This window comes from Tenebrio molitor, chromosome 3, assembly GCF_963966145.1.
Source record: "Tenebrio molitor chromosome 3, icTenMoli1.1, whole genome shotgun sequence".
NCBI lineage: Eukaryota > Metazoa > Arthropoda > Insecta > Coleoptera > Tenebrionidae > Tenebrio > Tenebrio molitor.
The window spans coordinates 19,163,992-19,270,697 of record NC_091048.1 but is presented as its reverse complement, the minus strand read 5'-3'; the positions used below and the strand labels follow the sequence as shown (position 1 = coordinate 19,270,697).

Sequence of the window (106,706 nt, the reverse complement as noted above, 5' to 3'; positions counted from 1 at the left end):
TGTAGGTAGTAAGTTGCTAAGGGTGCCCTCAGCAACTTCACGTAACTCAGGGGGGGTACAGTTTTGGTCGTTTTCCATACTTTTTTCATAACTTATACAATTAACAACTTAAATATTGCGAACTGTCAATTTTACAATTTCGAATTTCATTTGTTTCAAATTCAAAATGATAAAGATCAAAGTTACCAGTAGGTACCACCCGTCATGTATTAATACAAAAGTCCCTAAATTCCAAAATTTTGATTTTTAAGCCATAATAGGGCAAAGTAGAAAAAATAGTATAAAGAACTCGTTTCGTAAGGCGTTTGTCGCACTTGTCCATTACAAAACTCGCCGCTACGCTGGCTCGTTTTCTAAACTTGGACGCGTGCGACAAAATTGTGCCTTACGAAACTCGTTCTTTAATATACTATTAATCCATCAGTGTCATACGGGTGCGGAGGCAGGGTTCAAAAGCAAAAGATCAACATGGTCGCGGTTTAGACAACCTTCAGAAGCAAGTAAGACGATTCTGTATTTATCAAAAACTGAAGATGCTATATTTTTGACAAGAATAATTTGAAATTGTCATGTATATTGATATTAATACTTTATTTACATTTGCAGTTTCAAAAAGTGACGACCAAAGTATTTTGGCCGCGATAGTACCTAATATTGAGAACCATCCTAAGAACGCAAAAGACTGGTAACGTTATGTCACATCGAAAAGAAGTTGGTGGTGCTCCCAGAATCGCGCATACAGTTGAGAATGAAGAATGATGAAGAAGCTGTCTTAGATGTTGTAATAACTAATAACCCAATTTGACTAGTCTTCCGCGCAAATTTAAATATTTGAAGAATCAAACAAAACCACGAAATTGAACAAATTGACCAGAAGTCGTAATCCTCATAGAAACAGAAAAACTCTAAAAGACCCCTAAAGTCCATTCAAAAATTAAAAAACCACCACCTGCCCTTTTAGGTTGGTAAAATTTAAAAAACTCTAGGTAGATATTTTTTCATATTATGTTGGTAACTATAAATTATAACATTTATTTGATTCAAAACAAAATTCAGTTTAATTTAATTTAATAAACACTTAACCTCAAAATTACAATTCAATTTTACACTAGACAGCGTTGCCGATAGTAATTATCGAAGAAAATGCGACGTTGGTGGTTTTTGGATTTTTGAATGAACAAGAAGTCCCCCTTAGTTGAGGTGGAACAGAACTGAAGTAAAAGAACAAAGCGACACCACAAGAAACTAATGACATGATAATAATAATGTAATAATGTAAATGGGATGAGTAAAACCTCCAAAAATCATCCACAAACGATGGCACACTATAATCTTTTCTAATTATACAACACGTGACCTACAAGTGAATCAACAAGATTTTTAAATTTACAATAACTAATGCTCTATTCTCTACACTACCTCGCGGTCGTCCAAGTCCCTGCGACACCTAACACGTTATGGGTGCAGTGCCCCGGCTTGTGTCCTCCGAAACGCCACTGCGGCGACCACACCTGGTGAAGCAGAGGCCTTCCACCAAGGGCGGGTGAGAAGCTTCACGGCCAGGGTCACACGTCATGGAGAAGCCCCGCGGTCACCACGACGGCAACTCCAGACGGCCTCTTTGATGTGCTATAATTTTTCATTGCAACGTGGTAAATCTCTGCCCTCGGTCGACAACCTAACTCCGGCAAAACATGTGCTCACGATTTTCCCTGTGGCAAATGCATGGCCGTTCCCGAAATGAACTACCCCCCACACGGTCCGACCACGTGTTACAGGACGCCCTGAGTCTTACCCGCTCATATGAAATCCACGCTACTCGTCGACCCCCAGAGAATTACCCAAACCCCCCTGATTATCAATTCGGCCGCACATCATCGGAATAAAAAAGAAACAAAACACACCTGGGAAACGCGTGTCGTAATTTAATTGGTATTACCCGGATTAAACCGCGCAACTTCCTGCGTCACATGTGGAGATCGAGTCGCGCCTTTGATTTGATTTCGACAGTAAACAAAATGGACGATTCAAGCACCTGAGCTGACCTGACAAACACTCAATTTTTAAATAAAGCAACAGAAAACACAACCGTTCAGTTCAAGAACTAAAAGTCGGGAGAGCGTATTTCTTTTCTTTTCAAAATGTCAACCAAAAAGTGCTCCCCTCCTACACAGTGGTCTTAACTTTGCAAAGGCCCGCGCTCGTCGCTGCTTCTGCTCCTAGTTTCTTTTGACTCGTTTCGGTGGCGGCAATTTGAATTTGAATTCAAACTGGGATATTACAATGTTTTTGAGGATGATGGCACCAAAAGCATTAGTGAAGTTGCGCGCTTCTTATTAGACATTTCCGATGCTTCATTCCATCCAATTTTGAAAACTAATCGACGACACCCTGATCATTACACTCGTGGGTGTACAGCACTTATAGCCAGACGGGAGTTTTCTGCACGTGATTGTTAAATGAATAGATAACCAAATTTTATTTCGCGGATCTTATTCTCGGACGAATCGATTTTCAACAGACAAGGATGTTACAACGTTCATAAATTGGCATATTTGGACAGAGGAAAATCCATCGGCTAGTTTTCCAAGGGTATTTCAACATCGATATTCAGAGAATTTGTGGACTGGTCTTGAGATACCCGCTTTTGAATTCAAACCAACCGCCAACAAAAGCCATGATAGTAGGTACCGATGTCGGTACCATCAGCGACCACTAGGGCCGGGGGTGAAAGTCGACAGGGAATGAACGGCCATGTTTTTTGGGGACACTTTTGTCTTGACTGCAGAGAAGTACTGCGTATTTTTCTGTGTTCTACTATGCGATTTTAGGTGTTTTTTTTTTTTTATTGAACTGTGCTAAATGTTGCTGTCCAGCTTCTGTTTTTTAAAATCCACAATTATCTCGACCATCCCCATGTATTACGCTTTTAACATTTATAAGCTTGCGAAGGAGCGTAAAGCAGCCTGGTCCTAGTTTTGCAAATTTTATAAAATCGTACGGACCATGTTTCTTTTGCCAAATCAGGTTTAACTAACTTTGCTAAAAGAAAAGGACACCAAGTTTTAGAGTTGGTCTGTGGCTTTCACAATTTATAAGCGCACTCCTTCATTTATGATCCCCTTTAAATTATTCCGAGTGACGCTTTTGTGTAATACTTAAGTATTTATTGCTCAACGCTTTAATCAAAATGTTAAAGTTTCCACTTTCCATCCCGGTAGCAAACAATTGTGTTTCGATTTCAGGTATCTGCGTGGGTTTTTTTTTCTTATCCAGGGATCTACTACATTTAGTTATTTCCACCGTTTAGGTCCGGGCGCCCTACATATTATTCAGGGCGCCACCTTACGTCGATGAACCGGCTCAACAAAGAGCTGGGGTCGATCGGACTGTGGTTTAAAATTTTTATGTATGTGTTATTGGTTGTTACCACTTGTCCCATCCCAAATTGAAAGTGTTCTTAGGCAACTCCGTCAACAAATCTTTGTCGCCGTTTCGTTTGCATTTTCCAGTTACTGTAAATGTCAATTCTTCCTTATCGCGAGGGTCTCTCTCTCTTTGTGGGTTTTTGCTTCCTCGAACATCCAAGCGTTGAACACGACCCCGCGACCCCTCGTTTAACATTTTGCGCCCCAAGAGAGACCCGAAAACCTTAACGCTTGGCGGGACTTGCTGAATGCTGATCCGCAACGTCGCTCATGGTGTAAGTTGAACCCGAGTTCCTTGGCACAAACTTCCGGAATTGTGATTTTTTCCCTGCGTTTGTGGTACTTGACAAGCGTCGTTTGTTTTGCTTTGAAATAGTCATATTCAACTCAACCGCTGAACTTAGAGTAGTAAATTTGTTGACTTAACGTAAAGCAGTTAGAACTTTTCCTTTAGCACTAAATCACGGGTAGGTGGGAAATGTTAAAGTCCTAAGGATAGGGTGCCACAGATCACCGGACTATGAAAAGCCACTCACTCCTTCTGTAGCGTGTTTGTCGAACCTTGTAAATTAACTTGGAAAAAAGGATGCTAAAGTTCTCGTTTAGTGCTCGCTCTCGCCCGAATGGTCCGAAGTAACTGCCTTGCTGTGCTGTAATGTTCATGACCCTTCTGTTTTTTTTTCTGAATTTTGAATTGTGTTGCTTATGAAATCAAGTTTGCTCAACTTTCAACAACTTTCCACGTCCCCGTTGTCACTTCGGACTTGCTCGTATTTTCCGGAGTGGTTTTAGCGGAGCCTCGTTCGGGGGTCTAGGGGAATAGCCAGAGCTCACTATTTTCCAAGAGTTCCGAATGAGTAGTCTTCTCACATTTGGGGAAACTTGTGTGCCCTCTCCCGAGACGTTTATTATTCATTAAGCCCAGCGTTGCAAAAATTATAACATTGAATAAATAGGTAGCTGGTTATGATTATTGTGTAGTTTCATTTGCACTCTTCTGTGTGGTTCACAAACCCTGTTGGAACGAATCTGGTACTGTTTAATTTGTTAAAAAAAACACACACACACAACGTAGGGAAATTAACGAGATATGATCACGTGCTCTTGGCCATTTTTGAATTTCGCGGGTTTTGTTTTCATTGCGTATGTTGGTAGAGAAAAAAAAAAGATGATCACTTGGTGGGATTTTTTAATTGCCCACTCGGTTCATCACAGTCTATTGGGAGATCGTGTCGTATAACAAAGGTATCAATTAATTTCTAGATAATTTTATCCTTCGTCTCTAGGTTGGATCTTTTGAATTTCCTGGACATTTAACAGGACACATCTATGCAGAATTTATAGACATGGAACTTCCCGATTTATTGGTGGAGATACCACTCGATTTTCGTATCAACGACTGGTTCCAGCCCGATGGGGTACCACCTCATTTCAGTAAAGAAGTACGCGAAATTTTAAATCAACAGTATCCTGACCGTTGGATAGGTCCACAACATTGGCCCGCTTGATTTCTTTCTTTGGAGACATGTGAAAAACGTTGTCTACAGACAGCCCATTAATACAGAGGAGGAGCTCAGAGTTCGAACTGAAGAAGCCTTTACAACAATTACTCCACAAGTGATTATGGACTCTAAGTTAAGCCTGTTACGATTATGTTTGCAGATTAGTTAAAATTAGTTCCATGGGTGTTATGTGTTCATAAATTGCATCAGATTAAAATCGGTTCTTTTTAGAACCACCATTTGTTGTTTTATTTTCAAAAAATTTAAATGACAATAATTTTTCGTTTGCAACACATTTTTAATTTTTTGCTACAACACGTGATATGACCAGAATGGCATTTAGTTGCGACTATCAAGCATCAACCACTACCCCACGAAACCGAGGCCGGCGGCCGACACACGAACTGTAATAACTAATAACCAAATGTCACTAGTCTTCCGCTCAAATTCAAGCATTTGAAAAATAGAACAAAACCCGCGAAACAGACAAGTTGGCCAAGTCGTGATCGTCATCGAAACGGTAAAAAAAAACCCTACACACGATTCTATACAAAATGGCGGAAGACTAACTCGAGATGCAAATGGTGGACCTGCAGGGTGGATAAACTTCGAAATAAAAATACATAAGTCGGTGGGAGGACGCCTGTATTTAATTTGTACATAGTCGAATAAACCCATTCTCAAGCAGCGCTTGATCAGAAATTCATAACAACACCATTTGTGAACCCCCGCATGAGATCGAACAAAAAAACAAATCACATACAACAAATAAAAGGACAACGTGTCACCGAGAAACTAATGACATGATAATACGGTGCGATCAATTAAAAAATAAATCGAGTCGGCGTGTTACCTATGGCAACCCATGCTATAGCATAGGCTCCAAAGCAAACTCGATTTATTTTTTAAATGATCGCTCGGTATTAACAGCCACTGTATATGGGATAAGTAAAACCCCCAAAAATCATCCACAAACAATGGCACACCATAATCTTTTCTAATCGCTAAATTGGTACAACATGCGACATAAGAGTGAACAAACAAGACTTCAAATTTACAATGATTAACTCCTAACTCAATACTCGCTCCCTAAACTCGCAGCTCTCCCGATAACACGTGGTTTCCGATCGCGGAATTAACCTAGTTTTCGCCCCCCTATCTGTTATTTTCTACACTACGCGCGCTCGCCAAAGTCCCAGACATCTAACCTAACTCCCTACATTGGTTGAAGGCACCACGAACCGGAGTTTCCCGTCATGGAAAGGCCCCGTGAGGGCGACGACGGCAACTCCGGCAACTCCATGTCGGTTCCCGCAGCGTATCCCTTCTTTCCCTTCCCCATTCTCAATCTACTCTCGCGACGACAACCTTAACCTCACACGTTGGTTCGGGACACCACGAACCGGGGTTTTCCGTCACGGAGAAGCCCCGTGAGGGCGACGACGGCAGCTCCACATCGGCTTTCCTAGTGTGGGTCCCATTTTTCCTTTCTCAGTTGTTAGCTGTTCGCGAGTCGACAATTTCTCACGTGGTTGAGGAAAACACTCCCCGGGTATTCCGTCATGGAGGAGCCTCGTGAGGGCGACGACGGCAACCCCAGACGGCTCCCTTCGGTGGGGCTCCCTTATTTCACTTCCCTAATTGGTCTCTGTCCTCGCAACGACAATCTAACTTCGCATGTTTTACCCACGTGGTTCACGACGTCCCCGAGTTTCGCCCGTTTTCCCCACTTACATTACCGTGCGTTATCGGAATAAAATAAACAGAAACATACCTGGGAAACATGTGCTATAATTACAATGATACTACCTGGATTAGACTGCGCAACCCGTTAGCGTCCCACGTGATGTTGCACTTAGTACACGCGAAAACCACGTATGCTGTGCGCGATTTGGTTTTTACAATAGACAAAATGGATGGCTTAAGAAATCGTACAAACCAATACTCAATTCTCAATTAAAGAAACTAACTGGTCAAAAGGGTACAACCGGTCGGTCCGAGAGTCGAAAGAGAGAGCAGACAGCAGAGCATTTCTTTTTCAAATGGAAACCAAAAAGCGATCCCCACTCCCCCGCGGTCGAATCTTCTCGGTGATCTTCGGGCGTCTTTCTTCTTCCCCTAGTTACTTTTGGTTTGTTTCGGCGGTGGCAATTTAAATTCAAAATGGGGTATTGCAATATGATAATAATATTTCCGTGATTGTCTTTGCTTTTTAAAAATATTACGGTTGGTAAATAGCGTAGTAAATAGTAGTTTTTCTTCAAAAGTCCGTAAAATATGACATTGCACTGCTGCATTGATAATGCTAAAGTGTCATTTCATTGTCATGGTATCTAACGAGCTGACCAGCGTCCGTGAAGTTATTATCTCCACTGAGGAGCGTCCGTGAAGTTATTATCTCCGCTGAGGGCGTCCGTGAAGTTATTACCTCCGCTGATGAGCGGCTGTAAAGTAAACTATATACAGGGTGTCCCAGAACTGGCTCCCCAGAGAAAACAGGCATGTGCCGACAACAAAAGAGACTCCAAATTGACTAAAATAAATTTTCTGCTAGCTCAAATTACCGAGTTATAAAGTTTGTAATTTCACCAATCCCGGAAGCTCGTCCTCAGGTGTTACTAAAAAATCCGATCGGTTGCTAAACAACAACAAAAAATCTCTGATATCGCACAAATCAATAAAATGTTTGGGGCTCTGTAACTAAACAGCGCCGGACAAAATAGCGCTGGACAAAATAACAGCGACAAAATAGCGCTACGACAAAACAGCGTCAGTCAAAATAGCGCAAGTTGAAAACAGCGTTGGTCAATTCAGCGCAGGACAAAACAGCGTTAGTCAAAATGGCGCAAGTTGAAAACAGCTTTATGTGGTACCGTTGTGATGATAAAAATCGACTACAGTTAACTTGGGACGCCTCTGAGATTTTTTGAAAATTTAGGCTGAGTGAACGTACCTACCGAGATTTGTCAAAGTTTGTCAACCTCAATATTTAAAATTTTCAAATCAACTTTATTTCTAAAACAAGAATAATATAAACACAACGTAGATGAAACATGCATCCTGTAATTTGTGCATTTGGAAAAACCTCATTTATGGCGTTGATTGCGGATATTTCAAAATCGCTTACTATGCTTTCAGGTCTTAGCGTTGGCTCAATTTCCATCAACTTCTCAAATACTCTCTTATACGTTGCCTGTTGTTTATTGTTTAATAATACATATATCATAGGTAGAGCTCTGTTGTTGATCAATGCGTGAACAGTATATACTTGAGTGAAGAATTGTGGAGCTACCTTAAATGTCCCATCAACGCACCAGTGTGGAAATTCATTTAGCAGTGCAATATTTCTTGCCGTGCCAAACATGATGATTCGATTGTTGTCATTATTACCAGAATCGTACAGCAAAAAATTTTCCCCTCTGTCGGTTTTTTTGTACTCTTCATTAATGTCAATTTCTGAAATATTCTTATTCCTGGTTGTATTTCTTGTAAGAATTTTATTTCTCTGACGCTGTATAGTACGTCTTGCAGCATCGTAACTTTGAATTTGGACACAAGCTTCTTCGGAAATATTACTGCTGCATGCTTGAATAATAGCCCTTGGCCTTTCTTCGGATAATACAGCTGACTTTCTAATTTTTTCTCTAACAATTTGTGCTTCATTGCTTGCGGGATCCGGACCGTGATTGTGCTCATTTGTTGCCTTCTTGTAATTTTCTCCCGTCACCAACAGCCTCCCCTTGCAACCAGTTTTGGTGCATCGCCACGAAGTGGAATTGAGGCGCGCCTTATCTTTTCTATATCTGTACCCATCACACAGCAAGAGTTTCCCGTTTTTCTGCGACTTTATGTATTCCATTGACGTTGACTAATTTATTTTGTCGCTGTTATTTTGTTCAGCGCTGTTTAGTTATGGAGCCGACTAATTTTATTTTAAGTTTATTTATTTTTGCGCTATTATGTCGCACGCTGTTTAGTAGCACGCTTTTTAGTCGCGTCGCTTTTTTGTCGCGCGATATTTTAGTTGTTCGCTATTTTGTCGCACGTCATTTTGTCCAACGCTATTTTGTCCGGCGCTGTTTAGTTACAGAGCCAATGTTTGGGCAACTGGAATTTTGACGTTTTCCGATATAAAAATTCGTTGACGTTTATCTGTCATCAACATCAAGACTTGACAATTGCAAAATTCGAAATAAAACAATAAAAATGGCGATTCTAAAAAGAACCATTTATTTAAATAGGTAACAATGTTAAAGCAGATGTTCGAAATGACCACCATTCATTTATATGCACAATTGTGCTCTACGTAACAAACTTTTTGTAGTAGCGTTAGTTATCATTTCTTCAGTAACTGAAACAAAGCCTCCTGAATTCGAACTCTCAGATCAGCCTCTGAATTTATGGGCCGCCGATAAATGATTCAGATCTGGAGACCTGGCAGGCCAATGATGCGGTCCTCCTCGACCGATCCAGCTCTGTGGATATTGGTTATCCAAAATTTCCCGAACGTTTCTGCTAAAATGTTGGAACCAGTCATTTATGCGATAAGCAAGAGGTACCAATTTCAAGTAAATCAGGTAGCTCCATGCCAATGAACTGAGCATATCTTGCCCCCGTTAATCTTACGGGGAATTCAAACGGTCCAATCTAGAGCCCGAGATTCGGAATTTTAACAAATGGAAGGATCCACCACGCTTATACTTGCCAAACGATCGCCCAATAGCCCAGTCCACAAATTAACAGAAAACCTATGTTGAAAACGTCTGGGAAATAATTCTCTTGGATTTTCCTCTGCCCAGATATGAAAGTTGTGATAATTGGAACAACCTTACCGGCAAAATAGCGACTCATCAGAAAACAGTATCCGTGACAAGAAGTGTGGAGCATCGTTTTGGTTTATTAACCATAGATAAAACTCTCGCCTAATTGGATAATCCTCTGGCAGAAGATGTTGTACTCGTGTATAGTGGTACGGATGCCTCCTATTATCAGCTGGAACTCTCTGCACCGAACTCTTGGATAAACCCATTTCACGAGAAACTGTTCGAATACTCCGGGTGCCGTCTTCCTCAAAGACATTCAATACCGCTTCCTCGTGTTCGACAGTCCTTACATTTCATGGAGCACCCCCAACTTCTTCTTCGAACTGGCTGCATCTGACCCGTTTCTCGACCCCAAGCGATTAATTTCAGGATTGTTTCATGATCCGAATGACTTTGTCTTTGTGGAAATTGTTCACGGTACAACCTTACCGCTTCACGTGCATTGTTCCCACAGCGCGCAAAAGTAAGAATCATATCTATACGTACTCAGAGGAAGAATACATGTTAAATGATACACTTGAATTAAATATCGCAGTGAAATTGTATAACAAATGTCAAACTGACGTAAACAATAATTCTAATAAATGTAGTGGACCAAATCTAATGGACAGAATTATAGAGGTTTACGGATAAAAAGAAAACCTAGGCAACGCAAAATTGCGATTATTCCACCTTAATGATGCTCAACTCTAATTGGTCAACTCCAGAATGTCTTTTCTCGGTTATCATTTGAGATAGGACTTTTTTTCTTCAAAATACGCCCTAAGGCTCCTTTTTTTCTCTGGGGAGCCAGTTCTGGGACACCCTGTATAAGTTCATTTTTTAATGCAGTAGAAAAAGTCAGGCAACCCAATATACAGTCATCAAGGCTGCCTAGATACCTTAAATTCATTTTTAATTGATATGGATCCACGATGCCGCTAAAAATTCTGTTTCTCAAAATCTCCGTCAATCTGACAAGGTTTTGACATTCGGTAAAAACTTTAATTGAAATGAGAAAACGTGTTTAATAATGTGTTTATTCTAGAATTCATGAATAAAAAAGCATTAAGTTAGTAAATAGAAACCATAATTAACGATAACTCAGACATATTTTGGATTTAAAAAATCAACTCTCATCTTGGAATTCTTCCGGTTAATCCGAATCTGCATCAGACTCTCCAAGCTCCAAGGTGTATAATCAGTTGTTCCACGGTCACTTCAATACGCACATCCAATTCCCACATCTGCTCTTCTTTAGTTTAACCGTATCCCCAACCTTAAGTTCCGCATGTTCATCATAGCCATGTTTGTAAATGTCCAAAATCATGTTTTTTCGAATACAGATAAGGCCGACTTACTTTTTCGTTGAACATAATTTGTTCTGTGCAGCCCATCGATAATCAAGTATAAAAACCCTTGACCAAACTAGCCTTTAAATTAATACCTATGACACATTGACACAAATTGACATTAATGCATTTATTGTGGCATATGGCATCATGGATTGAAGTAATTTACAAAATTGAAATAGGAATCTAGTGAACTATTGAAAGTGTATATTTGGCTGCCTGACTTTTTCTACAGCATTAAAAAATGCACTGTAGCTAAATCATTTGAAATTCCTACCTGGTTTCTTAACATGTCTTAAATAATTTGTTATGAAGGTTTGAAGAAAAAATAGTATATGTTATTCGCAGCAAAAATGGTTTTATGTGCTTTGGCTGGTTTGTCTGCCTCACTGCGTTCGGCAGCCAATCTACCAGCCGCAGCACATAAAACTTCATTTTTGCTCCTCATAACATAATATACGGGGTGATCAAGAAGGACTGTTTAAGTTGGTAACACTGGATCGTATTTTAAATCGTATAACAGGAGTAAATTCCGGTTGTTAGTGGCTTGTCGTCGTTAATGCTATACCTATATCAGATATTTGTCAAATAAACCAACAAAACATAGGTATCCAGTTGCAGCAAGGAAGTTGCAGTGTTATAAACAACCGAATTAAAAATTTTTCTCAATTGTACTGCCAACTTAAACAGTCCTTGATCACCCGGTACTCTCGTGTCAAAAATGGATTACTCCCTAGGATTTAGGGATATTCGTTACTAGGTTGCCATAAATTTGGTTAGGTTGGAGGCTATGTAGTTTCTGGTGACAAACAAAAGATATCCCAAAAATGTAAGACAGCAAATTAATTTTAACAGTTGCAAATGACTAATTTCTCGTTAAGTGATAGATGATTTTTCATTTCACAATCAAATTTGGTTACTGGCGGCATATTTATTTGGATTTAATCTCTCAATTCAAAGTAACCAACCTTAGGCATTCAAAATAACTTTTGAAAATTCTAGTTACACACAACATGAAAAACGTTATTTCCCTAAAAGTTCGAATTCTAGGGAGTAATCATATATGTAGTGGAGTAATCCATTTTTGACACGAGAGTACTATTATTTAACGAGTTTGTGTAAATTGGGCCTTTTTTAGCATGAGTGGGCCAATTTAAAACGCGTTTTAAAGGTCCACGAGTGCCAAAAAAGGCCCAATTTACACACGAACGAGTTGAATACAACGTTTTTTTGTTGGACGAGCCCCTTAAAGGCTCCAAATCGCTTAAAATCTTTAAAACTAACTTGACGTTTCGTTTTGACAAGTTGTGACATTTATCAAAATCCGTTCACGCAGGAGAAAATTCTCAAATTCTGAGTGTCGAACAAAAAAACATACATGACACATAATAGAAGATAAAAATATGATAAATGAGAAATTTGCATTTTAATTTATAAATTGATTTTCCATATTTTTATTTTTTGGGTTGGTCATCTTCGGGGGGCACCGTTTTCTCCTAGCTGCAGCCTTATGGGTAATCCGTTGCTGGTTCCGGCTTCCGGCTGAAAACGATTGGAGTCTCGACATACTTGCAGTAAGATTTTTATCTCAAATTACTGCAAAGGATCCAGTATTTTTGGGACACTACGTTTAATAATGTGCCACCCACTTTTTTAATCACAAAACGGTACAATTAAAATAACAAAATGCGATTATGATTTGTTTTATTTTATTTTTTCTTTGTATTATGTACAATTTTCATTAAATTAGAACTCCATCAGTCGATCAGAATCTGTGAGAACTTCTTGATTATGTTCAGAATTTTCGGGCACTGAATGATTGCTACCAATCAAACATCCCTTAATCTGACATCCAGACTCAATGATAACCCCATCAGAAACAATACAGTTTTCAAGAGCGACCCTAAAAATTAACTGTCTTCATCTACACAAAACAACTTGAAACCAAGCAAACTTTTCTTTTATGGTCACGTTATTCATGATAATACTGTTGAAAACGCGAGAGAAGCTGCAGATTTCAGTATTGGCCCCAATTGTCGAATTTTTAAACGACGTCTTCTCATGCAATTTGGCTCCTTCCCAAATAACACATTTATCATCAACTTGCGAAGATTTATTCTCTGTCTTGGGATGTTTCAACACTAGAGTTAACCCGCTAGTTATGCTATCCCACTTTTCGTTGACCTACAACGTAAAACATGCAGTAAATAAACAAAAACAGGAAAAAATAAAATTCGTACTGTATTATTTATCGCCCAGTATGTGGGCAAAGTATTTAATCTAACTCCGATGTAATCTTTAGAGGCGAGTACGGCGTAACAACGAATGCTATCGCCGTGGTAAATTGGCTTAAGATCGCCACTGTGGTCACTGTAAGACGACGCTTCTCTAATTTCGACACTGTAGTCGTCCTCTTTCGCGTAATTAAAAATGTCCTCGCTATCGCATTTGCTCGCAACTGACTTCCCTTCAGGTTTTTTGGGAGGTTTGGACAATTGTTTTTTGACAATATGCGGTAAAAGCTCGCCTTTTATAGTAGAAAAATTTGGTTGGCTGTTTAAATATTTAATAACCCAGTTTCTTAAAACATAAATGTGTGAGTCAATGAGATTGCTGTACAGTTTAATATGTGTATGTTTCTTCAGTAGTGACCGAGGTAGAGCGAGTTCGCCCTCAAAGTCGCTAGCTGAAGCTAAAAATACTAATCTGTTTGTTTGTGTATCGATTCCGACTAAATCGCGCTCAGGTTTATGTTTTGATTTAGGTCCAGGAACTGTTAAATTATCTCCAGGTTGTTGATGGAAAAATAACGAAGTGACTGACGCATCATGCATTCGAAACGTATCTAAAACGCTTTTTAGATTAAAGTCAGTTATAAAATCACACGAGACGACGAGAACGTCCGATTTTAAGCGATCATGAAGCATCCGTAAAGAATCTGCAGTACCAAAATCTTCTTTTCCGTTGATTGTAAAATAATCAATCTTTATTTCTAGATCGGTTTTATCGAGAGCATTTTGAACGTCACTTTTATGATTTTCTAACACTACTAGAATTACATCTGAAATATTTATAAGTAGGACAAAATTTCAAATAGATCATGACTTAATTATGAACCTGTAAATCCAGACTGCTGCAGTTTGTATAATGGATACCACACTAGAGGTTTTGTACCCACGGGAAGCAAACATTTGGGCTTTCCTGAAGTGATTTCTGGCATACGAGAACCTTTTCCAGCTGCTAGGACAACAGCTTGGAATTCTACTTGCAACGTCATTTTACCTTGTTTTGACTTTCCACAGGCCTAAGTGGATACCGAATTTGAATCTCAGTCGTAAACTGAAGTGTAATACCTATTTATAATTGTGAATTATTGCACAAATTAGAACAAACGCACGCAATTTGTTAGGTTATGTGTATATGTAACAAAATTTGTGAAGTTGCATGGTCACCAACCGCGTAATACTTGAAACGCAATGACTGAAATTTAATATGGCTGTAGAATATCTAATTTATTTAATAAACATTTCTACACTTCTATTAATAAATATTATTGAAAGCTCTTAACAGATATGAGAACGTAAAATTTTTAACAATTTTTATTTTTCTTTATTTGGCATTACTAACATAAAACAAATTAAAGTGCCATGCATAGATACGAAGGTGTACGCGACGGATGTAGGTCATACTTAAACTAAACTAATTAACTATAGTTAAGTTAACTAACTGCTAAAGTAAATTTCAGTCTAATCACTACCCTTCTACTGCTCACTTACTTTGTCTACTTGGAACAAATTATGTAAATCTGTGTTTATAAATTCTATTTGAAATCTCATTCATGTGTTTTATGTATGAGTTCCTTTCAAGATTTATTCAGACGACGTCGGACCTAGTAATGTTTTCGTGTGTTAAAAAATGATCTGTCCGTTGAATTAGTGTCATTTTTTAACTCTATAAGGAAATAACGTTTTTCATGTTGTGTGTAACTAGAATTTTCAAAAGTTATTTTGAATGCCTAAGGTTGGTTACTTTGAATTGAGAGATTAAATCCAAATAAATATGCCGCCAGTAACCAAAATTGATTGTGAAACGAAAAAACATCTATCACGTAGCGAGAAATTAGTCATTTGCAACTGTTACAATTAATCTGCTGTCTTACATTTTTGGGATATCTTTTGTTTGTCACCAGAAACCCATAGTCTCCAACATAACCAAATTTATGGCAACCTAGTAACGAATATCCCTAAATCCTAGGGAGTAATCCATTTTTGACACGAGAGTAGCAGTGTTTAGTGAAACCACCTTCACAGATCACCAAGTAGGTAATGTGTGACCACCTTACTGTTGTACCTTGATTTTGATTGTTTAGCTGTCAAAAATATCAGCCGAAAATTGTTTTGGTGTTGTGGATGTTTTCCTAGATGTTTTGTGATGAACAAAACGTACAAGTGCATAAAAATTGAGTCGTTCCTTTCGTCTGTTTCATTAGTTAATTTAATTTAAACACAAAAGTGAATCATGGGAAGAAGAAAGTCCAAAAGAAAACCAGCACCGAAAAGAAAAGCAACCGAACCCTTAGATCAGCAATTTAATTGCCCCTTTTGTAATCACGAAAAGTCGTGTGATGTTAAAATGTAAGTAAATGATTAAAGTTTAAGATATTATGTAATCCGTAAATTGTTGTTTTGTAAAAATTGAGGTTATGTCGTCTTTATTAATAAGTCATTTGTAGGGATAAGGGTAGAAATACGGCACGAATAACGTGTCGGGTGTGTCTAGAAGACTTTCAGACGACCATCAACTTCTTATCGGAACCTGTGGATGTGTATAATGATTGGATCGATGCTTGTGAATCTGCAAATTAATTCTTTTTACAATTTAAGATAAAGTAGCTTTATATAATTTTTATATTTTAATTTTTAATGCAAAGTATTGATGTAAAATGTGTAAGAATTTTATTTATAAGGTAATCAATTCATTCACGTAGGTATGTTCTAGTTAAATCACTAGGTATGTGTCCACACATCATTCAGTTGTAAAAAAAAAATGTGAATTTTAGGGTAAAAACAACAAAATCATGATCTTATTGTTCTTTTATTCATCAGAGCAATTATTAACAAATCTTACATACCTAAAGCTTTAAAATTGTTATTTTAAGAGAATAAATAAATAATTTTAACAATGTAAACATATTATTATTGCAGCTGAAAAGAAAAATGTGTACATTTTCCATTATTTAGAGGCTTGCTAAAGAACTTATTAAATTTGATTTCTGCTTGCTCTGGGTAAATAAAACTTTAATAAATTCTTTAGTGTTAAATAATATACCAGAAATAAGACCTTAAGGTACACCACAAGTCCATATGACAGCACTAACAAATTGTACAAAAGAATATACGACTAGCCCAAAGCAATAATTATTATATAATTAAAGCAATCTAAATGCCATTTTTTAAATAATAAACTTTAACTATATCTTAGCACTATCTAATCGTTACACTTATCCTATAGAAAAAATATCAATCTCTTAATATAGCCAATCTGTTGCAAGATTAGAAAATTTTTGTCGTTAATTTTGGGATTTTTTTCAATTTATTATTTATTACCAATAATAAACTACTAAAATGAAATCAATCAGTAGAAAAATATTGATTTAATCTACAATTCAAATAAAATTCTGTTTGAAAATCTAAGAGAAACATGGAGCTACCTATTTTTAGCACTTAAGTCAACAATTTGAAAAAAAAAACCGACTTATGCTATGGCGAAGAATGATCCAGTCAGTAAAACATAACCCTACATAGTAACACAAAAAGACAACAATAGAAGGAACCGTTACATTAAAAAAAAAAAGTATTTTTTACAAATTGCCGAGTGAATAGCAGCCCTTAGCGTGATGACTTTTAATAGCACTCACAAAGCAGCGATATCTATGACTTTGAAGATAGAGAAGCACATGAATATGGAGAGTTTAAAATAAGCGAGCTCTACGTTTTAGTTCATTCCTACGCCATTGTGGCAATCTGTAAAAATCCGTTCTTGATATTTGGAAAAGCGCATCGAATTCTACATCCGACAGATGTCTCTGCAAAACAAAAACATTTCAGATCATGTAGGTAGGACAATAATGTCCACATAGCGAGTGAAAGTAATTTTTTAATAAAACTTCTGGTACAGAAAACTGCTTCTCATTATCTACGCGATTATTATTACTTTCACTGTTTCTAAATTGTGGCTACTTTAAATCATTGCATTACCTCAAGATTACATCTATCAACATCTGCAGGCAGTCTGTAATTAGTGATCACAAGTAAGTGGTAAGGGTAAATTTTGGCTGGCTCGTTGATTAGCATTGTGTGGGCCATGTTTGGAAGGGATCGTCGTACTTGTGATGAGTACCCGCCCGGGTAACGTCCTAGACCTCCCATGTACGTCGTGGACACGGGCATTTCTGAATTCTAATTTCACCAAGAACAATTAGTTTCGACACAATTAAAACGACACAACATTGACAAATAACCATCACCACCACTGAATGAACAAAGTTTATCCTACACCAAAGCTCAACTTTGAAACTGAAACTCTAAACACTGCCTCAACGTTAACAATAAGCTCTGAAGGAAAGACACAGTTGATTTGTAGCGCAACAAAACATTTTGACAAGTGAAAATACGTAATTATTCCTGTTTCTTCAAAAAAGTTCGACGTAAACTTGGAACTGGCCTGTGGCTGCTTAAAAATGAAAGTCTACGTCTCCTTTTTTGAGTCACGTGTCTAAGTATTTAAGCTGGCCTTTCGTTTTAAGTAAGATGCTAGGAATTTTCTTCACAGTGACTTATACATATTTACTCTCTCCACAGTACGATTACTACAGTACAACAAAAAATACACTACATGTTGTCTATTTTTGGATAACAAAATATAATTTTGTTGCTTATTGTGTACCACAGCCAATTCCTAGCGATTACAGAGTTTACCTTCACCCCTAAATAAACCAAAGGTAAATAAAAATAAAGAAAAAGTGTATTGAACAGAGGAAAAAGTGTATGCTTTTAGTGTACACAACCATCTTGACCGGTTAATTTAAAAAAAAGCGGTTATTCTGGGCGATGTACAACAAAGTTAGATAAAGCATTATTTACATACCAGAGCACGTCTTTCAACATCCGTGATGGATCCAGTGGAAACTGAAGAAAAAGCATTAACTTAACATTCTAGCTTGTAAAACATTGGAGAAAATAAAATTTGGACTAACAATTTCGTAGAAATGGAACGTGAGATTTTTTCGTGTTTTACGAAAATTTCCGATCGGCGCTAAACGTCATGCAAAAAGCTAATACTGTCTCGGAAAAACCAAAAAGAAGTAAGCAGCATCAAAAATACTCAAGAGATTAAGAGTTAAAATTTCGTGTCGAGAAAAGCATCAATTTGGCTCCGTCCCAGAGTGATTCACCACTTTACAGATTAAAAGTACTGGATGGCGACCCACACCCCACTACAGGTACTGTCTTGTCGCAAATGTCTTGTGGTTTTGCCTCTCAATTTCGTATACGGTGTAAAACAAGCTGCTTAAGCCAGATACTACTAATAACTGTGTGATACTTACTATCCGATTTTCCACAACTGAAGTCAGTGCTATGCGTTTTAGCACCCATTCCGCTAAACGAATAATCACCCTGTGAATTATTAATCGTAATTAAACATCCTCAATTTCCTTGTTGGTTTTCTTTATTTTCATCAAAAAAACACACATAACATGCGATGAGAATAAGTACACGATGACAGGACATGAATGTGCAAATAATGAACGGAACGATCGAAGAGATTACTATTTTCAGGCATTTGCAAGCGAAGTCGTGGCACGAAGGATGGAATGTACTCTTACAATGGGCTCAAAAATATTCAACCAACAAATATTCACTTCTTTTCTTAACTACACCGAGAGAGAATTTAATCAAATTTGTTCTCACTCAATACAATAAAACGTCTTTACTCAAAAGAAAAGAAAAAGAAGGTTCTGACAAAAAAAAATCGTTTTTTTTTTCACACTGATTGAATATTCTTGAGTAAGCACAATGCATTGTTGTACAATGAAAAGCTGAGTATGTCTCAATCTGATTTCTAGCCACCGTGAGTCAGCTGAAGAGAATCTTCTGAGCAGCACAAATTAACTTTCCATGTTTCATTTCAATTGAAAATTCGCGTTTTGAATTTTTTGCATCGAACAAAATGACGTCGATTCTTTTAACCAGCTCACCCTCTAGTCAAGCGTCGAAGAGAATTCGACACCGTTCAATTACTCTGTTTTACTCAAAGCATGCCGAGCTTCAGACTTACAGGAATTTGAGGATAGCTACCCGCAGAAGAACTGAATGTATGAGATCGTGGCGCCAAACCATAACCTGGCTTAGGAACATGTCGCAGAGCACTCACAACTGCATAGCAAAGGGAAAGTGAAAATACAATGGTACAATGACGGAAACAGAAATGAGAAAAAGTGAGACCGCATGTTAAAGATGTGTTTTCGGCAGACGTCTTAAAATTGTTCGGTGACGAATAATTTTAAAACGTCTCGACTTATAACAGATCAATGTTGTTACTTACGTATCCGTTTCTTGCAGGCAAGGTCGACGATTTTAACCCGTAACCTGGTCTAGGGACACTTCGTAAAGATGAGACTACTGTACAACACGCAAAATAATAATATGCAAAATAATAATAAAATCGTTGCTATTTATAAAGCAAATCCATGCAAGAACTGTGACTAATAAAATCAAATACAACTATGAGCTAGCTGCCTCTAAAGCTATTGAAAAATTATATCGTGATTGTTACTAGCAAAAAATCATATTTACACTTCTCCCTATCAAAAATTCTCTCAATTAATTCTGTTATTAGGAAATCACGTTTGCAAGACAATTAATCACATGCCTTATTAGAGTTCATTTATGTATTTTATTTATAATTCCAGTCACATTCACCTCTCACCTTTCTAGAATTTATCTGCCAATTGTAGCTAAAAACTCTGTTAATTTTGTTTGTTTATTGCGAAAAGGTCCGACACACTCTTACAATCTTATACGTCCCCTCAGGCTTCTTATTTTAAATTAGACACATCTCGAGGCCCTGGTGATTTTATCTACATAGCTAAACAACTCTTCACGTGTTTTTGACAGTTCAATTATTATTCGTTATCACGATAATTCGATAATTAAATATCTGCAAATCTGAAGTGACATGTGCGTGGGTGCCCCTGAATTAATCCAGCCCAATCGCGCGGTGTTCAGTAAGACCAATATAAAATGGCTACGGGTGACGTAAATATTTACATTTCTAAGAAATATGTATGTTACTAACAAAAAATACTCGAACACCCACTCCATGTCAGTATCGCGGCTCGAATCTAATTTAAAATAAGAACGATTGTGTAAATTCTAGCTTTCTTTTTCGCGCACTCACCGTTATAGTTGGGAGCGGACCATCCCGTGGAACGTCCCACTGAAGAACGAGCGCTGTACGATCTGTCGCACTCGTCTTCATCAAAAGGTTTTGGATGGTCCATGTTCCTCGACGGACTTGCACCGATCGGATTATCATACCGCAGCCTATACGGTGGTTCTTTGTTCGCAGATGGCGTTCTACAATCACAGATTAACAATAATCCGTCACTCTTCCTTTGCTTTTAATACCTCGACGCGTTTCTAGGATCCAAGTGAGCAGCCTTCCATTGTCTCAATTTCTCTCTGTCTTGTACATTTTTTAAGAACACTTTCCCAATCCCGCTGGAAATTTTACTCAATTCCTCTTCTTCCCTCTTTAGTTTCAAGTCTTCCACTTCCTTGGGACTTAAACCGTCGACTTCCTCCTCGTCGGAGTCTGGGACTCCTTTGTACGAATCTGACCACCGCTTTCGACGTTCTAGTAAACAACTCTAATTAACTTGACTGCAGCCATTTCGACGCTTACACTTACCTGGATCTGTGTAAGGATATGGCGGAGCTGGGAAATCATCCCTTTCGATTTTTGGCGGTTCTCCAGGCAGTGGGGGCTTGGCGCCCGGGAAATGTGCTAATTCTATTGGTTCTTCGTTATTCATGTGAGGTGACTTAGGCCTAGGCGTTTCGCTTCTGATCGAGTCGACGAGCACTTTCATGGCCGACCTAGAACCAGATCTTCTACTGCCGCTTTGACTACCCCGCAAAGAATTTTGCGCTGCAATTGTTCCTTCATGTAATCGGGAGTGACAATCGAATTTGTTTACTCACAAGTCGGCCTATGGAAATGTGGTGAAGTGGGAGCTTTATCGTAAGGATCTATAGGTCTGCGTAAATATCCTAAAGTTGGTTCTTCTGTGAGGTAACTATAAGTGTATATTCTGGATATATCGTCGGCTAAAGTCGCTGATTTGTTGTGGTCTCGCAATATCAAGCCCGGCGAAGGTGTTCGGTAACTGTAATGCTGCGAAAGAGTGGACAGTTTTAACGTGATCGACGCAATCAAAACTAAATAAAAAAAATACTAGACGGGGTGTCGAGCAATAAAACGTAAAATAAAATGAAACAAACCTTCCTATTAGACATGCTTGTGGGACTGTATAACGAACCATTCAAGCTAGGGGTGCGAGAGCGCATGGAGAACTGTAAAATACCATGCAAAAAAATAAAACAACTACAACGGGAAACGAACACCAAAAACAAATATCGAGGTATACTAGCAAACTACCTGCATTTCGCTTACTCCAGAACTACTCATCCTGTCGAACTCTCTGACGGAGGCGTCGGTGTCGGTGCAGTGACCGTTGGGTTCGCCGGAACCGTTGAGGATTTGTCCGTTTTCTGTGGGACCTGGACCGCACCGTGGGTGCCAAATCGCACCACCTTGTAGGTACATTTCTTCGCCGTCCCCGAAAGGATCGCCGCATTTCGTACATCTCGCACAAGTCGGGTGAAAATGGTGGTTATCACCGGCCTAAAATTGTTTCTGATCAACCACCGGAAGGTTAAATAAAAGACCTCAATCTATTTGTGTCAACAGAAACTCGCTTTCAATTAACTCACTACATTCAAGGGGGAGAACATCATCTTCGTGCTTGGTTTGTCGTAAAAAATAAATGACGCATGATAATAAGCAATGTAGAATAATAGGCAAAGTTCAAAGTTTAACATGAAAATGCGTCAGAAAAAATGACCGCTGTTCTTCGCCTAATTACCCATTAAAAGCTTATGCATTCAAATTTAACGTGTGTAATGATGAAACAATATAATAGGCGGACTTGCTTGTCGGGAACGACCGAGTAGTTTGGGTTTTTCTTCCATTACTCTCATACATGACCATGAGATCAAAATATAATTATTTTAAAACTTTTCAGACTCACAACTAAAAATAACTTACAATAACATTCAAAATAGAATGTGATAAAGTGGAAAAAATCTATTCTCCATGTTGCTTGTTGTTAAAAATTAATTACTTAATTGATGTGTTGATACGAGTGTTATTATTACTTGTTGCGTTCAAAATCACATTTGGTAGAATTTATTTTCAAATCGCGAAGGAAATACTTCTTCGACTCTGTCGCAGACAAGATTTTCTATCGTCGCAGCATGAATCAACGATGCCCAGCTTTTATTGGATAAAATAATTTTGTATCCCTTGAAGCTAATGCAGTTAAAAAACGGGAATACGGCAGATCAATATCGTTGCGTCAGCTAACCTGAATATAACACAAACATAAGATATAAAAAGATGAAAACAAGACACTTGCACGTACAAGATTGTTATCTTGTGTGTCTTGACCTGCCTAATGAAGCAATTCATTTCTTCTCCAAAGCATCACAAGTATTAGTGGTTTAAAAATGATTGCTGACAAATCCGAACCACTTGTGTCCAAAACGTCCTTCGCAACAATTTACAAAAAAAGGATGTAAGGATGATTCAGATTATAATTCCTAAAGAGATGCGTAAGCGTAACGCAACGTTAACACCCATATAACCACTGGTTATTCTCATTTAACTTTCATCCATTCAAATTGAATAATGGGCACAGTCAAAATAGACACTCACTTTCTCCAATTATGAAACAACAGCAACCTTGAATATAGATTTGGTAATTCCGGCGAGCGTTGCATAAAACAAACATAACTATTTTAAAATTTCCTCTTGTTAATTGTTTGGGAAACCGGTAAGTGTGCACATAAAAAAAAACTTTTACTTTCTACATGGCCACAGGTATCGACGATCGAAGTGAATGGATGATCCGCCAATGAAAACGAACATCGTGCAGGTGTATTCACGGCAAATAAAAATTTTAATTAGGAAAATGCGCACACAAACAATATCACTTGCAATTGTGAATGCAAAACGGACGTATGGAATGAGAGAAATGTTTATTGTGCCCCGTAAAAACAAAACAAACAAAAACAAATTTTTATTATTACGAAAAAATCGATTTGCAGTTAATTTTGTTTTATCTGAAACAGCTTTTAATCCGACGTTGCAATTATGTTGGTCCCGCTTCTGTTTTTGTGCAGAGCGTGATCATGGAAATATTTGTTTGGTGCCGAGTTGAAAGATAAAAACAGATTTTTTTTTAAAACCATATTTACCGCTTATCGTCTCATCAAAATCACAAAAATAATCTGAGAAGTGATTGTCATATAAGTCATTAGGTAATCCATTTCGGCCTAGTTTATTTCGGGGGTCATTCTCGAAACCCGGTAAGGCTCGATAAGACATTGCAAATTCAAAACTAATGATGACTGATATTTGTTGAAACATTGTACATATTTGCCGTTTCGTTAACGATTTGCAAATTGTCCGAGTTTCGTGAATGACCCCCTTAGATTTTAATTCGTGCTCCAAATTAAGCAAATATTTCTAAAAATTTAACACAAACTACTTGAGGAATTTTTTGAATACTTTTAAGCAGCCAAGATTAAATTTTATTAATTTTCTCCACAATTAAGATGAACCATCGCTAAACGAATAAAAAAAGTAAATGAATCGTCTTGAATTCCACTCGTTTCTCAAATTCCGAAGTGCGAAAAAACACCTCTCAGGTGAGAAACGCATTAAGCTAGCCTCGATAACGTACAGATACCGCTACAAATTCCATTAAAACCGAATTCCTGTCGTCTAGAAAGAATATTTCGAGCTTGGAGAAAACAATAATCGATGGATGTGGGTGAAACCGCAAATGAGTATTTCCAGCACGGGTCCAGATTATTTGTAAACACAATTGACACAAACAGATTTCGGTTTTGCGAAAAATATATTTCCTTTGCAACGTCATTGTGATATCTTACCTGTAATACCTTCCCGCTGATATATCTGTTGCAATATGCACACTTAATACCGAATTGTTTTTGGTAATCTCTCTCACAGTAAGGTTTCCCGTTGCGTCCCATGTACTCCCCGTGTAAAACGATACCACAAGTGCCACACTGGAAACACCATATGTGCCATTGTTGATCCAAAGCAACAAGAGCTTGTCCTTCACTCAGTTCTTTGCCGCAGCCGGCACATTCTGAAACGTCGGATCTCATCATATTGTTCATCGGCGAGAGTAATATCGCGAAAAATTTAAAAAATAATCGTATCTCGTATTTTGTCAAGCTATTTATAGTGATGATGACAACGTTTATCGACGCTAAAAGCGATTAGCTGTTGCAAATGTGTATCAGAATTCGTTTACCGAGTGCGGATCCGCCATCATTATCTTAATTGAAAATGTTTTCAAGAAGAATGTGGGTTTTCATTAAACAAACTCATTTTCGGATTTAATTGGACGGTTTGCCGGTTGATAATTGATCCATAAAAGCCGAGTACCGATTTTTAATTTGTTTCATCTTCTGCCGGAAACCTCATCAACTTAAAATGGAACATCCTCGCGGTCTCGACGTTCGCTAATCAAAGCACATTTTCGTACGTTTTTAATCGAAAAATAACCAATGTCTCAGGAAAAAATCCATTATCGGTCGTGTCTTAATTCGAAAACCGTAAAGGAGAATGTATTTTCGATGTGATCTAATTCCTCTATAAACATCTATGTAGGCGCCTGACTCATGTTGCATCGAGGACAGTAGTCACTTGCAACAAAATTGATTAATTGACCGCAATCTTACCATTGGCATGATTAGTCGTTGGGCTAGTTTTAGGAGTCCCGTCCCTAACCGGAATCTGAACACATTTCTGGCAGAGTACCTCTTTTCCCGTGTAGGTAACTTTTTCGTCGGGCGGCGGTTGCCGACACCGATCGCACGTGAAGCATTTCTTGTGGTAAGTCTTGCCCAAAGCGGTGACCACCTTGAAAACAACCCTTTTAATCCGCAAAATTTCCACAAACAATCAAAAATACCTCCCCCTCGACGTAATCCTGGCAGGTCGCACATTTCGTACCAAAATTGCGCTGATAATCGGCCGTACAATAATAAGCACCGTCTTTGGAGAAGAATCCACCTTGGGCCAGGGAGTTGCCACACACCTTACATTTGAAACACTGCGTGTGGAAGTATTTGTCTTGGACACGGAGCACCTCGCCGGAACATTTTTTCTTACATGACTGGCAAAGAGTTTTACCTAAAACAGGAAGTGGGGTTAATTGGCTTTATCCTGTGGGACTTCCTTCACGGCCGTGGTTTCCGCAAAGAAAACGACTGTGACGGCCGCAATGTGATTACGTACAAATTGATACGAGTGAAAATAAAACAAAAATAAACGACCAAGTAAACAAAAAGGATAATTGAACAAGATTAGCTCTTGTTCTACTGACAGCACCGACGTCTTGATGGCATTCTTGCATGCATAATAAAAGAGATTCGTGCATCCGAGTTCGCAGTTTTTTCTCCGTGGAATGCATCCCAATAAAATATAATACAAATTTACAATGATTGTCCTAATTATAATAACATATGAGTTTTTTAAACATTATTTTCACGTGTAAATATACTCATGAAGTTTCGGCCGTTCCTCCCGACTCACCCTGTATATTCGTTTATTAATTTTTTAGTTTGGTTCAAAAATTTATACAGGGTTATTCTAAATGATTGTCCAAGTTGGCGTAAAAACTGAATGTAAAATTTATGGTTGTCGCTCCATATAAAAATTTTCAAAATAATATTCACACAGAGGAGTTAAACAACTTAATTTAAAAAGAAATACATAAAATTCTCATCACCTTTCACCTAAAAAATGACAATGGAAGTACAGTTGCGGCCGTTGAAAACTCAGACACTTTGACAACGCCAAACTTTTGGCTTTGTAAATGGTATTGAAAGTGACGTTTCTCAAAATGTCACTTAAACATTATCCACATTAATTTCTCTCGCAATGGCTCTTATACTCACACCGTCCCTCAGTCTAACACATTTTTGCAAATCAGAGAATTGCGGCATTTCAAAAGTTACATGCGATTCTGCCCTAATATGTCAAATACTGACACTGACTTTATAATCCTTGATGAAAATCCTGTTTACGCAAATCAAATTTCGGAATTTATACAGAGTGTTTAAATCTTTCCTGTCTGAGATTTCAACGGCCGCAACTGTACGTAAACGAAGTTTTCTGGTCTTTTTATACCAATATAATTTTTCCCTGATAATTCACTCTTTGATTTACACACGGTTTAAGCAAAAAATAAGTAAGAAAAAAGATACAAGTTGTAACATTTAAAATTTGATAAAGAACAAAACTATATTTTAGTTTCTTCTAATTATTGCAGTTTGGTTCAATAGTTTTTTGGGTATTTCAGCATTTTGTTATTTTTATCTAAACATCTAAGTAAGAGCGATCAAAAAATTGTGGTCAAGTGGCCTGGTGTTTTGCTTTTGTTTTGTAGGTAACTTCATCAGCTGTAAAACGTTATTTATTCGGCCAACAAGCAAGCAGTGGTGTAAACAATACTTTTGCAAAGAACAGCTATTTTAGAACTAACCAACGACGAGTCTTTTTAGTTTGTAATTTTTAAAGGGATGTTAAAATTTTAGTGTCCAATGGGGCGTATTCTGCAACTGCTCCGCTAAATTTTAAAGGCAGTTAAATTAAGTTGTCATAGCAATGACCAATCAGGCTTGAAATTTTAAATTTTAAAGGGGCGTATTCTGTAACTGCTCCACTAAATTTTAAAGGGCGGTAAATTAAGTTGTCATAGCAATGACCAATCAGAGCTTGAAATTTTAAACGACGCTAAAATTTTAACGCCCCTTTAAAAATTACAGAATACGCCCCAAAAGACGCTATAATTTTAACGCTCCTTTAAAAATTATAGAATACGCCTCTTTAAAATTTAAAATTTCAAGCTCTGATTAGTCACTGTATGCCAACTTAATTTAACAGCCTTTAAAATTTAGCGGAGCACTTACAGAATACACCCCTTAGTGCTATATGGTGGTTTTTATTTTAATTTAATGATTTAATTTACAGTAAAATGATGATTAAAGTGAGGTTATACAAGGCAACTTTGAAAGTTGCGCAGATAATTTAACCAGTGGTAGAACTCCACAATACGTAACGATTCAGCCAATAATATTGATATTTTTCTAGAAAAAGTTTGGTAGCCACTGAATTTTATGGAAAAAATGGGTAGAAAAAATCATAGTAGCCTTTTTATTGTCATTTAATTCAAAATTAAGTCACTGACAAGAACCTTAATCTTAACCTTAACTTAAATCACAAAATGGCTTTCACCAACCTGGAGAAAACCGATATGACTTTGATCTATAGCGAAGCCCGTGGACATTCAGAGCTAGCACGGCAAATCTACGGTGAAAGGAAAAGATACTTCCCAATGCGCGAATCTTTGTAAACGTTGTGCAGCATCTTCGTGATTTCGGGCGTTTCGAATAAGCGCGATCTTGGCTGCCAACGCGAAGATCGCATTTTCGTGACAGAAGAAGAAATTCTTCACGAAATTGAAAACCAGAGTCGAACAAGTACTCGGCGTCTTGTAAATCACCTGGGAGTTTCTCAGTTTGTAGTTGGCCGCAAGTTCAAAAAGCCGCTCAGGAAATTCGCAAAATTTGGCTTGCATTGCAAACGATGGCAAGCATTTTGACCAACTTCTTTGATGTTTCATTTTATGCTTTTATTCATAATTACTTTGTTGTTTAAGCCTCTGTTGTTTTCTGAATAAGTTGTAGACACTATTTTATCATCACTTTACAAAATTTATCAAAGATTCATGATGAAAAAACAAATTTAACGATAAAAATTAACCATAACCTCAAATGACCCCACTTTCGATTCTTGTCATTTTGACAATCAATTTAAACTGTTTGGAGCTCAGATATTCCAAAAATCCGACATGAATAAACAAAATTAAAGCAATCGTACATAGATAATCTGAGGTAAACGTTCTGTGTAGTACGTAGAAATGACAAAATAATTTTGAGTTTTGAAATTTACCACCCAAAAAATAACGTTCATAATCAAGACGGTAATCATGATGACAATAAAGTACGGATTACAATTTTTTTTTTTTTTTTAATTGACAGACAATGACGGCCAACATTTTTTGACCGGCATAGTACTATGGCGGACAATAAATTTAGGCCGGCAAATTTCTGACATTTCAAAAAAGTCAATGCAAGCAACCATTTATTATCATTATGACTGATGTGTCAGTTTGTCAAACTGAAGGTTTTCAAGCTGTTTGGCGTTTCCTTCGCCCTTTTCGTAACTTACAGATCATGGCGCACTAGCATAACTGATTTGTAGTAGCACTTCTCTCTGGCGCACACTTCTTTTCCCAATTTTAATTTTGATTATCGCTGTCACGATGACAAGAATGACAAAAATCGAAAATGGGGTTAGTTGAACGTACTATGGCGGACAATAAATTTAGGCCGGCCTGTCATTGGCTTGACATCAAAATGTGAAGCTGGCATTATGTTCAACTAACCCCATTTTCGATTTTTGTCATTCTTGTCATCGTGACAGCGATAATCAAAATTAAAATCGCGAAAAGAAGCGTGCACCAGAGACAAGTGCTACTACAAATCAGTTATGCTAGTGCGTCATGATCTGTAAGTTACGAAAAGGGCGAAGGAAACGCCAAACAGCTTGAAAACCTTCAGTTTGGCAAACTGACACATCAGTCATAATGACAATAAATAAATGGTCGCTTGCATTGACTTTTTTGAAATGTCAGAAATTTGCCGGCCTAAATTTATTGTCCGCCATAGTACTACCTCAGGTTAAAAAATCTGCACAACTTTCAAAATCAGACTGTATATTACGAGTATATCAGCATACAGACTAAATTGATGAGCTTGACCAGAAATTTTTTGGACTCTCGTTATGTAGAATAAATCCATCAAATTCCGTATTATTGTCGAAAATAAACTAAACTGTTTCCAGTTGAAAATATAATTTATACAGTTTGTTCAGAACATACAGAAAGAGTATTTATCCCCGTTGGTAAGAAACGAATTTGCCCATTACGAAAACGTAAACACCTACAATTGACACATTTTCTACAAAACGGACATTTTATTATGAACAAACAGTTTATCTTTCAACAATGAGTTAGATAAGTAGGAAAAACACCCATCATTGTGGCAATATGTGTAAACCTATTAACAATTTTTTCAGCGCGCTTACTCCTTTCTGGGGCCATTAGAACATGATGTAATGTCCGGTAGGGGAACAAATTGTTCCACTTGAACTATTTTACGCAAGTTTGTTTAATATTAATCGGTAAAAAAAGATTAGCAAAGAACGGTGCGATTGAGATTTATGAAGTTGTTTCTGTACTTTTTACCTTACAAGGTAAATAAGAACATCAAGTCATCACGATCAAGGATTGCAACGTGTAATGATTAATTCCTGTTGAAAAAAAAGGTGTTGGTTCAAGATTCCAACGTCGTTCCGTCAAACCCACCCGGGCGTACAATAGGGCCACTAGTCTCAACTATTTTAACAGATTTAAAATTATCCCGACTAACCTATTTAACATTTTTCTCCGGCCTTTAAGTGAAATTTCGGCGCATAAATTTTTGACATAAATCTAAACTTCCAGACGTGTACGTCCTAAAAATACAACATTACATCCAGACTAAATGATCGTTTCATTCATGAGGAGCACACAAACATGACTTTGTTAAATTTCAAGGCCGAGAATTTTAGCTCATCGGTTCCAATAATGCAAAGCTGAACAAACAACATCAACAATTGAATGTTGAGAGATAAAAGAACATTACTGGTCAATAAATAAAAAAAGGTTCGATACAAATTGGATAAAAATAGAGATGAAATGAGCTTGTCAGAATCGAGACGCAACAGCTTCCCACGAAAATAGTCCAGGATTTATCAAATATGCAGACATTTTATAAAATTATTTCACGGGTGAGCAATTCAGCCATGAATTTAACACGTTTATTAAACACATCAACACACCTTTCATTCTCACAATTCAATGCAACACTTTTGGCCTTAACCTAAAGCGACCACTCGGATTTGCATGTTTCGCGAATGTGGTCAAGTGTCTCATGTAATTTACTGCATCTACAAAAACTAATGGTTGCGAGGCAAGATAAAAAATCGCGATTGTCAAAAACTGTCGTTTTGAGAAAATTTATGGAATCGTAAAATTGTTATTATTAATCTTCACAACCGTCAAATGTCAAGATCTGTAATCACCCCACATCTGCATGTCATATGTTCTGCCATGATAAGCATCATTTGTTATCTTATCAGAATTTCTTTTGAAGTTTCGTTAAAATTGAAGGAACAAAAACATTTCTTCTATTGCTTAAATTGGGTCAATATAGGCTGAGGTGTCCTCTTTCACTTGTGGTACTGTCACCGGGCCGGTGCAAAACTGGTCCACTTTTTTCCACCGTACACAAAAAGGAATTTCAAAAAGCATTCTTTCTTTAATCGACCCGGTTAATGTATTCAACCGTATTACGTGTCAACTACTTAACCTCTTTTAAGAACCGGAGGGTCAATTACCATAATTCGATTATGCCGTTTACACGAAAAAAAAAAATTGTTGCCGATTTGACTCGAGTTTTCGACGTCAATCGATATTGCTGTATTAACGCTCCTCTCGGTGGGAATTTTAAGGTGGAATCTTGATAGGGAGGCGAAGTGGAATTTCGTGCTTAACTCGATTACGTTTCAACTTCATCGCTCAATTCTGACATCAATCTAGTGAATTTTAATTTTCAATCGACCATAACGCGAGTTCAACAATTTTAATGTACGCCTGCGTTAACCGTAATCAAACGATTTTTGATGAGTACATATTCGATTTGGTTTGGCGGAATTATAATTGGCCGAAAACTGGTCCACACACAAATAACGTGCTCCGGAATAAACGTACCAAACTCATTATCTTCGTATTTGTTAATACGCACGCAAACTATGACTCAAAACTATATAATTATGAGTTTGACACAAATAAAAATTTAGTACGCAAATAAAACGAAATTATTCCGATATTTTTCCAAGGTCTTCGATGCCACCAGTTGTGAATCGGCCCCAACAGATCCGATCAAATTGGAACGATCTTTCCCACTATCATATTTCATTCACGACTCACCTTTTTTCAGTTTCTTTTCAGCTTTGATCCGCTCTTTCTCCAGGGTGGCAATTTTTTTCTTATCGATCGGTAGTTTTTCTTGGCCGCTTTTCTCGGACAGGATCAGCTGATCGCTGGCGGATTTCCCGTCGTTCTTATTTTTGTTTTTCATATTTCGCTCTGCACTAGTTAGACGCAAAACTGTCGAGAAACGTGCAACTTCTTGCAGAAACGGAACACGACTGATGCAAAAATCGCACTTAACGATCGCTCGACATTATCAACGTGCAATTTAGGTGAAAGTAAAAATTTTGTAATTGCACCGCCGTATAATGTGTGCTGTTGGCGATAGAAAGCCGTTAATCTCTAAAAATAAGTTTTTTGCGAAAAACTGAACGTTTCTGCTGGCGAATGACACGTTTTGTTGACTGAACTCGCTAATTCTCGTTGGTCTTACTTAATTAGCGATGACAGTAACGACAGTTCTGTTTTGGCAAATCGATTTATCTTTGAATCACAATTATTTTTACGTTAGGAAGCTGGAACGGTTGCGCGGCTCTTTAGTTAACACGGAGCGACACGACGAGCGACAAAAGGAAACGGTACACTGAAAGCAAAAGCACCGACACCGACTGAAGCCCCGTGCAGATGATGATGACTAACAGTCGAACGGGAGTGGAGAGACGTGAATGCAGCAATTTAAATTGTCAAATGTTTGACCGTTCATTGCACGCACGCATGCCGGTAATTTTAGGTCCACATTTTAAATTGCGACCAATATCTTCACCTCGCCTCGATACCACAAGAAATAAAAAATAATCCGCTCTGAAAACCGCCACGTACAAAACGAGGAACGGTTCGGGTTATTTTTGACGTTTTATGTACTACATTTTTCGTTTCGCTTCTTTGTTGGAAAATAGATAAAACTGTCGATAGCACAATCAAAGTCTCGTGAGATCTGACGTTTGTAAACTGGTAAATTATGAGTGAACTGGCCTTTGGCGAAAGTTCGTAGAATGTGCACAAGATATTCGTATCAATCTGTCAAATCGCAGTTTGTTTTTCAGCCGAAAGAGCGGAATTTGTGTACACAAAGTTACTAAATATAGTTTAACGCAAGGCTTTTATCCAGCATAAACATTGCCATGAATTTTCAGTTCATTCACACAAATCTATCAACAAATATTTTTATGAAAATGAATGTACACACGAGGGCAATAATACAACAATAAATACCAACAATGACACATCTCTAATGTTTACTTTCTCTATAAATGTCAATACCTTTATTAAATTGTGTAAACTTGAAAGGATGTTCGAAGTGAACACTTAATTACGCTTTAGTGTCTACTTCCTATGAAGGCGCGTTGGTCCAGTGGAAAAAATTACTTGGAAATTAACTCCCTACATGTTTCATTATGTTAATGAGTTCTAACAAATACCAGACTATTATATCAATTTACAAATTGAGAACAGCAAAACATTTGTTGTATCTTTTACAAATATGTATTATTCAGCATCCCCCGGAAAGCACCAGAGATAATTGCAAACAAAAACAACTTCATGTGAATTTTAAGCTAAAAAAGTTGAGTTTTTTCACGTCACGAATAAATCAACTTTCACAATTTTGATGAGGTTTATAACCGGAACAATCGAGCTTATTACTTGTAAATTTTGACAAAACGAGATTGGCAACATAACAGGATCTTGTGGTTTAATCACAGACACATCTGCTTTCCGTCCACTAGAATAACAGTTCTTCCACGCGATTTGTATGTATATACTTAAAAAAAATGTAAAAAAACTACCATTAAATGGAGCGTCACGTCCATTTTGTGTGTTCATTTGTAAAAATCTTGGTCACTTCTGCAAAAATAATTTAACTACAAACAGAATTTATTTCAACTTGAATATGTAAATTGAAAATGTTGCAATTTATAACAATAAACATTTTTAAAGAATGTATATTTGATAAAACAAAGATCGGTGTTTAAAAATTATTTTGGGAACTTGAAATATTGTGCTTGGAAAATAAACAGACAATTCAATTGTTCAAGTAATAACAGCTTTACAATATTTATAAAACAATTAATAAAACCATCTACAGTGTGGAACAAAATGACTTTCATTTAGTTAGGTTTGGAATTTTTTCACATGTAAATCTACTTGCACAGTTCAACTCTTCTTGAAGTAGCTACGTAAATGTCATCAATCAAATTAACTATTATTACAATTTACTGAATTGAATTAACAAACGAATAAAATGTATACCTAGCGTCTTAAAATAACGATTTTAGTCATATCATACCTTGGCAATAAAGCACATTTGGAATTTTGATGTATATTTTGAGGTTGGAGTACTGCCTTCCTTTTTTTCGTAGAGCGGCACTTCGTATTTTTACAAGGGTAGTGCAAAGGTAACTAGATGAAGATCATTTTGTTCCACACTGTATAAAAAATGTACCGAAGTTTATTAGTTGTCACTTTCGTCGTTCCTTTTTCTGATGTCAACTGTTATTTGTTGTCTGGGACAAATAACAAAGCAGTTCCATTTATTTAAATTTGTTTATTTATTAAAAATCCTGTTTACCTTCTGCTTTAAAAATATCTTATTATCCCATTAAACGCATCCATTATAATTGATGTTACGTTGCACAGCACATTAATAATAAAGATTCTACACTTCAAACTTCAAATGTCAATATTAACCACTTCATTTACATTAATTATCTTTTTATTCTAACTAGAATATAAATAATGTAGTCGGGTGCTTTGACTGGAGTGACATTATTCGTATTTCCAGAAGAATGTTATGGAAATAACATAAATAAGAAAGTAATAAAAAAAAATCTTGAAAATTTAAGTTAATAAGTATGCAAAAATGTTATATCAAAGAAATTGAAGTAGGAATGATGATCAATTAATAAGAAATCAAGAATATCAAATCAATTTTTTTTGCTTTTTTGTTTTCATTTAGCGAAACATTAAATATAATGCGACGTTTATCCCACATTTTTATCTCAGTAAAAATATCAATTGCCACCTAGAAAATTAAGATCCGCATTTTCTAAATTTCGTATTAACATTTTATATGATCGAGATTGTGCGTCCAAAGGTTGATGTTGAGATATTAATTATGAGAAAACTGTTACTTTTGTGGCAATAAAAATTTTGTATTTCTGATGATGTAAGCGTTCGTCGGGCACAAGAAGTTACGTGATTTGGATGAGACAAGTCAGAACATAAAAAATAAATTAATTGCACCGAATAGTTTTAATATTTATGAACAGTTTGGCAACTATATTTTTATGTTACATAACAAGACCATACACTAGTAAAACGTCCAGTTATGTTTTTGCGAATTACGTATCCCCCAACCTTGAGGTGTTAGCCTTGACTCTTGGCTACATATCTGCAAGTTATGGAAAAAAGTAAGTACAAGTGTAAGCAATTATCAAATTAAGAACCCAACCACTAATGATTTGTATGACCGCTCCTAAAAATACGCCAATTGTATTGGTACACAGGACCCAATTAGCGGTTTCTCAAAACGGTTTGTTCGCTTTTGAAAACCTGCAGCACCTATCACTGAATGCAAATATTTACCGTCAGTGACGTAATTTTCCGAGTCACATCTATTTTTACCATTATTAGGTGGACAACAAAACGCATTGCATTGAAATATGGGAAGACCTCGCGACTCTGATATTCGAGTGAAAGATGATTGCGGTCATCTTGGCAGGAAAAAACACAACAAACCACACTCACAGCCGCAACAATTAGAGATGATCATCGACGGCAAAAGGATCGTCGAAGCGAAAAATTAAATTTGATAAAAAAATACGGGAGTGTGTTGTTCTGGAAAAATCGATTTTCAAACTTGATTCTCTTTTGATCTCAAGCAACACGACGGGGGTCCTTCAACCAGGAAACGACGAACAAGTGATGTAGAAAGTGATTAACAATCGTTCTGATGCGAGCATCTTTCAGGAGGGCATGAAAGTGAAAACGTGTGATTCACTAGCATACGTTACAGGTAGACGACTTGTCGACCAGATCGAGTTTTGTTCCAGTTATGATAAAGAAATATCAATACATAAACCGCAACCCACGGATTTTATGTAACTGTTACGGAGGCCACCTACTATTTGTTCGAAACCAGTTATTAGCCCACATCTTGTACCGATAATCTAGAGATAATCCTTCGTTGTAAACTACAAAATCTTAAATAAATCACTTCTTCTATCGATAACGACACAAACGACCGATTTCCATCTACCGACCAGTTGGACAGACTCCAATTTTTCCCACTGTATCAAGTTGCCAACTTAATCAACGTTAGTTGCCTCACGATGCAATAAGATACTGGAAGCGAACTCGACAAGAACGACTTAGTTTGTTCTCAAAACGAATTCAATCGCGAAAATGATGAAATAAACATGTATCCAAAACCAGTGTCAAATCAATGAACGGCCTTACGTCTGGGACAACTTGATTCTCTTTTAAAACACCTCTTGATGTTATTAATCAGGTGTAATTTGCATCACAAATTTGTTTGACGACCATAACACTGGAAACAAAAATAATATGCTAATTTGATGTCTCATTTTAACTCTTCTTATTTTACTTTGCAAAATAAAACCCTCGTCACAGCTGTCAAATTATTAACAAAACTTGTTATCTTATTGCTTTAACAAACTAGAATTTTTCACTTTTTTCTTTTAATAACTTTCTTTTTTTTTCTTGTGTTCAGGAGTTGGATTTACTCTCTTTCTTCATTTGTTTTCTTTTCTCTCTTCAGAAAAATGATAAGCTGATGGAATAGCCTGAGCTAGACTTCACCTAATTTGTTCCGTTTTCTTTTCTTTTTTGAATAAAGGCATTATTATTATTAAAACAACTTACTGGCTCATCTTAAATTAATACATCTTCTGCACAAGAATTTGCAGCTTCGTAACTGGTAGTGAGAGTGATATGTTTCTTATTGGATTGAAATATTGTCCCATTACTTATCCTTTGTGGTTGAAGTAAAACAAATTTAAACCAATATTTAACGAGAACTGTAAATAGATAGGGTCTTATCTATGACAAATAATACTCCTTATCTAAGGTAAAACAGCACCATTTACATTATTAAATTGGAAACGAATCTTCGTTGTCTCAATACAACTCTTTGAAATAAAATCGTTTTCGTCTGCAATCACAAATTGAAAATAAATGCGTGAAACTGTCCAGATTTAAAAATATCTCGGGTCTCATGTTGATAATTGGTTACAGTTTTATTTTAGCATATGGAAAAAATCATAATATTTTTAACACTGCGACAGTCTGGAGAATTTTTAGAATTATTATCTTTAAAGTTTAATTTATGGTGATACTGATGACGCCGATGACACTATTTTACGCAAACAACGACATTTAAAAACGCACACGATATTAAGACGAGTTAATCAATGTTCCAAAGTTTATAAAAGTTTTGGGAAGGAAAGTGGCAATTTCGGGGGTTGGAAGTAAAATGTTTCATGCCTGTTTCTCTTGACACTCATGTTGAATATTAATGGATTAATATCTTGACTGAAACACTTTTCAAGTGTTTAAAAACATCTTCAAACTCCTAAATTCAGATTTTGTTGCGGTGTGGTCGCCAGGATTAGCCAAAATGAAGGTGTTGCTCATAAATGGATCATCATATTTAATCAAAAGGGTCAAGGCTTGTGGGGTAATAAAAACGCAATTAGCACAACAATCAACTTTTATGGTCATAAAACGAAAAGTGGCGTTAGTACTACGGCCGGTGTAGGTCCTACCCCAAGCCAGAGTGCAAATTGAAGGGTCGCCTAGTAACAAATTTATCGATCTTCGAAATCAAGGATTTATGCTTAAATGAGGTAATAATAAAATACAAGACGATTTTCACATCACTAATGGTTGAAGTTTGTGTTAAAATCAATGTCTAAAATTAAAGCCACAAAAAGAAGTCGACATCAAAGGGGTGTTTAATGACATGATAACAGCATCATTAAACGACAGTTTTAGATAATAAGGATCGTAATTGAATGACATAATAATTGTTAACACCACACATGTCCAGAGAACAAACATAAAATTATGCAAATAATAATGATAAAAAGTATAACCAAACACCGGCACAAACTCACCCATTTTCAATGAAGGTTCACACAACAACACCAGAATACCACTTTGCACCGCTTGTTAGTATTAAAACTGCATAGTTTATTTAATAATTAATCAAAAAATATATTTTATTTTTACAAATTATAAAAACTTGACATTCACGTCAACCTAGAATGGGCGAGCCCAAATTATTAATAGTTTTCATATTTTGACACTGCGCATTTATGGCAGCACCGCTGCTAAAGGCGAAAGCGCAGTGGCGGCGATAATCACAAGCAACCACAAATTACGGTACCGCCGCTATCAGTCTTGAGAGTACTTGAGTACTTGAGAACTAATGCATTTGGTCTCTTGTCTCTTGTGACATAAAATTTTCTCAGTGATTCTTCTTACAAGACTCATGATAATACAATTTATCTGTCATGTCATATCTACTAAATTGAGCTTACTTCAAAACATTCAAAACCAAGCAATAATTGAGCTTACGTTCAATCAAAATTATGACGTGTCATACGCGGTTTGAAGTTGTATCCACTTCATTTGAAAATAATAGCAGAGATATAATAGACAATGATTTACACTGCCTTAAGTTAGATTGACGTGATAAGACTAACAATAGGTGCATTCTTGTGTTGTATAAATAAGAAACATACAAAAAACTGAAATAACCGCTTAACAAATCAGTTTAAATCCTCCGAGTTTTTATCTTACATGTACGATTATTACGATCGCTGATAATTTTAAGAGTTTAATTTATTCAACAATTTGTCGGTCATTAGTTCCCACGGTTGGCGCCGCTGCGAGCTGTCAATTTGATCCCGGCCCGGAATAACCGTCAAGGTCATGATTGTCAAATTGTCAAAAGTTTCTATTTTGAAAATACGTGAAATTTTTATCAAAAACGATAATAAAACCCCCAAAATTAGTCATCAAATACAAGGTATTCGATAATTAAAATCCCGCATCCCATTGTGTCGCAACTGACAGCATCGCAAGATGACACAATTTACATAACAAATTCACGTGAGGGTTTGTTGTGTAAATAATAAAATTTTCATGATTCGCCTAATCAGTAGACTATTTTGTAATTGTGTTAATGTGATTAATGTTGATAAAAATTCTTGCGTAGACGTTTGAGTGCTGACTGTAGTAAAAATAACGGTTTGTCATAGGTTAAAGTACTGTTATGTGTTTTAATTTGGTACGATCTTTGAACACCTACCAAAAATGTTGGAAGGTCTCGCAGCATGGGTATTAAATAATTACCTAGGAAAATACGTCGAGAATTTAAACACAGACCAACTCAGCATCGCGTTATTATCTGGTAATTAACAGTTTTTTAACTAATTGCATAATTAGTATGAAAAATTTTCCAGGTAAAGTAGAGCTCGAGAACTTACCATTAAAAAAAGATGCACTGCGACATTTGGGTCTACCTATTGAAATCAAAGCGGGATTTATTGGAAAAGTCAAACTGCAAATACCAGTCAGACAAATAAGATCGGCGCCATGGGTAATAGCAATTGAGCAATTATATTTAGTAGCAAGCCCTTTACCAGTTGATGAGGTAATTGTTTATATATCAGTGAAGCTTTTTTATATTTGGAAACAACTATTTATGTAGTGGGATGCTGAATCAGAGGAGTTGTCAGCACAAGAACTGAAACTAAGTGCTTTAGATATTATCGAAGCTAGATGGCGTTTAGAAACAGAATCAAGAGACTCGAGTTCCACCTATTATGCTTCTAGCTATTCATCGTGGCTTAATTTTGGGGCAGGTTTAGTGTCAGATATAATAGAAAATTTACAGGTTTGTCCAGAGCATATGTATTTGAAATATTTTATAGAAGTTGTCATTTTTTAGTTGAAAATTCAAGATGTCCACATTCGATATGAAGATAGTGTTAGCATTTCAAATAAATCTGTTGCTTTCGGTGTTACTATGGAATCACTGTCGGCACAAAGCTGTGATGCTAATTGGGCACCAGGCTTTTCACATTGGGCTAAGGGATCAGAGTCTTTTAAAATATTAGAAATGCAAAAATTTGCCATATACTGGATAGATGTAGAACCAAATCACTTACTCTCACGACTTAGTTTAGGGGATTTAGCTGTAAGTAAGATTTTCAAACCTTTTTTTGTCGTTATTATCAACATTACAAAAATCTTGTTATACAGAAGGTTGTACCGTTAAACAGAAAATAGCATTAATTACAACCACATGAATTAATTAAATTGTGCAATACTCCCAAGAATAATTTTTTTAAATATAACAAATTTTCATTGTTAGATTGCCATGTCTCCAAATCAAACGACCAAGCAAATCCGCCACTATATTTTGGCACCAGTGAGTGCAATGGCTCATGTAAAGAGAAACAGAAGTGAGCAGCCTCTTAGATCTAGTGATACTCCACGACTAGTCTGTGATTTGATACTGGATGAAGTTCCACTAATCCTAGTAGATGTAATAGAACAATTTGTAACAAATTCAAAAATTATCCGTAAACTTTTAGTGGCAATATGATCAAATAGTGAAATGCGTTAAAGGTTTAGATAATATAGACCGTCTCAGGAGCCATCGTCGTTACAAGCCAGCTTGTACAGTTAAAGAAGATCCTAGAGCTTGGTGGTTTTACGCCATCAGCTGTCTTTATCCGGGCGGACAGCCGGCAATTTGTCGCCCGAGACCCACTCTAGAGTCGTGCCTGTTAAGAGCGAACCAGAACGTGAAATACGTTCAAATGTACATGAAGATCTTGGCAACTCCCAGTGTTGTTTTAACAGCTGAAGAAAAGAAACTCAAAGATGAGGTCGAGTGGGCCCGGGAATTTGAAGATTTAAAAGTATTGCGTGAAATCGCGATGAGATCTGTTCCCATTCCTGATAGAAACGGCACAAGCGGCAATTCCGCCGGAAGAAGCATGCTGGTGAGGTGGTTTCCACAATGGATGGGTTGGTACTCATCCCCGTCGACTGAATCAACACAAACCTCGCCAGAAACGACACAGTTAGAAGGAGAAATCTTGCAAGTTCTTAGCGACTCCGCCGAAAATAATACGATTTTAAAAAGGGATGCCGTGTTTGGTCATTTTAATTTTTGTTTGAAACGGGGATGTCTAACTCTGTGCGCGTCACGTGAAGATACAGGAGAAAGGTGGTTTTGTTTTAATTTATATTTGATTTAAATTTATTAAATATGATATTTGTAGTTCTCCCATGTTGGAATTAGAATTTAAAAATTTGTCTCTCAACATACTGAGTAGACCTAGAACGTCTTCACACTTAATCGAACTGTCTCTCGGTGCTATATATTTAAAAGACAAAATAACGTTAAATACAATGTTTCCGGTTTTGATGGGACCACCAGGTTTTGAAAGGACTACTTTCGGGAGGTCACAGGGTCCTAGTCCCAGAGCTAGTATAGCCAGTAGATTGGAGGAAGGAAACGAACATTTATTTTATTTGGGGTACGAGAAGAAACCTAAAAATACGGGCTGTGACTATAGGTTAGTACTATAAATCTGTAACGATTTAATTTTTGTTCGGAGGAGTTTAATTAAATATTAATAAAAACGTTGCAGGTTGTGTGTACGGTCAAAGTGTTTGGATGTAGTGTATCAGCCCAACGCTGTCCGTTGGTTAACCGAATTTCTGTGCTTGCCTCACCAACGAGACATTACCCAATCGAGAATTGAAGCAATGAAATCACGAACTAAGAAAGAATTAATCAAAAACTGGGAACAAATACTAGATGGACGAGATGTGGGTGTGTTTGTAGTGATTTTAATCAACTGATTGAGTGAGTTTCAGGTGGCTAGAACTACTTGGGAATTAGAATTAGACATATCCGCCCCACAAATTATTTTCGTGGAACAATTTACAGATAATAATTCTGCGATGGCTGTGATCGATTTTGGAAGACTTCAATTGAGCAATCATCCTGCACGGACAGAAGTCGTTGCCAAACCAGATTTTATCAATAAAGAAAGCGAAGATGACGGTAAAAATAAAATAAAAAAACCAATTGTGTAGAACTTGATGGAATTTTTTTCTAGAAACGTTCCTCACTCCTTGCTCAACACCGCCACAAAGCGAAGCTAGCGACTCTGAAGAACACACTTTAGAATTTTTGCCAAACTTAGAGCAAGACATGAAAGGCTCGTTCACAGAACGATCGTTGCACCATCGCCTGTATGACCGATATTGCGTCGAACTAACCGATTTACAAATTCTCATCGGAAAAGTCAAAGACAACTGGCGTTACGCGCACAACAAAGGTTCCTCGACCTTGCACGTTTTAGATCGTTTTAGCATTTCACTCCAAATAGAAAAGCGAATGATTCACACGTCGGATCCTTTGTACCCCAGTTTAATTATTAACACGAATTTGCCAAAATTAATCGCTCACTTAAACGAAAGTAAAATCGCAGCTGCTCGTACTTTGACCCAGATTATCACTATCACCGGTCTTCCCTCGCCGTTCAAATCTCCAGAAAATCCTGTTGAAATCGTACCAGACACCGGACAAAGCGACGACGATTCGTTTAGTCAAGACACCAGTGTCGAGATGTCGAGGTTGCTGATGGTGCAATTCACCGTGGACCAGTTATCGTTGGAAGTACAAAGCAGAGGGCGCTGTGTGGCTGAGCTTCAAGTTGCGGGAGTCAGAGTAGCCTTTACTAAGAGACCACGTGACATTACTGTTACTTTGACGGTGCACAGTTTGTTGTTGGTGGATGCACTACAGACCTTTGGCCCTGATTTTGAACTGTTAATAGCCAGTCATAAACATGTTGGGTGTGTTGGAGTTATTTCGTTGCATAAGTCTTGGAAACAAATACAATTGATTTAATTTTAGAATGGATTCCATGTCTGGCAGCTTGAGAGATAGTGAACCAACGTCTCCCACATCTCCAGCGAGTCCAGATCCCACAACGGGTAGGACTGGTGCCACTTCACCAATAGCTCTGAAGCAAGCTTTAAATAGTTTGGCAACCTCTTCTCCACCAAATTTTAGTGGTGTTCCAAGAGCACCAATAATTGTCGATACAGAGGCTTTAATATCGATTGAAGTACTCATAATGACAGGGCCTGAACCTGTACATATTGCTAACATACAGTTTAACAACCTTGACATAATTGGTAAGGTTTACCTGTTGACTGGAGGCGTCGAAATAACAATTTGTTCATTTAGCAAACCAGGAAACGTTAGTAGAGCTGATAGGCTTCACTCAGCGAGTATTTCCAAAATCTCAGAAACAAGCAAATGTAAATTTGTCATCGATTGTGTCTTCGAGTGTGCGAGACACCACCGGTTCATCTGAATCGCTTTTGGAAGAACCGTCGAAGTTGGGTTCGACAGAGCTCACTTTCGACTTTCACCGGTTGAACGTGCTACTTTTAAGAGGAGTAGTCAGAGATGGTGTGCTTTACGGTAAAAAAATTTGTACGGCCACAATGAGCGATGCTAAAATACAAGCGACAGTAGGTAAAGTCACTCGACGCTTGTAGTCTTAACGAGTCGTTAATTCATTTTACTACAGGCGGTACCGTCGAAGTTGAAGGTTCGTTGGGTGGACTGCAAGTTCTGGACTTGACGCCTGAGGGCCAAATGCATCAAAGAATCATCAGTGTCGGACGGAACCCGCTGTTGGAGACAATGCATCCGCTTTACACGATGTCGACACCGCACGACGACGACCGCACTGCTTTCAGCTTCAAAGTTGTGAGGAGTTTGGAAGTGACCAACGATAAAGACGCGGCCGACGTTACGATACGGATGGCGTCGTTGTGGTACACACATTCACCACAGTTTGTGATGGAGTTGCAGTCGTGTGCGTCGGAATTCAAGCAATATTTGTCAAATCTGGCACGGTCGATTCGAACTGCTGCGACGGATATGGCGTTGGGGCTGGTTCATGCAAGGTAAGAATGTTGGATTCACATTTACTTTCTCTTGTTCAGAATTTATTGTATAAATAACTTTACAAATGACTTGTGTAGGGCCGAAGCCTTGGCTCAGTCGCTGTACATGAATGCTCGCTTGTCGACCTCCATCTACGGAAGCGCTTTGTCGTTCTCTGAGTGTTCATCGCCTAGAAAAAGAAGGCGTAGTAGTTCGATGGATCCTTCAGGATTTTCTTCAGCTCGGGATACGATACCTCAAACTCCATACAGTCCTGCCGACGAGGATAATCTAATAATTGACTTAAGGCGAGTGGATTTATTTGTTTGTAATTTTTCTTTTAACCGATCACTTTAGACTGGACGTAGAACTAGACAGTCCCGTTGTGGTTGTGCCGCAAGCCAGTAACAGTCCGAAAGTTTTTGTAGCACATTTGGGAAAAATCAGTATTAACAATAAACATGACAGCGAGTTTGATTCGAACGGTCACGACTTCGAATATGCTGAATTTCGTGTGGAGCACTACGTCATTGAAATACGCGATATGAATTTGTTTTCGGTCGATACAAGCAACAGAAGAGTTCCTGGACCTATGCAAGTAGAGATATTTCACATTAGAGGCGCCAATTAAAGTTTTGTTTGTATTTTAGGATAACCAAACCTGAGATTTTGTACAGTTGCAAATCTTCAGCAAAACCTATTGTCCACGATACAGTCTTGCAGTTAAAAATACAAAGGGAAATTAACAAGAATCTAGTAACAACGCACAGTAGCGAATCAAATCTTTTATTTGACGATGATGATGCTATCAACAGTCATTCTTTCAACGAACATGTTTACGTAATATTCTATTTGTTCTAAATGCCGTGTATTTATTCTCTTTCTTGCAGATAAAAGGAAGTGTCGTGAATGACTTAAAAGTGTCGCTTACTCGCACTCAATACGAACAACTTTTAGACACTATACAGTGGCTGACTTCGCCACTGGTTAAGGTAGATGTGCAAGGTGTTTCCAGAGCCAATATTAAACCTACAGGAATGTTGTCGGACATCAGCGAAGAAGATACCGGAGTCACCACTCTGAACATGGATCCCCACGTCCGTGCCAAACTCTTCCCTTCAGTTCAAACAGGACGAGTGAAAAGTGTCTCTCCTACTAGCATGTCCTTGAGAGTTCTGTTCGAGTTACCGATTTTCACTGTCGAACTGCGAGGGGACTCCCCGACCGGTGAACAGGGTCTAGTCGACCTATCTTTTAGAGATTTCATTTTTAACTACGAGAAGTGTCATCTGTACGAGACCAATATTCAAGTATCTTTAAGATCGATCTTTATGGAGGATCTTCTGCAACCTGAAAATACTAAACAAAGAGCCATGGTGGTGTCATCTTCCGGAAACAACGTTCCACAGAGCTCCGTCTGCGTTTCGCGGTCATGTCCAGATGTTTCGTATTTACCTCACTTTAATAGCCCATCTCACGGCTCACTTCCGGATCATTTAGAAACAGCGCGAGTGTTCGGGATGAGACCTGTCAAAATACAGGCGAAAGTTGACGTCGTTTGTCCTAGTACGCCGCCACCGTCACCGTCTCAGGGTAGACCAAAGCCCGAGAGGAATCTTGTATTGATCAGTACCCTTCTGGTGGATCCCGCTACACCCAATTTCAGCACCACCTACAATTCGGTCAGTTGGTGACACACCGAGATGCGCTTTCGTCACAGTTATATTTTTCACAGATACAAAGATCAACATCTGTGGATTTCAATTGTTTGGATCTAGTGATTAGTGTTGAATCGTGGGTTGTGGTCATTGACTTTTTTAGTGCTTCACCGTCGAGTTCTGCTCGGAGGACCGAAGTCAAAGTCAATGTCCAGGCTAACGAAGATACACAAAATGGTGAGTCAGGTTATTTGTCTGCTTCAGTCAAGACTAAAGAGTTGTCTACACAGTAAACAAGAAAGAAAACACGGAAACTAATATCACGGTTAGATCTTTGAGCGTGGTTTTGGTCAGGCCGGACATAGAAGTAGCAAAGGCGAACATATCAAATGTTGATATTTCTGTGAAAACAAGTGGGTTATTTAAGGAAGTACAGGGTAAGTTGGGATCGATGTCTTTGTTAGATCTGACATTACACGGACAGTTGTACCGTGAAAGATTTATAACTGCGGGAAAGCAAGCGTTGCAGTTTAAATATGTTAGGTATATTAATACGAAGAGTTAATGTATCGTATTAATTCTGGGTAATTGCAGAGATTCTGAAAATAAATCACTAAATTACGACGCTCAACTATCGCTAGAAATGTCTTCAGTTATGTACGTGCACACTAAAAGATTCGTTGCCGAAATTCAAGCTTTCTTTAACCATTTTACGCAGTTGCAAGCCGTCATGAAGAGTATTAGAGCAGCGACTACCGGACAAATGGTTCGTTCAATTGCACAATCTTGACACAATTTCATACTGCACATTACAGATACGAGACGAGCCTTTAAAATTGTCTTTAGTACTCGAAGCTGGTTCGCCCATGATTCTTTTACCGGTCAGCTCGAAATCTCCCGATTTGTTGGTCGTCGATCTTGGACAACTCGTGGTTACAAATTCGTTTAAATTATCTGGTGATCCCGATACCATCAGTGTGGTAATCAGTGACGGTAATTTTTTTATCACGTGTCCCCGAATACATAAACTGGAGAAATGTTGCAGCAAGGAAATGTTTGCTAGACGTAATGATGATAGAGTTGGACAACATGGATTTGTACGCGGGTGTCAAAGAAAACGAAATCAGTTCTTCCAAAACGGAGGGGTTCAAACTAGGATTTGGACAAGTGACTAAAAGAGGGCCGAGTTTATTAAAGGAGAAATTCCAGTTGAAACTGCAAGTTGAACGTAACTTGAGCAGTAATGTTTGTCACAACGGTAAGTAAACTTGTGGAGTGTGTTTTAGACTTATTTGATTTGTATTTAGTGGCTGACATGAGCATATATGGACAGTTGTCCACTTTAGATGGACTGTTAGATCTTTCTCAGTATCGCTTAATACGAGGGCTTCTGGCGTTCAATTTAGGTGAAGATACTGAGAGAGTCTTACCTTCCGTAAACCCACCACCTTTTAATGCAGACGTAAGTTGACGTTTTCGTAACAATTGTATCAATATTTGATTGCGTATTGTAGCCAAGTATTCGGGATGTTTGGACTCTATCCTCCCTAAAATTGGATCTGCAAAATGTAACTTTGTGTTTGCAAGCCAGCAGTAACAGCGCACCTTTGACTTGCATTAACTTTATCAAGTCGAGACTGACAGTTGAGACATTCAGTAACTTTAGTCAAGATATTGATCTAATTTCTCAAGAAATTTTGGTTATGGATACACGATTTAATGACATACCCAACGACAGTCGTCCCAACATTTTTCAAAATATTCTACAACCAATCAAATGTTCAAAACAAGACAATTTAGTGCAAGCCGAAATTCACAGCAGGAAAAGACAAGATCACTCGAAGTATACTATACTTTTAAACAACATGAGACTTATGGCGATTTTTGACTGGTGGGAAGCCGTTCAAAAATACATTTTCCAAGAAATTGAAAATAATTCTGGTAGTCCTGAACATCAAAAAATTGTCGCTAATAAGAAAAATGACGACGTACCGTATGAACTGAAACTGAATATAACTGATTCGGAAATTGTCGTTGTTGAAGATACTTCCCAATGGGATTCCAACGCGGTCATCTTGAAGGTACAATTTTGAACTGCGCCTGTATTGCGTATTGAATTCGTTTGTTTCTAGAGCACTACAGTGGTGACGTACAAACCAAAAAACACAGAAAAACCACTCTCCTGTAGTCTGAATAACTGCGAAATGTTTTCTTGCATACTAGGAATGGAGGAAGACACTGCTTTGTCGATCATAGATCCGATCACTTTAAATATGGACATAAATAAAGACAACATTTTAGAAGCGCAACTTCAGTTCTTGACAGTACGATTGTCCTATCATGACATGTGCATGTTCTTGCAAATGTTGAATTCCATTCCTAAGCAAATGTTTGCAAACAAAGAGATGGAAGCCAGTCAAAGTGTTGCCACTAAAAGTAACAATGCACAATTTTTCAAAGTAGGTGATTAACTGAATTGTTTGTAGATCAAATAGCTAGATTAACAACACTAGGATTTAAAACTGAAGATTGTTTAAAAGCGTTGGAGTTGTGCGGGCAAAATTTGGATGATGCTGCTTTATGGCTAATACAATATGGCACGCCTTTCCATAATCGCGTAAATAATACCACGCCTCTCAACATTCGAGCTATTGAAGTATGTCTCTTACAGTTAATAAGTTACTCTTAAATACTGTATTAATTTCTGCTCTTGTTTAAAAATTAATTAAACATCGAGAGCAGATCATGATGTAGCATTTGTATAACACATTTTCTTTTTCAAGGTTAAAGCAAACTGTATTTCAATCTGTATAATTGATGACTGTGGCGATTCTGATGTACCCTTGTTGGAATTGTCGTTTTCACAACTAAATTTGTACCAGTTGTTGCCAGAATTTGAAATAAATGATCCAGTGTATCCTCAGGGAACATTGGAATGTGTTTTGGCCAGCGATTATTACAACAGAGTTTTATCTGGATGGGAACCGGTCATCGAACCATGGAAGTAAGTAAAATGTTGTGTTAAATCCGTGTCACTAACGTTGCTGTTAGGTGTAAAGTGTCTTGGGAAAAGTCACTCTCCAAAGACTTGAAACGCAACCGTTTCAACATACGAGCTGAATCTGCGGCAGTCATAAACATCAATATAACATCGACTTTAGTTGAGTTGTACAAACAAGTGAAAGAGAATTGGACGAAGGATTATTATAGCGGCAATCAGAATCACAGGGAGGCAACTACAAGCGCGGGTTACCGAACACGGTCGCCTTTTGTACCATTCGCTCTGAAAAACGACACAGGCTCCCCCTTACATTTCACCACACTGATTACTGAACTAAACAAATTCAAAGCGGTAACAGATTACAGCAGCAACGATTCTTGGATTTTAGTGGCCCCAGGTGAAACAGTACCTTTCTCATTTCGAAATCGCGTAAAAATGAGACATCACGACTCGCACAAAATGAAAATGCATCAATTGGGGGTGAAAGTCGAAGGTTGGCAGCCTCTAACGCCTGTCACCGTCGATAAAGTAGGAATCTATTTTCGAATAACTCACGCACAAATACAAAATAGGGTACGACTCGATTTTTTACTGTTATTTGTTCACGTTATCAGTGAATTTTAGTCACAAGCTGAGGTTCCCTCCGCCCGTATTGTCTTCGACATATCGTTAGAAGGTTCAGCGAGGAAGTTGATAACGGTGCGTTCGGCACTTGTCATTATCAATAAATTGCCACATTCTGTTGATCTGAAGTTGGAAAGTCAGCTACCTCACGCTGCAGGTAACGAACAGTTTTATTTTTTAACTATGAATATTAATGTATTTTTTAGTGACTATGTGGGCTGCAAGTAAGACTTTTAATATCGACAGTGGAGGCCAACTGGCAGTGCCTGTTGTACACGCACACTCTTTAATAACAGCGAGACCTACTGGTTTTTCTTATAACTATATGTACTGTTCTCCTACTTTGTCCTGGATACAAATGCCCAGTTACATAGATTCGGTGTATGAAGTGCGCATATGTCACTCACACAAAGGTCACCTTTACAGATTCTGTGCTCAGTTAGTAAAGGAAGCACACTCTACTGAAAGAAACATACATTTAGGCCAGCCCGCTCACAGAATAGTGTTGCTTCCAGCAGTCAAATTATGTAATCTACTTCCTATAGACATAAACTACAAGCTGTCAGGAGAAAAAGGCTGTGTTGTAGGAGGATCAAATGCTGCAATCACAAACGTAAGTTTAGACCAAGGTGTGTGGCTTGCAATCAAGTATTGGACTTGTAGGTTGATTTGGACGAAACTGTCGAGTTAGATGTTACGTTGGAAAATTTTACGACGTCCAGTAAAGTCGTGATTCCCGCCGGTTGCAGTATAGATTTTAAATGTAGAATCAATCTCGAAGATGAACGAGGGAGAAAATTATTTTTGTTAGCGGTGGTATCGCCGAATAACGGTGCCAAACTGAAAATTACAGTATCGGTGCCTTATTGGATTATCAATAAAACTGGATTGCCGTTAGTTTTTAGACAAGCAGGAACGTCACATGAAAGCGCTGGACAATTTGAAGAACACGAAATCGCAAGAATGGTCAGTCCGCTGCTTTTCAGTTTCTCAGATCAGGAAGCAAGTCCCACTATTAATGCGCGCGTTGGTCATCATGTCATAAGGGACGGATCGCCTCAGGTGTGTTTATAAAAATATTTTTAACACGACCTGCTGTATTATATATTAATTCAAGAATTTAATTTCAAAGCAGCAAAAAACAAGCAGTTTTTTACTTCAAATTCAAAATGTCATTTGAACAAGAAAAATTCTCGGTGACAAAAACTTAAGATGTATAATATCCCCAAAAAGCGCCCGTACACTAGCGCTCTGCGGGGATCACTCAAACTACACTTTTGAACAAGCCGGTTATTATAATACAGCAAGTCGTGATTTTTAGTAATAGTAAGGGTGATAAATATCATTTTGAATTATTATTGTTTTATTAAAATAATTATATTTTGTTCTGGTAGTGGTGCTCCAACTTTCACGTACAGAAAGGCATCCAAGTGAAAAAATTGCACGTGACCATGCGGGACGGCAAACCCGACACCGTCTTCATAGTTGGTGTTGAAGTGCGTCCAGGCCGTGGCAAGTACAGATCGACCAGTATTATAACAATTTCGCCACGATATCAATTGTACAATCAAAGTTCTTACAAGCTCATTTTTACTCAGAGTTGTTTTGCTAAAAATTTAGTAAGTTTGTTTCGTGTTTGTGCGTACGTTGTATAACAAAGTTGCCATTTTAGACCGACTCGAAGTCTCAAAAGGCATGTTTGAAAGCAATGCCAAATTCTCACATTCCCTTTCATTGGCCACGACTAGACAAAGATCAGTTGTTATGCGTTTCGATACAAGACATACCCGATTGTTGTTGGTCGGGTGGACTGAAAATTGACGAAATCAATTCTTTGCACGTTAACGTAAGAGATCCGAACGCTAGAGTGTACTTTGTGAGATTAGAAGTGCTGCTGCAAGGTGCTACGTTCTTTATTATTTTCACCGATGCCGACACACTGCCGCCCCCTATTCGTGTCGATAATTTCTCAGAAGTGACCATAACTTTTGCTCAAGTTAGTTGCAAAGACCTGATGCATAGTACGGCAAGAGCACACTCCAGTGTGCCGTACGCATGGGATCAACCAACGGAACGTCAGTCTTTGACGGTAACAGTTCCTGGAGGAATCTCAGAAACGTACGACTTGAACAAATTAGGGAAAGCTGCGGGGCTCACATATGAAAATTTCATCTACATCGCTTTTACAGGCACTTTCAAAAAGTAAATCGTTCGAGTCATCATGTTTTGTTAAGTATTGAATGAAATATTTTAGTGGCGCAGATGTTATGGATCCCCTCGATGTGGAAAGTCAGGAGTTGGTTTTAGACGTCGTCAAAACCAATCAGGTTATTCTCAGTCGCAAACGACACGGTTTGCGGTCTCAGCTTTGGCGCATGACACCTGAAGGTAGACTGCAACACGAGGGCAGCAGTCCGCCATCTTATCCGCATCAACAGACCAAATCGAATAACATTTTGGTCCTCGATATAGAGAATACCGCACCGCAACCCAATACTTATTCGAGATTGGTGTTGCGCAGGGTCGATCCCCGCAGAAGGTCCACACAAACGTGGAGGTTCACCGAAGAAGGACGACTGTGTTGTGTCCATTGCAACATGTGCGTCCAGGCTCAGGACGGATTTTTCGGGTTGAGACAAGGTAAGGAAAGGTCACAACGTGAAGCGTCATCATTTTATCATTTCTCGTTACATTCTTTTGTAGGAAGTAAAAATGCGGGCAGCTGGCAACAGTGTATGTACTACCATTTTTGTTTGTTCATTTTATGTTCTCATTTCATTTGCCGGTTTTGTTTGATCGTTTGAATTCCTTTTTGCATGTTTACAAACTGACTAGCTCATTAATGAGAAACACAACAGCACGTCTTCTTCAACAACAAAAAGTAAAGAAATGAACACTTTTGGTCTTTGAATTGTGGGAAGATCATAATGCAGTTAATAAAAGTTATATTTGCACTTTGTAATTTAAAGTTGTACGCAGGTGGCTTGAAATGTTTAATATTTTTTCAGGGAACTCAGCCGTCTTGGGATTCCCTCAGCCAATATGTCACAAATTGACAGATACAGGCATACCAATAGAACAAGCCATAAGTCGCCAAAGACTCAGGCCCGGTTCAGGTTTATTATCAGTTAGCGTAACGATGGACGGCCCTACTCGAGTTTTAAGCATAAAAGACGTAAAAGAAGCGCGAATTTATGCCACTCCTGACGAACGAGAATGGAGCAGTATATCAATGCAACAAAGACCAAATCTCACAGTCGATGAAAACGACAACAAAGCAGATCAAAGAGAATTGCAAGTAACGATAAATCTGGAAGGACTCGGCATCAGTTTAGTTTGTTGTAAAACACCAGAAGAATTGCTGTACGCATTGTTTTCCAATATAGTGGGTGAAACCGTGATTACACCTGTATCAAAACAATTTTGTATTAGTGTGGGTGATGTACAGATCGATAATCAGGTACGTCGAATTATTTTTTTCTAACAACTTAATCGAAGTAATTCAATTTGCATCTTAGTTGTTTGAAACCCCAGTTCCCGTAGTTCTTTATGTAACACCCCCGAGTTCCCGAAATAACGACGAAATGAATCACAAATTGCCAGCCATTGATTTCACAGCGGAACTTCAAGAGAAACTGAACACGAACGCTGATATTTTTAAGGTAGTTTGATAAGTCGTGGTTTTGACAGTCGCGTCTAATTTTTCGTTTGCAGTATTTAATTTTACGTTTGAAGAAAATCACGATCATTCTCGAGGAAAAGTTGCTTTTGAAATTGTTCGATTTCATCGGGTATCACTCGCGCGAAGAAGAACTAATCAACAAAGACGAAAACGATTACGAAGTTCAGCGGTTACTTCTCGAAGTGTCCGCGGCGCATTCCAAACGTTACTACTTCGGAGTGATCCAATTGATTTTGGATCAGATAAGACTGAGTGTTAAAACAGCGACCAAACTGCCGCCTCACTTGCAAAAAATCAAGAGAAAACTGGGTTTGACACTGATTAAATTCGAGGATGCAGCAGTTGACTTGCAAGCCTTCGACCGCAGACACCTCTTCGAAACCAGTCAATTTTTGATCAACTCCATCATCAAACATTTCAAAGACGTAAGTTCGAGTGACAACAAATTAGAAATTTATTAGTTCGGAAACTGTTAGGAGCTGATGTGGCAAGCCGGTATAATCTTGGTTTCTGTCGACTTCTTGGGCAACCCGCTCGGTTTTGTCAACGACGTTTCCGAAGGCTTCTCCGGTCTATTGTTCGAAGGGAACGTGGGAGCGTTGGTCAAAAACGTGACTCACGGAATTTCCAACAGTGCCGTAAAAGTGACCGAATCGATTTCGGACGGTCTGGGTCGTGCAGTTCTCGACGACCACCACGAAGAAGTGCGACAAAAAATCAGACAAGTGGAAAGCGGTCGCAGCAGGGATCACATCGTCGCAGGATTCAAAGGTTTGGGTTTTGGAATTTTAGGAGGCGCCACTGGTTTATTCAAACAAGTGTACGAAGGCGCTTCTAATGATGGAATACCGGGGGTGATTTCGGGAATAGGGAAGGGACTAGTAGGAGCTGTCACTAAGCCAGTGGTAGGAGTCTTAGACTTCGCGTCGGAAACCGCTAGAGCCGTAAGAGATTCAAGCAGGAGGTAATGACTCAAATATTATGAAAACATTTCTCGATAATAATGTATTGTAGCAAGTCCATTCCCGAAAGGATCAGACTTCCGAGGTGTGTTTGTGGACCTGGCAGTCTGCTACCACGCTACAGTTCCAAACAAAGTCAGGGTCAACTTTACCTATACATTGTCAATGATAAGTAAGTACAAGCAGTCCAGCTCCACTAAGAACAGTTTCGACATTGAAAATTTCTGCTTCCATCATTTTTAGAAACTACAAAGAACAGTTAGTAGCGTATGCAATTCTTGGCAGCGCGTCTGAAGATCTGCACTGCATTGTGTCTAACTTGAAATTGCGAATTGTAGCCAGTACACATGCACCTGACCTCACTCCTGTCATCGACTGTAACTTGAGGCAAGTGTTTTTCTTCGTTTTTCCTAATTTCGTAAAAAATGTAGGAGTATTATTTTTACAGCGATTTAGAGTCTTGCGAGGTTATCGTCGAGAATGAGGGTACCGAACCCAGATATTACATAGAAATCGTGATGCACGTAGCTGGAACAAGCGCAGCTTTAGTTAATCCTGATCCAGTGAAGAAACCTCGCGTTCGTTGTAAGTCAGCTGATTTAGCCAAGTCGGTGTCACAACAAATAAATTATGCTAAACGATTATACTTTGAGCGACTTTATACATTGAACAGTGACAATATTATCAATTTAGAAGACTGAATATTATCCATTCTTATGTTTATTAGTATTACACTTGTTGGTCCTTTTTATTTTTTAGTATTTCTTTGTTTATAGTTTATTTCCGAAGCGTTATAGTGTCTATGTTTGTTCCATTTATTTAAAGTGCCTTTATAAATATGCTTTTGTTGTAAAGACATGTAAATAGGCTGTCAATACGCATTTTGTTTTTAATTTTTGTTAATTTTTATCAGGGGATTGTTTCGTTTTTGTTTTCTTTTGTAGCTATTAGCAATAATTTTTTAATATCAAATCAAATGTTGTAAATAATGTCACTATAATTTTTTACCAAAGATTATATTAAACCAATTGGTGTTGCTATAAACTTTTATTCTAATTCACACATTTTGTAATCCATTTCCGACGAATCCTCCAGTGTAAGGGAAATACGAGTAATGATGTCCTTTCAATCAATTTAAATTGCTTTATTGATAAAAGTAATACAAAACAAAGCAACATTCAATATAAAAATATATTATTTCATTATAGTATACGAGAATTTTTAAGTTTTAACGTGCGTAGCTTTTTTGGTGGACCTCGCAGGCGCGGCACATCCTTCACAACCACAGTCAGATGGTACTTCAATCTTTTTGTTCCATTTAAAACCATCTTCACACTCCAATTCAACTTCCAAAGGAACATAGCGCGTTGCTTGGCAACAAGAACAATCACTTTCGTGTGCACCTTTTTCTGTTAAAATGAATGATAAAGAAAGAAATTCGCTTCGATTAAAAACGACTTACTGGCATTAAAAGAAGTCGACGAATGACAAATTCCTATGCATTCCTTGAACGATGGTATTGCCTTTTTGTTAACACATTTGCCGTGTTCCCCGCGATGAGCTGTCACCAATCCTACAGTTTTGTTAAGCGCGATTTCCTCCGAACCACATTTTACTACAAAACAAAGTCCAATCAATTGTAACCAACTGTAGAGACCACAGAAACTTACTTTGCGCAGCTGAGGTGATGTTACAGTATTTGCAACACCCTTTGCTGTACACATTCTTTTCTGGACAGTCTTCAAGAGAGGGACACGTTTCTTGCTCACTTGAAACCATAAGCTCGCCGCCCAACGAGTTGCAAGTGTACGTCGTGCAATTATCAGGGGACATCCATTTCTCGTCCGGTTTTTTCAACTCATCCTTAACCACACAAGCAACTTGGACGCATTTGCCGCAACACGTCTCATTCGATTCTTCGTATTCCCACCCCTGCAACAATTCATTTGTTACTTTCAACAGTTGCAAAATTTGGCATCACCTTTGAACAAGTAGTTTTGCAGGTCTCGATCGATTCTTGCTTGATGATCTCTCCGTTCTTATTTTTTCCGCACGTTATGTTTTTGCATTTGTCTCCATCGGGAGAAGGCAACGTTTCCCCAACATTGTACACTTTACCCTCCACTTTACACGCGGTTGTTCTGTGTTCTTTGCAACATTCACCTTCGATTGCAACACTTTCGAAAACAAAGTCGTCGATGTAGTCTTTAGGTAACTCGGGACAATTAACTTTCTGTGACTGCACTTGCATCTGAAAATTTGTTCATCGTAATGTAATCAAAATTTCCTCAACTCTATCCATCTTACCGATCCGTTGATCGTCAAACAAAAGTATTTGGTACAATGGTCAGGTGACTCCCATGCATCTCCCTCTTTGTGAATGGATCCGTCGACTACACACGCGTAAGGTTTGCAAGAACCGCAACACTGTTTCGCTTCAGGAGACGCAGCGACGTATTTGTAACCCAAATCGCAATCGGTGTCACACTTTGTGACCTTTGTTTCTTTCTGGATACCGCTTGTACTGTTCACACATTCATAAATAGTACAGTAGTCTTTTTCTTTGGTCCACTTCTTGCCAACTTCGTAAACTTTTTGATTATGCTTGCACGCCACTCTTTTCACATTTGGACAACACTTGTCGTACACAAATTCTGGTTCTAGCTCATAATCGAGATAATCTTGAGAGATTTCGATGGCAGAACAGTCGCTGTGACTACAAGTGGGTTGATAATTGCCGACACTCGTAATCGAACATTTACACTGGCGACAAGGACCGTCTTGCCAAGTTTCGTTGGCGTTCTTCAATACTTTCTGTTTTTCCATTTCAGTTCTAGCCCTCTCTCCTCCAGTTTCCGCCGCTGTGTACTCATTTTCGTAAATGCATTTGTCTTTCGGCGGTTCGCAAGTGTACAAAGGACAACATTCTCCCGTACCAGTTTCATTTTTTAATGTGTGGTATTGCTGGCACGGTTTTGGTTTAGGACAGAGCTCTTTCTTGCAGATTATTTTAACTTCCGGACAACAACCACTGTCGTCAATCGTTTTAACGTACCCATCCTTCAAAGGTTGTTCTGTCGGCGTGTCTGTAGGCTCACACTCTTCAACTGGTTTACACTCGCAGATAAATTGCTGACATCCGTTCGGTTTCGTCGCCAACTTTGTTATTTGTCCAGGTCCACAAGTAATAACTTGAGGAGTTTCGCAAGTTGGCCCGGCAGTTGGTTCAGGTACTGCAACTTCTCATCAGTGGTGTACTTACTACAAACACCCAAAAACTTACCGCAAGCATATTTGTCACAACATTCCTTCTCTCCAGATGGCACCTTCATCACTTGATAACCTTGCTCGCAGATTTTATCAGCACCCGAACAGCGCTCAGTTTCACACTTTTGTGAGGTGCCCTCGCAAGTGCAAGATGTGCATTTGTCCATTTTCCAAGTGTCTCCAGGGTGGTGACCTTCCTCATCACAAACCTCACAGTCTTTCTCAACTACGCAGGTGTCGTTTCGTAAAAGCTGCAAATTTGTAATGAAACACAAAACCAACTGACAATCTTTTTTAGACTGTACCTGTCCTTCGGGGCAGAAACAACCCTCGACTGGTATCTTGGGACAGTTCTTTTCTTCTTTTTCTTTTATGCTTTGGCATGTTTTTGGACAACTTGTACCGCACGGGTTGTAAATTTTATCAGGTGGGCACGTTTTGGGGCAAACGTTGGTGCGCCAGTTGATGCAAAAACCGGTGTTGCTGCAGTCTCTGGCATATGCTTCGATGGCGGTGCATGCCAGCTCTGGGTGGTTGCCGCAAGTGTCTTTTTTGCACCACTCCAAAAACAAAGACGGGTCTAAAACGCGAAGACATTGTCCGAATGTTTTGTAATCCAGAATTAAGTTGCAAGGGTCAGATTTTTTAGGTAGTGGTGGACAATCTTCCGGTTTATTTGCACACATCTCTTTAGACTGTCCTCCGGGAAGTTTGTCGTACAACCAGCTCAAGGCAAATTCGTCAGTGTCGTTAATTATAGCTCCGCTAGGAGTGCGCAAATCGTCATACGGATTGTGATCGCAATCACCACAAAGTCCCTCGAGTTTGCCTCCGTATTTCTGCGATGGGGCCTTAATCGAGGTACCCAGAGACGGATAATAAACTGAAACGTCAACTTGAACGTCTGTTAAATGAATTTTGAGATGTTTCGTGGCAGTTTCTCTAATACGGGCCCAACTACTAACGTCTGAAAAATCTTCGATGTGTTCACCATTTACGATCAGTTTCAGCTTGTGCCGGATCATGTCAGTGAAAATGTGGATCTTGCGCCCCTGATACAATATTGTAACTTTCCCCACGCATGTTTTTTTCGCATTATTTTTGCAAGGAGCGTTTGTGATCAAAACCTAGAAAAATCAATCACACAAGATAAACCTTTACACTGTTTCCATACCTGGAATTTGTGTTTCTTGTCCTCACCAACTGCGTCTCTCGACATGACGTAGACGCAGTTTGCGTTTATGGTAAAGTTGGTGTCGTCGTACGTTACGTACTGAAGGTGAGGAAGGACGTTGCATTCACAGTCTCCACAGTTTGAAGGACTGATGCAAGTGTCTCCCTTTTTGACTAGACCTGGGGGACAATAACAACCGGGGAAGCACACGTTGGGTACTTTGGGACAAGCGGCGTCGGAACTCGAGAGGGATTCACAAGTTGGTTCGCATTTACGTTGGTAGCAGTCATGGTAAACCAAAGGAGCGTCACAAGTTGCAGCTGCAATCAAATAGAAAGAATTTGCTGAACACCGTTCGCGTTGTTTTGGGATAATGGGATTAATGGTGGGCCATGATTCATGATTTACTTTTTTAACGTTGGACAACTGTTTGATTTCTGTCATTATATTAAAGTGCCTGACATGCGGACCTGCCAAAATGAACATAACGTGTTGCTAAATTTCCAGCGATGTCTGAGTATTCTCCTGTTGCAAACCATTGGGTGATTCAAAATGAATGTGGGTAAATATGGCAACTATATACGAAAATGTATGTGGCAATTGTGTGGGTGGGGTAGAGTTGACATTTGTATGACATTTCATAAGGGTGCATTTGATTTTTTTATAGACTACGTCCACTGATAGAATGCATTTTTTTAAATATCCTTAGATAACAAAATCCCCAAACCATAACATTAAAATATTAATATAGATTGTGTTGGTAATATCTTGAAGCATTCGCGCCACTGATTCTCATTGGTTGTTATATCTTGGTTGTTATGAAACCCACGCGAAAAATAAATTATATGACATTTCAAATTTGAAATTGTCAGTTCTGTCAAGCGGTTTAAGCATTTAGATTTGCGATTTTTCATCTTTAGAGCTTTGTTTTGCGATTCTCTCGTTTTAAAAGTTATTCGTTTTGATCGTGTTGCTGTTTTGATCTGTTCCGTTGCGATTTTTTGTTGATTTTTTTAAATTTGTGAAGTGAGTGCGTGCCTGGCGTGCCTCAAGAATCTGACATTACAAACATCGAAAATGATACAGAGGTAATTTTTGTTCATGCATTAAATAGGAGTCATATTAAATAATCTCTTGCTTGTCTTTAGCCATTTCCGAAAAAAGCTGGATATTTTAATTTCAATAGCCAGCTTTTTCGGAAATTCGAAAATGTATTGTGGGTTGCATTTTTTATTCCGTCGGGCACATTATCACTCGTGAAATACCCTGTATTAATAAAACCTAATATATTACTCCTACCACAGACCAATATAGTTATTAAGACAACAAGGGTTTTATAGACGATTTAAAAATCGAGATCGTAGTTTAAATCAGAGCGACCGCAGGGAGCGAGGATTTAATAGATCGAGATTTTTAAACTATAAAACACGCGTTGTCTTCAAGATTTTTTCTAACACTAACATCTTATCAGAAATTTTAATAAATTCAGAAATTTTTCGAGGCGCGTCACAATACACAAAATGCGGAGGTTGCCGTGGATACTATGGTAATAATATAAAAGAAAATTTTTATTTAAGAATTAAATCTATTTTAAAATCAAAATTAAACGGTAATAATTTAATTAAAGCAGTTAATACATATGCTGTTCCATTACTGACCTATTCTTTCGGTGTTATTAAATGGTCCAAAACTAATTTACAGAACATAAACATTAAAACTAGAGTTCTTTTTACCAAATTTAGTAAACACCATCCTAAATCTGCTATTGAAAGATTTAATTTACCACGCGAAAACGGTGGTAGGGGTTTTTCAAATCTAGAAATACTGCTAAAAAATCAAATTGCTTCACTAAAAAATTATTTCCTCAATAGAGCTCATGATAACACCTTTTTCAATGCTTTGGTTTCAGCCGATAAAGGCTACACACCTTTAAATTTAAGTGATAATATAATTTCAGACATTGTTAAGCCAAATATACCTGACACAATAGCAAATATAAAACAGAAGTCTTTACATGGGAGATACTTTAAAGAACTGGAACAACCAGAAATTAATATTCAGGCCTCTCATGCATGGCTTAAGAAATCAAATATTCACCCTGAGACGGAGGGTTTTATATTTGCAATACAAGATCGTGTTATAAATACAAGAAATTATAAAAAACACATATGCGGTTTACAATCGATAATTGATAAATGTAGGATTTGCGGAACTGAAGGGGAAACAATTGAACACATCATTTATTCTTGCACCGTTTTGGCTCAAAGCGAATATAAAAAACGTCACGATATATTCGCTAAAATTATGCACATGAATTTAGCTGTTAAATTCAATTTATTAAAGAATACACAACCACATTATAGTTATACACCAGAAAGTTGTTTGAAAAATGACAGTTACAAGTTATATTTTGATAGAACAATTTTAACTGACATTCATATTAAGCATAACAGACCAGACATTATAATTTTAAATAAACAACAAAAGCAAGCATATCTTTTAGATATAGCTGTTCCAAATTCACATAATATAACACAGACATATAACACAAAAATTAATAAATATTTAGAGCTGTCCGTTGCTATGAGAAATCTTTGGTGTTTAGAAAAAATTTCGATTTTACCACTTGTAATTTCAGCAACGGGAATAGTACCGCAATCTCTTTTTAAAAATTTAAAAATTCTGGATTTAGATAACACATTGGTAGTTGAAATTCAAAAAGGTATATTATTATACTCATGTCACATCGTGAGGAAGTTCCTTAACATTGACACAGAACATAATACACAACAAAGTCAAAATGCGGAGGCGAGACGCCGGTAATTATGTTGATAAGCACTGCACTATTACTTGATAGTAATATCCGTAATAGTGTATGTACTCCGGCAAAATTTCCGTGCCGCCGGGTGGAGGTGGGATAGTGTTTCAACAAATTTGGAAAAAAACAATTTTCATCGTTGAAATGTGCCAAAACGTTCCAGAAGAAATAAGAAAAAAGGGACAATTTGTTACCAATGAAGTCTAAAAGTGCATACGAAAAGGTGTATGTTTCGTTTCAAGGCCGGAACAATAAAAAAAAGCATCAGGGAGGTAACGGAAGATGTCATTTTGGCTTTTCTTGATATGGGGTAAGCGTGTAGAACTTCATTAAAAGTTAATTCACACTACGGCAACAATCATTTGAAGAAAATGTAAAGATTGCCATTTTCGATGGCCGGGCACTTGCATTGGATGAAACAGCAGAAGTTAAAGAAGAAGATGTTAGGAACAAGAGCACGAAGCTAATGTGGCAGTTCCAATTCAATAATTGTACTTTTCACTTTTGTGATAATTACTGTAAAAATGATGAATAAAATGTTACTTGAATAATATGTGTGAGCGTATTTTATGACTCTATAAGATACGTTGCTATTGACGACGTGTCTTATAGAGAAAAGCGTATTTTATGGGAAACATAAGGTGTGAGCTCAAATGCACCATGGAAACAGTTTAAGATATTAGTGTTAGAAAAACGAATTAAGACTGTTAAAGTCCATATAAAACCTAGGAGACGTGGACGATGCTAGCGCAACCCTAGCCCTAGCGTAGGGCCGAACTATATAACCGTATTTAGTCGATGATGAATCGGCTATTTACGTTGACAGCGAGAAATTTGATTTATTCAAAAAATCAAATTTGTTCGTTTCAAAAATCTTTATTAACCATTGTCAAAAATTTGCTAATCAATTTCGTTATGATAAAAATTATAAAATAATCCAAAACGACTTTCGTACTTGTCCCGAGCCTCTTCTAGCTGCGATGTCGAAGCCTGACTAACTTGTTTGAAAAGTTTTTGACCAAAAAGTTCGTATTCGGTAAGTAATACTTTCGAAAAAAAAAGGTATTACAAAAAATTTTATTTTCAGAATTGAAAAAAGGTGGATAAAGGGTTTAGATACTTCTGGAATACTTCCTTCAAAATTACAAAATTCACTCATTTGGTAAGACCACTTTTCAGAAAATTATTTTCCAAGTTCTCAAAAAACTAGATTTTATAGGTGTGCCGTGCCATTCCCATCAGTTTTTCGTTCCAAATTCGGTGTCACAAAATAACAGTTTTTCCAGACAATTCGAAGATTTTAATGACTATGTGAATTACAGAAGTTGTGATTCCTGATCCTGTAGTTGTCCCAGAACGTGCACATTCATCAAAATTCTCAGGCAAAGTGTTATAGGTTTTTCAACATACAACAAAATTTGTAAACTCAATCTCAGAGAAAAGATAATCTATTACATGGATCGTTATAAGCAAAAAACAATTTCAAAATTAAAAACTTTATAAGAAAACTCTAAAAATAATGAAATAAAATGTTTGGATAATTGTTTGTCTTCGTTTTTTTTTTTTTAATAAATAAAACCATAATATAAAAAATAGGTAAATAAAAACAAAAAAATATGTCCGTATGCAACTAATTATACATTCCATTGCAATAATTGAGGAATATGCAACTTATTATACATCTAGTTCGGCCCTACGTTAGAGCGTCGCTAGTATCGCGCGTCGCTGAAATTTGAATAGATCTAGACAGTCTTACTATGTTTAATGTTCTGTGTGTTTAATTGTCTGTGACTCCTACTGTACTGAAGTTTTCTTTCGTCTTTCCTAAGTGCAAACATGCAGAATAATAATAAAACATCACGTGTAAACCTGCTCTTTCCATTTTTTTTAAATTCGCGCTTGATCTATTTGTTATTGCGTAAGTGAACATTTTTAGTAACATTTATGTCAAGGAATCTAGAGTGGACAGAGTTTACCATTGTACATTGATTTGACAATTTTCAAAATTGCGCGACTATGAACTGTCAAAGAAATGTCAACTCTATCCTACCCATGGCCTTTGTCTCTTTCGATCTAAGAGGCCATGATCCTACCCACACAGTTGCCATATAAATTTTCGTACATAGTTGCCATATTTATCCACAATCATTTTGAATCTCCCCATTAGTAAAACAGACAACAATGCACTAGACATTGACTCTGTTTGTAACCTCAAACTTAGAAAAACATAACCTAATTCAACAGACAGCTTTGTTACCAAATTAAATGCAAATTTTCCATGGCCTTCCATTTTCCCAAAACAACATGAATGCACGCAAAAAGTGTCAAGGTTTGCGAAGAGTTAGTTTACTTACGACAATCGAGTTGCACTCTCCAGTCTGACACATCGGTGGTGGGCTCTGAAGTTAGACACTGTACGACAAAATCTTCCAGCGCTCGACATCTGCATTCCTCTGCAACTGTATGGTTGTGAGTCGCAGCTTGAAGACAATCGCAAGTCGTTTCGATGCAGCGTGAAATGAACGCGTCTTTATTCACGACTCTGGTGCAAGGCTCCAGCGCTTGTTCCCTAAAACGAAAATAATTAATATTTCGTTCTACATTGAATTCATTTTGAGTACTTGACTTGACAGATTTTCCAAGCTTTATCCTGTATGTGCAGAGGACAAGCCTGGGGTTCGCAAATCTGCCCTTGATCGGCTTGTTCCCAACTATTCCCGAACTCGGAAGTCGTCCGAGCCAGACTTCCGTCGGGCTTCTTCTTGTCGTCATCTGGATTTTCATTGAAATACCCACACAGCCCGGCGACTTTATCTTCAAGTTTTCTAGTAACGCCCAACTTAACGTTTCCCTCTTTGTCCCAAATCACCCAAAATCCGTATCTGTTTGAAACGAAGAGAACAGTGTTGCCCAGACGCGAAACCGTAAATGCTCTCGAATAAGAGGCGATTTTTTTTGTTTGCTCCACGGTGTAAGGAAACCCGTCGTATTCCATCGTTAAATTGGGATGAAGGACAATCAAGTTGTCTTGGTGATGGATGATGAGGTCGCGCCAGCACACCTCACTGCAGTTCTTTCTCACTGCAAGCACAAATTAATCAATTGTTCATTTTCTAAAAATCACTTACAAGAAACTTCCCACTGGTCATTTTCCAAATCTAGCGCTAAGACATGGTTACAAATGTCGTACTTGTATTCGGTTCCGTCAAATGTGTTAAAAGTGCGCCCTGTAACATTGCAGATGGCGTCCGGGGGCGGCTGCGGCTCGCAGGCGTATTTCGGACATTTCTTATTCGCGTAGTCTTCACTGTCTTCGACTGGAATGTAACCTGGTGGACAAGAAGCAGGTGGGCATTCCTTCTTCGAGTGCATATAAACCGGTGGTGGTTTAACGGAGACACACTGGAATTCCGTACATTTCTTTTGATTTCCTGCCTTAGTATATTTATAAAAAGGATTTTGCCAAACTGATTTCTTAGGTGTTCTCTTGGATCTACCCTTTTTAAATTCTGGAGGTTTGTATGCAGACTTAGTAGGTTTTGATGAGTAACTTGAGAACATAGAAGACTGGTAAAGACGACCTTTTGTTTGTTTTTTAACGTGAGTGTTAAATCCCGGGGGACACTCTATCACCGGACACTGCTTAACAATTCCTGCAACACGTTTGTAGATTAGTCTTTCACACTCACAAGTACAAGACAGACTAACTCTCGGTGACCGCAGTTGGAGGTGTTGGTGTTGTTGTAGTTGTCCTAGTTGTCGCTTTTGTTGGCGTCTCAGTGGTAGGACAACCTATTTCATCATCTGGACAGTCTTGCACTCCATTGCACCACAACGTAGAATTAATACAGACGTCACTTGTTGGACACAAAGTAGTACCGTCTGGACACGGTTGACACGTGCATTTACACGTGGAAGTAACTGTACTTCTCAGACCTTTCTCGCAACTATCGCATTGTTTTGGAGAACAGTGGGACACACCTCCAATTTTACAAAGACACTCCGAGCAGTCTTCTTCTTTGTACGATGTTCCAACTGGGTACCTAACATTCAATTAGATGCGTTTATTTTAATAATAACATTTTTCTTACGAGATGTGGCCGACAAGACAAGGGCATTCAGTCCTGTTCACACAATTTTCACCGTCCCACCACTTGTTCTTGACACATCTGCAAGCTTGCATTTCCAGAGGTTCTGTCGTAACACCTGGACAGTCATTACAAGGTGATGGTGCAATCGTAGTCAACTCTTCCAGGATCGTAGCTGTAACAAATTTAATTAGAAGAAATCAAAACCTTTGTGGGGAAACTTACGATACGGTTCAAAACAACCATGCATTTCGACTCTCAATTGAATATTGTCGTGCCACTTCTTTGGAATCAATTTGACGTATTTTGCGTTGATCGGCAAATCGAAATTGATGAGCTGTGGAGAATCTGCATCGTAATTACCCAGGAAAGTTTGTTCTTTCTTTGTTTTCTTGTCCAAAATAGGATTCCATGCTTTATTATCTTGGGAGTATTTCAACGTAAAAGCTGTGACCCATCCATTGGGACCGCCTTTAATTTCCAAACCTGTTACGTTACGTGATTCGAGAAAGTCAAACTGAAAGAAATCTTCTAGTTTTGTGCGTTAAAATTGTTTCATCTTACCTGCACAAACTCTGTGGGAGAGTTTGTTAGTGGCTGCCAAGAGTTCTCATCGCTAAGTTTCAGACTTGCTTTGCTGTGATTGTGATTTAATTCTGAGCTTACAGAAACTTGTTGATCTGACATCATTCCATCATCTAAGCCCATGGGGTCTTCACACATCGAGACTGTAGGAGCGACGGTGGCCAAGGGTTTTTGCTAGAAAACCGTTTTCAGTGTAGTGAATTTAACAAAGTTGATAAAACACGCAAAACTCACTGTTATAAATTCGTAAAGTACTGTAGTCGTGAGGGGTTCCCCGCAACCAATCAGTTCCACTCGCAGTGCGATGGCAGTGTGCCACGTTTGTGGATTAACTCTTACGACTTGTGCTTCAAAAGGTGTGTCAAAAATTTGTTCGACAGGTGTTTTCCCGTCGATTGACCCTCTAAATATCTGAAATGAAACTGTAGCAAAGAGAAGTATTGTCTATTCACGATGAATGTGGATAAGGTATGGCTGTGATTTATTTTTATCAAGTTGCATAAACTGACTCAATTTTAAATTTTTTCCTGTCAGAAATGTGACATGACTGTTCCGACATTCAAATTTGAACAATGTTATCTAATTTAATTTCATTAAGGGCCAGTTTATAGAAACAGAATTAAATATTTAATTCGAATTAAATTTTAATGGGCGATTAACCTATGAATCCGAAACTTCGATTGGTTCAGTCTTATCACGTGATTCACGTGTTCAGTTAATCTCGCATTTGATTACGATTAACTTAATTTCGCTTCTGTAAACTGGCCCCAAGAATTCTTGTTTTTAATCAAGTATTATTTCATTATGATTCAACTCGAAATACGTTCAAGTTGGCAACGTAATTTAACCTAACCTAACACGCAAAGTATCAATTTCTATTAGGAAATTTTATTTGTTCTGTAGTTACTACCAACAATGTTACCAGATGTCATAGCCACCCCTTATCCACATTCATCGTGAATAGACTATAGTTTTGGTGGAGTGTACCTGAGGTAAATTTTGTTTGTTCAGTACCGGGAAAAACATACCAGCAGCGTCAGGACTGTAATAAACCTTATAGCTAGTGACGTATTCGTCATAGACTGGACTTCCTTTGATTTTAATACCATATATGGGTTCTTGTTGGCCCAAATCAATTTCCAAGTACTGGTGGTTATCTGAGTACTGGGGGGACCAACTGCCCTCACTTTGACTGTCAGCAGTGGGGGTGAATTTTGCGAAACTTGGTCTAAACGCATCGCTTAAGACGCTACTTGCGTTGAAAACTACATCAGGCAAGGCCTGATCGCCTTGTATTAAATCGACGAAATGGTCTTCGTCACACTTTTTAGGTGGAGTAACAGTACTCAACAGTATTGGTTGTCCCGCCATGCCCACTACCCCCGCGGCAGGTCCCACCATGCCAGGCGGCCTACCAGGTCTCGGCATACCTGGTGGTGCCACCATGCCAGGCGGCCTACCAGGTCTCCCCATAACTGGTCCCACCATCCCTCTTAAACCTTCTGGAGTCGTCGGTTGCTCTAATGACGGAAACCCTCCTGTTTCCACTGGTTTCGGTTTCTTCTTTTTACCTGTCAACACACTTGGCAAAAGCCTTGCTTCTTCTTTTTCTCCAGAGTCGCAAGCCGATTCGTCACAACTGTAGAAGTTATCGACGCATTGACAAATTCGACAATCTGATTCTCTATAAACTGTACCAGGCTGCAAATTTCAATTTTAAAATAAACTATAAAATGAAGAAATCAGTAGGTACTTTAATCGGCTTGCCATCCTCGGATCTGCATAAACAGTGACTTAAATCCACGCAGGTGTGGTTATTGGCCCACATCTTCCCTTCCGGACATGTCAGAGATTGCCCTTTCTCGACACAGTCGCGTTCACATTTCTTCTCGTTCTCGCAGAGTCCTTTTTCCCTGACCACGTGAAAATAGTAAATGCACAGACGGTCGCACTGTATTGCGCAGTCATGTTCTTCCGTACCAGGAGGACACAATGGTTCGTATTTCAATTCCGCTTCCACCGGTGCCACGTCACCTCTGGATATGGTCTCTTCAACTGGTAATTCTTGAATAGTGGTTGATGTTCCCTTGCAGACTGGTTTTATTTCTTCAACCGCATACGGCCAGTCACAAACCATCGATATGGGATTGAAGTACATAGTAGGACCACAAGATTTTTCGACGTACTTAGGACCATCTAATCCCACTTCACAGTGATAGAAAATAGTACAATTCGTGGGATGTTCTTTGTGCGGTATGAGCGGGTCACAAGTTGGAGCAGGCGTGGTTGGCATCTCTTCTAAAATATTCGTCTGTAGTTTGTGGCAGAAAATTTTTAAAGAAACTAACCGCATTCGCACCGAACACGAATCTCAAAATCTTGACAAGCTTTCCCTTTCATACTTGATTTACACACTAGACCCCGTTCTAAGCTACACTCTACGTCTAAACCTGTGCCTTTTGCAGGTATATGTGTTTTAACAGTTCTGCACTCGATGTCGACCATTTTTTCTTTGGCACACTTGGCACCTTCCAGATTATTCTAAAAAACAATCTGCTGAAATGTATCACTCATTTTCTCCATCTTACCAAAAGTAACGGTGTCGGTAGAGGTTCAAAATCAGTCTTCTTCTTTCTAAAAATGGTTTTCAGAACATTTGCCTTATCTTGATTGATCCATTGAGTCCAACCCGATTGACACTTAACAAATTGTTCCAACATATGTGTTGTGGGAGCTTTCGTTGTAACAACCTGCACGGTTGAGCAGGGTTGCCCTTTGCAAACTTTCTGGCCTCGCGAGCAATAGCAACTGTAACATTCATCTCCTTCAACTAAATCACCTTCGTAGTAGGTAACACCGTCAATCTCTAAGCAAGCTGGTCTACAGATATTTCTAGGCACACACTCTAAAAATGATGAATTGAGGTAAATGTGCCCAGGAGTGCAAGGTTTCGGTACGCATCCCTCAATGCAGGTCTCTTCTTTGCAAGTCTTGCTCAACTGACCGTGCGTTAAGAGATTGTCGCACGTTTCCGTCGGACAAGTCGAGATACATGGACTATAATTTGAACAGCGTTCATCACATTGCATTGCTGAAAAGAGTGAGTGAAGCGTTGAACTCGGACACGATTTCACTTACGGCAAAGCTTTTGTGATCTCCATTTGATCGGTACTCCTCTGGTGGTGCACTCTTGGGCATAGGCGGCAAGAGCTGTGCACAAACACTCGCAATCGCCACCTTGATCGCACGCGCAAGCGTCGAACACACATTTCTCCAAGTAAATGTCGACAGGAACCTCAGAGTGGCAAGGCGAGAAAAGAGACGACTTCAGAACACCACATTGTTTCAAAGCCCACACCTTTCTGTCAGGTCGATCTTCGCAAGTGTTCTAAATGTTCAAAATGGAATCGATTCGAACGACAAAAAGCTACACTTACTGTAATCTCCAAAGCTTCGGGACAGTAGGACTGAAGCTTCCACGAGTCTCCAAAGATTTTGGCAGATGCTTCGGTGATTCCCCCAGAAGGAGTTTGGAAGTCGTCGGCGTCGTTGTCGTTGTAGTTCCCGCATAGACCCTTGACCCTGTCCTTCCATCGAGGATCAACTTTGACGTACACTCTCGTGCCTTTGTCCCACTGGATTACCAGTCCTAAATCTGGTGCTTCAACAATCACAAAGAGACCTTTTTGTCGGATGGTTAAGTGTTTCATTGACGCAAAATTTGGAAGCGGTTTGTCTCTGGTTAGTGTCAGCATGTCTTGATCATCTCCTGATTTAACTCGAATTGTGACTGATTTAGAACAACTGGTACCCAGAGATCCGCAAGGGACGTTCTAAAAATTAGTTAGTAGAACAGTGGAGATTCAAATTTGTTTGATATTACTTGTATAGAAACATCGAAAGAGTCGCTTCCTTGAGAGCCTTTGGCCAGAGCATAATCGCATTGTCCTTGGAAGTCGAAATGTTTGTCGTCGAAAGTTTTGAAATGTGAGTCTCCCCAAGCACTGCACTCAGCAGAGCACGGTCGATCCGTACACGTCCACTTCCCGTTTTGACATTTACTAAAACAACAAAATCAGTCTGATCAACACACTAAATTTACGTAAATTACCAAGTGTTGCAATCATTCTGAACTATTGAATTTTCCTTGTAACTCTTGCCTCCATGGTGACAAGGACACTCGGAAGGTTTGACACACTTCTTCGTTGACGTGTCCAAAACGTAGTTGTCTTTGCACTTGCAACCAGGATGGCAAACCGACGCAGAGAAATAATCAAGATTGTGCATGTTCTTGCAAGTCACGGGCTCGGCAGGTTCGCACGTGGTGAACTCCATGTTCGCCGAGTGGCCGCAAAGGGATTTCAGGTCGCTTGCCTTGGGGAATTTCTTCTGATCGTCAGGAGTAGCCGGATGACAACTCCAACCAGCGTTGATGCATGTGCAGAGTTCAGGTCCTTTGCTGGCGGGTCTCACTTCTTTGTATCCGGCGTGGAAGTGGAGTCCATCGAAATGACAGTTGCACTCGCCAATCGGGACACATTCTCCGTCGTCGTTCAAAGATTCTCCTTCGGGACAGTTGCAGCCTTCTACACATTGAGGCTTGCAGTCCGGTCTGGTCGCTACATCGAAACAGTTTCTGGTGCAAGAGTTTCCGCAAACTTGGTATTTTTGACCAGTTGGACAATGAACTCCACACTCTCGAATAGAGTCGCGCCAGGAAATCTTGACTCCCTGGCGAGAACACTCTTCGGCGTATGCTGCCACTGTCGGACAGAGACACTTGGATACTTTGAATTCACAAGAGCACATGTCGTAGAGACAGTCTTGGTAGTAAGGCTCAGGGTCGACTATCCAATGACAACTTGAGAATAAGTCGGATTTGATTTTTTGGCAATGTTTCTCAGCTACTGGTTGATTTTGGATGTTGGAACTGCACGGGTGAGTTTTGAGGACATCGGGGACGTCGTTGCATTTCTCACTAGTCTTCCATTTATTAGCAAAAGGAATGATGGCTTGTTCTACGTCGTTCTCGGGAGTTAGGAAGTCGTCTTTTTGGTTGTTATTGAAAGTTCCACACAGACCTCTTGTTTTTTCCTTGAAATTGGCAGGAATGTCTACATAGGCTCTCGTCTCTCCATCCCACCATATCAACATCCCATTTGGTAGCTCAACTAAATTGTAGAAAAATGTTGTAAAACCGGTCAAAAATTGAACCGAAACCTACCTTGCAAGAATATGGAGGAGATGCTTCTGATGGTCACGTTTCCAACGTGATACGGAATTTTGGAGACATCTTGTCCGTTGACCACAACATCGTGATTCTGCTTAAGCTTAATAATTTGTCCGAAGATCTTCACCGTTACAGTTTTTGTACAGGACGGCAACCCTGAACTGACTGTGCTCGGCAGATTCATAGCTTGGGAAATCGCCCCAGCGCAAGCAACGTTTTCAGCCTCGATGGAAAACGAAGGAGTTTTGACTAGATAATATGAACACTGACCCATGAAATCAAATCTTCTGCCGTCAAATGTGATGTAATGAGGGTCACCAATAGCGGCACATCTCGCTCCGCAAGACACTTGTGTACAAATCCATTTTCCCTCGCTGCAGGTGCAGGTGTTGCATTCTTTTGGAACTTCCGCACCAGGCGGGAAAATTTTGGTGCGCAACATACATGGACATTTGTCTCTGGTAATGCATCGATTTTCGTGCAGAACAGTTCCTTCTGGACAGTAACACCCTTCGACGCAACCTTCTCCGTTGTCTTCCTCTTCTTCGGTGGATGCTCCGCAAACCGGTTGGCCGGCCGCAGGTCCACAAGCTTTGTACACTTTACCTCCCGTGCATTGCATCGCTGCGAATTCAAATTTCCTTCAATCTTAGTCACAATTTTAATAATAGTTATTTGTGTGTCAAGGCCAAAAAGTGCATCTTTTTCGTCCGAATCTGGGTTTTCTTACCGAGGCGCAGCCGAGACTTAAACAGGCGAGGACAAAAGGCACTTTTTGGCAGAGGCGCACAGTAAATTTTTTAGGCACCGCACGAACTACAAAGCAAAAGACATCATTGGAAAAATTACAAATTTTTCAAATAGATAAATTTTATATACAAGCCAACAAAACTGTAAATTTACTATTTACTATTATGTACTTATCACGACCTGCTGTATAATAACCGGCCTGTTCATTTCATTAAAAAAGCATTGCGAAAATGTTTCCGAGAAAGAGCCAATTTTTGCCGATGAGGGCGCCACAGTACGGGCGCTTCGGAAGAATAAAAATGCGGAAAATAGGTTTAGACATGATTTTAGAGTTGAGATTGAGCACAGTAAGTTCATATTTTCTTTCTAAAACAATACTGAATACAATTGTATTTTTGTGTTTTCGATTTTAAATTCGAATGTCATTTGAACGAGAAAAACTCTCGGTGACAAAAACTTAAGATGAATAATATCCCCAAAAAGCGCCCGTACACTAGCGCTCTGCGGGGATCACTCAAATTACACTTTTGAACAGGCCGGTTATAATACAGCAGGTCGTGGTACTTATTTACATAATTTATGGTGAGAGGACAATTATCGGTTTTGTCGGATTCGTTGCTAACTTACTAAACACACCAACAGATGGCGCCACGGCCAGCGTCCGAAAAAGAGTTATTTTTCGTCCGCTTGTGCCTAAAAACAATTTTTGGCACAAAATTTATACTTACGGCAAGTTTTTTCGTCCCTCCAAGCCGCTAAATTCTTCACGCCCTTGTAGGAGCAAGCTCTAACGTACACGTTCATGGTTTCACAAGCACACACCGAAGGTTCTCGATTTTTGCAATAACAGTAGTCCCAGCGACAGGCGTCCAACAGAAGAGAAACATCTATGACTTGGTGACAAGGAGCAAACCGCTGGTCATTCAACAATTTCTTGCAGAAAACCATAGCTTCGTGATTTTTCGAACCGTCTATTTCGTCATCTAGACACGCGTGCTCTTCTATTGGTAAATGGTTGCATTCTTTTTCCAAATTCCCGACTTTCCAACTCGTGGCTAAATTGGCAATGGTTTGTGGTTTGTAACCGTCTTTATTCAAGAGGTCATCTGAGGCGTCACCGTTTATGTTACCGCACAGTCCTTCGGTCCGATTCCACAGACTTTCTTGCACTTCTACTTGCACCAGTTGCTGAAAGAAACATTTGATTGGTTAGTCTCAAATCTGGTAAAAGTATAGTAGGTACCTCTCCGTCCCACTTCAGTTTTGATCCGACCGCATCCAAAGACAGAATGATGTAATGTGCTGACATCTCAATTCTCAACCCTGGGAACTGACCAGGAATGGGCAATCGCTTCTTGGGTGTGCCAAAAATTGGTATTCCTTCACTGGAACGCTTCAGAATATACTCTTTTTTGTCGAAATATATTCTTATGATTTTATGACAATTTGGTGGATTGTTACTGCACTTTGGATCATTCTGAACTATAATGCTGAAAGTCTTGTCTATTGCGTCTCTCACAAGAATATGTTCACACTTGGAATCAAAACTGTAAACCCTTCCGTCAAAAGTTTTGTAATGGGTTCCTTGCCAAGTGAAACATATTCCAGGTTCAGGTAGTTTCTGTTGGACAAAAACTACATTATTATTAAGTTCACCGTAGGGACTCCCAGTTATAAATGCCTCATCTGTACGATGGAAACTTTTTGTGGCCATTCCATGATTCTGTAAGTTACGCAATGTTACACGAATATTCAGAAGGAGATTTAAAATGTTACATAAGCATCCCAACGATGTCCTGCAGGGATGTATGATCCTTGAGGCAAACCGTTAATAGAGAGAGTGTTTAAATTGTAGTCTGATTTACTAGACTTGTAGGATACGGCTTGCGGCGCTACTGGAGCAGCAACAGCTAAAATTCCACACTAGTCATTCAATTTTTTTCAAAAATTTAATTACACTTACGGAAAATACATTGAGGAATAGGCGATGGTTGAAATCGAGCTTCTTCATATAAACACGAGTAAACTGAAGACGGTCTAGTTTCGAATGTCATACCTTCGGGACAACTTAGCGAGCATATCAACCCCACTTGATCCCCGGAACAATTGTATCCCCCATTGAACTGCAGTTTTCTAGCGTCGCAATTATCGGTTCCTGTTGAAAGTTAAAATAGAAACATACACTCGAGACATTTTGCGTAAAATGCGTACTGTATTGACACTGAGGACCTCGAAAATCTTGAGGACACTGACATCTGCCAAAAGACAGGCAATTGCCGCCATTCTGACATGGAGGATCACAAATTGCTGAAATTTTCTAGTAAAATAAAAATATTGCAAAATTGTAACAATTTACGTTCGCAGTCTGGCAGCGAGGTCCATTTTTCTTTGTCGGGGAGCCAGTAACCATCTTTGCAAGACATTGTAGTAATAGAGGATCCATCGGGGAACTGATGCCCGTGTAAGCAAGCAATGGTGCATGTCCTGTACATGAAATTAATTAATTTTTTGTTGGTTGGTGCAAATGATGTGTGTACTTGTGAGAGCAAGATCTTCGTGAATTTGTTGGTAATTGCGGATAGGACAAACACGGTTTATTTTCGAACTGGCAGATAGGTCCTGAGTAATTTTCGGGACACTGGCATTGATCCGGTGCTATGCAAATGCCACGATTTTGACAAGGAGGCAAACAAATAGCTGTAATAAAAAATAATCAGGAAAAAGTCCAAACTAGTTGAAAGGAAATTACGTTGACAGGAAGGGACGTATTGCCAAATTTGTCCTTCGATAACCCAGTGGCCGTTGTTGCAGTTGATAAATAATTGCGTGGCGCCGTTAGGAAATTGATAACGGGGAACGCAAGTAGCTCTGCAACCGCTGTATTGGGAACAATGGAGTCCTGCATTCTGAGGTGTGGGGGGTGCTGTGTTGCATCCTAAAAAATCGACAAGTCAAAATTGAACGGAAGTAATTAATGCGATTAGCATATCAGCAGCATTATTTTCAGACCACAATTTCCTCAATGTGCTGCCACTTTGGTGCCAAATTATGATAAAAATTAATCCATAAATATGTACCTCCTCTGAACCTCGTTCCGGAATGTGCAGAAGGGCCATGGGCTGATGCGGATTTTGTTTTGGTCTTGACGCCACTGTAAACGATATGTTAGGAGTAGATAACATTTTTTAAATTTCTGATTTATAATAAGCAAGCTGGCATTTCAAATAGGTAGGTACCTACCTTGTATTTATTTTATTTACATAGAGCCGGTTGCACCAACATGAGTTAAATTTAACTACAGATTAAAATATACATTGTTATAACAATAGGTAACTAAAGTAACGAAGCATTTTAACCTACAGTTAACTTTAACTGGGATTGGTGCAACCGGCCCTTATACATATTATTTTGTTCGCTTTATTTGTTTTTTTTTTGTGTGTTGCGGACGTAAATAGTTCCCGTCCCCTGCTAACTTTTACATCAGACAAGATAGACCTTAGACAAAAACTGAACCAAATCGTATCAGTTTATCTGTTTCATTTAAAGTAATGTTATGTTGTCATGTTATTTTGCGGAACCTTCATAAACAAACTATCAGTCATAAATAAATAATAAAGGATATATAAAAGAAAGTTTCAAAACGCAGAAAAAGCAAAATTGATATTCTAAAAGATATTTACAAAAAATGATAAATTATTTCAGTAAATTTCACTATGTATCAATGTGAAAAAATCATTTTTACAAACGAAAATATAATTGGAAATTAGGGATACCTATTATAAGTATAAGATTATTATTATCAAAAGTGTGAAGAGAAATTTTACTGAAGTTGTCATTTACGAAAAACGTGTTTCAAAATTAAGATGCGACTGTTCAAGAAATTTTTCATTTCAATGGAAATTATATCTATACAATGAGCTTATCAAAAGAAAACAATTTTTGCTATAAAGCCCAATCTACTAAATTGTAAACTAGAAAAAATAATTGTCCATATTGCGTGAGAATGTTAGTGTAAAAGATTAAACTTCAAAAAATTTAATCAATTCAGATTTTATGATATTTTTTTATCACATTTGTAAACAGGATACCATAGTATCTTCAATAAGTGAATAAACCGAATATGTAGTTAAACATTTTACATTAATAAAGTCCAATTTAACTTAATTTCATCCCGAACGAGACGCTTCTGGAAACTCAAATCAAAACAGGAACAGCCGTAGAACCGTTTTAAAAATAGAGAATCCCAAAACCTTACTTTGAATTGAATGAACTTTCGTACGGTAACAATACGGTGCGGCACGATCTGCGGCTACTATAATAGCTTTCAATGGGGTCTATTCTGTAATTTACATTTTAATTTTAACAGACCCTTAAGATTCGTAACCATGACAATGACCAATCAGAGAAACGTATTTAATATTTTAATAGGTTGTTAAATTTAAACTGGCTGTTAAAAAATACAGAATAGACCCCAATGGGGCAATGGGGTAGAGAGTTTAACTTTACGGTACGGAAAGCGGATCCGGCTACGGTTCTGTTATGTTCACTATAATCTGGCCTTTAGCCCAAAAACAGTTTAGACACAGAGCCGCAAAAACGTGTAAGAATACCAGGAGTGAAAACCAAAAATTTTGCACCTTTTTTGTATTGTACAGACATACGGTTGCGGTCAATAAAATCTGAGCAGCACATTTTCCTACTGTAAATATGGTTTAGATTGTTGCTCAAGTACGGGTAGTCACCTGGAAAACTGTCATGTTGATGTAAACGTCAACGAAAAAAAATGCCACATTTATCTCTTGCAGAAAAAGTAAGGGTTGTTACATTGCTGGAAGAAGGTTGGTCAGAAAGGAGGGTAGCAGTCAGGTTCAACATAGCTAGGAGCACTGTGCACAATAAGAAAATGTGGAATGAACGCCAATCGTTTGAAAGGCAAGTCGGTAGTGGCAGGCCTAGAGTCTCCACAGAGATTGACGACGTTAATTTGATTCAAGTTCTACGAGAAAACCCGTTCAATTCTGTTACCGAGGCACACAATGAAACAAATTTCCCAGGTGCTCTTCTCTTCGAACAGCAAGGCGTCGTGTCAAGGAAGGATCGGAACTGCGAAATCATCCTGCAGTCAAAAAACCTTTTTTGACTCAACAAAATAACACAGAGTAGGATAGTAGGATTCGCGTTGGAATATTCCCTAGAACCATTAGATTTTTGGCAGAATGATGTTTTCACAAACGAGAAGATTTTTCAATCATGCTATAACGGTCGTGTTAGAGTTTATAGACCACCAAATTCTCGTTTTGATGAAAGTTATACTCAAAAAGTAGTAGTAAACGGTCGCTTTTCTGTAAATGTCTGGGGCTGGATTAGTGCCCAAGGACCTGGAGCATATAGTAGGCAGAAATAATGCAGAGGTCTATCTTCATACCCTGGAGAATATCATACTGTCATCAGTGAATGCGGTCTTTCCCCAAAATCATTTTATTTATCAGCACAATTGTCCTATTCATACAGCTAGAATTATCTCATTTTGAATGGAGCAGGAAGGAATACTAGTTCTGCCTTGGCCTTCGCGCAGTCCGGACTTGAACCGTATCGAAAATATTTTGGGTTTGATGATAAGAAAACGTCGAAGAGTTATAGGGAAAAAATTCAAGAAGTGTGAAATGAATTAACTCCAAACTATACTGAGGTTTTAGTAGCATCAATGCCGAGAAGATTGAATAATGTAATAGACAAAAATGGGGCTGCTACAAAATATTAGTTTTTATATATTTTTTTTTGTTGCATTCTCTTACAATGTTCTTATCTTTCTACCATAAACATGTTATTTATTAAATTCACGGAAGGTGTGAATTAACACGTGGTATTTGTGTAATATAAGCGTTGGTACCGTCTCTAGGGTAATGTGACTTGAGGTGAAAGACTGATTTACCAAATTTCATGAAAAAGTCATAGAATGTCAAATCAGTGCTCAGATTTTATTGACCGCAACCGTACAGGTTATTCTAAATGATTGTAGTCGATAGTCGAAGCAGGCCATGCCCATGTTATGAAATTTTTGCCGCTTTCATGTGAACTGTCAATTTTTGTCGCTGTCACTGTCATTTTTTAGGTGAAAAGTGCGGTGATGAGGATAATGATTGAATCCAAAAATATTGAGTTGTTTTGCAACCAATTCTAAAAATATTGAGTTGTTTTGCACCCAATTTAACCTACTGTGTGTTATCGGTGTGTAGTTACTTATTCACATCATTTTGATGTTTTTTATAAGAAACGGCAATCATAAACTTTACATTCAGTTTTTACGCCTACTTGTACTACAATCATTTAGAATAATCCTGTATAATATCTGTTCACGTTGGAATCAACATCAATGGTGCAAATAACTGACCTGTTACTATGTATTACAACTCATATGAAAGTTAATACCAAATGCGTGCGATTTGCACCACTGCCTATTTTTCTGTAGAGTTAAGTGCCTTCTATGTGACAAATAGGACAAAAAGTTATTAAGAAAAGTTGTTTAGAATCAAGATCTAGGCCCCAATAATAAATTTCAAAATCATCGGCCAACTATGATTTTTCATTTTTTTTTATGAATACATACAGGTTGTCCCAAAAATGGCGTACAGACTACTTACTGCCTTATCGAGGATGCTTAAATGTACATGAAAAAATATGGAAAAAATGTTTCCGACAAAAAAATCTATTATTTTTATTATTATTATTAACGATAATACAATGTAAATAATGATATATTCATACATCATTACCTTGCAATGTTACCGTAGAGGATTTAAAATAATTTTTTCGATTTCCAAAACTTCAAAATTCTCTATTATGCAGGATTAGATATTGATAGTGAGTGATCTTGTATTTTGTGATAATATGTACGATTAGAGGTAGCTGTCATGGCAATTTCATACATATATTTCAAAATAATTGACCTGTTAAGTGCCACATTTAAAGACCGCCAAATCAGAAAATAAGTCCAATAGAATTTTTTTAGCATTTTTCTGGCGTTTACGGTAATCTCTTCCACACAGTAGTGCACCGTTAGTACGTCATTTTTGGGACACCTGTATTTCACAAATCAAAGAATTTTATTTTTAAGTTTTTTTATTATGAGTAAAAAAAAAATCATACTTAAATTAATACTACAAGTTACTGGCTGAACACTAATAAGTTACAGATAAATAAAAGTAAGTTAAAACCTCAGATTAAATGAAAAAAAATATGAAAAATCATAGTTGGCCGATGATTTTGAAATTTTGTCTAGGGGCCTAGATGTTGATTCTAAACAACTTTTCTTAATAACTTTTTGTCGTATTTACCAAATAAAAGGCACTTTACTTTAGAGAAAAATAGATTTTTTGAAAATTTCCAAGGTATACTTGATTTTTCAAAAACTAAAATTACCTATAATTTGTTTCAAAATCAAAAATCCACCAACACTGCATTCTACCTCGAAAATACAACCGACAACGTCGCCAACTTTTGTTTTTAGTGTGTTTGGAAGTGTCAGAAAAACGTAGGGTTATGAAATAAAACTGTTGACAGTCGTTTTGGTCATAGTTCATCGTGTTTTTTAAATTCTTCGAAGCACTTAATGGGCGCTCGCTTTAATTTAGCGGTTAAAGGGTTCCTTGTGTTTTGAGGCATTTTTATAATTTGATATTTGTGACAAACTGAAGGTCAAATTTTGGCGGAAGGTTGGGCCAACCCAAAAAAATGAAACTTATTCTAGGGATTCCTTTTTTCTGTCACCATAATTCAACAGGTGGTGGATTTTTGATTTTGAAACAGATTATATGTTAGAAATTAGTCTTTAACCAAGCAGGGCTGAACCTCAAAAACTGAAAATTCAAATCTAGATTTTTTTATTTTTTACAAGAGTCGTTTCACCTATCCGGGGACACGTTATTATTATACCGGGTGTATTATGAAAAACCTTTGGTGCTATAACTTCCTTATTTTTTATCCGATTTTAATAAATGATATGTCAAACAAAATCGTTTTAAATGGGCTACAATTTGAATTGATCCAATATTTGTTCTTGAGTTCTGTTTTTGACAAATGATAGTCAACTTTTTTTTTTCAAATGGCACTATTAACTTTTTTTACTCTGTTTTATACAGAATTTTTAGCGGCATCGTGGATCCATATCAATTATAAATGAATTTAAGGTATGTATCTAGGCAGCCTTGATGACTGTATATTGGGTTGCCTGACTTCTTCTACAGCATTAAAAAATGAACTATATTACATTTATTGTTTATTTTTTCATTTTCTAATAAAATTTTTCAGTTTCATAAAAGAGGTTGACATGGGTTGTTTATGGTACTTTTTAGGGACTTAAGAATGACTAGAAAAGTTGTCAACAATGAGGTATTTATTTATGACACTGTAGTTGTAACTCTTGATCATTTTTCGCTGTTAATGTTAAAATTGGAATAATTCAAAAACTAATAATTTTCTTTTGATGCGAATTTCATTAATGAGTTCTTTCAATTAATTGTGAATTATGAGCCTGCATAAAAAAATGTTTTTGATTAAAATGGATTTTTTAAATTTTATGTCTCTGAATGAAGTGATAGGGAAAATTGATTGCACACATTTGAAGCCTTATACAGTGTGTCCCCAAAAAAGAAGACGAGTCCATAACTCCGTTATTTATCGGAAGATTTTAATTATCTGTACACCAAATTAAATGATTGTTAATAGGCTACAAAATGGCCTAATAAATTCAAGTATAGCCCCATGGACTTCAAGGGTAAACTGTCAAAAAAAATTTTTCAAATGGGATTACATATTTTTTTTTAGTAATTCTGATAGAGATTTTTATTCTGAAAATAACAGTGTATCACAAGTATACACTTAAATACCAAAAATTCACAAAAAAAAGGTAAAAAAACGCTACTATCGTCTGTGTTCCATTTTGCGCTAAACATTGGGGGCATATCTGCGCAATCCCACATATTATTATTTGTCCTTTGTTTTTCTAGCTACCTTAATTTGGTTATTACATTGTAACGCAATGCATTTTGACAGCTTTTCGCTTGGTGCTCGTCATTTGTTTCAAAAGTTAGTGTTATTTTTTTTTATGTCAAGTTATACTTGTGATACATTGTTGTTTTTAGAATTAAAATCTCTATCAGAATTACTAAAAAAAAGTATGTAATCCCATTTGAAAAAAAATATTTTGACAGTTTAGTCTTGAAGCCCTTGGAACTATACGTCAATTTATTAAGCCGTTTTGTAGCCTATTAACCATTTAATTTGGTGTATATATAATTAAAATCCTCCGATAAATAAGGGAGTTATGGACTCGTTTTTTTTTTTGGGGACACTCTGTATCAAGGGAATGTAACTCTAAAGTTTCGTAATTTTTACTAATAATGAAACTTGACTCATCCGGTATTTCATAATTTTAATACAATTTTTTTTCTGCTTCATGTAGTGAAGTGCCGTAATTTTTTATAAAGCTAAATTTCTCATATGTACCGGGTGTATTATGAAAAACCTTTGGTGCTATAACTTCCTTACTTTTTATCCGATTTTAATAAATGATATGTCAAACTAAATCGTTTTAAACGGGCTACAATTTGAATTGATCCAATACTTGTTCTTGAGTTCTGTTTTTGACAACTGATAGTCAACTTTTTTTTTTCAAATGGCACTATTAACTTTTTTTGCTCAGTTTTATAGAGATTTTTATTTTAAATATGAAAATGTAAACAACCATGCTCATGCATAGAAACAAAAAGAAGAAATTAAAAAATGATGCATTAAACAGTAATAAAAGTGCATTCTAATTTTGCAAAGTAACTAAGACAGCTATGGACATTCAAGACAATGTCTATTTGACTCCGGCCGATAACAGAGAAGATTTAATAAAAAGAATCGTAGCAGTATGTGAACAAATACTCGTACCACCAGAATTTTTATTAAACGCTGCAATGGGCGTCAGTGGAAGGTGTCGAATGTGCCTTAGAGAGAATGGAGATAATTTCAAACATTAGCTATAGTAAAGTTATGGTTACTTGATTTTTGGAAATTCATTTTTTTTTATTAAAAACAAATTTTTGAATTTTTATTTTAATGTTTGTGTATTCAGAAGATAAACATCTATCAGAATAAAAATAAAAAAATATACAGTGCAACTTAAAAAAACAAAGGTAGTTGCGGTCTGTCAAAAAATATAATGTTAAAAAAAATCATAGAATGTCGGGCTATAGTGTTTCTAAAACGATTTTGTTTGACGTATCATTTGTTAAAATCGTATAAAAAATAAGGAAGTTATAGCACCAAAGGTTTTTCATAATACACCCGGTATATCGGGTGTGTCAAAAAAAACGGACACCACAGAAGGTACAAAACTACCTGTAAATGATCCTGTTATTGATGTGGGAACATAACTGTATGGGTCAACTTTTCAAGGTGCCCTGAACAGATATCCAAAAATTCCTTTCACGAATAGGTACGTTTGAAATCCGTTTCTTCCTCAGTATTAAATATGATGAAATTCGGTGTGGGAAAATAGTTTTCAAACGCGACAACATTGCTAACATATTTTTATTAATTTCTCAAAAGATAATGATTTTACCATTAATAAAACAATTTTCATTCAAATGATTATTCCGGCGCATCCACCATACAGTTTCATTTAGACTGGTTGCAAAAAATGTTAACTTACGGATTATAGCGAGGACTAGGCGAAGCTCCAGTCACGTTGTTTCCATATTTCGCTTGCAAATATCGCGGAACTTCAAGTCTTACAGCACTTGGAATCAATAAGAGAACAACCAAATAGAAAGAAAAACTTTCCATTGTTAACTACAACTTCTCGCGACAATACCTCATCATCGAATAAATTTATAGTGAACTAGTTACGAATTTATCAATGCTACGAAAAATGCAACTTAGTAGTGGACATAATTTTAAGTATAATTCTTCTGATGTTTGCGTCAGTCAATGGTGAATTTATCAACAGCTTGATAAAAAGTGTGGATACATTTATTGTAGGTGGGTAGGAAGTGGAAATCGTATCTGAAAAAATTCAAGTTTATTAGTTGATAAGTTCCGTGTCAAGGCAAACGAAATTAGGACGCAAAAAATTTTCGACAGGAAGATGACCAGACGCTTCGTCGAATTTTTGTTATCGTATGCAGATGGTGTTAGCTGATTCATTCAGGAAATATGAGAAAATTTGATAAAATGTAAAACGTGCTATCGAAAAATTTTATTTGACAAAATATAATCTGAAAACATATCAAAAAAATATTGTATAAATATATTTTAAATTATTTTGAAAGTATCACGCATAATCAAAGTAGTCTTCATGTTTCATGTGTTTAGCAAAGGAAGTTGGATCATCCACGAGATTTTCCCAAATTTTGTAATATTGCTCTGATGTTATATTTTCGGACACATTTCGCTCCTTCAAAAACTGTTTCCATACCTGCAACAAACAGATTTGAAAAAATACCGTAAATGTTTAATTTCTTCACCTCATCATCAGTAAATTGCTTTGATGGTAATTTATTGCCAAAATGCCCATCTCGGAAGAGCTGTACAGTATACAATAAATAGTAATATGTATACATTTTATCACCTTCTATTGCCTGTAAATATTTTTTCATGAATATAATAAAAAACAATAATCTATTGACCTACTTGAAAAGCTATAGAGTAGCGGCTGCAACATTTGTGTGGGTATACACTGAACTTGTAGTAATCTTCACCAGGAAAAAAAACATGATATAAATTATAAGGATGAAAAGTAGAGAGTCCCTCTTTATCTCTAGTATCGAGTGGAGTAATATTAAGTGAAGCCAGATTTTGGCCTAAATAATAGTCCTCTTGATTCCTGTATGTTAAAGTCTTCGAGCATGACTCAGTTTCATTAAATTTTTGTTTCAAAGCCCTTATACTTCCTCTACTTAAAACATATCCAGCTTGCCCCATATTGTAAATGGTACTCCAAAACCTTACAGGATGCCCTAAATAATACTTATTGTCAGGGTTTAAACTAGCCAAAAACAGCCTTAAATTTTCAACTAATACAAAAGTGTAATCATATACTGTTAAAATCCACTGAAAATCATCAGGTACTGCTTTCAAAGTTTTACACAACAAAACCCACAAAGAGTCGTTTTTGTCTCTTTTAATTGGTATTTTCATTTTATCACTGGTTATATTGAGCAATTGAATTTTATTGCAGTGTTTGCCCCAGGTCTGCTTGACTGCATTTGCATTTTTTGTACTCTTGACCAAAACCAAACAATAAACGTTGACTTGAGTTTGCAAATACGATGACTCCAAAACGTATTTGTCGCTGCCATAACGTAAAGAATCAAATGAGATCTGACGTCGTATCAACTTTTTATCTTTAAACCACGTGTTATATTGCAAGATATCAAATGGTCTTGGAATTGGCTCGGAATCTGTTTTTGGACGTCTGTTGCTGACTTTAACCAACACAGCCAGAAATACGCCGATAAGAACACCGGTGATGAAAGATGATTTTGTAACAAAACGAAACATTTCAACCTACATTTTTATAAAAATTAATAAAACAATAAACATAACCTACAAGTTTGAAACTAGAAAAAATCGGTTAGCAGGAAACTGTATATTGTTCATGAAAAAGTCACAAGAGGTCTCCAATGAAGTCTTTGCGAAGATCAAAGTCAACTTTGTATTCAAGTGCAAAATGTGTAATTTTTAAGTATTTGTACATTCACCCAAGTTTTACTAAAATATACGTGATATAGGCTAAAGAAATGATTTCTGGCAATAAATTTGTAACAGTGGTACGTAATTTACAACGTATTTAATTAAAATAAAATAATAGACTTATCTGACACAAGTAGGAATGCATTCGAAAAACTCATATGAAAACAATTTAATTTTAAGTTGATTATTCGATATATTAATCAGTCACATTAATATATTTCACTTCAGAAAAATACTTAGAAATTTTCACTATTTGTAATTTACTTATTTTATTACCCTTTTGAAACAAAAAATAACTATAGGTACTGTGGTCTGTGACAGTGATTAAAATAACTACTGAACATCTTTTCTTTTATGTTCTGAAGTAAAAACTATTTTCGCGTTAAAATTTGATTAATTGTGACAGTTGTTTGACGTTTATTAGCTGAGTTAGCAAAAATACGAAAAATCTGACACTGTCCAGTCCAGAGCACTGTCAAAGTCATAGCCTATTATCTGAGTAGTATCTATAATATTTAGGTATTTACCTAATTGTTGATCGTACGGTATAATTAGAATGAATATATTCTGTAACATGTACATATTTGATGATGAAATTACTTACAAAGAAAATCACCTACCTTCTGTACCCCCGGAAGTTTAAAAAAATTTTGTTCAAGTTTCAGTTCAAAGTGGAAACCTTCACAAAAAATTGGTTGCTAAGATTATTATTATTATTGTTATTATTACTAATTTAAAGGGTGAAAAACTGAAAACACTCCTTGCAATTAGAGGGGAAATTTGAAATTTTATTTTATTTCATCCTTTTATAGAGCCTGAAAAAACCAAAATGTTTGCATCGGAATGTTTTCGATATTGCTTTTAGTTTTTCGGGACATAAGTGAAATACGAAAAAACCTCGCTTAGTTCTGTAATAAAATAATAAAAACACGTAAAGTTGACTCAAGTTGCAAAAAACCACTTGGCATTTGCAACAGTACTTTTATGGCATTAGTCATTTGAAATTACTTTAAAACTGTACTTATATGGAAAATATCCAACCCAAACTATGATTTTCTGGTCCCTATGTGCCTTTATTTGGTTCAAAAATATGAAAAAAATGCTGTTGCAAATGACAAGTGGTTTTTTGCAACTTGAGTCAACTTTAGGTACAGAGTTAGTATAGAAATAAGGAACAAAACCATGTAAGTCGTTGATTTCTGACAGAAAATCGGGGACGAATGGGACGAATCCATTTGCATTTCTAATTCGTCATCTTTTGACATAAACAATTCAAAGCTTTAAAAAAGCAACAGGAATGAAATGTCTTTTTTGAAAGGTTTTATTATCCTTTCTCCGACAAAGTTAGTATTTTTTTAAATCGATAGATTTAAACAAAAAGGATATCAGTACATTTCGATAAAATCGGCGACATAGAGGCGAGAATTAGATACGAAATTCGGCAAGATTATTCATAATGTTCTCAACGAATTTATTAAGTATAGGTATACCCTTTGGTGTTATTTGCAATAATGCTCTTTTGAATTTTCTTGACAGTAGTGTTTTTATTTTTGAATTCCTAACAGTTTATATGAAAATTTATTCCAAAGAAACAGTATTTCATAGAAAGGTTGCCTTACTGCACCCTTGGAACCTAGCTCGGCTTTTTACATTTTATAATGCATATTTAAGTATTTATCGTGCGTTCATTTAAATTTATCTTCAAAGTTGGCGTTGAAGAGTCGATTGTGAACGCACCTCTCGTGTAAAAACGTAAAGGGCCCCACATACTGCGTTTTTGTTCGACGGTTTTGTTCGACGAACAAGTCTGTTCGAACAAAAACGACGAACACGAGTTGCACGCATACTTGGTTTTAGGCCCGGTTTATTCACCTTCAAGTAAATTTATCTAGCCAGTAGTTGCTATGATTTAATCTGCTATTGGTAGATCCATGGTAATTACCGTTCAATTAAAGTTACTTGAAGGTGAATAAATCGGGCCTTAATGAGTGAATAAATATCAAGTTATATTTGTATGCAGTGGCGGCAGCATTAGCTATAAAAACATATATTTTCCATAAACACGGAAGACTGCGAAGAGTTCTATAAATTCCAGTAAGAACTTTCTGTTAATCTGGCGAAAATCCGTCATTTTCAAACAATAATTTGTCGCGAAATACAAATCGACAAAATCTGGTTTTATTATTTGGTACTACACCACTGCAAAAACCGACGTTTTTTAAAACCCTTCATCGCACATACTTCAGATTTGCTCGAACTGACAAGTCTGTCGAACAAGTTCGACGGACATAATCAGGGTACCTAAACCTGATAATTTTCCTCATTTTTGTTCGCGAGCAAAAACGACGGTTTTCCAGACACACACTTCAGATTTGCATCGTTTTTGTTCGAACAGGCTTGTTCGTCGAACAAAACCGTTGAACAAAAACGCAGTCTGTGGGGCCCTTAAGATTTAAACAGCTGACCGTGATCCCTGATCCGTCTTGTGCGTTCACAATCGACTCTTCAACTCCAACTTTGCGGATAAATTTAAATGAACGCACGATATAGGTCATTGTAAATGATTGTACCATCGTAGTAGGCGTTGATGGCTTAGTTGAATGTGCCGCAAGCTTCATAACATGAGTGAGACTAGAGTATCGCTGCTGGCGGTAGTGGAAATCCGTAGAAATCCTACTAGCTCTGCTACTAATTTGTCTAACGTCTAACCCTCACAAAAATTGGCTATTGAGATACACATGCATGCATATTATTTAAGGTCACCTGAAGATCGGTGTTTTTGCGTTTTTCATTTACATCTCTAAAACTAAAAGACAAAACGAAAAAAATCCAGTGGCAAAAGATTTCATTTTTTCACGCTCTACAAATCTGTGTAAATGGAAAATGAAAAAATAAAATTCAATTGATTCAATAGATTGCACGTTTTTAAATTCTAGTTCCAAAATATAACGCAGTGAAAAATATTAAATTCTACATCTCAATTATTTCACGTTATGGAGAAAACGGAGAAAACCGTTGTAGCCTTGCAGATTAATTCCCGCCACACTTGTTTCTGTGTCTGTCTTCTGTCAGAAAACGTGGCATTTATGAGCGTACGGAGTTTACACTGCTGATGCTGTGCAGAAAAATCTAGACCCACTTAACACAGCAGTCTACTTTGAGCATCTTGTTTCTTTTATTTTTTTAAATGAATACAGAGTAGCCCGCTAAACGGTGGACTAATCAGCTAACTGTTCGCCGATCGGATTGTACGGAGCTTGAGATTAAAATAAATGAAGACTTGAAGAGCGGTCAAATTAATTTGTAATCGAGTTATCCAAGAATTCGAAATCGTATGTCGTTACTTGAATCTCCAATAAACACAGCTTCAAACACAGGTTAAATCTCGACATATCAATCACAAAAGACATACGGATTCACGATACACTTACAAGTGTATCGTGATACGGATTCAAATCCATGGTTGACTCGATTACAAATTAATTTGATCACTCGATTCAATACAACAAATCATTTACAAAAAAAAAAAAGAAAAGGGACGGCTATGGGAAAAAAACTTCTGAAAACGTGTGAAGTAGCTTCGATCATACGAACAGTGTTGATGATCCATTCATCGTTTTCTTCGTTCTCATTTTGGAAATGAGAAATTTGTCATGAATGTTTTGTTTTCTGGACTGAAATAGTTATTTTTATATTAAGTTCGTGAAAAGAGTGTTTTTTGTGCATGAAAAATTCTTTTAAGCCGAGACGCAGGTCGAGGCAGTAAGCCTTTGAATGCACAAAAAACATTTTCACGCACGAAATATAAACAGTATTTTTTCTATAATTGCTTTCCAAACTAAATTTTAAAATTCAAATTTTTGAAGGAAATCTGAAGTACTATCGCGGCCAAAATACTTTGGTCGTCACTTTTTGACACTTCAAATGTAAATCAAGTATTAATGTCAATATACATGACAATTTCAAATTATTCTTGTCAAAAATATGGCACCTTCAGTTTTTGATAAATATAGAATCGTCTTACTTGCTTCTGAAGGTTGTCTAAACCGCGACCATGTTGATCTTTTGCTTTTGAACCCTGCCTCCGCAGCTGGGATTTACCCCACCCGTATGACTTTAGGTGCGTTTTGTTGGGTCATCCAGACTGAACGGAATGCATCCCACCAACAAAACGGCTTAAAATTTTTGACAGTTTTGTCATAAAATCCCCACTTTCTAACATTCAAACCGACCATTCTATGTAGTTTAACGGAATGAAAAGTTTCGTCGGAGTCGGTTTTGTGCACCAATAAAACGGTCGATCCTAAAGTTTGCTTTACAATTGAATGTCATTTATGTCACATTGACGACCAAAGTATTTTGGCCGCGATAGTACTATGGCGGACAATAAATTTAGGCCGGCCTGTCATTGGCTTGACATCAAAATGTGAAGCTGGCATTATGTCCAACTAATTCCATTTTCGATTTTTGTCATTCTTGTCATCGTGACAACGATAATCAAAATTAAAACTGGGGAAAGAAGCGTGCACCAGAGAGAAGTGCGTACTACAAATCAATTATGGTGGTGCGTCATGATCTGTAAGTTACGAAAAGGGCGAAGGAAACGCCAAACAGCTTGAAAACCTTCAGTTTGACAAACTAACACATCAGTCATAATGACAATAAATGGTCGCTTGCATTGACTTTTTTGAAATGTCAGAAATTTGCCGGCCTAAATTTATTGTCCCATAGTACCTACCTATATTAACCAGTGACCATGTCGCTAGGTAACTAATAAAAAACAGTGCGTGAAGTGAAAAACAGAGTTATGTGCGTGAAATCGCATTTCACACTGTTATATACAGTCGCGAGCAATAAATTTTGATCGTCAAGATCATTCTTTGACGCAATCGAAAATGCTCCATTGTAAAACAGTCGTAAATATCATCATGTTGTATGACGTTAATTGTCATTTTTTCTCATTTTTTTGACAGTTTGTTGAGATGGGCATAGTCAGACAGACAGACAGACATTGACGATCAAAATTTATTGCTCGCGACAGTAGGTATTGTTTCTATAGTTACTAACAATGTAAAAAAAATACACGTAAGAAAATGACCCACTTCACGCATGGATAACTATGCGTGAATATCATTTTTTAAATGAATTTCACGTAGTAAATGTCAAAATTGCTATTAAGTTAGGTACGCCTCAGGTTTTCAGATATGTTGTTTTCTGTAGCCGTGTCTTATCACTCTTATCTCTTTTTCTTGATCAAACTGTATTTTCCAAATAATAAATTTCTGTTAACAAACATTGCCAACTTCTCTTGAATATTCAGTATTCACATGACTATATCATTCATTACTTTAAAAACCAATAAGAATCTTTGATTTTCTTTAGTTACCATGTATTACAGCGGTTATTGTAGTAACCAGGGCGATTTCGAATATACGAACCTTTGTATATTCGAATATACCAACCTTTGTATTTTCGATCGCCGCCTTAACTTACAAACATTTTTGCGCTAGCCGTCACATTAACGTCACATTAAATCGCTCTGCTACTGAATGCACCCAGTCGGTTTCGTGAACCGTTTATTTATTTATTTATTTATTTATTTATTTTATTCATGATATAGTCTACCCGTATACAACTCGAGGATGGAAAATTCTCGATTACTCGACGTGTTGCCGGAAGCACCACTCGATCTACGATCGCGTGGTGTTTCCGGGCAACACGTCTCGTATAATCAAGAATTTTCCATCCTCTCGTTGTATAATACTCGTATATGAAAATTTACACTTTTTAACTTTGTTTAATGTTGTATTTCTCATTTAACCACTTGAATTGGTAAAAAGTTAAGGATTAGACGAACAATCACAAAATTTACAAGAAATTATTTTGTGATTTTATTAAACTAAATTTCAAAAATAATACCTTCATCGTAACTATTTTACAACTGAAATTTCTTAATAATCTTATACAGGGTGTAACAGAAATAAGTATCTACATTAATTTTAACCAGTAACAGAACTCATCATGATGAACAATTTTTCTAGGTACAATTTTTTCCAAATCGGCAATTTTGTTTAGCATTTTCCCCCCCATAAATTAACGAGGCGTTTGTGTAAACCTTCTAAGCACAGGTTCTTTAATGGGCAGTATTTTGATTTCGTAAAAATGCTTAGAAACGGTCGTCACATTTATAGTCACTTCTGGTCTCCAGTGGCGGGTAGGGAAATTTTTGGAAAATTTTAACTCATTAACGAGAACGATTAGGAAACATTTTTTTAGAAAAGTTGGTACTCTTGATGAGTTTTATTAGCAGTTAAAATTAATGTAGTTATTTCTGTTACACGCTGTATGTAATATAATACTCTTGTATACAGGTGTCCCAGAATGAACCAGCATAATTTTAACCACGAGCTACTGGCTATGTAGAACTCGGAAAAAATATTGAAAAAATTGTAGGTATATCAAAAAATAAAATGAGGGACAACTGTACAATTTAGTCTTCTACGTTGTCCCACAACCTCATAGGTAAAATTTCGGCACATTTTAAAAATACACCCTTGTATACCATATTTTATAAAACGTACACCAATGCGGTTTCCTTGTTTTAAAGAATATTTCCTAGAGGTTACTTCGCATTGGCGTACATTTTATAAAATATGATATACATATATGCCGTTCACGATTATTTTAAACACGCAGGAGGCCGCAATATTTTTTTGTTAGATTGGCGTCAGGTCCTGTCATATGACGTTTCGTTTTTAAATATTCGCATTGTTGTCAATTCCGTCATTAATTTAGTTAATAAGAATTTACCCAGAACTGCCCTACAAATATGTATGTTTCATTTCAATTACAATTTTACGATTATTGTTCCTAATGGGTTCAATTATTTAAAAAATGTAACAACTTGGGAGCAGTGTTCGGTTGAATTATAACCTAAAATAGATTTATTAAGACAAATCACAATACTGCCAACTAAAATGTCAGATTTTCATAGATAGTCCGAATTTGAAATAATCGTGAATGGTTTATACAAGGGTGTATTTTTAAAATGTGTCAAATTTTACCTACAAGATTGTGGGACAACGTAGAAGACTAAAAGCAATTAAAGCAAAAAAAATTGTACCTCAAAAATTAAATGTCATTTTATTTTTTGACAGAATTTTTTAAATATTTTTTCCGAGTTCTACATGAAGCCAGTAGCTCGTGGTTAAAACAATGCTGGTTCATTCTGGGACACTCTGTATTTTACAATTGCTGCAACACGCTGTTTAAAAAATTATGCAATGCTAATATTCCTTTTCTCTTAAAAAATGGAAAAGAACTGGATTCTAAATTCGGTAGTGAACTTTTACGTTGCATTTTGATCTGAAACAATCCAGACTAGTGATTAAAAATAAAACCAAAGTTGTTTGAAAATCTGTTAAGTTAATTTTCCTGATTGACCTGTCAAAATTGTCAAACGTAAATTCGTTTTCAAAATCTGAATTAAAATAATTATTATTTTTCTACTTGGACTTTTATAGTAACATTTTCTTTTTCAGGCTAGATTACTATTATGGGGGACGACAGTTCTTCTGGTTTCGGAGATGAGTCTCCAGTTCTTTTCAAACCTTTAAAAAAACTTGATCAAGTTTACGTTTCTAGTACTGGTGACATAAACATTCAAGATCTGTACAGCAAGTTACTACTACATTTAAAAAAAACAAAAATCATTCCACGAAACGATTTAAAAATGTTGTTAGAAATAGTGGAAAAAAAGACTTTTGATGATCACAAAAATAGGTGGTTGTTAATGAAAATTAGGGGTTTGCTCAAATATTTATTGAAGACACGGGTCAATTTTCAAAACTCAATAGTCAAAGGAGAAATCACGATTTATGAGAAGTCGTTTTCACAAGAGGAAAATCAAGTGATTATGAAGACCCCAAACTATTTTAGTCCACCTAGTTATAATTCCACGATTGATGTACCTGTAGACTTGCTAACAAACAACAACTTTGTCTCAATCAATGCCGGACCAAACTTAACTAAAATGGAAACAACAATCAGTTACAATTATTCTGAAGACATGTTTGCTGATAATATCGAAACCCTGCATAATTTTTCACACGAAAACTATCAAATACTGAAACGTTTAACTCAAAACAACACCGACATTTCCACTAACTGTCTGAGCGAAGATGACGACAAAGTATTCAAAGTACCACCCGCTGTCAGTAGCAAAATAGACAAAGTTTGCAAAGTGCATGATTCGCTAGACGAGAGTTTTAGTTATTTGACACCAACACTCTCACAGGTTTGTACTCCAACCAGAGAACCAACCAATTCTGAGGTCGAAAATGTCCCCGATGCAGTCGAGTTCAACCCTAACATTTTCGATGATCTGACCATAACTGATGATCAGTTAAAAGAAGAATTTGATCGTGAATACGAAGAGATCGAAAAGTGGATGTCAAAAATAACTTGCAATTTGATTCACTTAAAAATTAATGAAGTCCCTAAGTTTAGTGTTCTAGAAAGCGAAGAAAACACGTCAGTATTGAATAAAAGTACAGCCAGTTCGGGAAGTTCGGAACTAAAAACTTACCACAGCGAAGAGAATTTTAAAATAATTCGAGAAGCTTGCCTTAAATTTAGGAAGAATCTAGAGAAAAAGAGAAGTTTGCAAAAGTTGCAGGATTTCATTAATCTTGCCGAGTAAAAATGAAGGTTGCAGTATTACTGGTGCTTAAAGTGTTAACTGTTGAATAAAAGAAGTATTGCTTTTGGGTTCTTATTTATACACTAATAGGCCAATAAAAACATTTACAATGATGGAAAAGGGGAAATATGTATTTTGTTTCACATTTATTATTCACGTTCATTTTTTTGGTGCCATAAAACAACAGTTGTTGTCTTATTGCTTGTTAATTTTGGTATATACAGTAATTGGTGCTTGTAGTATTGCGAGAAAAATCAAATCACGTGCATATCAAATTGACTAACAATGTTGGAATATCAAATATCACATTAAAAACTGAACTTTCCCCTCACTTTGAAGAATCCCAAAGAATTTCGATTGTGAATGACGGACCCAATTCCTACATAACTTTGTAAAACAATATCTTTTTCCTGGATGGTGCAAGGTTCCCGGTTCGTGTCGTTGTTCCTTGGCAAATCTGCGATGGTTTTTGAAATATGTTCCACAAACGTTTCTAAACAATACAGTTTTTTCAATTTTTCATCAGCACAGTCTGCAATAACAAAAGCGTTTGTAAATGTAAAAGGTGGATGCAATTCTACTCACCTTTATGAAAAAACAAAGGATGAAACGTGAATGTACAAAATGGTACATCCTCGTTGAAAGGGTTCCACAGAGTTCCAAAGTTGTCTGGTTTGTCTTTGTTCCAAATTAAACGGACACCTTTCATATTGCGATTTCTATAACACATATAAGAGGTTACGACATCAATAGATAGTTTATAAAAATTTTAATTATAAATGCAACCATAAAAAATAATCAAAGGCATGCTTATTAACAAGTAAAGGGAATAAGTGCAGAGCGACATTACATTTTGTTATACCTAGGTTGGTAAAAAGTACTTAGTTGCTTGCCGTCGTTTTTTGACCATCGGGCAAACAGGCAAGTCTCCAATACGTTAGAGATGCCGTCGACAATTCCATTCATTTGGCTATGCAATAATCAAACAAACGCACAATTTTAACGTTATATTCCTTGAGGAAAAGGCGTCAAAAACAATACTTACGGAATCAACGAACCATTGGGGTAAGCCAGGTTGCCATATATAACTTCATCTACTAACTCCAAAGGCAGTTTCTTATATCCCAGTCTTTTCAAAGCGATAAAATCATATTTGGCAACAACTAAGGTACGGGGTGTTAACAGCAACAACCTCTCTTTATCTGAATTCCAGTGATTAATTCTAGAGTTAATTTAATTAGTTGTTTGTCAGTTATTTATTATCGTGCCATACTGGGTAAGTAAGAAAGCTTCAAGTAATGGACCATCTGCTTCTTCATCTAGGAACTGGTCCTTGCATTCACTCAAAGCTCTTGCAAGAACACTTTCGCGGAATGTGAAATAGTTGTTGGGATTTTCCGTGATACATATTGTTTGTTGAATGGTGTTCTCTTTAGATGGTGTTGGAGGTTTTGGGTTCTTACTCCACAAAGTTGCAGAAACTGGAATTCGCAGTGTTAGTTCACTCTATTGTTGGTTACTAAATTACATACTGAAACTACATGTGGAGGGGCACAAAATTAGCCCAGTATTAAGGGACATATTAAAATACAACTGCACATGGATTGTTATCCATCGTACTGAACTTACTTTTATTTGGTATTGATGTTAATGGAGATATGAAATTAGCGCTCCAATGATTAACATTTTTATTTGTTTTAGCTGAATCGTTATCGGCGGCTTTATCTGGAGATTCTACTTTTATCAGTTTGTCATTGTTTAATTTATTTTCAGGATTTATTGTTAATGTTCCACCTTTGAACTCATGAAGTAGTTCTTCTTCCAAAGTGTCTTCAATCATTGTCGCGATTATTTAATTTAATTAAAATTCAGGATGTAAACAAATCGTACACAAATATCAGCTGATTTGTGATCTTTACGTCAATATTTGAGAGTTTTTTGCAACGTTGCTGGAATTGATTCGCAATTGCTTCTGAGAAATTGTAACAGATGGTGCTTAATTGAGCAAAAGCGGTAAATTTCAAGTGTTGGCGCAAAAACAGTTCATTATTTTTTGCTATCATATCTGTTATTTTTTTATTATTTTTATCCAGCGCCGAATAGGACAATGTTATGGTTGGAGTTTGTTCGTTTGTTGTTTTAATTTGACATCAGATAAATCCTCATCCAGGATTTTTGTCTAAATATGATTTTTTTTTAGTAATTTAATTGTTACATTAAACCTACGCGACAAGACTAAAATTATTTCGGAAATTACCTAGTGGTTAAAGTCAACACATCCATATTATGGCAATAATTAAATTCAATAATTGGAATCTGTTGCAATAACACTAAATGATTATGTGTTGGTCGATTTGGCATTACCTATCTTTGTTTATTTACGTGTTAATATAAACAACAGATTTTAGGGCAAAAATTGGTGATATTCATAAAAAATAGAACATATAATCTGTTTCAAAATCAAAAATCCACCAACAGTGCATTCTACCCGTGGAGGGAGAAAAGACTGGAGATGGCACTAATTCAAATAAGTGTACCGGCCCGCGAAAACTACAGAGTCATAAAAGGTTTCTGAATATAGACGCTAGGCCAATGGCTTCCTTCGCCTTCCTTCCAGGCGCATTGTGCTTCTTTATCTAGCGCATTGTGGACTGGGTCATAAAAGGTTGTTGCACGTGCTTTTAGAGGGTACGGATTTTTAACATGGGAAGCATAGGAAATGCCATCTCCAGTCTTTTCTCCCTCCACGATTCTACCTCGAAAATAGATCCGACAACGTCGCCGACTTTTGTTTTAGTGTGTCTGCAAGTGTCAGAAAAAAGTGAGGTTATGAGAGAAAACTGTTGGACAGTCGTTTTGGTCGTAGTTCATTGTGTTTTTTATTCTAATTTTATTATTTCACTCAAAAAGTATGATATGGTAGCTAAAACCTTTTTGTACATAATAATTATTTTGTGTTTCGTAAATAAACTCAACAGTTCAATGTCAAATTTTGGCGAGACGTTGAGCCAACCCAAAAAAATTAAACTTTGTCTAGGGATTTCTTTTTTTCTGCCAACATAATTCAACAGGTGGTGGATTCTACCTCGAAAATACAACCGACAACGTCGCCGACTTTTGTTTTTAGTGTGTCTGAAAGTGTCAGAAAAAAGTGGGGTTATGAAAGAAGACTGTTGGACAGTCGTTTTGGTCGTAGGTCATCGTGTTTTTTATTCTCATTTTATTATTTCACTCAAAAAGTATGATATGGTACTGTTAGCTAAAACCTTTTTGTACATAATAATTATTTTGTGTTTCGTTTCAACAGTTCAATGTCAAATTTTGGCGGGAGGTTGAGCCAACGCAAAAAAATTAAACTTTTTCTAGGGATTTCTTTTTTTCTGCCAACATAATTCAACAGGTGGTGGATTTTTGATTTTGAAACAGATTATACTTATTTCTATTGGGTGATTCAAAATGATTGTGGCCAAGTATGGCAACTCGCAACTATGTACGAAAATTTATCTGGCAACTGTGTGAATGGGGTAGAGTTGACATTTGTATGACATTTCATAAGCGTGCATTTGATTTTTTCAATTCCATTACACACTGATTTGACAACTTACAAAATTGCCCGACTATGAACTGTCAAGGAAATGTCAACTCTACCCTACCCACACAGTTGCCACATAAATTTTCGTACATAGTTGCCATACTTGGCCACAATCATTCTGAATCACCCATTACTTATAAGTTATAAATAATTCATAGAATGTAAGTAAATCATTTTATTTCATACTGTCCGTTAGATGCTCGATTGCATCATCAATTTGAGTCCGGTAGATGAGTTATAACCACGGAATTCTTAAAATATTTTATTTTAAGAATTCCGTGGTTATAACAGTATCACAGCCTACCGGACTGTTTTCCTTTTATACATCAAATCTGACATTGAAAAGTGAAAAGTCAAAAAATATTCGATCTAAGAAAACAATAGCAACGGCCGTTGCCACAGGAAAAAAGGTGATGCTATTTTCACAACATAATGTGATTTTTTAATTTTTGAAATAAAGAGACTTCCAGTATGAAATAAAATACATACGATATACATCCGGTAGTATTTGTAACCTACCGGACTTATAACGTAAATTACTATTGCTATTTTGCTCATAAGTAGATAGTAATTTTTATGAATATCACACAATATTACTGCTTGAAGCAATATTTCAAATTTTACGTGCGCTAGGTACTATATACATACTTGCTCTACGTAGAATTTAGTGATCTTTATGTCAACCAATCTCTCGCTCGACAAACTTTACACTGTTAAGGCGGCCTTACATTGGCAACATGTAGCACACAATATTTTTTAGTAATGCAGTCGGCAATTACCAAAAATGTGTTGCCAATTATTGCCTTGGTGTAAGGCCGTCTTGAGGTACGTCGAAAATCTGAAAAAAACCGTGCTTAATGATTAATTTCGCTTATCTCAGCATTAATTTGCTTAAAAATTTTGTCGTTAGACTTTTTATCTAAATATGATTTACATTTTACAAGTTCCGTCAGAACATTTTAAAATACATAGTTAGAATCCATATAATTATGTTTTATATTAATTCTATTTATAAACCAGAAAGTTGTTTGGAAAATGACAATTACAAATTATATTTTGATCGTACAGTTTTAACTGACATTCACATTCAGCATAACAGACCAGATATTATTATTTTAAATAAACAACAAAAGCAAGAATATCTTTTAGATATAGCTGTTCCAAATTCACACAATATAACACAGACATATAATACAAAAATTAATAAATATTTAGAACTCTCCGTTGCTATGAGAAATCTTTGGAGCTTAGAAAAAATTTCGATTTTACGATTTATAATTTCAGCAACAGGAATAGTACCGCAATCTCTTTTTAAAAATTTAAAAATTTTGGACTTAGAGAACACATTGGTGGTTGAGATTCAAAAAGGTATACTCGTATTATTATACTCATGTCATATCGTGAGGAAATTCCTTAACATTGACACAGAACATAAAACACAAAAAAGTCAAAATGTGGAGGCGAGACGCCGGTAATTATGTTGATAAGCACTGCACTATTACTTGATAGTATTATCCGTAATAGTGTATGTACTCCGGCAAAATTGCCGTGCCGCCGGGTGGAGGTGGGATACGAGAATAAGTTATAATAACGTTCCCGACGTAGGAAGTACATATTACCAGACTGCTTAAGACGGATGTAATTACTAAGGGATTTTATTAAGTACCAGATAACACAACTTTACATTCTTTATACTATTTTATTAAATAATAAAATATTGCTTAAAACTTTTGGTTTGCTATGAAGCCTTTCATGTGTTCGCACATGAATGATAAGTACCTACCACAGAGCAAACGACAATAGTGATAAAAAAAATCCAAAGATTTAAAAAAAATATATTTTTGGCAATAAATAACTAACTACCTATTATTCAATATTCAAAAATTTTTCGATAACATTATTAATGAAAATCTGCTCCCGATGGGTTATGGATGTTAATAACCCACGGTGCTAATGGCAAATTTAATTTAATTTTTGAGGTAATTTTTTTTTCTGTGGGTTTAGTTAACATCGAAGATTTATTTTAATAGACCAAACAATTTAGAAGATTTGCGGCAGACAATTCGCACTGAAACGGAACAAATAAGCTCTGACATTATTGAGCGCAGTGTACAAAGTGTCGGTGACTGCTAAATGGTTGGCGGGAGGTAATTTGAACATTTGCGTTGAATTTTTCTGTTAACCTTAGATGTTTGTTTTTACAATTTAAATTAAATTTTTTAAGTAAAATTTGTCATTTTCTCAAAAAAGTTGTTATGCAAGGTATCAATTTTTTTCATTCATCGTTTAGCTAGTACCAAGGCCTATCAAAAAAATGAAAAAAAGTGGAAAAGTGGGTATGGTCATTTAAAAAAATTCTTAATGACGTCATAATTAGGAGATGACAAGCTGTCAACATAAGTAAAGTACTGAGGAATACACATTTTTTAAAAACAAAGTTGACCTCTCGAGGATTTTTCTCAGAAATTAATACTTACAGTTTTATCGAATTTATTCCGAACTTTACGAACGCACTGTATTGTAAATACACACCGCACAACAATTATCCCATCACTTTGTTTCTTAAGTACCGGGTGATTTTAAATGAATGTGACTTTTTTCCATAGGCTGGTAATATGTATTATTGTTGGTTATTCTGCTTTTTAATGTGATAGTTGACATAAACATAGGCGTCCTCGCCTATTTGACACAATTTATTAATACATAAAATGTCAAAATGACGTACGTACGCCAATGTGTTGATTAAGGTATCAAGTTTGCCAAAATAATTTATGAAAAATGTTCCCAACTTAAGAAAAAAGTCACAATCATTTAAAATCACCCGGTATATAGCAAATGGTCTGCAAACATTTGGCATAAATAGACTAAATTTAATCTTTAAGAAGATTTCAACCCTATATTGGAATGATAATTGATTTTTGCACTGCTTGTGTTAATTTTTGTTGACTGTATGCAAGACATTACAGAACCATCTCATTTACCACAATACTTTAGAGCGAATTAATCAGTGACTGTAACTCCTTAGGCTTATGTTGATATGTGCAATATGAATTTTATACAATTTCATTCTCAAAAGAATAACACAGAAAAAAATTCAAAGTTCAAATTTTACATGTATAAACATATGTTATGCGATACTTGTTGTGCAGAGTGTATTTGATAAAAAGGCCAAAAAATAATAATCTCTTTCTAAAAAACGTTATTTTGTTATTTATTTATTATTTGACAACTAAACATTGAATAATAGTGCTGAGGTCTTTTTTATATCAGGTTTATTCAATAGGTAGGTACGATAAGTAAAAAAAAATATTTCAAGTGACCTAAATTTAATGTTCTCCTTAACATTTTACAAATAAAAAAGGGCGCACTGTATCTAGGGCAAATTTCTATATGTATCATTACGGATATTTTTCTCAAGTAATGATAATACTTTTTTATTATACCTACCTGAATCATAATCCCCGTTTTTAACACTAAAATGCATGCGAAAAAAGGCCCTTAAAACACTAAAGCTTTAAGGGTCGCTTAGGTAATAACGCCTACATTTTGAACAATGATAAATAGACATTTATACACAATTTATAATAGCAACGAAACAACAACAATTGACCATTTCTATATCAACGATTAATGACACAGATTACTTCGAAAAAGGTATTTCAATTTACTTTTTTTGTTGTTATAATTTTCAGATTGTAGTGCAGGTATAATAAAAAATAGCGACAGGCGTTTTAGTAGCATAGCATAGCATAACATAGACCCCGATTTTGTACTAAAAACTGTTCTGCAGCTTTCAGTTAAAGAAAAAACTCTCAGAACGTGAAAATGAAAATGGCAGCAACGCAATAGGTAACTAAAAACTACCGTGTGTAGTTGTCCAACTAAATATGCCGCCAGAAACCAAAATTAATTGTGAAACGAAAAAACATCTATCACTTAGCGAGAAATTAGCAATTTGCAACTGTTACAAAGAATTCGCTGCCTTACATTTTTGATATGTTACGATATCTTTAGTTTGTCACCAGAAACCACATAGCCTCCAACCTAACCAAATTTATGGCAATCTAATAATGAATATCCCTAAATACTAGGGAATAATTTATTTTTGACACGATTATACTATCTCACACCGAATTTCATCATATTTAACACTCACATATTTAACATTTAACGGATTTCAGATGTATTCATGAAAGGCATTTTTGGATATCTGTTGACGACACCTTTGAAAGTTGACACATACAATTATGTTCCCACATCAATAACAGGATCATTTAGTTTTACAGGTAGTTTAGTTGTAATTTCCAAAAGCTTTTGCGCGTTAACGGAAGGCCAAAAGCAAAAAAAAATCTTCATATTCCACGGTTACCCTAAATTGTGTACCTTTTTTGGTGTCCGACCTTTTTGACACACGTGATATAATTTAAATTATGGATCATACGATTACACATACACAGAGATCAATAAAGACCCTGATCGCAGCAGCGTATGGACTTTTTTCCTTTTTTAGATATTTAACGAGTTGCGAGTTTGAAGTGATCATTTATTTATTATTCTTATTAAAAAATATTAACCATTGAACATATACTCAGCGGTACAATTAACCGCCCACCGACATTAAATGTTTCTGGAAACAGTTTTATCGGGCTAGTTAGTTAACTCTCCGATAAATACATTGTGATTGGTTACTTGTTAGCGTTTCTATAGCAACGCTTGGTTTAACCGGCCAGTTAGTTATTGCGCCGTTCCAGAAACGGGACATTAGCTGTGTCAAATATGTGTGCTTTATGAATCAAATTTTATGGACAAGGAAAAAGCATAAATTTATAGCTTTGTAAATCAAATAAAAACTCAGCTAAACTTTGATTTATTTGAAAATAGTTAATAAAACTTTGGTTTACCGTTAATATTGCCGCTGAGTATATACAGGGTGGTCCCGATATAACCTGCCAAAAAAATTCTGGGTCATTAGAAGGATCTAACAAGTCCAAAAAACCCCCCTTCGTTAGGTCCAAAATAATGGGGATAAATTAACCCCTATCCACACCCATTCGACGCTGCTGACCACAAAAATACGTACCTACTCAGGAATTAATTGTTGGTGTTTGTAAGGATGACAGTATCTAAGCAACATAGGTACCTGAATCGTTTATGACAAATCTCAAATCTGACAAACTAAATCAAATTAATGACATTTATTGAAAACGCTGTACACTGTGTGCGCTAATTCACCAGCTTATTTAGGTGCAAAAGCTGATTTTGTAGACTGCGATGAATGAGTAATAAATAAAGTGGTGTTCCTCAATGTGTAAATAAATGTAGAGGTAGTGTGTGCAAAATTGTGGAAGAACTGTGTAATAAGAGTATCGTCTTAATTGTGGTGAAATAGCCAAAATAATGTATTGAATAAATTTATTTACACTTTTCATATTCGTACTTTCAACTCTAACTAGAATATCTACTAACTAATGAAAGGTAAACTAGACTAGAAAAATTATTTTATAACAAATGTTTTGTGTGCCTTCCGTTGGCATTTAAGCACATTTGAGTACGCTGGTACCAATTTTTATAAACAAAATTCAGCATTTCTGGGTTTTTACGAAGCTGGTTCGCGGCGTTTGTTACGCGTTTCTGGAGTTGGCCTTTTGTATTTATTTCAACTTCGTATACCAAATCTTTCGTGTGGTCCCAAAAATTAAAATTCAGAGGGGTTAAATGGAGGATCGGGGACGCCATTGTATTGGAATCAGTGAGAACCAATCTCACATAAATGCAGATGTAGCTCCACAAAAGTACAACGAAACGGAAGGACTCCTTCAGGAAAACGCTCGCCGTATGGTCGCCTTGCCGGTCTTGAATTACCACGTGTTTCGCCATAGAGTAAATGCAAATCGGCGTATTCTTGTTCTGTGAATTTCATAACTTTTTGAACGATTCGCAAATTTTAAATTAAACTTGACAAATGTCATAGGTGTTACAGGTAGCGTTGCTAAAGAAATTGCAGCCAAGTAACCAGAATTACCTTTTTAAAACCTATTAACTCATTAGCGTACAGCAAATTTTGACCAAATTTTCAATTATTTTTATCTCGAAAACGAAAAGACTTTTATTAGAAACTTTTTTTGTGCATGAGTTCTACTCATCGTCACCTATTACTGGATTTCTTCTGGCAGGTTATATCGGGACCACCCTGTATATATCATTCCTTTTGAAATCACATTTTCGAAATAGCCTGAAACTAGAAAATGGAGAATGTTTGATTTGAAAAATTTCGTCTCAAACTGACAACTGGCAAATATTCTTCAATTAAAGACATACGAAGACAGTTCGTAGGCTACTGCGATCAGGTTCTTTATTAATCTCATTGTATGTGCATCAACGTACTCGTAAAACCTCATGTTGTCACGTCGAGAAGTTTTTGTCAATGTCATGTTCAATATTTTTTTTATTATTCACTGAATCATTATTTGTTTTTTATACCTTGACAACGAGATATATTAAGTAGGCTATAATACCCTAGGGCGTATAAATCATAATGCCCGCTTATTGCGCCTGCTCAAACAAGTCGTCATAGATACGAGCCAACGCAAACTAGGAAATTTAGCAAAATCAAGTTCACAATTTATAAATTTTTTAAATGTTCACAAATTCAAATGCAGTGAAACATAAAACGTTGTATGCACCACGGGCATTACTCGATGTTTATGCTCTCGGGCAACTTAAAAACTCTCGGGCCTGGCGGCCCTCGACCTTTTAAACTGGTTGCCCTCGAACATAAACATCTTAATAATGCCCTTGATACATAAATAACTGTTTGTTCTGACTTACTAAAACGTGATCATCATTTTCCTCTAAAAAACAACAACATTATGTTAATTGTAAGAAAAACCGATTTTAAGTTTGAATTCAATTCTTAAAATCACATCATAGACATAGACGTACTTAGCATATTTTTTATTAAGTTAAATCTTTGGCACAGTCTAATAAGGTACCTACTATTGCGGGCAAAAAAAGTGGGACATCAACGTTAAGGACTTTTCGTTTCCTATAGATACCTATGTTTTTATTTCATAATTTTTTTCGAATCATATAAATAGCTGAACATTCAAATGCAAGTATTATTGTATGAATGACAAATTGATGTTTTATACATACATTTCTTTTCGTTTAGAACAAATTTTTTGGTAGATAGGCAAAAACTTGACAACAGCGAAAGTATACAGGGTGCGTCCTAAAAAACGCCGCAAGCCATATCTCCGTTATTTATGGCTTGATTTAAATAGAACAAAAACTGGAATAAATCACTTGCAAAGCACTATAAGTGGACAACATAGACTATTTTTTTTTCAAAAAGTAATTCAAGGTCAGAAGATAATCAACTTGTTTTTTTAAAAAGTTTTTTTTTATACCCATTTTGAAAGAGATTATTTTTCTGAATCCAATGATATGACGCATGTTAAAATGCATTTAACAGTTACCGCGAAAATAAATAAATAAAATAGCATTATTGGAAAGTTTTTCTTCGAAAAAAATCAGTTATACTATGGAAAACAATCCTAAACGCAATAACAATACTTTCCGAAGAACAGAAACAAAAAATAATATGACAGAACGTGTAATAAATATTGCGTTTAGGATTGTTTTCCATACTAACGTGACTTTTTTCGAGGAAAAAAATTTTAATAATGCTATTTTATTTATTTACTAGCTGACCCGGCGAACTTCGTACCGCCTCAGAATCAATAAATGTTGTGTTAACTTATTAGGTGAATTATTAAGTTTTTTTATTAATATAAAATGAATTGAAATTTAATGATTTAATGCATACACAAATTTAATGCACTTGGTTGCAAAAAAAAACGGGAAACGAAAATTTTTCTAATGTAAATTTGGTTTTGTCCATTTGTCAATTAATTGTCTACTCGACAATACCTATCAAATAATTTCTAAAAATGTCTGAATTTTGACTCTAATTCTAACCTATCTCTCGTAAGAAGGTTTCACACTATGAAATAATTGTAAAAATGTGTCAATTTTATTCTGGCAGTTCCCGTTTTTTTTTGCAACCAACTGCACCTTAATTTAATGCTAAGGACTACGCCCTCCGACGGAGATTATTCATTCGTATTCACCTCACGTGATGTGCAATTTCTGCACGGATGTTGGCCTTCAGGTCTTGTAGGGCCCTTAGATGGTTGATATAAACGCGAGATTTCAAAAAAACCCATAAACAAAATCGCAAGGGGCCAAATCTGGCGAGCGAGTTCTCTACTACAAATTGCCCCTTATTGAAGTGAAACTCCAGTTCTTCGTCTTGTCGCACTCCCGGTTTGTCTGAACGTAGTGACCCATGTAACAATTGATTTCTGGTTCGGGACACGACCCAACATTGAAGCGATTTCGGAAGGGTTGCGATCACAGAATATCAGTTTGAAAAGTAGACCTCGACGGCAAACGCAGGGTCTCCATCTCCACTCTTCCAACCATGGAGGTAATATTAACAGGAGGGAGCATTCCCTATAGCCCTATACCGTCAATGCTTTAGATGCGTTATCAGTCGGCCACTCTCTGGTACCACTTTATGACTCTTCTCAAACTACGCGCAAGCGTTAGTGACACTGCTGGCCCTCTGCTGGGATCTTTCCACATGGTGCGGTCTGCATTTAGTACCACTTTATGGCAGTGCGCATTTACGCGGCATTTCCGCTTTTTTCAAATAGTGCATGATGGCAGATAGAGAACAAATCTTTAAAACCACGGGACCACGGCTTCCGAATGAGACCACTCCCGCCCCATTACAGTCTGAATTGCGCGCATTTCAAAAAAGGAAGTTATGTTGTCGCACCCTGTACAATGCAAAAATAGGTAAGAGTAATACGTGTTGATCACCATTGATCACACTTGGTGTCAAAACTCAGCTGACGTTAAATCTCAATTAAGTTCAAATTGTCAATGTGCGCACAATGACAGATGACATAATCTTTCAAAATGAATTTTCTTCATAATTTTTTTTTCGTTAGTTATTCGATGTTTTAATAGTTATTCTGCTAATCGGAGCGGAGACAAATCCAACAATGTGTAACACAATAAAAATCATTGGTGTAAGCTCATGACACATGTCGAGTACTTTTGAGTTTATATGAAATCACAGAATTAACTGAACGATCAAGTTATCGACCGGGGTTTAAAATTATTGAATTACAATTACTAAAATCGTTATTAAAAAATAGGGGTTGATGTTAGAAGGATGAAAATTTAGGGTTGTATATATTTTTTAATGCCACATCATAAAAAAATAAAAATAAACAATTTTGTCCAAAAAATAAAAATAAAAAAATTTGGGGTGGACGACCCTTATCACTTAGGGGTATAAAAAATAGATAACAACCTATTCTCAGACCTACTGAATATACATATAAAATTTCATCAAAATCGGTCAAGCCGTTTCGGAGGAGTATGATAACTAAAACTGTGACACGAGAATTTTATATATTAGATTTATTTTCTCGATTACTAATAAGCGCATTTTAACATGCGGCATATCGTTGTATTCAGAAAAATTATCTCTTTCAAAATCGGAATAAAAAAATATACCAAGCTCTTTGAAAAAACAACGTTGATTTTCATCTGACCTTGAATTAATTTTTGAAAAAAAAGTCTATGTTGTGCTTATAGTGCTTTGAAAGTGATTTATTCCAGTTTTTGTTTTATTTAAATCAAGCCATAAATAACGGCGATATGGCTTGCGGCGTTTTTTAGCACGCACTCTGTATGTAGACAAGTTTCATGGTGGGTAAAGATGGTTGTTGGAGAACCTGAAGAAGCCACTGAAGCAGCAAATGCTCTGGTTTCAAAATTTCGATTTTTATTTGATTTGTACGGTTGGGTGACAAAAAAAAAACTGGGACACTCAAAATTTCTTAACATTTGTATCAAGTTGTCAAGATATAGTCAAAATAAAACTGACTTTTACAATCACTGTTGACAGTTATCTTGACAGCCGTAATGCCGAATCTAACTGAATTCCAAAAACAGCTAATTAGACAACGCCTTGGGGAGGGTATTACCATAGGACCAATTGCTAACGAGCAAAACGTTAGCAAGAATACTGTTTTGCTCGCCAAAGAAATGTTTGTAAATGTCACACGTGGCATTTTTGTCTTATGTCATCATACCATAGTTAACCTATTTGTT

General features: G+C 36.9%; 7 protein-coding genes and 2 long non-coding RNA genes across 29 annotated transcripts; 4 read left to right on the top strand and 5 right to left on the bottom strand.

Moving 5' to 3' along the window:
• Positions 1-12,771: 12,771 nt before the first annotated feature.
• On the bottom strand, positions 12,772-14,624 carry eIF2Bgamma (eukaryotic translation initiation factor 2B subunit gamma). Of its 2 annotated transcripts, XM_069043248.1 has the most exons (5): positions 14,482-14,624; positions 14,202-14,423; positions 13,325-14,145; positions 13,039-13,268; positions 12,772-12,987 (listed from the first exon to the last, which is right to left on the bottom strand). In XM_069043248.1, exons 2-5 carry the CDS (start codon positions 14,359-14,361, stop codon positions 12,831-12,833), a joined length of 1,368 nt encoding a protein of 455 aa, XP_068899349.1. In that variant the 5' UTR covers positions 14,362-14,423; positions 14,482-14,624; the 3' UTR covers positions 12,772-12,830. The 2 variants fall into 2 exon arrangements, with proteins under 2 accessions (XP_068899349.1, XP_068899347.1); XM_069043246.1 differs by having other exon boundaries at positions 14,202-14,549.
• A 761-nt stretch (positions 14,625-15,385) lies between these two features.
• LOC138127291 (transcription elongation factor 1 homolog) lies at positions 15,386-16,272 on the top strand. Its single transcript, XM_069043254.1, has 3 exons — positions 15,386-15,402; positions 15,454-15,718; positions 15,817-16,272. The coding sequence occupies exons 2-3, from the start codon at positions 15,603-15,605 to the stop codon at positions 15,947-15,949; spliced, it is 249 nt and encodes an 82-aa protein (XP_068899355.1). The 5' UTR covers positions 15,386-15,402; positions 15,454-15,602; the 3' UTR covers positions 15,950-16,272.
• On the bottom strand, positions 16,163-37,933 carry Unc-115a (Uncoordinated 115a). 13 transcript variants are annotated; one of them, XM_069043229.1, is made up of 16 exons: positions 32,060-32,272; positions 31,624-31,803; positions 25,438-25,658; positions 25,205-25,385; positions 24,386-24,606; positions 21,807-22,052; positions 21,650-21,721; positions 21,350-21,542; positions 21,057-21,296; positions 20,774-21,002; positions 20,544-20,722; positions 19,422-19,519; positions 18,691-18,760; positions 18,231-18,271; positions 17,342-17,542; positions 16,163-17,169 (listed from the first exon to the last, which is right to left on the bottom strand). In XM_069043229.1, exons 2-16 carry the CDS (start codon positions 31,772-31,774, stop codon positions 17,056-17,058), a joined length of 2,457 nt encoding a protein of 818 aa, XP_068899330.1. In that variant the 5' UTR covers positions 31,775-31,803; positions 32,060-32,272; the 3' UTR covers positions 16,163-17,055. The 13 variants fall into 13 exon arrangements, with proteins under 13 accessions (XP_068899330.1, XP_068899336.1, XP_068899332.1 ...); XM_069043235.1 differs by lacking the exons at positions 31,624-31,803; positions 32,060-32,272 and adding an exon at positions 37,761-37,933; XM_069043231.1 differs by lacking the exon at positions 19,422-19,519 and adding an exon at positions 19,689-19,762 and having other exon boundaries at positions 31,624-32,270.
• Positions 37,934-38,523: 590 nt separating this feature from the next.
• On the top strand, positions 38,524-54,613 carry Vps13D (vacuolar protein sorting 13D). 3 transcript variants are annotated; one of them, XM_069043219.1, is made up of 43 exons: positions 38,524-38,677; positions 38,910-39,061; positions 39,114-39,304; positions 39,362-39,547; positions 39,602-39,850; positions 40,028-40,201; positions 40,251-40,891; positions 40,947-41,243; positions 41,319-41,499; positions 41,548-41,737; positions 41,793-42,534; positions 42,596-42,879; positions 42,932-43,225; positions 43,281-43,662; positions 43,741-43,950; positions 44,000-44,236; positions 44,293-44,482; positions 44,533-45,324; positions 45,378-45,537; positions 45,591-45,843; positions 45,895-46,066; positions 46,116-46,293; positions 46,346-46,558; positions 46,608-46,762; positions 46,815-47,381; positions 47,433-47,736; positions 47,787-47,956; positions 48,084-48,304; positions 48,352-48,874; positions 48,926-49,082; positions 49,132-49,538; positions 49,589-49,987; positions 50,320-50,544; positions 50,598-51,127; positions 51,180-51,565; positions 51,629-51,658; positions 51,934-52,385; positions 52,444-52,587; positions 52,640-53,032; positions 53,084-53,571; positions 53,622-53,741; positions 53,813-53,956; positions 54,018-54,613. In XM_069043219.1, the coding sequence occupies exons 2-43, from the start codon at positions 38,965-38,967 to the stop codon at positions 54,268-54,270; spliced, it is 12,381 nt and encodes a 4,126-aa protein (XP_068899320.1). In that variant the 5' UTR covers positions 38,524-38,677; positions 38,910-38,964; the 3' UTR covers positions 54,271-54,613. The 3 variants fall into 3 exon arrangements, with proteins under 3 accessions (XP_068899320.1, XP_068899318.1, XP_068899321.1); XM_069043217.1 differs by having other exon boundaries at positions 38,533-39,061; XM_069043220.1 differs by lacking the exon at positions 51,629-51,658 and having other exon boundaries at positions 38,534-39,061.
• An 85-nt stretch (positions 54,614-54,698) lies between these two features.
• On the bottom strand, positions 54,699-82,367 carry Hml (hemolectin). Of its 2 annotated transcripts, none has more exons than XM_069043221.1 (35): positions 82,178-82,367; positions 74,559-74,632; positions 74,231-74,416; positions 74,019-74,178; positions 73,838-73,965; positions 73,693-73,788; positions 73,445-73,636; positions 73,258-73,391; positions 72,725-73,204; positions 72,210-72,669; positions 70,726-71,355; positions 69,613-70,672; positions 69,385-69,562; positions 68,939-69,334; positions 68,640-68,889; positions 68,090-68,592; positions 67,850-68,042; positions 67,255-67,799; positions 66,489-67,202; positions 65,736-65,912; positions 65,481-65,675; positions 65,142-65,433; positions 64,920-65,091; positions 64,537-64,871; positions 63,957-64,481; positions 63,450-63,909; positions 63,183-63,397; positions 58,011-58,330; positions 57,142-57,963; positions 56,853-57,087; positions 55,877-56,802; positions 55,551-55,820; positions 55,240-55,501; positions 55,032-55,184; positions 54,699-54,978 (listed from the first exon to the last, which is right to left on the bottom strand). In XM_069043221.1, exons 1-35 carry the CDS (start codon positions 82,309-82,311, stop codon positions 54,791-54,793), a joined length of 12,060 nt encoding a protein of 4,019 aa, XP_068899322.1. In that variant the 5' UTR covers positions 82,312-82,367; the 3' UTR covers positions 54,699-54,790. The 2 variants fall into 2 exon arrangements, with proteins under 2 accessions (XP_068899322.1, XP_068899323.1); XM_069043222.1 differs by having other exon boundaries at positions 67,255-67,796.
• Positions 61,594-62,374, top strand: LOC138127295 (uncharacterized). 2 transcript variants are annotated; one of them, XR_011158179.1, is made up of 3 exons: positions 61,594-61,864; positions 61,916-61,990; positions 62,048-62,374. It is a non-coding gene; the product is annotated as an uncharacterized lncRNA (long non-coding RNA). The 2 variants fall into 2 exon arrangements; XR_011158178.1 differs by having other exon boundaries at positions 61,916-62,374.
• Positions 82,368-82,708: 341 nt separating the features above from the next.
• Positions 82,709-84,123, bottom strand: LOC138127289 (C1GALT1-specific chaperone 1-like). Its single transcript, XM_069043249.1, has 3 exons — positions 83,158-84,123; positions 82,992-83,105; positions 82,709-82,942 (listed from the first exon to the last, which is right to left on the bottom strand). Exons 1-3 carry the CDS (start codon positions 84,025-84,027, stop codon positions 82,799-82,801), a joined length of 1,128 nt encoding a protein of 375 aa, XP_068899350.1. The 5' UTR covers positions 84,028-84,123; the 3' UTR covers positions 82,709-82,798.
• Positions 84,124-84,148: 25 nt separating this feature from the next.
• Positions 84,149-92,987, top strand: LOC138127296 (uncharacterized). Its single transcript, XR_011158180.1, has 2 exons — positions 84,149-84,296; positions 91,761-92,987. It is a non-coding gene; the product is annotated as an uncharacterized lncRNA (long non-coding RNA).
• A 43-nt stretch (positions 92,988-93,030) lies between these two features.
• LOC138127290 (tumor protein p63-regulated gene 1-like protein) lies at positions 93,031-94,879 on the bottom strand. Of its 4 annotated transcripts, none has more exons than XM_069043250.1 (6): positions 94,550-94,879; positions 94,194-94,401; positions 93,966-94,142; positions 93,771-93,890; positions 93,506-93,639; positions 93,031-93,452 (listed from the first exon to the last, which is right to left on the bottom strand). In XM_069043250.1, the coding sequence occupies exons 1-6, from the start codon at positions 94,758-94,760 to the stop codon at positions 93,229-93,231; spliced, it is 1,074 nt and encodes a 357-aa protein (XP_068899351.1). In that variant the 5' UTR covers positions 94,761-94,879; the 3' UTR covers positions 93,031-93,228. The 4 variants fall into 4 exon arrangements, with proteins under 4 accessions (XP_068899351.1, XP_068899352.1, XP_068899354.1 ...); XM_069043251.1 differs by having other exon boundaries at positions 93,783-93,890; XM_069043253.1 differs by having other exon boundaries at positions 94,453-94,591.
• Between the last annotated feature and the right edge of the window lie 11,827 nt (positions 94,880-106,706).

Coding starts and splice junctions, on each gene's coding strand:
- LOC138127291 (XM_069043254.1), top strand. CDS start 15,603: ATGGGAAGAAGAAAGTCCAAAAGAAAACCAGCACCGAAAAGAAAAGCA. Junction 15,719..15,816: donor AAGTCGTGTGATGTTAAAAT/GTAAGTAAATGA, acceptor AGTCATTTGTAG/GGATAAGGGTAGAAATACGG.
- LOC138127290 (XM_069043250.1), bottom strand. CDS start 94,760: ATGATTGAAGACACTTTGGAAGAAGAACTACTTCATGAGTTCAAAGGT. Junction 93,891..93,965: donor CCCAATGGTTCGTTGATTCC/GTAAGTATTGTT, acceptor ATTATTGCATAG/CCAAATGAATGGAATTGTCG. Junction 93,453..93,505: donor TCCTTTGTTTTTTCATAAAG/GTGAGTAGAATT, acceptor TTGTTATTGCAG/ACTGTGCTGATGAAAAATTG.
- Hml (XM_069043221.1), bottom strand. CDS start 82,311: ATGGAAAGTTTTTCTTTCTATTTGGTTGTTCTCTTATTGATTCCAAGT. Junction 65,434..65,480: donor CTCCCACAGAGTTTGTGCAG/GTAAGATGAAAC, acceptor GATTTCTTTCAG/TTTGACTTTCTCGAATCACG. Junction 57,088..57,141: donor GTTTCTGCCCCGAAGGACAG/GTACAGTCTAAA, acceptor ACAAATTTGCAG/CTTTTACGAAACGACACCTG.
- Unc-115a (XM_069043229.1), bottom strand. CDS start 31,774: ATGAAAAACAAAAATAAGAACGACGGGAAATCCGCCAGCGATCAGCTG. Junction 25,386..25,437: donor AGGATTACGTCGAGGGGGAG/GTATTTTTGATT, acceptor GTTGTTTTCAAG/GTGGTCACCGCTTTGGGCAA. Junction 21,297..21,349: donor ACATTTCCATAGGCCGACTT/GTGAGTAAACAA, acceptor GAACAATTGCAG/CGCAAAATTCTTTGCGGGGT.
- Vps13D (XM_069043219.1), top strand. CDS start 38,965: ATGTTGGAAGGTCTCGCAGCATGGGTATTAAATAATTACCTAGGAAAA. Junction 49,539..49,588: donor CAAATGCTGCAATCACAAAC/GTAAGTTTAGAC, acceptor TTGGACTTGTAG/GTTGATTTGGACGAAACTGT. Junction 52,386..52,443: donor ATGTACAGATCGATAATCAG/GTACGTCGAATT, acceptor TTTGCATCTTAG/TTGTTTGAAACCCCAGTTCC.
- LOC138127289 (XM_069043249.1), bottom strand. CDS start 84,027: ATGTTTCGTTTTGTTACAAAATCATCTTTCATCACCGGTGTTCTTATC. Junction 83,106..83,157: donor GCTACTCTATAGCTTTTCAA/GTAGGTCAATAG, acceptor AAATATTTACAG/GCAATAGAAGGTGATAAAAT. Junction 82,943..82,991: donor AGCAATTTACTGATGATGAG/GTGAAGAAATTA, acceptor TGTTTGTTGCAG/GTATGGAAACAGTTTTTGAA.
- eIF2Bgamma (XM_069043248.1), bottom strand. CDS start 14,361: ATGACGTTGCAAGTAGAATTCCAAGCTGTTGTCCTAGCAGCTGGAAAA. Junction 14,146..14,201: donor GCAGCAGTCTGGATTTACAG/GTTCATAATTAA, acceptor TAAATATTTCAG/ATGTAATTCTAGTAGTGTTA. Junction 12,988..13,038: donor AACGTGACCATAAAAGAAAA/GTTTGCTTGGTT, acceptor GTTAATTTTTAG/GGTCGCTCTTGAAAACTGTA.